Below are 133,729 nucleotides of genomic sequence, written 5' to 3' on the forward strand. Positions count from 1 at the left end.
CAGTAGTGCAAGCCTGTATGTTCACGGTCCTCAAAACAGAAAAGGACCCACCCTTCTCATGAATGTGAAAAGACACTGGAATGTTTTTACGGGAAAGCATGTTCAGGATAAGACGGTACTGATATAGTCACAGTGAATATCCATAATCTCCTATTTCAACCCTTTCCCACCAGAATGTGAAAAGTGAATAAAGACAGCAACATTTTTCAAAAAGTTAACTTATATTAAAAATATTTTATAAACAATTTTAATACTACAAAGTAGTATTGCCATACAAAGCAGTTCAAATATTAACTGTTCTTTAAACTGTTAAACTTTATTATAAATTAAAATTTCTTTACAAAAAAATTGCACATAATATTTGACCACTCTTAGGTTCTGATGCACTGGCATTTGCAATAGTTTCTTTAATCTTCAAGTTAAACAGTCTCGGCAAGGAGTCCAGAACGTAGAAAGGGCAATAAACAACCCTGTTAGAGCATTCAAGTGCAACTAGCAGACTTGTGGCCATGGCAGTTACACTTTCCTTAAGATGGACTGCTTAAGTTTTAAATCCTGAAATGAAGAATCTCAAAAGGTTTAAAGAGGAAAAACTAAAAGGGACTGCCGGCTTTTTACTGTAAACACAGCCCTGGAAATTAAATCCCAAACAAGAATCTCTCAGGCATCAGAGAGTGTCAAGTGAATCAGGAATAGCACAACATAAAGGAAGGGGGAAAAGTAAAAAATAAAAACAAAAACAAAGCAAAATGAAAATAAATGTCAGTCACTTTGAGGAACTATACTTACGTACATGATGTTATGAGAATCTGGCAGGGCCCAGAAGCAGGCCAAACAGGAAGTTCATTTATCCAACCGAAGAGGGTCATGTTCATTGCTTCCGGTTTTGAGGATAGGATATTGTAGGGGACTTGATATGATCAGTAATGCTTGTCTGCCTTACACAGACCTTAGCCAGGGATCAGCCTAATCTTGAAGGACCATTCAAATAATTTTGGCAATTATTATAAGGACTGAGAACTGACTGCACCCAGTGTTCAGTGATTCTTGCTTTCTGTTTTGTAACTGTTTAAATTTAAGAGCTCATTTAGGCTGACTCCAATCTCTTGGCACTTGGAAACTAGTTTTCTCAGGTTATCAGTTTTACCTCCTTCTGATGCTTCAAACAAGAGTTGCTGTAAAAGATAGGGAAGCATAGAAGTAAGACTTAGCTAGATTTTAAGCATTACCACATCAATGGATATGGCACATGCAGAAAATTTATAGGAAAACTTCAAGATGAAATAAAAGATAAAAAGCATTACATCTTTCCACAGTGATGCACAAAGAGGTAACTTCTGTAAGGCTCTCTGATATAAACGGTGGACCTATAAGATAGATATATATACAACTGCATCAGGAAGTGTGGTGAAAAGCCCCTTCATAATCCTAACCATCCGAATGGTAACTTCATAATATAATAACATTCAAGACAAAATGGTTATATTGGGTTTTGGAGTTTCCAAACATGTAGAGTTCTTAGGATGTTAACCTCTATATTTTAATCCTTTTAAATTGAGAAGTCAACAAAAAGGGTAGAATAACTACTTAAAAAAAAAAAAGAAACTCATCTGATAATCATGGCTTACCTCTCTTTGTCCCTTTAGAACAATCTCAGCAGCAATGGCTCTAAGAAAAAAAAAAGGAATATAGAAAAGGAAAAAAAAACATTTATATATCTTTGAACAAAATGAAATACTACCACTCGCAGAATACTGACTGTGGGAATCTGAGAACAAAACTTCCTGAAAGTAACAGGCTAAACTTCCAAGGAGGGTAACCTATAGTGAAAAGAAAAATTCAACAATTTTTATCAACTTTACAATAATAAAGCAGACCAGTGTTCTGAACATAAATTAAGGTTCATGAAAAATATTCATAATTGCTAATAAAAAAAAAATTAGCACTAACACCTACAAAAGAAAGAAGACATCCAATTGTAACAGGGGGAAAACCCTGCATTTCAAAAGAGACACTCTTAAAATGTGTATAACAGATCTGTTTGATAACAGTAGTGTTATCCACATGTTCTCCTTCAAGGAAAATTAATCTAAATTAGAGATCTCTCCGCGTGGAGAAATAGATATCATTTCAGATTTACCTGTCTGGAGCAAACCTTATAAATAAAAGCAATTGCTATAAGAACATGTACAAGATTGTTGCATTACATTTTCCAGGTGGCCAGGCATGTTGGGATATTATATGTAAACATCTTGGCTTGAAGTTTCAGAATCTGAACATTGCTTTCTTCCCATTCATGTTGAAGTAGCCTGTAAAGTACATTCAGGGAAATGAACAAAAGCATTGCAAGTATGAGGAACTCAAATGTGCTCTATGAGCAGAATGTTTGATTAGTTATAATTTTTGATCCATTAAATTCCATCAAGGCTATTCAGCAAGTATTTGTAGAAAGCCTCTTATTAAAATTACCCTGGGAAAGAAACATGCAAACTAGCAAAAGGTAGCAAAGCACCTCTCCAAATTAACACTCTACATGCCCCTCCTTTAAGCCCCAAGTCTTCTAAAATAATGAACTGATATATTAATATGATTTCTTAGTATTTTTCTTTCTTTACTAAACAGAGTATACTTAATTTCCTTAAGCTAAAATGTAATAAGTACATTGACTAATTATTAAGTTCTCTACTCTAAAAAAAATACGACAGGAATGACTGTAAGGAAATAAGAATGATCAAAAGTGGAGCTTTACCAACAAAACCAACAATTAAACTACCTATATTCCAAAATACCCACCATTACAGAAACTAGTCAAATACCACTACATTTTCTATTTCACATGTTTTACCAAAAGTGATGATTTATAATACAAATTTCTGTAATTAACTTCGGTAGATTAGCATGCTGACTGAGAATTTTTATTATAAAACACTGTAGTGCTACTTTGTTATTTTTGGCATAGTCTGAGGCTTTTGAGTTTTCAGTCTCTTACACCATTTCCCACATGCACACTAAGTGGAGTATAAACATAGAGGAATATTTGCCAACTACTTTAGGCACCTTGTGCAAGTGCGTGTTCAGTCGCTGAGTCGTGCCCGACTCTTTGTGACCCCATGGAATGCAGCCTGCCAGGCTCCTCTGTCCATGGGATTTTCCAGGCAAGAATACTGGAGTGAGTTGCCATTTCCTCCTCCAGGGGAACTTCCCAACCCAAGGATAGAACCCACTTCTCCTGTGTCTCCTGCATCAGCAGATGGATTCTTTACCACTGAGCCACCTGAGAAGTCCTTAGGCACCTTATAATCCGTAAAACAAGCTTAGAAGCATAAGACACAACTGATGCAGTGGAAATGATGGCACAAGTAGAAGCCAGAGCAGTAGTACACAGGGTACCTTTTTGAATCAAAAAGCACAATTCTTCACAGTTAAAATGGATTTTATTCTATCAGAGCAGAAAAACTACAAACAAATGCTCTAAAAAAAAAATCTAACTGAATGTATGAAATCACTGGATGAGTGTTTCTCCAACGTCATTAGACAGCTCTAACTCAGGAAACTGCATTTTAAATGAGTATCCCAGGAGATTCTGATAACATGCTAATATTTGAGAATGACTGACCTAAATGAAGTCATAGTAACTAAAATATACATGGATGGTTGCTTTTCTCTTTCACTCTTGTCCCCTTATAATTTGCAGTTTTCTGAAGTGACTAGATTTTTACAATCACTTTTACGTGAATAACTATTGCTAACAGCTCTGAAATTAAAGTGGAATGAGGAAATAGTGAAAGAACAGACTATTCTTAGTAAGTCTTCAAGAATCATTTTTTTTCAAGAGCCGATACAACTGAACTGAGAACTTTATTTTTCCTTACCTCAGTGCAAGTCCAGAATTAGTTGGCATAATTGAGCAAAACCGTTCCAAGGTTTTGGAATGCTGGGTCTTTGGAACACAGCTCAAATAAAAGAAAATAACCTGTAAAGGTTGAGGGGGGAAAGGAATGCGACAAAATGTGAAATCCAATTACCTATGTGTTCTAACGAGAAAACTAAAATAAAATGGTCTTTAAGACATGAATGTATAAATTATAATAATGTATGATGCTGTGAGTTATAGTTCCTATCATTAACTATATTAGTGACTTTCCAAGTATGAATTAGGAAATATGATCCAGTGATGACAGCCATGGACTGAGAACACTGACAAGAAGCCAGGAGTCTGGGTTTTTATCCCTGAGTCTACCTTTACTTGCTGTATAGCTGGGCAAGTCATAGGGCTAATAATACCTGCCACATCTTGCTCATGGAATGCCCGTGTATAAATGACTTAATGTCCATAAAGTGGTTTGAGATCCTGGGATAAAGAATGGCATAGAAGTACAAAGCATAGTAATTGGTTATCCTGATTAGCAACAAAACCAACCCACCAAAAAAATAAATAAAACACAGAGATGTTTTAGTCTACACTGAGCTTTAGGCAGGAGCTTTTAGCTTACACTGCACCGAATGATAGGGGTCTCTGAAAATAAAACAATTTTAAAAGAACACTTTGCTTCACTGCCTGTAAGATGATGACCTTATAAATATATCAATATTCAGATTCTATTTTAAAAATTCCAAACGTCATCTGATTTCAGTTTTCTTATGTCCCATGTATGCCTATATTTGCTTGACAAAATACTGATACAAAGGGCAGCTACAACATGTAAGGACATTACTATTCATTTTAAAGTTACAGAATTTTTCATTCAGTAAAATTTCCAATTACTCAAGAAAAATATTACTGATATTATTAGTTACTTCTTTTGATCTCTCTTTTTTAATATGTATTAAACCTTAATATTGCTTCACTTGTGCTTCAATGTTAAATTTGCTTAAGCAGAACATAATTAATATGCACATTTATCTTAACTGAACTTTAAAGGGCTCTGTTTTGAGACTTTGAAGAGATAAATAGAAAACAAGGTCAAGAATAATAGTAAATGCTAGCAAAGTGGTCCTAAGAAAAGCTCTTCTGATATTAAACAGGAGTTTTGCTATCATTTAAGTTCCCTTCTTTTGTACAAATATCTAAAGAAAAAAAGTTTTAAGCTCTTACCCTATTATGAAATTCATAGTTGGACCAGTAATCAGCACTGCTAAAAGGAATGGGGTATCGGGCAGGGACTGTAACCAAACATCTATTCACTAAATCAGTAAAAAATTTGAATTCTTGGACTTTGTTTCTGGATCCAGCGGCTCTATTATTGGCAAAGACAAGATAACTGCCAAAAGAAAAATATTATAATTTAGAATAATTAAGTCAGCAATTCTCTAAGAAGAAACCCAACCAATTTCCCTTATTTCAAATCCCATTCTTATTAAGAGGAACTAAACTTACTCCATCCAAATCTTCTGCACTATATCAGATCTCATGGCCACCCCTAATGCTGCCTCATATGCCTCCACTGTCTCTTTAATACTTGATTGAAGAGGATGACAAAGGCTGTTTAAAAAATGAAGGAAAACATTGTATGTCTACAGCTCAATTCAATTAGATAAAGGAATGACAAAGTATAAGCACTACAGATATTATTACAATGGAATCCTTCTTTTGATCTTCTTTAATAATGAATAAACCTTAGCATCCCTTCAATTCTGCTTCAGTGATTTTAACAACAGGTTAATTTTAATATAGTGTAATTCAGTAGTAAATAACAAGTGCAAGCCTCGTATGCAACATTTCTCTCCACAGTAGATGTCTCACCAGTATATCAGCCACAAATAAGGAACTTGGTGGTTAAACATTTCATCATCAAAATTTCCTTTACATAAACAGGCTGGAATGTCAAGTGGTCCTGGGATATTCAGGAGATATCTGAGGGGAAAAAATCATACTCTTTAAAATTATGCCTATGTATATATGGATTATTAATACTTTTTAAAAAGTCCTCAGTTTCAAGTAAAATTTCCTTGAAAAATTTTTATAAGGTAATGAGACTTTATTTTGGGGTGTATATCATATCATTTTGATCACATCTCTAGCATCATGTATTTATTATCTTCTACCTATTTAAATGGGATTCCCTTGTAGCTCAGTCGGTAAAGAATCTCCCTGCAATGCAGGAGACCCAAATTCAATTCCTGGGTCGGGAAGAACCTCTCTGGAGAAGAAAATGGCAACCCGGTCCAGTATTTTTGCCTGGGAAATCCCATGGACAGAGGAGTCTGGTGTGCTACAGTCCATGGGGTTAATAAGAGTTGAACATGACTCAGTGACTAAACCACCACCACCACCTACTTAATTAACTCTTCTAAAACAAATTTTTAAAAATCTTTAGCTCAAATTAAACAACCACCATAATCATCTAATGAAATCTAATTAAAAACAGAGAACAAATGAGACTACCCACAAAATCTATACATTCTTGTAAAGACAAAATTCGAGTTATAAAACTTGCTATCTGAAAACTGTTTCTCCCTCAAATAACATACATACAGACAAATACCACTATACTTAATTTTAGACATATCAAAGTGATTTCTGTAACATATTGGCCTATAAGGCACTTGTCAAAAAGAGGTCTATGATCTGCAGACTGCTGCTGCTGCTGCTGCTAAATCACTTCAGTTGTGTCCGACTCTGGGCGACCCCATAGACGGCAGCCCGCCAGGCTCTCCTGTCCCTGGGATTCTCCAGGCAAGAACACTGGAGTGGGTTGCCATTTCCTTCTCCAATGCAGGAAAGTGAAAAGTGAAAGTAAAGTCGCTCAGTCGTGTCCGACTCTTCTCGACCCCATGGACTGCAGCCTACCAGGCTCCTCTGTCCATGGGATTTTCCAGGCAAGAGTACTGGAGTGGGTTGCCATTGCCTTCTGCAAATAAGACTGAGAAATACTGAAAAATAAAGTCTGCTCTTAAAAAGCCACAATACTAAAGGATACTAAAAACTATCTTTTTGACTTTGCTAATTCAGATTTTCCCCAATATATTTGAATCTGTGTGTATAACACTACCAACATCTTCAGGAACAATGTTTTTAAAGGAAATACACTGATTTCAACAAGGACAACCAACTGGATTTAAAAAATTATTTCAAGGGGCTACGTTTTAATGTATTAGAGAGGCTGTATGGGGTCTGGGGTGGGGAAGATTGAGTAGGGAGCCATAAGACACGGAAGAAATGGTAAATCTAGAAGTTATCATCCCAGCTTGGCCATAACTACCTGTATCACCATGGGCTAATCACTTAACTTCTAAGGGTATCAGCTTTCATCAAAACTGAGGTAAGAGAAGATAACTTCAACTCTCATGTATGTAATATCATCCCTACTAACTTCAGTAAGGTGACTGAAACCCCCAGGTTAATTTTTATGGTTATCTACTAACCTTCAAAATGATTTGAAACACATGAAAATTACTCCTTCTAGCTCTGTTTTTATACTAAATTTGACACGCAACATTTTACAGCATAAAATTTATACCAAATGTTACACAGAGAAATGAGACTCCAATTCTAATATTACAGTTCTAAGTACTTTACAATTTCTACTCATGAAATAAAAATATTTTAAACCTATTAAGAGCACTGACAACTATTAATAAGCTTTGGCTCTTTTACAATAATTAAAAATATTTGTATCAGGGACTATCCTGGTGGTTCAGTGGTTAAGACTCTGAGCTTCCAATGCAGAGGGCATGCATGGGTTCAATCCCTGGTCCGGGGCTAAGTTCCCACATACCGAGTGGTGTGGTCAAAAAAACTTGTTTTATCAATACTAGTAAGTATGGCCGGAGAAGGCAATGGCACCCCACTCCAGTGTTCTTGCCTGGAGAATCCCAGGGATGGGGGAGCCTGCTGGGCTGCGGTCTATGGGGTCACACAGAGTCAGACATGACTGACCCGACTTAGCAGCAGCAGTAAATATGGCAATGCTGAACACTCTCTAACTTACTGCCATTCTCTTAATATTTGACTCAAAAAAGATTTCCTCAGTTAACGGAAATGCACTCTATAAAGAAGGACTCCAAATTGTCTACATAAACTAAGCACAGGATATTTTTTCCTCATAATTCTTGGTGAACTGTGAATTATGCCTTTACAGTAGCAAATTAATTAAGCAAAATGACTTAGTAAACAATGAGAAGATTATCTGGAGGTAGCCCACTTTCAAATTTTTATTGACCCAGAATAAATTTCTGCTTTATTAAGCTGACATCAAGAAGATATCAACATTTTTGACCATGGCACAAACTGGCAGCATTTTCTTCAAAACTAAAATAATTACCTTCATGCCAAAAGGAAAATCAGAATTGTCAAGTTTTAAAAAAGTCTTGTTCAGCCTTGAAGTTAACCTATTCTCTGAGATGTTAAAGCAATCTAACTCCAATAGGGAGAAAGTCAGCATGGGGAAGCCGAATAATCTCTAAATTTCTCATCTTTAATTTGCCTTTCAAATTATTCTTTTGTAATTAACTGTAAGATGTTAATCTAGGTATGCCGCTGCTACTGCTGCTAAGTCGCTTCAGTTGTGTCCGACTCTGTGTGACCCCATAGACGGCAGCCCGCCAGGCTCCCCGTCCCTGGGATTCTACAGGCAAGAACACTGGAGTGGGTTTCCATTGCCTTCTCCAATGCATGAAAGTGAAAAGTGAAAGGGAAGTCGCTCAGTCGTGTCCGACTCTTTTCGACCCCATGGACTGCAGCCCACCAGGTTCCTCTGTTCATGGGACTTTCCAGGCAAGAGTACTGGAGTGGGGTGCCATTGCAATCTAGGTATAGCAAAGCAGAAAGACCTTTAGGAAGAGTACTAAAATCATGATGTCAATAAACTGGCAACTCTCAGAGGACAGAAGAAAAGACTCAAGTCTGGTAAAGAATAGTGAACCCAAACTTTTTTTGTCAAATTTCAAAATCTACGGCAGATAAACCACTGACTTAACAAAATGTGGGTTATTTTTGAAAATATGTTTTCATATAACATTACGATACTGAGGGGTAGGATGCAGGGAAGGGGGTACCTAAGAAAAGAAAACTGCATGCAAGCATTAGACTTGCACATATAAATCCAAGACTTTACCTTTACTCAGTATTTTCTATAGGAATACTTTTTAGGAGATATTCAGCTTAGACCTTCCTTCTCTCAGCTCTTCCTAACGTAAAATAATAAAGTTGTATCATGATATTTTCCTTTCAATGCTATTTTACTTATGCTCAGCAAACTACATCCATTTTCATAAATAAACTTTTATTGGAACATAGCAATGCCCATTCATTTATATACTGTCGATGGCTGCTTTCCTGTTATAAAAGCAAGGCTGACTAGTAGTGACAGGCCATATGGCTTGCAAGTCTAAAATATTTAGTATCTGGCCCTTAAGGAAAAAAGTCTGCTGATCCTACTGAGAGATGAAGAGGAAGAATAAAAGAGAACTTTTTAAAAGCCTCCAAAAAACCCACCCCATATGATGTGCTGTGGCCTCTTATTGTTGTTAGAACAAGAATTCACAGGGAAGCAAATAAAGGCAGTAAATACAGAATTCTCGATAAGCTACTGAGAGAGTGATGGTTGAAAAGAAACTTCACTAAAGGCTCTAACTCAACAACCTTTCAGAAGTTGAAGTAGTCGTCTTCAGAATTTTTTTTCAAAAAGGCATATTATTTAGATTCACTTTAAGTCACCAATCCAATAATTTGAAATTTATTTTTCCATAAATCACTGAGATTATCTCAGGATAGTTTGTTGATATAGTATTAAGTGCTAAAGTTAACAATGACAATAATTAAAAGCAGAATGGATCACCATAGTGTTAATACAAAACTTCCTTTGTAAGTGTTCTTAATACAGAGAATAAAGCATTTTACATTTTGTGTCCACTTTTACTAAGTTTTATTGCTCTTGTAACAGATCTATAAGAGGGTATTCAAGTATCTTAAAAAAAAAATCTAATCTAAAATATAATCAATCCACCAAAAACTGGCAGTCTTTCCACTAAGCTACACCATTTCTCAGTCTTCTACAAACTTACCGAAACAGATCCAAGTTACTATACTTCTCAAACCCAGGTTTAAAGAAGGATGCAATAAACTTCCGCAAAAATGGAAGAAGATTATCTCCTCGATTCTATTTTTAAAAGAGGGAGGAGAGATATACATTAGGCTTACAATGTCTAATTAAAATTTTTCAAGGGAGAAAAAGCCCCACCATCAACATCACCCCCAAAATAATGAGTAGATTAAGTTTTTTGAGTAGGTGGAGGTAGAGATGACTTTTGTATTTTGATTTCCAAACTGAACTAACCAATAAACAGCTTAACATCCAATATACCACAAGCAAATTTCATTCACCAATTTCACCAATTAGCCACTAAGCTCTATTACATGTTTGGCTCTGTGCTAGGTGAGGAGTAGGGGAGCTCTTTCCCCTCTAGGAGTTCTTAGTATAGTATATAAAGTAGCCGTAAGCAAATTCACAATGTGATACAATGGCTGAACTATGGATGGAGTATACTGGAAGAAAGAGAAGGAATACCTAACACAGTTTGCAAAGAGCAGACAATCAGTAAAACATCCCGGAGAGCCTGATGCCTGAAACATCTTAAAGGACAAATGAATGTGAAACAAAAACATCATATTTAAGAATTATGAAAAACAAAGAATTTTTTCTTTTTTCTTTACCTGTAAGATGAAGAATTTGCATGTATGATAAAAAACCTCTGCATTCTGAGGACTTTTTTCAAATGCAGTAACCCACACTGCCCTGGCTTTGTCCTGCTGATTCATTTTCAAATATAAAGCAGCAAGGGATTCCAACAACTGGCAGTTCATGGGACATGATTCCAATAAACATTTACAAAGCTCCACTGCAGCCTCATACCTTCACAAGAAAAACACACATCTTAACACATGAAAAACTGATTTTTAATATGAGGTTAACTGCTTGTCAATTAAGTTTTACCTCTCAAGAAGCTGGTGCAGAACAATCATGTTAGTGTAAAGTGGGACACAGGTCTCTACTCTTTCCTCAACAGTAAGGCTCTCATCTGTGCAAGCTTTCACCGCATCTACCCAAAAACATCACAAAAACATGAATCAAATACAAAATCAATTTTTCTTCTTTTGTTTGACCATATCTTATTCACCTTTATTAAGCTCCTGGCTTTCACCTGAAGGAGATATTTCAGATTATCTCCAGACTCCTAAAACTGATCTCTTATCCTCACTTTCCTGTTAAGAATAAAACATCCACTGTTAGCTCTTGCATCTAAATATATATCTTTGCATTTATATTAGAGTCTCGAAAAACTATATCAAGAAAATTAAAGAATCAATTATCTTCTCATCTTTCTCTCACCTGCTTCAAGAGGCCTTGCTCTGATAATCTACAGTCATTTAAATATATCCCCCTAAACTTGATTTTTTCCCCCCAGTTTTCTATCATGGTTAACCCTTTCCTTATCTTTTTTTTAAGACCTGAAAAGCACTATGAACCAATTCAGCATAATTAAGATTTATACAATTCTTCTTTATTCTTTCAGAACACTTTTCCCTTTATAAAGAATCCTTTACTTGATCTGCTTCTTAGAGAATAGTCCTCCATTGTTTCACTGTGCACCACTGTCACCATTTCCTTCTTGCCCAATAGTGATATGACTTCTCAGATTTGCTAGGTTAAACTTAGCAGATTTGCTAAGCTAAACTACTCAGATTTGCTAACTGAAAGCCACTCTGAAATAGCACTTATGAAGTTAGCTTGTAAGTATCCTATCTAAACAAATCTATCTTTATATTAGTATATGATAATGTTCTTCTTCTTAATTTCTGCTTGCTTCTGCTTCTAAAAGATTGTATTTTCTCTTGGTCTCATTCAACTACTGAATAACTTACTGTGGGAGCACATTAAAAATTGCAAAATACTACATAATACAATAATTTCTATGTTGATAACTTTTAAATCCATTTCTCTCCATAACTGTCCATGTAAGGTATACTTCCTTGTCTCCTTCTAGCAACAAGACTTTCTACTTGGGTGACCAATTATCAGTGACACCGATTATCATTCACACTCTTACTAGCAGTCTTTCCAATTCACCGGTTTTCTATCAGCATACTTTCCTTTTCCTGGTCTCAAAACCCTGAAATCATCTTTGACTATTTTTTCTCTTCTTCCCTGATATTTAATCTGTCTCTTAGATATCTCCAATAAATACTCTTTTCCAGGTTACTTTCTTTTAACACCTCAGTTATGGAGATTGGCTTCTGGTTGGTTTTCCTACCTTTGGTATCATTTCTCTCCAGCACATTCTTTCTTTAAGATTCTCTATTGCCATCAAACCTACCACACAAAGTTCTTGAAAACCTAGTATCATTCCACTTATCTAGTTTAATTCCTACTATTCTTTATCACAAGTCTCCCTTTGATTGGAGAAGGAAATGGCAAGCCACTCCAGTGTTCTTGCCTGGGAAATACCATGGACAGAGGGACCCTGGCAGGCTGAAGTCCATGGGATTGCAAAAGAGTCAGACACGACTTAGCAATTAAACATCACAACTCATTTTGATAAGGACTCTTCCATCTTCTAATTTCTCTTTAAATACATTGCACCAATTCTTATCTACTTGTTGCTTTTTGTTTACTTACTTCCCCTAATAGGAATGTCCTTCTTTTACTTTTTTCTTCCCTGGTTTATTCAATGAACATTTACTAAGCACTCAATATGCTGCCAGACATTACAGGCCCTTGAGAAACAGAAATAAAACAGAATCCCAGCTTCGAGAATGAGGTTCATTATGTCAGTCACATCATAATCAAGCTCCAAAGTGCAGGTCCAAGTCCTAACTGTGCTATGAAGACATACTTGATCGTGCCAACCTGCAATAACCTCTTCCCTTTAGGTTTATGGCCTGTACCATGTAATTCTCTAAATCACAGATCTCAGCCTCTTTTCTAAGCACAGAATTTAGACTATATGCTGAGACTGTCATACTTCTCATATGTTGATTGATGTTATATGTATAGATTTTATCTTCTGACTAGGCTATATACTTCTTATTAGAAGGGAACAGACTTTGTATCTTATTATTTCAAAGCAGATACTTTGGTTAGTACAGAGAGGAATCAAACTCAACTGATTGAGGGAGAAAATACTAACTACTTGAAAAAATAAGGTATTATCTTTTAACTTTCACATTGATAGATTGCTTTACAAAATTTACCTGGTTCTGTGACTCAATCAACTCACTAAACCTATGTAAACATGCTGTATTATTTACATGCTTAGCTGAAACCCTTTGCCGTAATCAGAAAACCTATGTAATGTCGTACAGTTTCTGGTTTTCACACATGACCATGCTCACCTTATCTGATTTAATCTTTAAAGCATTTATATAATTAAACTACAGGGGCTTCGCTGGTGGTCCTGCAGTTAAGAATCTACCTGGCAATGCAAGGGACACCAGTTTGACCCCTGGTTCAGGAAGATGCCACATGCAGCAGGAGCAACTAAGCCCATGTGCCACAACTGCTGAAGGCCGCACACCTCAACCAAGAGTAGCCCCCACTCACTGCGACTAGAGAAAGCCTGCGTGCAGCAACAAAGACCTGCCACAGCCAAAAATAAAGTAAATATTTTAAAAAAAGAAATAAAACTACAATTTGCAATACATAAATTTGTTTCACTTTATTATGAAGAATCATAATAAGCAATAAGCTGATGTTCTAAATAATTTATAAACATTTATACTTACCTTCAAATACTGCAAACAACATGTCAGGATTAGTCTTTACATCTTGAACTGCTTGCCACGGCATTACAAATGGTTCTATGTTAACAATTCTTGAAGGATTGGCATTAGATGGATCGTAAAATTTTGAAGGAAGGATGTTGAATTCAATAAGATGTATGTAGGCCAGCCATGCCAAACATCGATCACTTGTTTTAAGGTATTCAGCTACTCTTCCATCAGTAGCCAATTTCAATGCATTCTAGGTAAAATGGAAAAATAATCTGAAGGTGTTTTTTAAAATATCCCTAATAAGATTCAACTGCAAAGGCAAAGAAGATTAGAAGTGTTTTATTTCTTTGGCATGATTCTTAAACAGCTAAGTCCAATTTTTGATAGTCACCAATTTTTTAAATGAAAAAACTCTTTAGAGAGATCAGTAACAGATTAACATAGGTTTCACTATACTAAGGTTTATGACATAATTAATGAAAAGGTTAAATTTATTTATATATTTAAAGTGTCTTAATATTCAAAATCTAGTAAGAATAAAAATGACAAACAAAAAAACCCCACCACACCCATATAGAAGATTTTCATTATGGACTAATCCCCTTAATGGTGTGAATCTCCAGAATATTGAAGTTTATTCTGGGGGGTACTCAACAATTATTATTTTCATTTAAACCTCATAAATATTCTAAAGACTGTTCTAAAGATTTTATCCCTACTAAATAAGCAAAGGAGGAAACAGTCACAAACTTGCCCAAATTCACACAACTTACTAAAAAGTGGCAAAGATTTAGAATGTCATTAAATGCTGTAATAAATGCTTACCTGTAAAATTGCAAGTGCACTTTGGCATCTTCCAGTAAATATGTGCAGCTGAACTCTAAACAAAAGAGCCTCTAAAAGTTGAAAGGACAGAGTATCTGATGCTTCCCTCTTGGCTGCTCCCATGAGAAACTCCACCATTCTCTCACATACGTAATCTTTTTCTTCAAAGGTGCTTTCCAGGTGCAGAAACTGTCCAAAGGGATTTCATATGATTAGTCCTGCTTCACAAGAATATCTAATACTACATATTTTTCACATTTCACTAAGAAATTGTCATATATTAAAAATTCAATTTCTGCAAAAAGGATAATTACAAATATGTATAAACCCATCTTCCAGTACTAAGTTGGATACTGGAATCGGATGAGAACTAAAACAACAGAGATATACTGTTAGAATTATCACTGAAGCCATTTCACCTTTGATTGAATCAATAAATAGATGGCAGCAAGACCACAGTGGATCTTCAAAAGCTCATGTGTTTATGACCACATACAATTTGCATTGCTCAGGTGTGTGACTGTATAAAAATTTCGAGAATAACATTCATATAAGAAATACGTGACAAAATAACTGCAAGAATTAAGAAGTCCTTTAAAGACCAAACAACTTCAGGAAAAACATTACACACTGTAACCTGAGTTGATCAACAGCATTAATTTTTATATAAAGCTTCAGGTTAAACTCAAGCATTTCTCACTGTCTGAATCCGTTCACTGAGTTGGGGGAATAAGAAAGTGGCATGTTCATTCACTAAGGGTGTCATGTCATCCAAGTCTGTCTGTTCTGAACTTCAGTTAGCAAGCAAATAACAGATCTGACAGCCATAGGCTTATATGAAGGCTTATCTGAGTCTAATAATTCCTGAGTTCAGCTAGTAAAACTTCACGTATCAATGAATATTTACAAGTGGATTAATTATGATTTTAAGCATAGGTAGGCAACATCCCATTTTCTCAGAGAATGAAAAACTTTGTCACCAAATCTTTTTAATTTGGCAAGGTTCGATATTAGTATGATTTACAGATTATTTTCATAAGTAATGAGAACATAATAAAAAGACCAAAATGTTTTCTGGCCTTCATGAAAATGTTACATAAGCATAAAAAGTTTTTTTTAATTATTTTCAGGTACTTAGCAAAAATTTACTTAATTTGTCCCAAATAAAATTGCTTATGAATAGGTAAGTGTGAAATGCTTTAAAATGTTTATCTTTTTTCATTACCAATAAAGTAAACAACAACAATAAAAAAACACCTCTTCACTAAATACTGACTTTTTTTAAGTTTAAATTAATCTGGACCCAGAGAAGTGGTTTTAAGGTTACTGGACAGTGAAAGTAAGCTTATTATTATATCTGTATGCTGACAAAACAAATAATCTATGAAGTTACACATCAATATTTAAGATGGCCTGAAGAATTATATGATAATGCACACACACACACAACTTTATTGTTTCTACTCACAGTCCAAAAACTTTGATAATCAGGAGCATATTCAACAGCTGTTTCACACATTTCCTGTACCTCCTCCTTGGTTCCTCTTTTTGAGAACAATCTGAGATAATGGCACCAAATTTCTGGATTGTCTTTGTTGTTTTCCAAAGCTCGAGCCAGAACATTTAAAGCAGAATCCAAGGACTCTGAACACAGCCTACATATTTGAAAGAAAAGGAGGAGCATCTTTTTTAATGCCTGAAAATACTTTTTAAATCAGTCTAGTCTAATAAGTCAACTTTTAAATTCCATTTTCTATTAGAACCTACCAAGAAGCTAGAATTACCTATGATAAAGAGAAGTAGATTAAAATTTTGTATCACATTTGTCCAAAAATGTCCTAATTTTCCCATAAAGCCAACAATTTCTTTTTAAGTGCATATTCAATGTGCATTTACCAGATAAAAATATGGTGGTGTAAAGCCATTAGATCATCAACTTCAAATGTGCTTTCTGTCCATATTTAGCAATATGTCATGATTTACAGTGGTCTGGGAATGGGAAAAGTTAAACAATTCTCAAGGCCAGCTACTACCAGCACAAAATAATCAAGGCTTTCAATATAATAGTTCTTTTCAACAGTCAAGGGCTTGCTGTCTCTTGGAGAAGAAAATTGTCTCTCATGATCCTATTCATAAAATAATGTACAGTTTTTGGACCTTCATTTAATAAATGAGTCAGAAAAGAAAACACTTTAACTTATACCATTAACATGAAAATGACACACAAAGCAAGTTAAAAAGCACCATATTCAGGTATGTGTGATATACTAGCATTTTGTACTGCTACCTTAAAAAAGTTTTTAGATAAAGCAGCCTTTAAAAAAAATACACCTATTTCAAAAGTATAGCAATAAATATTACTCCTGGTCATAAAAGATTATTTCTGCAATCCTATCAATAAGTAGGAGTCAGAAAACATAATTATGTAATAGGAGTTGTCATTTTTGAGATAAATTAATATTTATCTTATGTGAATATACATAATGTAACACTGACACAGAAAGTCAGTCCACCAGAATTTAGAGGTTCTTAGACAACCTTTAAATCTCTAAATGATAATTAACCTAAAATTTAACCTGTTACACTGTGACTTTACCAAAATTTTATTAAGAGACCACGACTACCTGACTTATTAAAATATGCAATGATTAATTCTTGGACTGCTCAGAATTTACTGTTTTAACTGATACTACTTTGAAGTAGCCTACTTAAGTTAAAGATTGTAGCTAAATTATTATCCATACACTGAGCCATGCACATAACTCAAGATGTAATCTTAAACTTTTTCTAACAGCTTTTAAACAATTAAGTACTTTACGCTTTGTCAAAAAACAAAGGCTCCACTGATACTAGGAGGGAAACCTGATTACCAGAGAGGAAATAAACCTCAAACATAAGAATATAAAAGTGCAACAGCTTACACAAAGATTAGAAGGAGACCTACCCCTCATTTTGGTTCAAGTACTTGTATGCAAGCTTGAGCCAAAGTTGTACATGAGAAGGATTTTCTAGCACACTTGCTTCTAAATTAGCAATGTCATCAGTCTCATTTGTAAAGTATCTGACATCATCCGGAGTGACAACTGTATCCAGAGCTGGAACATTTATTCGGTTCTCTGGCTGGAAGGCTATAAGGAAAAGTAAGTTAGCCTCACAATTTCTCTAATCCACAGATCTAAGGAGCACATCTTCTAATCTACAAATAGTACATAATTATGAAAATCTGAGGTTATAATGTAAGATGTGCTTGACAGTAAAGCACTCATTCATACATCACTTTGTTCACTCATTTAATTAATTCATTCTGTGAGCCTACTGTATGTCAGAAAACACAGACTCATCAAAGATTAAACAAAATAGGATGCCTGTTCTCAAGGACATAGGCCAGGCAGTAGTTCTCAAATGGGAGCAGTCTCCCCACTCAAGTAGGTTTAGCAATATTTAAAGCCTTCACATTTACCAAAGGGTGATCCTTGCATTTACTGAACATGGGTCATGGAACAACATTCCTGCAATATAAGGGGTAGTCTTGCATAAGGAAGAACTAATTGCCTTAAACACCAAGCAGCATCACTGCTTTTTAAAAATGAAAAAATTTTAAAGGCTAGTAGATTATACCAAGGGGCTTCCCAGGTGGAGCTAGTGGTAAAGAACCCGCCTGCCAATGCAGGAGATGCAGGAAACACAGGTTCGATCTCTGAGTCGGAAAGATCCCCTGGAAGAGGAAATGGCATCCCACTCCAGTATTCTTGCCTGGAGAATTCCATGGACAGAAAAGCCTGGCAGGGGCTCTGTCCATGGGGACCATGTCCATGGGGTCGCAAAGAGCGAGACACAACTGAACAACTGAGCATGCATTCACAGATTATATCAAAAGATTAGCAAAGTGTTAGACAAAGAAATGACACCACAATTTCATGATTCTGGATCTTACATTACTTCTTACCATACTTAATTGGTCCTGTAGACTGTTCCTCATCACTACTGAAATTGTTCTCTGAAATAGGTTTTCTCCAAAACTTTGGCTTCCACTTTCTTTTATCTTTGTAGGTTGTAAATGGAGGTGCTAAAGTAGATAGAAGACTGTTAACAGAACTAGTCTTTTATAGTTCTGAAAAATAACTAAACAGTGCTCAATAAGAGCTAAATTTATTCTATCATGTTACTCAGAAACGATAAATATATTTTTTATATAATGCCAAAAATTTGTTCTCATAAACTATAAGGTCCTTTTGTGTGAGACACAGATACATATACTTACTATGGCCTTTACTTTCATTGATATTGCTCACAAGGAGAACAGCCATCTGGTCCATTGACATTCGATCTTTGTTTACTCCAAAAAGTTTCTCAACATATTTTTCTGAAATTAGAACAATGTTATCTTCATAAAAAGTATAAAAAACACAGATTACGGAGATGAGGCTAATTAAAGAGTATGAACAAAAGAATAGTTTAAAAATTAAAGGTACTAGTCAAAAACATCTATGGCTTCTAAAGGGCAAGGCCTACATTATCTCAACTAATACAGCAAACCCTACCATATCATGCACCCCAATTTGGGTTGAAAAAAAAGTAAGCAACCTAAACAAGTGAAAATTAAGGTCATTAATTAGGAATGACTAAACAGATTGTTTTGTTACAATCACTAAGAATTGTGATTATACTGAATTTAACAAAGATCAATTTCCTTACTTCCAAAAGACTTATTTGGCACTAAATCTGGGGAAAAGCTTAACAATATTTACACACAATGTCTGGCAGTAATCTACGTTTTCTACAATGTCAAACTGTATAAACTTCTTTTTTACTTCATTGTAGAATTTGAACCTACAGTCATCTCAACTTCCAATCCCCTCTATTTCTAAAAGGAGTAAAAAGAGTCTATTTTTAAATCTCAGTAAAAGTTCTAACAACCATGTTAACATACTCTTTTTAAACTGAAATAGTTAGATGAGCTCTGTGAAGAATTTCCTACAATAATGGAAATGTGCCACATCTGCACTGTCTTACTGGTAAGCTACTGACCACGACTAAGCTCAAGAGTGGCTACTAAGCACTTGAAATGTGGTTAGAGTGACTGAGGAAGTGAATTTTTATTTTAGTGACTACTGTACTCGACAGAGCAGATCTAGATAAGGTGTCACAGATAACTGTACTGAATTTTTATAGCTATTTAAAGATATCAACAACTGAATATAAAACATTTAAATTGCCTAAATTCAATTTTCATTTGGGAAACAAGAGGTCTTTAAAACCTGCTGCAGCAGCAATTTCTTCATCAGTGCTTCCTTCTGAACAACCAATCAAAGACAGATTATATGAGAGAACATCCTGGAATAGCTGTTTTCGGCTAAGTGTATAGTCTTGTGTATGCTGCCTAAAATAAAATAACAACACAGAAAAGATAATCATGTATATATCAAAGCTAAATGACCAAGACTGGCTTTTAAACTATAAAATATTCACAAATAAAAACTACTCACCACTGACAATCATCATCATTACATGTTCCTGTTAAATCAAAACGGCAGAAACACTGATCCGGTTCGATCATATTACTGTATGATACTGAGCTTAGGGGAAGTTTTTCCTTGGTTCGATAGTATGGACTAAATCTAAGAAGAGAGGCACATTATGATGCTCCATAAACAGTCCTCAGCAAATTTTAAATTTTTTCATTTTTTTCTTTCTCAATTAAAGTGTCTATACTTTGAGTTTACTATTTAATTACTTAATACTAAAATTAACTCTAGAAAACAACCAGAATATCAAGTCATAAGGACAAACTACTTCTACACTCAGGACATAAAATATCTGAAATAGAAAACAAAAAACAAAAATATCCTAGTGTTTTTAAAGTAGTGTTTTCTTACCACATAATAAAATGCTATATAACATTGGTATTTCTTCTACATATTACCAGCCACCCAAAAAACCAAAGAAAAAGTCTATACTACCTGGTAGGTGCTTTGCAATTTTATGATTAAATCATACCAATTTAACAGTTTCACAGATTCTAATAAAATCATATCAATTTAACAGTTACACAGCTTCTAAAGAGTCTCAAAAAAAAAAAAAAAACACACACACACAACCTGGCAAAGTTAATCATCTGAAAATGTCTAATCAATTTTATGAAAGCTAGCTAATGTATTCCTTAAATAGTATAATTAAAAAGCAAAATTAAAAATTCACATAAGAATCTCTCTCAGTTACTTTTCTTAAAATCCTTAACAGATAGTAATTCAGAATTCTTCACAATTCCATCAGTAACCAGAAATTAGTATTTGATAAGAATTAATAAACCCAAGTGTGAGTTAACTCTTAGTTCCTGTTTGGTTCAAGTCCTACAACAAAGCACCTAAATTTTTTATCTCCTAAAATGACGAGCTTGTTTTTTGAGTGATTGTGATTCAATTTTTTTCACTGTCATCAAACATTAAAGATTAAGATATTATTAAGAACAAGGAGCAGTCCTGAAACTCAAGCTTACTGAATCTTTCTTCTATACCTGTAAGATTTAAAAACTAGAAGGGGACTGTGGTAGGGTCTGAATGGACATGGCTTCACTTCTGTTGTTTTACTCTGTGCTGTCACAAAATCCACATCCACAGAAATCTCCTGCAAAAGAAAACAGCAATTTCAAAAGGCAAATAGGGCTAGGCTGAATTCTAGATTTCATTAAGAATATGAAATGTTCAGTTACCTGACCATGCAAAACCTTGTCTGAAATGCCTGTGGTGGTTTTTAAAATCAGTTGTTTTAAGCTGTCAGCTTTTGAATATAATTTCTGCAATTCACCGATTTTTAACCCTAGAAAAAGTTCTGGTTTTTCTACTGTATTCTTAGTAGGTTTGTTTATACATTCTTTGTTAGGTGTATCAGTGTGCTTAAGGTTAGGTTTAGTAAAAGAATTGGATTCTAAGAAAGATCTTCTTCTTTCTCTGTTTGAACCAGACAGAATCTCATCATCAACATCATTTTCTTCAGTGTCCAGACTTAATTTATCTTGAGTCAGATCATGAAGTGAGGGTTGAGGTAAAGAAAATTCAGGTTCTTCTTCCACAAGTGGAGCAATATTTTGTTGTTCCTTTGCTTTTAGGGCCCTGGCTTCTTTTAGTTTCTGAATTTTCAGGGCATATTCATATTCTAGCTTTTGTAACCGTCTTTTTTCCATAGCAATTAGTTCTGCTGAATGCCTTCTTGGACTTGATATTGGAGAATTGTCCAGTCTCATCATTTTGTTTGGCTGGGGGGAAAATGATATCAATATTTTATATTGCTATGATTTTATAAACAATTTTTCTTAAGATAATTGTGCTATCCCAACAATGCCAACATTATAAAACTAAGTCAATAACAAGAATACAACAGTTTAACAAAAGCCTCCAACAGATTTGCTAGTTAATTTGTGGTGTATAAAAAACAAACAATAAAAATCAAAAAATAAGCTTCCAAAAGTGTGGCTGTCATTTAAAAACAAAGCTTTAATCTTATTCTCTTTGAATACGCAGGGAAAAACCTTGAATTTTTCATCCATCTTTTACCCCCAAAAGAATTATTAAAACCTTCTCCTTTTCAAACATAAAATATTTCTACCAACAACTTACTCCAAGGCGATCTTGTTCCAGTTTACGTTTTCCTATTTCTTTACTAGCCACTGCCTTTGCCCGAGCAAGTTCTTCTCCATACTTCAGAGTCAAAGCTTTCTTAATTGTAATGCGTTGTTGAACTCTGTGAATCTGAAATAAAGGGTAATTCTGAAAATGTAAATCTTAGGAGAGGCAATACCTTCTTAAACATAATAGCTTTAGGGTATTCAACTGAAAATTTAAAATGTGCTAACATTATGTCTCAATGAAGAACAATATATAGGTTATATATTTTGATGGCTTTATGGTTTTACTAAAAATTTGGCCCATAAAAATGTGTAGTAAACACGAGACTACAATATTTGAATTAAAAAAGAACACTACCTGTTCCTGAAGCTTCTTCAAAAACATTCTGTTGACACTGAGAATTTTCTCTGTTGCCTGAAGCTGCTCTGTAAGTTTTGTAATTTTTGTTTCAGCATTTCGAACAGATTCTTTCTTCTTAGCTTCTTGCTGTACTAGATTCTTTAAAACAGATTCATCTTTCATCAAGAGAATCCTAATTGGGAAATAACAAAATTATTAATGTTTTTCTAAACTAGTGGACTAACGTTAATCATCAGAATAAAAAATTTACAAAGTAACAGCTCATTTTTAAAATTATGTTCATGATACAGAGAGGTAAATATTTAAAAGGATAAATATTTTCATATTCATCAATCACAAAAGTATTCAGATACACACTGCTAAATTTTATGAAAGCAACTAAGGGTTAATCTTTTCCTGGCTCCACCATTTGGTTTATGGGATCTTAGTTCCACATCCACAGCAGGTATTGAACCTGGACCCTCAGGAATGAAAGCACAGAGTTCTAACCACTGGACGACCAGGGAATTTACAAGTCTGAGTAATGTGAATTATAGCTGAAAAGCTATCAACAGTAAATTTCAACATAGCCCTAAATAACTCCTGAAAAACCAGGACTTAAGACAGAAAATCCTTATGTTGGTTTCATTTATAATGTTCCTAATAAACACACAAATAAACATCTAATAAACATAAATAAGCACATTTAATTTTAACTTACAAGTGTGAACTTAAGCAGTATAAATCAGGACAGAAAGACAAATTTATGGATACAGATTTCCATCTTTTCAACTACTGAATATTATGCTAAAAAAAAAAAAAAAAAAGCATCTTTCCCAGAAAGATACCATATTTCAAATAGTCACAACAACTGACATCTAGAATGAATCATAAAGACAGAGGATATGTGATAAATATGTGATAAAGAGGATGGGGACTAGAAAGACAATTTTAAAAAATCTTTTCATTTATGAAAGTTATTAAAGAAACAGAATCTAAATGAATTTATTTTAATTTCCTTTAAAATATACATACCATACCATTTCCTTAAAGATTCATGGTCACCACAGTATTTCATCTATGAGTCTTAATACGTCTTAATGTTACTGCATATAACACTCTGGATACATCTTAAGGTTATTGCATATCATAGTCTTTATAATAACACAATATTTGACCATGTGTCTTACTGAACACATTAAGTAATGACTTATTCCAAACAATTAAGTCTACCTTTAACAACAAAAATATGCTTCCAATAAAGGTGTTTCTAAAAACATGCCAGAGGTTTTAAAGAAAATTACAAAACAAAGAGTTTCATTTTAGCAATGAATAGGCCATACATAAATCTAAAGAAGACTCTTTTGAAGTCTTGGTATTTTTTTTAAATATTAATCTATTACTTTATGTACTGTAAATGGACAATTCCACAAAATGATAGCCTCTCTAGGTCTACCAAGTATGAAAGGATTAGTAATCATACAGTGTACTTATTATTGACACACAGCACAAAAATACATCCTTCTGATATAGAACATATTGATACATGCAGTATAACCAGATAATGAGACTTACCTATGTTTTTTAAGCTTTGCTTCTGCATCTGTAACCTGCTTAGTAACCAATGCTATCCTGCCAATCCCATCAATTTCTACATCAGAGTTTGCTGGGGATGATGAGCTTGTCTTCAGTTGATCTGATTTAATTAAACGCTGTTTCTCACGACTAAAATAATAAAGGTTGATAAATTATTCCCTGAAGAACTGAAATTATTTTTTAAAGATGTATTCTTTTTCATAAAATAATGTAAAAATATTAAGTGACTAACACTGACTAATAACAATGATGACCAATATGCATGCAAAGCTAATGGTGTAGTTCTCCTTATAACAGCATTTATCTATTTCTAGGCTGTCTGTATCTCAGCACATTAGTGACTGCATTCAAGTTTATAGATGATCATCTGGCTCCACCTTCTGTGCAACTTATAAAAACATTAATTCTTCATCTTGGATAAAAGCATCATTTTCATTTCCCAATGCCAATAAACTCTATCCAGATTAAGTGTTGCAAACAGCACACACCTTTAAAGCAAACTACATAAAATGCTACTTACTTGGCAATCTCTTCCTTTAACAATCGATACTCAATCTTCTTTTCTTCAGGCAGAGCTTCAGGTGTTCGCATGGGATCATTCTCTTTTTCAGATTTTGGAGGTACTTTAGGTTTTGAAGCTTGCTAGAAAACGTTTGAAGTCAACCAGATCAAAAACTTTCATAACTCCAACTTAGATCTAAATTTTATATTATCCAGTATACATCTGTATATTTAGAAATAAATATCTTCATCATTATTTTCTATTACTTTAAAAAAAAAACAATGCTGGCCTTTAACCACCAATTAACTGTACAATCCACTAAGCAGTCAAGACCAATGGTTTAAAAATAACTGAACTATTTCATATCTAAACAAACACTGCAATTACAAATAGGGACAAAAGCTGTACTTAGATCACACACTTGAGTAAAACTATTTTCTGGTAATATAACACAATTGCAAACCAATAAATTTCCTTAGTACAGAGGACAATTATCCACACTATTTTACTATTTTGGAAGAAGGATTAGTCTGGAGACAAAGGGGGTTTTTAAATAGTTAAATCTATCTAAACTTACACACACTTCATTATATAAACTCAATCATATAAGTACAAAAAATATTTCCAAAAATTCAATATATTAAAAAATCTAAACCTCCAAAGTCTAGTTTTTAGGAAAAACAAGCAAATTTTAGTAATTGTCAATAAATCTTTCGATATTTCATTACTGCACTTAATTACCTCAGCAGTTCGTCTTGCTTCTTTAATCATAGACTCCAATCCACCAAAAACACTATTAGTTGACTTGGACGCCTCTCCATCAGATTCACTATCATCAGAATCATTTAGTGTTACGACCACTGATTTATGCTTTGGAAGCTGCAAAGCCAATATACTTGTTATTCTTGACAACAAATGTATCACTATCCTTTTCTTAGCTCTACCACACACAATTAGCTTCATGACAATGAACAAGTCACTTTATCTGTATGAATTTAAATTCATAAAAATAATAGGTTTCAAGTAGACAGTCTATGGTTCCTTCTGTTTATATTGCATTAATTGACCAACTTTGTCCCACTCCACAGATACACAAAAACATAAAAGATTCTATATTTTACCTGATACACCAAAAACTTAAAATATTCTATATACTAAAATGAAATATTCTAGATACTACTATCATCATCTTTTTCATTAAATTTTATTTTAACCAACTTTCTATAAAGAAACATAATGCAATCTAGACTAACCTTTTAAAGTCAGAGAAAATATAGTAATTCCACATTATTACTAATAAAACTTTATGGCTTTCATGTGTATATAGAGGATATACAGAGGATATGTTTACCTAACAGAGGCAAGATTTCAACTTGGCTTTGCTTCATTTATTTTACACATGCATGCATACTAAGTCGTTTCAGTCGTGTCTGACTCTGTGCGACCCCATGGACAGTAGCCCACCAGGCTCCTCTGTCCACGGGATTCTCTAGGCAAGACTACTGGAGTGGGTTGACATTTGCTTCTCCACATTTATTTCAAAGTAATTAGAAAACAAAGGAGAAAGAAACTGTCATTTCAATCTCCTTAACAAACAGTGAAAAAAGTCATAAATTCTTCCATTATAGTACAGTCATTAACTGAAAAAATATGAGCAAAGATAGAAAAAATTATATATATGTATATAATTTGCTAAAAGTGACTTTAGAATAGATGAAAAATCTAAAAGGACCAATTTATATAAGACAAAAGTTGAGGAAATGGCAGGGGAAAGAATACCCCTCAGATGAAAATAATGCTTCCCCAAAATATTATCATAAATTCCACCAGTTTACAAGAGAAAAAGCTGCTCCCATTTCACTATTAATAAATAAAAATAAGTGGACAGGGAGGCCTGGCGTGCTGCAATTCATGTGGTCGCAAAGAGTCGGACACAACTGAGCTACCGAACTGAACTGAACTGATGTTTGTATATAATAAACTAGAGGCAGGGAACAGGACAGCAAAACTGCATAAACTTTCTCACAAGATATTTAAGTAAGAGTAGGGACTAATTATTTTGTTTTTACCGAGATCACAGTTCGTGGAAGACGAGGTCCTCTGTGAAACTTTGGGTTTTGTATCCTAGGCTGAGACACTGTATTAATACTGACTATGGACAGATTGCTTCTTGGCATAGGCTGTGAATTGTTTAGAACTGGAGGTGAAGGTGGGTCACTATTACTGGATGTTTCCTAAAGAAGGAAGAGACAGATATGAAGCCATTTTAAATGAAATTCCTGTCATCTTTAAAGGTATTGAGCAAATTAGTTAACTGACTTATCACTACTTTACTGAAAAGCCCAATAAATCCCAAACTAGCAGAGTAGTCCTACCTAAAACTAAGCTCCACAGCACCACCTAGAGGTTCAGGTACCTAAATTACCTCTGGCTTGAAAGCTCTTTTATTCGCTAGAGATTTAAGTAGCTCTTCTCGAAGCAGCATTTCCTCCTCTTCTTCCTCATCTGCAAAAGGTGGTTTTGGAGGTTGTTCTGGATCTTCAGGTGGAAGAGGTGGTAAAGGTGGTAGAGGAGGTAGAGGTTCAAGAGAAACACACAAGCCTTCCACATAAGGCTGGCTCAAAGGTGGTACAGACTAGTTAATTTAAAAAAAGAAGAAATAATAATTACCATGCAAATTTTGCTCATTCCAAGCGTTTACTGCTACAGCAATATAAAATTAGAAAAAGGCAAATATCAGGTTATTACTTTACTGTAAGAATAAGTGAACTAAGTATACTGGAAATCTTAAAACTAACCCAAATTCAATATTCAGCCAATAAAAAGTATAATTTTTACAAAAAGTTAAAATCAACTGTAATTTAATTTATGAACTTCATGATAGAGAAATCAAATTTTACAGGATCTATCTCTCTAGGTGACTACCTGAAAACAGATATTTAAGTAAAAATTAAAAATTAGGAACCAAAGGGATTCTGGATGGGAACAGTCTAGAGTATAAGAATTAAATGTGAGAAATCACCACCACTACCCTCATAAAATCCTTGTGAAATGGCTTCTTAGAGAGCATCTGTAAAGATAGTTAATTTTACCCAAATCCCTGCATTTGCACACATTTTTGCTTCAAAGACCTTCCAATATTTCTCTTGGCACTTAAAATGATTCAAGGAAGAAAGAAAAAATGTTTCGCTCTCACTCTCTACTCCAATATTCCCCTCATCTTAAACTTCCCAGGAGGACACCAGGTGTCTGCCTAGCACCTGTGAAATAGCAAAGTTCCTACTAACCCATTAAGAGAGAACCAGTGTGAGCTCCAGGTTCTCTCAATCTAGAGAAAACTTACAAATCACTTAGTGATTCCCCCACTTCCTTTTTTATTTTTTTAACAGGGGACTGGCAGTTCTTTCAAAAGTAGGTTGAAAAGAAATGAACTTTTCTTTAACTAGTCAATGCTTTTCCTTTACTGAATTTTCAAATTAAAAACAACTATATAATCAAAAGACGAAAAAGGAAAAAGCTTCTAGAAGAAGCTTCAGTTCAGTTCAGTCGTTCAGTCGTGTCCGACTCTTTGCGACCCCATGAATTGCAGCACGCCAGGCCTCCCTGTCCATCACCAACTCCCAGAGTTCACTCAAACTCACACTTAAATCCCAATTACCCTCTAAAAAAATCCAAACAGATAATTCTTATTCTGCTTAAGAATATATTTTCTGAGGAGCAAAAATAAAGAAGGAAACATGCTAAATATTGAAAGAAAGTCCAACATGAGACTAAAAATTAGCTATGAAAAAATCTACCAGATCGATAGCCTGCCAGTAACTAATATAACATAGATTTCATAGCTATTAATTCTGGCAAGCAGACTTTATGCTCTCAAACCTAACTATTAACTACACGCCAGCTTTTCAAAACAAATTAGAAAAGACACAAGGCAACAAAACTTTCTTAGAAATCATACCAATCCTCACTTACAGAAACCTGAGGTGGTGGAGGCAAAGAAATAGATGGTGCTGGAGAAAAATACCCCAATGAACATTCAGAGAAGAATGGTGGTTGCACTGGTGAAGGAGCTGTTAAAAAAATTTTTATAGGAATTTAATAACATATATTCAACAGGAATAAATTAAATTTATAGTATTTTTGAAGACATACAACTAAATCTAAGTAAAGTACAAGTGAGATTGTATTAATCTCCAATAAAATACTTAACCTCCATGAGACTACCTCTGCCTATTTATAATTGCTCTTATATCACTATAAAGTTAGCCATCCACTTAAGCTGATATTTAGTCCCTCGAAAACTTTTCTACCTTGTTCTACTTTTCACCTACTTGTGGTAAAAGGGAATAAAGCAGGAAAGGCTTTTATTGCTTTTTGGAAAAAAACATACTTTTTAAGAAATAATAAAACAAAAAATTCCCCTGAATCTCTCAAAGTATCATAACCAAAGGAAAACAGTGATGTGGTGACTCCATTCCTCCCTTAATGTGAAGAAAAGTGAAGAAATGGACTATTTAAATTGAAGAGAAAGCAAAGAGGACTAGAATGAAAAGAATTACCTATTACATTTAATCATTAACGTATACATTTTTTTTCAAATTTAGTAATTCTGAAATAGTTACTGATTCATCTCAGTTAAATTGTTAGCATTTTTTCCTTGGTAGCAGATAAAAATAGCTGCTTATTTTACCTTCAGTGGTTTCTTTAGACTCACTGAAATCTGACAGACTTGAAGATTACTCTTGCTACCTCTAAACCATGTAACCTTTAGGGAAACTTAATATTTCTTCTTTGCCCCAGTTGTCTTTCAAGTCAATATGAGTATTAACCACATGACTTATATGGAGCTGATTTGTGACCCAAATGATGCCATTTGATTATATTTTTTATATTATTTTTTTTTACAAAATTCTTCTAAAGGGTAAATCATAAAATTATAGAGTAATAATAATGTCAATATTTGAGAACTACAAAGAATCATTTTCAAGAACTTAGAAATAATTAAAGGCTGAGCAAAGAGAATTATGACATGAAAATACAAGATTATTAAATATGAAGCTAAACATTATAACCTGAAAATGAGCTTTTGCTAAACATTACCAAATCATATAGATTCTGCCTTCTCTCTAGACACACTAAAGTGGAATTCTAGTTTCATTTGGTCTCACAATACAACCACTGGAAGAAAAACACTTATCATATGACCTTGCAAGTAAGTATTCTAGTTTCTAGAACGCTAACGGCATTTTGTTGTCTGCCCCATTCTTATGTGCTTCAATTAGCAAGAGGATAGGTCCCTCACAGTCCATTACTCCTGAAAATCAACTAAAGCAAGTCTCTAACTCTCAAGGATGGCCACATCCTAAACTGCACACTCTAACTGAGGTATAGCCATAACAGTTGTATCAGCTGATCCTAAGGCACCACTAGGATCACTTTCCATCTCCCTATTCCTACAAAGCATCATCAGAAGGAGAAAAGAAGCCTGAACAAAAGAAAGATTTCTTTTTTTGACTAAAATGAAGAATGCCTTAGACATAAAGATACTTAAAAATAAAGAAAGATTTATTTGTTCATTTGTTTTTTAAAGCAGTGTTCTCACCTTTCCCACAATATTCACTTCTTAGATCAAACAGTTAACAGCAGAATACTGCCTTTTTTATTAAAATACTATACAGGAAGAAATACTAGAAAATAAAGGTTAATACTACAGTCTGAGGTTTGCTTTTGAAGTATTTAACCACCAAATAATGTCTTTGGTTGTACAACCTACCAGCAAATTCATTCTACATTTCTTTCAATGTTTTGGGTAGCTTCTTGACCATTTTCTACTTAATAATTGTGAATGTACAAATGTTTTAAGTTTTAGCTCATACCTGGAGAATTGGTTTCACTATCTGTATCCATAGCAACTTCTTCATAGTTATCATATTGATAAATGCCTCCTCCACTATCAGTAGCTTGCTTATCTAAGGATCGTCTCAGGTCAGGATCTGAAGACTAATATACAAGATTTATTTTTAGTTTCACAACATTTTCTGTCTTAGTCTATTCTTAGGCTCGAAATTATAAAACAATTAATAGTTATCTTTTACATAGAATAGTATCAAAAATCATGATGATCCAGTTAGAACTATCACATCTGATTTGGGAAACTCAATATACATGATAGGTACATTGTGGCTGACATTTTATAACTGTCAGACAGAAAATGAAGCTAGAAAATACATGTACAGATGAAATCCCCCAGTGAGCTGAGCCACTAAATAATCAGCTATTCCTCTAGAAAGTAAGATGACACCAAGATCAGAAATACTAATGGCCCCTCTCTGCAAATTAAGAAATCAGATAAATGAATTCATGTTTTATGTAATCAAGCTTTATTTAGAATATTGCCCAAATAATCCATTAACATTTCAGTTATGAATAAATTAATGATAACTGAAAACTAGAAACTCTTGGTCATATGCTTGTATGTTGTTTTCTTTTTTTTTCACTTCTTACAATCTCCACTTGGAGACAGTTTATAAGAATTTAAAAATTAGCAAAACCTATCCAAATGGATACAAATAATGCACAATACTTTTCTATAAAGAGATTTCATCAAAGTACTTTTCGGAAGCTCAAAGTATGAATAGTTAATAAATTCCTTACTTAAACAAATCTAACCCTTGACTCCCTACAATTAAAGAGCTCTTACTCTTTAACATCCCTCTATTCTTTAATATCAATAATACACTTGTAAGTATAGTCTCAAAGCTCAGAATTCTGAAATTTGTCACTGCTAATAGCACCAGATCAATATTAAATCTCCAGTTTACTTCCTGACACCAGCCATAAAAGGCAATGACTCGTCCAGCCATTATCAATGACTTACATAATAAAGGTCACAAATGCTTGATAACTAAAGTAGCCACATGCACTAAGGCTAGTATGATATGATGATTTAACTTTCTTATAAATAGTCCATATCGACTAATTATGATACATTTCTAATTCTACATTACTAAACAATGGAAAATTAAAAGGGAATAGTAATTTTAAAAATAAGTTCTCACTGCAACTCAGGAATGCTTCTTTCTTCTAAATAGAAATGGACACAAAAGCCAAAGGGAGGCTTTTCTAATCATAATTTTAGTCTACTTCTTCTATTTCTAGCATCTATAACTATAAAAACAATTCATTCTCAATTATAACCTACCTTCCCTTCTTCCCAAAGGAATTTTTTATATATAATGAGCTCTATCAAACAAAAGAACTTAATACTGTTTCCTAGTTGACTGAATTTATCAGCTAATACAAGGATACTCAAATTTGAGTAATATTTTGATTTTGTATTTTTGAACTCCTTACTTTACTCCTTGATCTCCTCTTTCCACCAACCAATTTCATAAATCGATTGTACTGTTCTTCCTGATTTGAGAGATCTCGAATTTTTCTGATTTCTTCTTCTCTTTTCCTTCTCTCTTCTTCTTCAGCTTGCTTACGCTGATCCTCTTCTTTCTGTCTTTCCTGTTCTTTTTGCTGTTGTAGTTTCTTCCACGCCTTTGTCTGCTGCTTCCTCAATGCTTGTTTAGCTTTAAAAAATATAGAAACATCAGCATCTATTAGAGTTAGAATTTTCAAGAAGATAGAGAAAACAAAGCTTTAATAATTATTTTAATTATTAAGTTCTATTTATACAGGACTGTCCTTTATTCAGGGCCCTATATAATTCCCCAACTCAAAACTTTCTGAATTAAAATCTAGAAACTATATTGATATAGGAAATCAATTAAAAGAATTTAATAGAAATGATCACCTGTAGTGCTAACTTTTTTGGCCGAATGTGTTTTTGTACTGGTTTTAACTTTTTGCTGTACAGTTTTCGTCTTAGTCAACTTTTCTTTACTTTCTTTCATCACCTGCTGTTCTTTCTGTTGCCATTTTTTACTGGCTGACTGAAGAGCCAAAAGACGAAGTTGCAGTTCAGATAACTCCTCTTCATCTTCACCAAGCTTCTTTAACAAAAGAAACAGTTGCCATTTAAAAATTCTATTTGACTTTAGACATATTACCAAGTCAAAGCTGCTATAAGATCAGAATTTAAAGTTAATTTTAAGACAAATACTTAAATAGTAAATACAAATAAAATAAGGAAACTGAATAAGTTACCATAGCCCTATACTCTAATTCAGGCCCTATAATACAAACTGAAGATCAATCTGTAGAAGGTTTATGTACACATGAGAAGGGTTAGAGGGGGAGGGTACAACTGACGAAAAAAAAGTTTGAGACTGGCATTTAACTGCTTCCCAAACAAGAGAAAAAATCTGACGGCAGTGAATGCAAGAAGAAATCAACCCAGGGCGGGTAATGACCAAAGAACAAAGTGGTTCCTTAATCATGGGCGTTTACTAGCCTTACAAGTACTACACAGAACAGGTACAGTGAAATGTCAAGATTCAAATTCGCAAACTTTTAAAATATATTTTATAATTCTTCAAATCAGTTTTGAAGGAAAAAATACGTCAAGATTTGCTTATATTTGAGCATTCCATGTTCTAAAGGTAGATATTTATCTGATACGGACAATATTTTTAACACCCAAGACTTCTTCAGAGAAGCTAAAACAGGGAAACAGGTTAGGAATAAATGTTTGAGAACTTTTTTCCAATTGAAATAACCTTTACTTTTTCACTGTATTTTTTTTTAGGTTAATTTTAAAAATTATCTATTCTGTATATTTTAGCTAAAATGTAACAGAAAATGTCAGGCAACCTAAGCAAAAGTGTTAGACAGAAGTCCATGAGACTTTGGAGGGAGGGCAATAAGGGGGTCCTTTGGCATCCCCACTCCTTGAAGTTCAACACAAAGTTGTGCATGTTTGTCCTTTATGTGTATAAATAGAAAAGGAGAGGAAACTAAAAAGAGGCTAAGACTCAAAAAAGTGAAGGCTCACTTATTTAGTAAGTGAATTGTAATTATACTTTTAAAATCAAATTAAATTAATTCTTAAACATAGAGAAAACAGTAGAGTCTATCTAGTGGTTTAACCTTCTACAGACTATTACAAATCCCTAACTGAACTACCATCACATATTTCGGTAGTTCAGTTTACCCAAACCAGGATATAGTTACTCTTTGCTTTCTTGGTAAATATATGTAAAAAATGAGCTGAAAAATTATCATGAGTCTTTTTTACTCTAAGTCATTTAATCATTTAAACATCAAATTCTACTGCTTGGTACTGAAGATCTAGAGTCATGCTATCCAAAAAATGGAACCAGTAAGTCATGTGTGGCTATTTAACTAAAATTCAATGAAAACTTTAGTTTCACAGCCACAGTAGTCACATTCCAAATATTTAATAGGCACATGTGGTTAAAGCTACCATACTGGAGTGTAGATATAGAACAGTTCCATTATTATAGAAAATTCTATTGGGCAGTGCTGATCCAGAGTTTAACTAAAATAAAGCTATCATTACTGTTCCACAGAGACTTAAAAGTCTTTGACTATCTTTTGCTACTTGCCCTTGTGGAATGAAAGAGACCACTGATTCTGTCACTCAAAGCAGCTACTTGATCAGTAAGAGTACTGAAGCTCATTCAGACTCCGTGCTCTGATATCTAATTCTTATAAAACTTTAAGCAAGTCAGTTTATCTACACATGTGAACTTTAGTTCTTCTGTAAGAGATAATGTCAACCTACCTTATAGAGTTATTGTTAGGATATTCAAAACTATATATACATATATACATGCATGCCTGTGGGTATATCTGTTATTTTATCACCCTTAAATTCAAGACCATCTCTTTCCTAAAACTTCTAAGCTGTTTTCATTTCAATTTACTCATAGAAAGAAGAAACTGAAGATATTTCAGCTGTCTAATTCAGCAAACAAAGGCTTGGCCCAGTGAATACCTATTAAACGTCAAACACAGTGCTTGATGCTCTTGCACTTTACCCTGCTGAACCTCACAACAATCCAGAGAACAGATGACATTAAACTCATATTGTAGAAAAGAAAACAGAGGCAAGTAAAGCCTAAGCAGCTAACACAAGATCACCCAGCTATTAAGAGGAACTAGAAGTGGACACCAGGTCAAGGTGTAACTTCAAAGCTTCCTCACACAGCATAATCCTTCAAAATTAAGAAAAGAAAATGTCTGGAAGAAAATTAAAAGTTTCAAAAAACAAGCAGAAAGTTCATCTATCGATACATATAGCATTTCAATTACATATGTTAATTGAATCCAGTGGAGATATTGATATTCCAAGATCTCTCTCCAGATTTTATCTTTAAGGCTTATATCAAAATGGAGGTACAGCAATGAATAAAAAAAAAAAAAAGAAAGTAAAAAACAAGACAGAACTTTCCATTCAAGAGAACAGAGTAAAGCAAAACAAGAATCAGTCTTACAGACATATCCAATCCCACAAAGCATTATCTTACCTTTTCAGATAGAATATCTGAGGCACTAATTCTTCTGGTTAAATTTTGTTCCTTATCTTCTAATCCTTTAAAATAAAACAGCATACTTTGAATGCTTTAAAAGACTGCTACAATCAATTTAAAATAAAATGCTATGTGATATTTATACTAGTAATTATTTTTAAAGGTCTCAATAAAGGGTTTCATTTTCTCAATCTCTCAACCAAAAGGAAAGAATGTTGCCAGATGAAAATCTGAAAAAACTTTCCATATCAACTTCATTTCTGAAAGTCAGAAAGGCAAAAATAATTCAAAACATTAAAATACAAATTAAAACTGCACTATGATAAAAATGACTTCTGAATTAAAAACAATTATTTCAAATAAGAACAGAATTTAGAGTAGACAGGCAAAAAACAAAGCTTCCTTACTAAATAGATAACACATAAAAAAGAATATGTGATGATTAATTCAAACCTTTGAAGCTGAAATGAATTCAAACATTTAGAGATAGTATTGATTTATTAAAGAAATGTCCTCAGGACTTTCCTGCTGGCGAAAATGTACTTAAAAAAAAAAAGGGGAGAAGAAATGTTCTCTACTTATCCAGAAAAGTATTTGCAGAAGTAGATTAAATGACAACAAAATTAAGTCCATCCACACATTTTCCAGAATTCTAGCCTTGGACCCATATTTCTGATTAAGTTATTACAAAATCTTACCTAAATATTATCTAACCCAGGCTTCCCTGGTGGCTCAGTGGTAAAGAATCCACCTGCCAATGCAGGAGATGTGGGTTCAACTTCGCAGGGCTTGGGAAGATCCCCTGGAGAAGGAAATGGCAAACCACTCCACTATTCTTACTTGGGAAAACCCATAGAGAGAGGAGCCTGGGGGGCTACAGTCTGGGGTTGCAAAGAGTCAGACATGACTTAGCAACTAAATAACGATATCTCCTCTATGACAGCTCTACAAATCACACAATAAAGTTATAGTACCTACGCAACGGTTATGAGACTCTTTCATAACTAAAACAGATTATGTTAAAAACTAAAAATCTCTCTCAAGATGACACAACTGGATTCGCAAAGCTAGGATTCAAACTAAGTCTAAACGCCAAGCCTAGGTTTTTTTCCATAATACCACTGCCAGTATTCCAAATATCTTAACTTGATTGTTCAAGATCTACTGGTAAAAGAATAGGCAACTTATTCAATACACAGAATTAATCAACTACCCTAAAAACGTAAATGGAAGGCAACCACCAAACTTTGAGTTATGTCAGTTCTGCCACATTGCTTGTTTTGGAAATACGAATTTGTTGCAACATGACTGCCATATTAGAAAATAATTTGAGGACAATACAAATTTCCCATTTGCTTACGTACAATTTGCGTCCAAGAAACACTACAAGAATGCAGAAAGCCACACCCAGCTGATCCTAGTAGGAGCCATGTAGGAACATACAAACCCCACAGACTCTGAGCCATCTACCAGCTCTTCAGTTCACTGTACACCCATCCCCATCTGGTGTTACAATTTACTCTCCAGTTTCAAATAACCTCCCTTGCTCTACTCACAGTAACTCGTAAGTGGAGCTGCTTCCACTTGTAACTTGTAGGCTGCTTCCACAAGCACATTTTAGGTCTTTTTCAAGGTAAAGTGACATTATAGTATTTCAGGCATTTTTACCCATTTAATGTGTAAACTTGAACCACCATTTTTATTAGACTCCAATCTTTTTTTTTATGTACCACTGACAAGGTTTTTGAGTGTTTTTTCCCCTAACATGATCTGCCCATAAACCCTATGGTTTTTATTGTGTAATTCCACAGTGTAGTGATTTTCAGGAATGCATGTCACCTTAGAGCAAAACCGACTGTACTTTAAAGAATACCAGAAGAGTAATAACTATTACATAAAAATTAACAAGGAAAATTAAAAAAAAAAAAAAGACAGAGTTTCCATAATAAATGTAAAAAGAACTGAACTTTCCTCATACATGAGAGGAAATCATTAAGTTAGGCGAAGTCTATTAGTTGATGAGGCTCTCTATAAAAAGCTGGCAGCACCTCCCTGTCAGGGAAGTAAAAGCAACCATCTACGAAGCTGGCGGATACCTAATGAGCACGTCACCTGAAAAACAAGCACAGACCATAAACTTCAGACCATAAACCCAGCTTCACACAGAGAATAATAAAAGCAGGGTACGGTGTAACTGACCAAATACGTGGTTGGCCCTTTTGTTCTACCACTGTCATCGGTCTTTACAACATCATTATATCAATTCTTACTCAAAACTTCCAAAATGAAAATGGGTCTTGTGCAGCCATGTAGAATTTTTAAAATTATTACCTGAAATTTTAAACTGAGCAAGAGATAATCAGGATTTGGGGGTAGCTGAAACCATAATAACTGGACTTTCCTGGTGGTTCAGTGGTTACAAACCCACCCGCCAATGCAGAGGACACGAGTTTGATCCCTGGTCCCAGAAGATTCCTCATGCAAGGGAGCAACTAAACCCATGCGTCACAACTACTGAGCTGAGCTCTAGAGTCTGTGAGCCACAACTGCTGAAGCCCGCATGCCCTACAGCACGCGACAAGAGAAGCCACCACAATGAGAAGCCCACACGCCAACTGGAAACTTAGCCCCTGCTCGCCACAACTAGAGAAAGCCTGCACAGCCAAAAATGAATAAATAAAAAAAAACTGTAACAACTGAGAACCACCACGGAGAATAGAACACCAAAGATATCAACAGATAAGGAGTTACAAAGGAAAAGTATTATAAAAAAACAAACAGGAAAATCAGAAGGAAGTTGTAAGAAATTACTGATGTGTATGGTATCATTGAAACACTGAAATTTCAAGATTAATGAGAAAAGTATCATTGAATGTAACAGATGTATCTACTCCCTATAGAATACTCTCAAAATTGCAGCCAGGGTGAGCCTTAGAGAATACAAAACAAATTATGCCAATCTTTTGCTCAAAATCCTGTTTCACTCAGAATAAAAACTAACGTTCTTGTAAGATACTGCATGATCTGTCCCACCCTTTATCTCTGACCTCTTCTCTCCCACTATTCATCCCCCTCACTCCCTCTTCTTTAGTGGCACTGGCTTCCCTGTTATTCCTCAAATGTGCCAGTACCCCTCTGCCTAAGGGTCATTACTCTATTCATTGAGTCTCAAAGTTTAGCAGGTATCAGAATCAACAGGAGGGTTTGTTAAATACAGACTGCTGGGCCCCATTTGCAGAGTTTCCTCTTTAGTAGATCTAGGGTTGCTGTTGTTCAGTCACTCAGTTGTGTCCAACTCTTTGCGACACCATGGACTGCAGTGTATCAGGCTTCTCTGTCCTTCACTATCTCCCAGAGTTTGTTCAAACTCATGCCCATTGAGTCAATAATGCCATCCAGCCACCTCATCCTTTGTCATCCCCTTCTCCTCCTGCCTTCAGTCTTTCCCAGCAGGGTCTTTTCCAATGCGATCTGGCGGAGGGCCTGAGAATTTGCATTTCTATTAAGTTTCCAAGTAAAGAAGGTCTAAGAACCACAGTTAAAAAAACCAATACTCTAAGCTATCTATTCTCTTTGCTTGGAAACCTCTTTCCCACAGGTATACATTTGGCTATTCCCCCACCATCTTCAAAGCCTTTGTTTAAATCTCACCTTCAAATTCAGGCCTCTCCTGATCACTCATTAATACTGCAGCCCATACCCACTGCCTCCATTCTAACTTACTTACTGCTATGCTTTTCCTCTCTCTACAACTGTTATTTAGTCATCATAATTATTGTTTCCTCTTCTTAAAATGCAAGCCCATGAAGGAATAAATGAGTGTCTATTTTGTTCATTGATGTACTCCCAAGAACCTGGAACAAAGCTCAACTAACTTTTGAATAAATGGAATAAAAATGAAATAAATGAAATAAAAAATGAAAGAAAATGGACAGTAAAATCTGCAACTAGGTTAAAGTAATCTTGCCCTGAGTAGTTTCAGTACTCTGGTAGGGGCAGAAAAGCAAACCGCACTGAGGTAACAAGGAATGAGAGGTAAAGTGAAGAGAGTCAGCGCAGGGCCTTTCTGGAAGTCTGGGTGAAAAGACAGAAGTTAAGGAACAAGGCAGAAGGGGCAGGGGGGATTGTTCAGATCTGGGGATGGAAAACACCAGTGTGTTTATAGTAAGTACTCTTTAAGAGAGAAAAGTGGTTAAAGAGGAAACAGAATAAAAAACCTTTGGAGTAAGATCCCAGAGAAAGTGGGAGAAATCAGAGCCAGGAATCAGGTTAAAACAAAATGGTTATAAACAAAAAGAGGGTCACCACTTTCTCAGAGTAGAGAACTGAAATGAAAATTGATATACATATAAACTTACAATTAGGAAGTGAAAAGTTAGAAGTTGAGTGAGATCACCTGAAATAGGAGGCAAGCTCACAGGCTGACAATAGGGATAAAGGTTGAGAAAATGGCCTGAAAAAAAGAGAAATGGGGGTGGGGGGGAGGAAGCTGACCCATAGCAGTCAAAAGGTTTAACGGCAGAGCACCGAGTTTTGCTGAAGACTTGAGAAGGGGTACATGTGTTTTAACACTAATCAATAGAATTTCTTGATTCAGATAAATTTTAGCTTTTTTGGTTTTCTTCCAATCCCTCTTTTTACACTGCTGCCTGTTACTTTTCTAAAGCAGACATCTGATCACGTCATTTTTCTGTTTAAACATATTTGATGGCTTACCTGAGATTTAAAGAAAATCTAAATCCCTTAAGCAAGATATTCAGTGCCCTTTGCATTCTAATCTCAACCTGTACTTTTAAAAATTTATATCCAACCACTCAACAAACATACATATATTTCACATTGCACCTGTATTAGATCAATCTCAATATCCTTTAAAAGTTCTTTATGCTTTCAACTGTTCATTTGGTTCCTTCTGATGGGAATTCCCAAGTGGAAAAGATACATTCTCCAAGACATTGCCATCACACATTACCATCACAATGAAAACTTTCTAAATCCAAATGAAGGTATTTGATCCTTCCTTTGCATTACTGGACTTCCCTGGTGGCTCAGACGGTAAAGCATCTGCCTGCAATGCGGGAGACCCTGGTTCGAATCTTGGGTTGGGAAGATCCCCTGGAGAAGGAAATGGCAATCCACTCCAGCACTCTTGCCTGGAAAATCCCATGGACGGAGGAGCCTGGTAGGCTGCAGTCCATAGGGTCACAAAGAGTCCGACACAACTGAGCAACTTCACTTTCACTTTGCATTACTGCAGGCTTTCATACATAACTCATTATATTCCATATTTATCTATGTGTCTTCTCTATCCCACTGGGGTATATATAATCTTTGAAACTGCCTGTCTGGAATCATGGTGCTAAACTGAGGAGGAAAAAACATGTCCCTAAAAACGCATAACCAGAATCAGTCACCATTCAGGTTTGCAATCAAATGTACATCACATGAGTTGCCTGAAGACGTCAAATATAACATAGCCCAAATCAAAAGTCTACTTAGCTCCTTGGCAGCAGCAAAAGCAAATCCTCTCTAGGAAATTCACCTTTGTACAGGCCACCAAAACTCCCCACCAAAATAATTCAGAGGAAAATGAACACCTTACTTAAAAAAAAAAAAAAAAATTAAACATGCAAGAAAAGAAGGTACCAAAAAATGAGAACCAGCAGGGATAGTAAAAATTAGAAATTAGACTCAGATATCAGAAACTAGCAGGCAAAGAGGAAAATCAAAACAAGCTCATAATTAAAATGTTTAAAGACATAAAGATAAATTTGAAAAACAGAAGAAAAAATTTAAAAAATGACCAAAGAACAAAATAAAAATGAAACACTAAAACAAAAACTGTAACTGAAATTTAAAATTCAATAAGTGGGCTTAAGGCCAATCAGACAAGAGATAAAGAATTTGAGAACTAGGTGGACTGAAAGATACATCAGAGGAAATTTTCCAGAATGTATCACACAGTTACAGATGGAAATTTAAGAGAAATGAAAAGTAAAGTGAGATGATTTAATAAAACATACTGATACAATATAGAGTTCAAAACAAGAGAATGGGACAATATAAGAGATAATGACAAGTTTCAGAATCAATGAAAACTAGGAGCAAAACAGGTCCCAAGCTGGATAAAAATAAAAAATACAATTATCACAGTTAAACTGTAGAGTTTTAAGACAAAAACAGGGTCTTTAAAGCAACTAGAGAAAAATGATAGATTACCTTCAAATGACAAACTGTTAAGATGGACAAAACTGTTAAGATGACTTTTCAAAGTTAACAGTGGAAGCCAGAAAATATCTTCAGCATATTGATACTTAATTAACTAATCTAGAATTCTAAACCTGGGAAAACTGTCTTTGAAGGGGGATAAACAGAGATAACTTTTTCATATGGTAGACACTAACTACTACATGGAGATTCTTAAAAACGTATTTTAAGCATAAGTGATTCTAGACACAGAAGAGTAAGTCAAGAAAGAGTTAAATACACGGCCAAAGGTAGGAAAAAACTGTCCTTGTGTATCAGGGAGAGGGTAAATAACTTGATTAGCTTTAAACATTGGTAAGAATTCATGTTACAGTTCTTAAAGGAATCAAAATGAGACTCAAAACTTAATATCTAACTTTCAAACCAGTAAAAGAAAAAAAAATTTTTTAAACAAACAAAAAAAAAAACGAAAGAGGCAAGAAAGAAAAAAAGGAAATACAAAGATCAATAATCATGAAAAAGTGTGAACAAATTACATGTTCTTGTTAAAAGACAAAGATTATCAGGTTAAATTACAAATGAAATAGGCTCCATACAACGTGCAAATAACCTTTGGAACAAGAAGATACAGAAAGACTAAAAGGATAGGCTGCTGCTGCTAAGCTGCTAAGTCACTTCAGTCGTGTCCGACTCTGTGTGACCCCATAGACGACAGCCCACCAGGCTCCCGCATCCCTGGGATTCTCCAGGCAAGAACACTGGAGTGGGTTGTCATTTCCTTCTCCAATGCATGAAAGTGAAAAGTGAAAGTGAAGTCGCTCAGTCTGCAGCCTACCAGGCTCCCCCGTCCATGGGACTTTCCAGGCAGGAGTACTGGAGTGGGGTGCCACTGCCCTCTCCGAAAAGGATAGGTACTGACATACAAAAAACATACACTTCTATGAAGAGAAAGATGGTGTGGCTGGCTATTTAATATGAGACAAAATAATCTTTTAGGCAAAATTACTACTAGACATAGAGGTCACCACATAATAATAAGAATAATAATTCCCTAGCCTCAATGTATTTAAAGTAAAAACTGAAAACCAGAAATCCACCACCATACTGGCAGATTTTAGCAAGCGTCTCACTAACTGATAGATCAAGCAGGTCAAAAAACTGTTTACATCTTCCTTCTAAGATGTGAACATAAAAGCCTGATCTAACAACCCAAACACTCCTTTCAAAAACACAAGTTACAAAAATTGATCACATGCTAGACAATAATGTAAGTGTCTAGAAATATTTCACAGGATTGGTACCACATAGGTCTCTGATAATGTGACTGCCTTACAAGTGGATAACAGAAAAACAGCTAAAAAAACCTACATGCTTGGAAGTTAAGAAATAGTTCCAAATAGCCTACAGGCCAAAGAACAACAAAAATTAGAAAATACTTAGAACTGAATGAAAAGAATTTACATATCATAAGCTGAGATGCAACTAAAATAGAAATTTTATAGCCCAAGTGAAAGTTGCTCAGTCGTGTCTGATTCTTTGCAACCCCATGGACTGTACAATCCATGGAATTCTCCAGGCCAGAATACTGGAGTGGGTAGCCATTCCCTTCTCCAGGGGATCTTCCCAAACAGGAATGGAAGTGGGGTCTCCTGCATTGCAGGTGGATTCTTTACCAACTGAGCTATCAGGGAAGCAAAATTTATAGCCCAAAATAAGGTTAATAGAATTTTATATCACAAAATGATGTCAATAGTAGAGAGGCTAAGAATTAATGAGTTAACAAGCAGGGAACTTATTTCTGAGGAAATTTTAAAAGGTATGGGGAGATAAAATTTATAAATGCCACAGTTAATAAAAAGGTAAGACATTTAAGAATAACTTAGTATAAACTGTTCAACTTAAGGGAAATTAACACATTACTAGAAAAATAGTTTCCCTAAACTGCTTTACCCAGAAATAGAAAACATGAACAGTCAGTAGTTTAAAACCTCCCCAGGAAAACTCCATCCTGCCCCAGATAATTTTACCTGCAAGATCTACCAAATATCCCAGGAATGAGTACAACCTTAAACCTATTCGAAAGAGCAAAAACCACTCCTTAACTCATTATGAGCATAATTTTATACTAGGCTCCCCTCCCCCCACCCAGTAGAGAATCAGCCTGCAATGCAGGAAATAAAGGAGGGGCAGGTTCAATCCCTGCATTGCAAAGATTCCTGGGAGGAAAAAATGGCAACCCACTCCAGTATTGTTGCCTGAAAAATCCCATAGACAGAGGAGCATGGCGGGCTACAATTCATAGAGTCACAAAGAGTTGGACACACTACTAACCTTATACTAAAACTTGTAAGGAAAAACAAGGAACAAAGCTACAGGCTATGAACATAGATGAAAATTTCTAAACAAATATTAGCAAACCTTTATTTATGAAGGTTTTATAACTGCCCAAAACTGAAAGAACCAAATGTCCCTCAAGTGGGAAATGAATAAAAAAACTGCAGCAAAGCCATATAATGGGACATTCAGCAGTAAAACAGAATGAACTACTGATACATGTAACCACATAGATCAATTTCAAACACACTAATCAAAGAAGCTAGGATTAAAAAACAATGTTCTACATGACTCTATTTATATGACATTCTGGAAATGGCAAAAGTATAGGGTCAGAAAAACAGACCAGTGGTTACCAAGTAGGGTTGGTGGCATGAGGGAACTGGCAGGAGTTAATGGAACTGTTCTATATCTGAATAGTGATGGCTGGCAATGATTACCAACTCCTTCCATCTGTCAAAACTCAAAGAACTACACAGTTAAATGGATAAATTTTTACTGTATCTAAATATACACTCACATAAAAGAAAAAGAAAAATTAACAAACTGAATCCATGATGTATAAAAATAATGTATCATAACTAGCTGGGTTTATCCCAATCATACAAGAGTGGTTTAACTCTAAAAAAAATCAGTTAATATAATCCATTACATTAATAAACAAGAAAAATTAGATGCTCTTCTCCACAATGAAGAAAAAATATCTGATAAACTTCAACATCCATTCATGCTGAAAATTTCAAACAAGGAATGGTGGTGAGGTCTGAACTCCTACAATAAACTTAACCAACACTATGTTTAAAAGTAAACGGCAAAGAAGGGATATATGTGTATGTGTGGCGGACTCACTCAGCTGTACAGCAGAAACGCAACACTGTAAAGCAACTAAACTCCAATTAAAAAAAAAAGTAAATGGCAAAAGTATCCCCTGTAAGTTAGGGAACAAAAGTGCCCATTACCACTTACGTTAAAATTGTATTATTAGCCCTGATCAACACTTAAAGCCAAAATGAAACAGAATTTGTCATTATCCAACAACATGACTGTCTACGTAGACAGTGCAAAAAGAATTCAGACAAAATATCAGAATGATTTCAATGAAGTACACTACCAAAATAACCAGTTACCCCTTCAAAGGAAATCTCATCACTAACTGAAATGTGAAATTCCATTACCTGGACTAGATTCAGTAGCGTCAGATTTCAGGGAAAGCTGTTTTGTTCCATCTTTAACTTTTTTCAATCGGTTCTTATCTCCTGGTAAAGTCAATTTTTGCCTGAGTGGTTTTAACTCAAATGCCTGAAAAGTTTTGACCTGTGTTTTCTCCTCAGGAGCTACTTCTTTACTTGAGTCTTTTATAATACTGACATTATCAGTGCTCGTTTGGTCCTCAAAGTTCAACGTTTTAGGATCTTCTTGCACATTCTCCTCTTTGCTACTCAAAGCCAGTTTTTCATCCTTATTGATACACTCTAGTTCCAACTGTATTTGCTTATACTTCAAAAGTAAATCTTCAAAAGTTTCTTCCCCACAGTTTTCACTTTTTGATGAATAATTCTGTTTTCTTGATGGAGATCTTCCAAAACTTTTGGCTGAACAGCATATTAAGGAAACCAGTTGCCAAAAATTTTCCAGTTAATTTAACAAAAACACATTAAGTTATAGATGAATTGTCACCCTTTTTTGTGTTTTTCAAAGATGAATTGATATTTTAAAATTACTAAATTCCATTTAATACATGTGCTGTTATGTGTTAAGCACTTTCATTATGTACCCGTATTTCAAATTTAACAAGTATTAATATAAACAGTCTACTTACAAGATCACCAATGTCACTTATTACCACAGTATCCACAGATACAGCACCTGGTTAGTTTACAGCATGTTTCTGCAGGTATCAGGAAAGCCCATAAGCTGGTTGTTAAAGATTTGTTTCTGAAGGAAGAGGGGAGAAACTGAATGGTTTGTCACAGATGTTGATAATTTATACTTCAAATAATAAGATGTTCCTTCTTTTTAATTAGTTTCTTCTTGTGTCTCAAATTTTTAAAAAGAGATAAAAAAATGAACACTGATAATTAATATTTAAGGCTAAGTTATGAATAAGAAACACTGTATTGAAAACCTAACATAGCAATCTTAGAACTCATCAAGTATACTAACATCCAAAATAGGTACAACTAAGACAATGAAACCAGTTTAAAAAAAAACAAAAACCTTAAGTTGTATTCTAATTTTTCCTTGAAGATAAGGATATCAAAACCTGTTATTTTTGGTCTTTTTCTTTAACATAGTACTACATAAAACAACTTCATGGTTGAAAGTGGCTACAAAGTTCCAAACTAAAATTTTTATTCAAAATAATTCACACATGTAAAAACCGTTCCACCTCACTTCTCCAGTCTAGAAATTAATAAAAGACAAGTATTTTATTTGGTTTTAACACAATAAGGCATTAATAGATCATTAAATTGGCTAGTATATAACATTACATTTCCCTATATATAGTTTCTTCTGTGTAACAACTTGCTAGACAATCTGCAAAGATTTTTAAACTTCTCTAATGACCAATTTAAGAATGGGAATTACCACCAAGTATTTTAGAAACTAAATAATCACTACAACTGAAAATCTTTAAAAGTTCTGCAGCAAAACTGTTCTAGCAAGTCTTTGGTTTTCTGATCTCCTTTTACAGCTGGGTTTCTTGAAATAATACTAGTTTCTCATTACCTGTGTTTCTCAACCAAATGGAATCTGGCTTCTGCTGGCTGAGTTTATCCATCATGTTTTCAAACCTTATTCTATCTGATTTCTCTGCAGCATTCCGTAACTCCACTCTTCGTTTGTTTCTCTAGGTTTTGGGGTTTGGTTTTTTTTTTGGTCTTTAATGACACCTCTGTCTCCCAACTGCTGCAACAATAGCGCTCTCCAGTGAGTCCTACTTAGTCTCTCTCCTCATTTTGAGCATTCTAATGCACTCCCATAGCTCTGCCTGGTGATATTTGGGGTTCTATCTCCCACAAGCCATCTTCCATCCTATTGTTAATCTTTCTAGAACACAAATCAGATCTTATCCCTTGTTTTAATCTCACTAAGAATAGAGTCCAAAATCCTTACAATGGCATATAATGCTTTCATGATTCCCTTCCAATCTCATCTCATCCAGGTTTATCACAATTTATGCATAGCTTTGTCTCTAGGTTTTTCTGGTCTTCAAATTTACCCCAATTCAAAGGCCCCCTCGCTATACGAAGCTAGATAATTACTTGCTCCCCGACCCCACCATTACATACTCTTTGTACATAAACTTGGGTAATTATCTACATTTAAATCTCACTTTTTCAGAGGAGTCACAACAACTAAAAAAATAAGACTAGAGTCCTTGGATATATTCAGAAAGAGAAAAGATTCAATACACTAACAAAAAATAAAATAACTAAAGGACAGAAAAAAAGGAAAATCAATTGAACTATGACTAATTAATCTCCTTCAAGGCTAAATGAAGTGTCCTACTTCTACCTACACAGAACAGTTAGAATGAAACCAACACTTAAATGATTTAATATAAAATTGGTCAACATGGAGTTTCTAACTGAAACCTGGTTTATGTTAGCTATGACCAGATGTGAAAGTTTAAGCAGCAGCCATCCAAAGGAGACATATGCTAAGACTGACTGACAAAGTGCCTATCAATACGGAAAATTAAAAATGAACAAGAATGAAAATAACTACCTCCAACAGAATCTGGTTTATTCTATTTCTTTAAAGCTGCATCTAGCATATTTTAATTATTACTGAAAAAGTTTTAAAAAATACCTACCTGTACTCATGCTACTTCACTTCTACATTATGGAAATAAGTCACAGAATAACTCTTACTCTTTCTTAATGCAATTCTTGTAACATAAAAATGTTACAATCACACAGTGGAAATAAAAATTAAACTTAGTATAATCATGGTATTAAAGGAATTTAAAGTAACAAAATCTTTTATTACAATTCTTTTTTTATTACAAAATTTATTTGCTCACGTTACATAAAAGTGGCTGGGAACTATGTTTCTCTTCATAAATTCTTATAAAGAATTCCACCTCTAGGATGGATTACTGATACACCTCAAAGAAAACAATGAGCAGAGAATCAAAACAATCATCCTTGTGCAGGATGTGTGAAAAGAAAAACAGCAAGACAGCTCATTTCTGATAAGTTACTACAGAAATCAGACTGGATACTTTCCATACTTGTTTCACAACACCATATGCCTGTTCATTAATAAAAACATCTAAGGTTAACAATAAAGGTATATGCTGCTGCTAAGTCACTTCAGTCGTGTCCGACTCTGTGTGACCCCATAGACGGCAGCCCACCAGGCTCCCCCATCCCTGGGATTCTCCAGGCAAGAACACTGGAGTGGGTTGCCATTTCCTTCTCCAGTGCATGAAAGTGAAAAGTGAAAGTGAAATCGCTCAGTCATGTCCGACTCCCAGCGACCCCATGGACTGCAGCCTACTAGGCTCCAAAGGTATATATACGGTAGAAGCCAAATTGATATCGAATGCATGGACACAAAGAAGGCAAAAGCAGGAAGTAGGCAAGTCCATGGCATCACCTCCTTTCTAACATAAAATAAACTTAAGAAAAAACTTTAAGCTCCCATAGTACTTTTTACATACCTCAATTTGAACTTTTTACACTGAATATAATTAACATTTGTCTCTTCAACACACAAGTTTCATTCATGTTTGTATTCCTTTTTTATGTTTTAAAATTTTTTATTGAAGGATAATTGTTTTACAGAATTTCGTTGTTTTCTGTCAAACCTCATTTTTGTATTCTTAAATAATTTACATGTCTGTAATTAAACAGCCCTTCTGTTCTTAGGCTCAGAACTGACAACTAATAAATCCTTGGTTAAAAAAAATATCTTGGGCTAAGGTTTTCTATCTTTATTCAAAGAACATTTTCTTTTTAAAAGTTAAACACCTAAGTGATATTTTTTCTGAAACAGTCCTGCGTGCTCCTGACCCAACTTGTGGTTGCATAATTTTTTTCAGAGCACTAGCATCAGAAGCTCCTCCTCCTTATCTAAACTACATTTCTGGTCCTCTTTCTATCCTGATATCTGGCAAAGACCATTTGGTCTTAAGTATTCTGTGAAAATAACGTTGAGTGTCTCCCCAACAAATGTCATTACATGTAGGTTTCATATATAATGAATATATTAAAAACTCATCACAGCATGGAAATTACAATCAGCAATAAATATTCTCAATAAACTATTTTTAGGCAGTTATCATGGAGTATGTCAAGACATAGTTCTACAAATAATCTGCAAGAGAATATTAATATAATTACTATAATATATACATCTGCATCACTTTGCTGTATCTTGAAACACATATGTATAACTTAAAAAAAAATTTTTTAAAGGATAGTTCTATAAACACATCTTAAAATAGCAAATTCTCAGATGAATAAACTCAGGAATGTTTAAGATAACTAAGAATAAGATTAGAGGGGACAAGAATCAGACATTTGCTATTTTCCTCCTTAACCTCTCCATTAGCTCCACCTCCCCATAAACCCATGGTTTCCAATGAATTAAAATTCTGCTAAGTTTCATTCTCTCTCGAGTCCACAACTGTCAGCACCAAGAGTTATAAAATGCCCAAAATATGAACATAAGAAATAGAGAAGTTAAGGAGGAGGTAAAGCTTCTGCCAAAGATACATGAATTTCAAACCTCCGAATTAATAGTTGGTGACACCAGGATTTTTCCCCCCCAACTTTAAAACGCAGCAATGTATAAGAATAAATCAAGAAAGGTTAAAAAAAAAAAAAAAAACAGAATCACAAATAAAAACAGTAGGATTCGGCGTAACGAAACTTCATAATCTTCAATGTGACAGTGCAATACGATATAAGCAACAGTATTCCTCAGACTTTTTATGGCTAATACTTTTTTCTTCCTCTAACAATCTAAGGCAACTTCACATAACAAAGTTTACTAACAACAACAAAGGCTAATGAAACCTGGGCTTGTGATGTAGTATTTCAGATCTGATTTTACACTTAGATTCCACTAGTTTGGCCCCCGTCCAAAACAAGTTACTATTAAAAAAGCAATAGACCCAGTCAAGCAATTTTAAGAAACAACGCGACAGTTTGACACACGAGGTTTACCAACGAACCACCTACGTTAAGCATTCTGACACAATGACAAATAAGCGGTTCTGACGGTTCAGAAAAGTCACTCATCTCATACCTAGTAATGACGCTAAAGGGAACTTTAGTGACACACCCAGGGCAGACCGCCACGTTAAGGATACAACTCTTCCGAGGTGGAGAGGGCTCTCGCCAGCTCTGACTGCTGCCGAATCCGGATCCCGCTCCTCCTCCCAGAGGTCTGCCCCCCGGCTTGCCTCCTCGATCACCCCCTCCTCGTCCCCGACTCCAGCGACTCCCACCCCGGTAAGGCCTGCCTCGAAAACGGAAACGGTCCAAGGCGATGTGGCTCCGTTCCCAAAACGACGGCCGGGGGCTGCTTTCGGACAGTGAGCTGGAAGGCATCCTCACAGAGGGCGGGTGAGACCGGAACGGCTCTTTGGGTCGGTAGCTGCTGTGTCCCCTGAGGTGGCCCCGCTCTGACGCGTGCCGCGAGCGTGAGAAATTCCTCAGCTGCAGCTGAGAAGAGGACGACGACGAGGAGGAGCCACCGCCTCCGCCGGATCCACCGCCCCGGGCCGGGTGAAGAGGCCTTCGCCGCGGGTACGGTAACAGCCCGCCGCCACTGCTGCTGCTGCTGCTCCGGCTCCGTATCTGACTGTTATTGTCGTCGTCGCTGATTTCCCCATCTTCAAGCTCCCCTTCTTCCTTAGGCGAGAGGCCACTGGAAGCCAGGGCCGGAGTATCTGCGGTCGCCATCCCGGGAGCAGCGCTTTCCACACAACCTTAGCCCTCTATCCGGGGATCCGCCCGACTACTGCCTTCCTCTTCGGTTTCCTTCTTCCCTAACGGACCCGGTCGGTGCGGCCTTATCCTGTGTGGAGACCTAGCGGGCTCTGCTCCCCAACTTCCCCGCACCCCAGCTCTTTCTCGCCGGACCGTCGCAACCCACTTCCCTACCCTAGCGCCCCCTTGCTCCTCCGCGATGGGGGCTCTTCCGCCTCGCGAGAAAGTGGCTCTGGGCTGCTCGGCCGTCACTTCCTGCCGCACGCCGGAAACAAGACTCCCAGTCCACGCGATAATAATTAGGACAGCGCGATGCTCCCTGGGAGTTGTAGTCTTTCTTTTTATTGCCGCTCGCTTTGAGGTTATCCTTCCAGTCTGAGGCTCGTACCTATTATTGACTGGCCTTTGGGGGTTTAGGGTGCGTGGCGGGGTAGGCGGGCCTGTTTTTAATCTTGGCCTCGAGAGAGTTTCATAGTGATAGGGGGGCACACCTCGTCTAATTGCTCGGTGGCCTGCAGCTAAACAGACGCTATATAGTCCCACTCCCTTTCGGGAGCCGGGGAGAGGGCGGGTTGCGTCCGCCATGTTGGTGAAGGCAAACGGGAGCGACTGGAGCTCCAGGACCGTCGGCTTTGCCGGCTCAAGTCCGCCATATTAATAAAGAGAAAGGGCAGGTTGACCCCTCCCGCTCCCCACCAGCTACACACACACACGCACACGCATACACACACATACCCCTTCTTCCCAGCCATCTCTGGCAACTCAGCTCGGTGGGCCCTTCCCCAGCTTCTTTTGCCTAGGGTCCGCCCGAAGGAAGCGTAGCATCCCGTGCCTCAAATCAGGCTTAAGACAGCGCCGAATGAGGTGTAAAGGGAAATGCCGACCAATTGCGCCGCGGCGGGCTGTGCTACTACCTACAACAAGCACATTAACATCAGCTTCCACAGGTAACCTGGGCAGGGAGTGGGGCTGACGGAAACGGGAGTTCCTACACTGGGTATCACTTGTGTGAGAAGAACAAGAGGATTCTACTAGTTCTAACTTAGCTATTAAGTAGCAGGGACGCATCATTTTTGGCTTTTGTGTTTCTCAAATCTGTCCAGTTTTTCTCTCCCTTCGGGGAAGGTTTACTCAAGTTCTGTACAGTGATTAGTCCTTCTCTAGAAAGCGACAGGAGGATATCTTAATTTTCTGCTTTTTTATTTCTTATGTATTCGACCACGTCTTGATGTTAATGACGCCATAAGAGGAAGCGAGATCTTCCTTTTCAAGTCAGCAATCACCTAAAAAGCGGACTACGTTCCCGTTATAACTAGTCAGTTCTCACTAGCTATATTGACATGGGAAGCGTTTAAGATTTCTGATAGTCACATACGGTAACTGCGGAGAAATTGTCATTAATAGCAGTAGAATTAAGCTATGTGAATGAAAATGGAAAAGATAAGATTTCTATTCTTACTAGAACAGAGTAGTATACAAAGAACCCAGGTTACGTTCTTCGTTCGTTTGCTGAAAAGCAGTCAAAATTCTTTAATTCTGTCAAATCAGAACACTGGAAAGCACGTTGAATACTACATGAAATAATGACTCGGTGAACATTTGCCTTCTCTGCAAGTGCGTGCCATATGCTTGAAGAAAAGAAGCATTCAAAAAGTTAAGTACAAAGAGTTCTGCATTTATATACTTTGCAACTTAATAAGATCTTAGAATTCAGAAAATGATATCCTTGACCTTTCTTCCCACCTCATTATGACTAAATGTACCCCCTATTAAAAGTTACCACTTAAAAAACAAAATCCTTGTGGTGTTTATGTTTTTCATGTATGTCATGAAAATGTAGTGCTTTATTCATTGATGTATCTAATGTATTAAAAAGCAAAGATATTACTTTGCCAACGAAAGTCCCTGTAGTCAAAGCTATGGTTTTTTCAGTAGTCATGTATGGATGTGAGAGTGGGACTATAAAGAAAACTGAGCACTGAAGAATTGATGCTTTTGAACTGTTGGAGCATCAGTGCGTTGGAGAAGACTTGAGAGTTCCTTGGACTGCAAGATCAAACCAATCAATTCTAAAGGAAATCAGTTCTGAATATTCATTGGAAGGACTAACCCTGAAGATGAAGCTCCAATACTTTGGTCACCTGATGCGAAGCACCCTGATGCTGGGAAAGACTGAAGGCAGGAGAAGAAGGGGAGGACAGAGAATGAGATGGTTGGATGGCGTTACCAACTCATGGATATGAGTTTGAGCAAGCTTGGGGAGTTGGTCATGCACAGGGAAGCCCAGCATGCTGCAGTCCATGGTGGCATCATGGGGCTGCGAAGAGTCGGACACAACTAAGTGACTGAACTGAACTGAATATGTGCCAAGCTCTTAGCACCTGACACGGTGCTAAGGATCCAGAAAATTCTTAACCTTCCTGGACTTGGAATAAGAAAGACAGACATAAATAATTATGGTTAAATGCCACAGAAGAGACTTTCAGGGAGTCCTAATTTAGCTTTGGAAAGTCAAATAACACTTCTCAAAGGATGTGAAATTTCAAATGAGAGCAAAAGATGACATATATCTGGTCCTGTACAATACTTTTAAGGATTTTCTGTTTTATCCAGTGAGTTCTTGAGTAGCTATGGAAGGCTTACAAAGAATGGAGTGATTAGATTTCCATATTAAAAAGCCCTCAGGCTGCAGTGTAGCAAATTACAGTGCTACCTAAAGTGCTGGTTCAGCATCATCATGAGATGAATTTGACGAGAAAGGAGCTTATTACAGAATGTTAGCATACCTACTATTTCACAGGGAAATCCTGATGCAGCTCAGTGGAACTAAACAATGTACTTCTGATGCTGACACAATCAGCCCTAGATTGATAGAGAAAAAAGTTAGGACCCTGTAATAAAATAAGGGAGACTCAGTGGCCTAGACTAGAGTAGTACTGAGAGTAGGGATGGGAAGAAGTGGACAGATTTGAGAAATGTTTGAGGAGAAATTATTGTATATGGTAATTTGATTTGGAAAATGAGGAAGAGGGTGGAGTCACGGCACCAGCAAGGAATGTTTAGGAGATGTGTCATGGTACACTAACACACCTCCTTTCCACGTTTGACCATTTGCTTGCTATGAAATTAACATATTCATGTGTCACCTCAGAAGTTTAGGCCTTAAAATAGCATTATTCATAATGAAATTAATTCCTATTTCATAATTAACATTTAATTCACTCCTTTCCTAGGCCATTGGTAGACTCTATCCCCCTATACAACTTACATTGCCTAAACTTATTGTCCCCATTTTTCTTCTCTCTTCCTCAGCCCATTCCAGACTGAGTCTCCCCAGTAATCTTTGGAAACTGTTCTTGCTAACATGAATTGTCACTCCTACATCTTTTTTCATGGCATGTGATCATTTCCTCCCTGAAATACTCTCTACTTTGAATTATTTGACACTAATTTTGTGATTTTCATCTTACTTCCTTGGCCTAACTTCAGTCTCCTCTACCACTCTATCGCCTAGCCCATTCTCATCAAAAGGATTGCAGCTGTTCCTATGGTCTTGGTTAATATTTACTTGTTGATGCCTCCTAAATGCCTCCTAAATTTGTACTTCCAGTCCAAATCTCCAATGGGTTTTAGACCTTTAGATGAAGTGTCTCAATTATTTCCCCCATCTCTTCAGTTCCTCACATTCAGCACACTAAAACTGTACTCTTGAACTTGTCCTTCCCCAAAAACTACATTTCCCATATTCCCTTTCTCATAAAAGGAAACACCAGCCACCCAGAAGCTGAGAGGTTATCCTCCCTTGACTTCTTACCATTCCCTCTCAATTGAGTATTAAAACAACTTCTTAAGTGGTTCACTGCTTCCATTCATGTCCTTCTAACTGCTCTTTTATAGTAAATGGTGTGTTGCTAAATGTTTAACAACAGGATCTCCGGGGAAGGGCAAAAGCCCTGATTTGTAGTGTTTGTCCAATTTGCAGGATATAAATACTCCCAACCATAACTGGTTTTAAGCTACCAACATGACATCACTGATAGTGGAGTTGGGAAGAAATGTACAATATTACCCTATTCTGTATCATTTATTTCATACAGGTTTCATACATATAAGTAACCTAAGAGTGTAGATAATAGTAAAATAACTAGGTGCTGGGTTTTTAATATGTATTACCTTTGTTTTTAATCTATTTAAATGCAGACTTACATAATTTTTAATCATGGCTGTGTTTAACAACCAGTTAAAACATTTTCTGTTAACAGTCACCTCTAAATTAGGTTCTTGATGACTTACCAATACCATTTTGGATAAAATTCAAAATCACTCTTTATCTTAGCAGGCCCTCCATCATCATTTCATGTCATAACACTTCCCTGTAGCCAAGATACTCTTTTCTTCACTACTACCATTTCCCTAGCTAATTCCCATACTCTCTTAAGGCTTCTTGATGAAATTAGCTCTTCCTATTATGGTTCCATGCAATCCTGTACTTACCCTTTTCTAAGTTCATATAATTACGCTTGTAATTACATTTGTAATATTGGGTTGGCCAAAAAGTTCATTCAGGTTTTTCCATAAGACGCTATGGAAAAGCCCAAATGAACTTTTTGGGCCAACCCAATAATAAAAACTATTTATTTAATATTTACCATGTACTATACACTGGGCTGGGCTTCTCTGGTGGCCCAGATGGTAAAGAGACTGCCCGCAGTGCAAGAAGCTTGGGTTCGATCCCTTGGTTAGGAAGATTCCCTGGAGAAGGGAATGGCAACCCACTCCCGTATTCTTGCCTGGAGAATCCCATGGACAGAGGAGCCTGGAAAGCTGTAGTCCATGAGGTCACAGAGTCGGGTAGGACTGAGCAACTAACACACACACACGCACTGAGCTAAGCATTTACTCACATTGTCTCATTTAATTCCTAGAACCCCACTAGGTTCATTATTACTCAACTTTATGGGTGATAAAACTGAGGCCTAAAAAGGTTAAACAACATCCTTAAAGTCACCCAGCTATTATATGAAGGATCCAGGATTGATACCTGGTTTGATTCCAGAGAAACTGTTCTTGGCCACTCTTTTCTGCTACCTCAAGCTGTTTGATTCTGTACCTTCCTCATTACAGTATACCCTCAAAAAAGGGGGATATCATAAAGGTAGGTCAGTTTTATTTAGCACCATGTCTTCAGTGCCTAGGACAGTGCTTGGAATGTTAGAGACATTCAGTTATTTATTAAAGACCCTAGCAAAGTAGCACTGTTTAAAATACTGAGTGATTTTCCAAAACATCTAATGCTTCTGAAAGCCTGCTTCTATTTTTGTGTAGAAAAGAATATATCCATCTATTAACACTACTTCACTTATTTAAAACTAATATTTACAGGATTTATTATTACTTAAACTCAGCTTACAGGCTGTTTCACTCACCCTTTGGGTTTGCTGGGAAAAAATCCAAACAACATGTGAAAAACATAATTCGGGTTAATCTTTATAAAACATTATCCAAACTAAAATATAAAATTGTTGATTATTCTTATTTTATTTCAACACAGATAATCTGAAGATTATTTAGTAATGCCAAACTAACTCCACTAGCTTGTGTATTCATTGATTCACTCAGAAAAGTTTATTGAATGCTTACTTAACAGGATAAAGTAGTGAAATAAACAGCTTCTAACCAGGAGAAACCTGTGATCTAGTGGTGGAGATAGTAAACAATTGGAATTCAGTTATATTTGTACTATATGATACAGGAACATCTAACCAAGTCTTCTGATCATGAAAACTTGTTAGGAAAATGAGTATTATTTAATACTATTATGTAAGTACTATTATTTAATAGTACTCAGTACTATTAAACTGAGTATTAAACGAAGTAGAATTTGATGAAGTTAAGGTCCAGTTGGAGGCATTGATTTCATTATTTAAAAAAGAGCTAAAGGTGGGTATGAAAAATAATATCTGACAGTCTTCATATATCTGAAGAGTCTTATACAAATACTAATACAATAGTACTAGAGGGAGGAGGGTTCAGGATGGGGAACACATGAGAAATAAAGGAATAAAAAAAAAAAAGAATGAAGATGTAAAGTATTTAATATTACTGGTGATAAAAAAGTGACAGTAAACACCCTTACTATAAAAAAAAAAAAAAAATAGTACTGATGCTGCTGCTAAGTCGCTTTAGTCATGTCCGACTCTGTGCGACCCCACAGACGGCAGCCCACCAGGCTCCCCCATCCCTGGGATTCTCCAGGCAAGAACACTGGAGTGGGTTGCCATTTCCTTCTCCGATGCATGAAAGTGAAAAGTCAAAGTGAAGTCGCTCAGTTGTGTCTGACTCCTAGCGACCCCATGGACTGCAGCCTACCAGGCTCCTCCGTCCACGGGATTTTCCAGGCAAGAGTACTGGAGTGGGGTGCCATTGCCTTCTCCGATAGTACTGATAGTACTTTTTTATTCTGAGCCTTTATTGAGGTCCCAGCAAGAAGTGTGCTAATGAATTAATAGCTTAATTTTTAGCTCAGTCCTCAGGAGGATTTTCAAATCATTAAATATTGGAACAGAGCTTTGAAGTGAGAATACATTATTGTTAAGAAGTGAGAGCTAACAGAGTAGATTACTTCTCCATCAGAAGTGTCTAATGAAATAGAATAAAAGTACCTTACGACAATACAGGAACTGTAGAGTGACATACAAATGCTGCCTTCAGATCAGGGTGTATTTGAGGTTGTGGGGAATGGGGACATGAGATGGCAGGGTGTATAGGTAAACCTGGGCTTTCATCACTGTGCCCCTCCCTGCTGGTAATTTGAGCAACCCTAGTATATCTAATATAGCCAAAGCTGTTCTAGTGAATCTTCAGCTGGGGGCTTTGGAGCCACAGGATCTTCTAACATAAATTTAATGGTTCTTTTTAGGCACTAGTGAGTTCATAATTAATACTTAAAGGATAAGGTAGTCAAACTAAAGAGTTCAGTTCAAACTTATTGCGTGTGAATGTTGATTCTTCTATTTCCAAGTCCGTCAACACAGGGGCTTCCCTGATAGCTCAGCTGGTAAGGAATCTGCTGCTATGCAGGAGACCCTGGTTCAATTCCTGGATTGGGAAGATGTGTTGGAGAAGGGATAGGCCACCCACGCCAGTATTTTTGGGCTTCCCTGGTGGCTCAGCTGGTAAAGAATCCACCTGCAGTGCAGGAGACCTGGGTTCAGAACCCCTGGGTTGGGAAGATCCACTGGAGAAGGGAACAGCTACCCACTCCAGTATTCTGGCCTGGAGAATTCCGTGGACTCTGTAGTCGATGGGGTCACAAAGAGTGGGACACAACCAAGCAACGTTCACTTCACAGCACAGCTGCCTTCAGAATTTTTAGAAGTCCCTTATATTTTTCTCTTCCTTAACAGCTGTACACTGGGTGATATCACTGTATTTTATGTTTGAAATAAATAGGAAAAACATTCCAACTGGCTTGTCATTAGTGTTTTACTTCTTGTAGTAATTGTGCTTTCAACTGTACTACATAGCTTAAGAGTTCATTTTTCAAAAATATATGCAGTTTAACTTCATGAAAGTAGTATAGTATAGTATTAATTTATATATTCTATATTTATAGTAACTAAGCACATTTTTGTTGAGTCCCAACTATTTGCAAGGCAATACCTAAGTGGTAAAGATAGATAAAAAGATATAATGATCCGTGTCCTCAAGAAACTGATCATCTTTCATTTCACTGGAAATTTTTTAAAATGAAAAATTACAAAGCATGTGGTAAGTATCATAATGAACACAGAGGGAGGAATACCAGAATCTGTCTTGATAAAATTTAATCTGTGGATTATCTGAGTTGTCTTGACCATGTATATCAACAGCAGATCAAATCATTGTGAAATGATTCCTGCTTACAATGGTTTCACATAAATTTGAATTGTTTTACTTATTTTTTCTCCCTTGTTAAGGACTAGTTTGGGAAAAAATGTCTCTTTTTAAGACCTTGAAAAACTGATCTACTTAAGTTAGTTTTTTATTAAGTTTTAAGAACTTATAAAAATGAACATGAATTGGTTTCTGTTCCAGTGTTTGAATATTAGAAATTTTTAATTTGTTATATAAATGGAAGACATTTTAAATTGTCATTTTTCAAAATTTCTTTTGACTATTTAGTGCAACCAGAAGTGTGTGATAGTTGGAATTTGAGTTGCCCTTTTTTTCTTTTTTTTTTTTTTTTAAGGTTTCCTTTGGATCCTAAAAGAAGAAAAGAATGGGTCCGCCTGGTTAGGCGCAAAAATTTTGTGCCAGGAAAACATACTTTTCTTTGTTCAAAGCACTTTGAAGCTTCCTGTTTTGACCTAACAGGACAAACTAGACGACTTAAAATGGATGCTGTTCCAACCATTTTTGATTTTTGTACCCATATAAAGTCCATGGTAGGTAATGCTGCTTTTCTTTAACTCCATTTTTAGAATCCATCCTTTTTTGTTTGTAAAATGGAATGATTCAGAATATATTGAAATTCAAATATAATACTGTAGCTCAAGGAAGTTGGAAAATTGCAGTAAAGATGCAGGCTAGAATTAGTGCTCAGATCTCCTGATTCTATTATTCTTTCCCCAATCCAAACTGTTTTATCATATCGGAATTCTACATTATTGTTAATTCTTATCAATAACTGACCCATTAGTTAAACTGAAAAATCTTAATGAAACCTCTAGCATCATTCTGCCCTGGTTTTAGGATGACATACAAATAATGTGTGATAAGTGCTTTCATGGCAGCACACCCAAAGAATACCAGAGTCAGACCAAAGAATATAAGGTCAGAGGGAGGCGTAACAGAAAACTTTGTAGAACTCCAGCATTTAGATTGGGTTTGAGCTTGGAGTTTGGAACTTAGGAGAGAGTTCTTGACCTTGCACAGGGCAGCTGCAGTAGTACAAACAGAATAAAAACTAATGAGTTGAGGGATGAGTGGAAAATAAGTATGAGCAAGTGATACTTATTTGTATCTTATTTGAAGGAGAAATTTATTTGAAGGAGAAATTTAAGGTATAGTATGAATGGATTAAAACAATGTTTTATCTACTCAAGGAAGATCTGATCAGAAAAGAGAAAAGCTAGCTGCGAAAGACAGGGTCACTGAAATGTTAAGGGGTAGAATGAACAAAAAAAATGTAAAAAATTTAGCTTTGAAAAAAAGGACAGATATCTTTTCCTCTGAAAGAGGAAAAAAAAAACTGCTTTTCTTGAGTTATTTTTGATGGGTAAATTTGTAAATCTACATGGTTAATATCTGAATGGGAGAGAAGAGAGAGGAGATTGTGGTAAACTAATTATTAATGTTAACATCACAGATATTAGAAAAGCTCCAGGATGGCAAGCATTTCACTTCTGAATCCTCAACCTCAAATAGTGCCTGGTACATAGTACACACTCAGATGTTTGTTGAATTTGAAGTATACCTTGGTTTTGACACTTTGATCATTTATTCTTTCAACAGATATTTACTAAGCTTTACATATGTCGAAATCCAAGTTAGATGCTGGGAATATAAAGATGAAAATGGAGCTCCTGCCAGTTGTTTTAGGCAGAAAGAATGCCAGTTTTTAGGTTTCATGAGGACAGGAACCATATTTATCTTACTTGTTCACTGTTGTGTTGTTTCAATAAATGTTTGTTGAATGAATGAAAGACACAAAGTTATGAAATTGATGACATAATGTGGGAACTAAAAGTGTTTTAATATTTTTGGAATAAAAATTAGGATGGTGAATGGCAGAATGGGGTGAGATCCTAAATGGTATAGTATGCCATGTAAAGATTTTTTTGTTCTTTAGAAAATAGGCAAAGAAGAATGTAGCCAGTATTAAAACATCAAATCTGTTACAAAATTATGCTAGTGGCAGAAAATAGATTCAGTTCAGTTTAGTCGTGTCCGACACTTTGTGACCCCATGAACCGTAGCACACCAGGCCTCCCTGTCCATCACCAACTCCCAGAGTTCACTCAAACTCATGTCCATCGAGTCGGTGATGCCATCCAGCCATCTCATCCTCTGTCGTCCCCTTCTCTTCCTGCCCCCAATCTTTCCCAGCATCAGGGTCTTTTCAATGAGTCAGCTCTTCTCATGAGGTGGCCAAAGTACTGGAGTTTCAGCTTCAACCTCAGTCCTTCCAATGAACACGCAGAACTGATATCCCTTATGATGGACTGGTTGGATCTCCTTGCAGTCCAAGGGACTCTCAAGAGTCTTCTCCAACACCACAGTTCAAAAGCATCAATTCTTCTACGCTCAGCATTCTTTATAGTCCAACTCTCACATCCATATATGACTACTGGAAAAACCATAGCCTTGCCTAGACGGACCTTTGTTGACAAAGTAACGTTTTTACTTTTTAATATGCTGTCTAGGTTGGTCATAACGTTCCTTCCAAGGAGTAAGCGTCTTTTAATTTCATGGCTGCAGTCACCATCTGCAGTGCTTTTGGAGCCCCCAAAAATAAAGTCACCCACTGTTTGCACGGTTTCCCCATCTATTTCCCATGAAGTGATGGGACTGGATGCCGTGATCTTAGTTTTCTGAATATTGAGCTTTAAGTCAAGTTTTTCATTCTCCTCTTTCACTTTCATTAAGAGGCTCTTTAGTTCCTCTTTACTTTGTGCCATAAGGGTGATGTCATCTGCGTACCTGAGGTTATTAATATTTCTCCTGGTAATCTTGATTCCAACTTGTGCTTCTTCCAGCCCAGGCCTTTTCATGATGTACTCTGCATATAAGTTAAATGTGCAGGGTGACAATATACAGCCTTGACGAACTCCTTTTCCTATTTGGAACCTGTCTGTTGTTCCATGTCCAGTTCTAACTGTTGCTTCCTGACCTGCATACAGGTTTCTCAAGAGGCAGGTCAGGTGGTCTGGTATTCTCATCTCTTGAAGAATTTTCCACAGTTTGTTGTGATCCACACAGTCAAAGGCTTTGGCGTAGTCAATAAAGCAGAAATAGATGTTTTTCTGGAACTCTCTTGCTTTTTCAATGATCCAGCAGATGTTGGCAATTTGATTTCTGGTTCCTCTAACTTTTCTAAAACCAGCTTAAACATCTAGAAGTTCACGGATCACGTATTGCTGAAGCCTGGCTTGGAGAATTTTGAGCATTACTTTACTAGCGTGTGACATGAATGCAATTGTGTGGTAGTTTGAGCATTCTTTGGCATTGCCTTTCTTTGGGATTGGAATGAAAACTGACCTTTTCCAGTCCTGTGGCCACTGCTGAGTTTTCCAAATTTGCTGACATACTGAGTGCAGCACTTTCACAGCATCATCTTTTAGGATTTGAAATAGCTCAACTGGAATTCCATCACCTCCACTAGCTTTGTTTGTAATGATGCTTCCTAAAGCCCACTTGACTTCACATTCCAGGATGCCTGGCTCTAGGTGAGTGATCACACCATATTCCTGATTATCTTGGTTGTGAAGCTCTTTTTTGTACAGTTCTTCTGTGTATTCTTGCCACCTCTTCTTAATATCTTCTGCTTCTGTTAGGTCCATACCATTTCTGTCCTTTATCAAGCCCATCTTTGCACGAAATGTTCCCTTGGTATCTCTCATTTTCTTGAGAGCTCTCTCGTCTTTCCCGTTCTACTGTTTCCCTCTATTTCTTTGCATTGATTGCTGAGGAAGGCTTTCTTATCTCTCCTTGCTATTCTTTGGAACTCTTCATTCAAATGGGTATAGCTTTCCTTTTCTCCTTAGCTCTTCGCTTCTCTTCTTTTCACAGCTATTTGTAAGGCCTCCTCAGACAGCCATTTTGCTTTTTGCATTTCTTGGGGATGGTCTTGATCCCTGCCTCCTGCACAATGTCACGAACCTCCATCCATAGTTCATCAGGCACTCTGTCTATGAGATTTAGTCCCTTAAATCTATTTCTCACTTTCACTGTATAATCATAAGGGATTTGATTTAGGTCATAACCTGAATGGTCTAGTGGTTTTCCGTACTTTCGTCACTTTAAGTCTGAATTTGGCAATAAGGAGTTCATGATCTGAGCCACAGTCAGCTCCTGGTCTTGTTTTTGCTGACTGTATAGAGCTTCACCATCTTTGGCTGCAAAGAATATAATAGATCTGATGTCGGTGTTGACCATCTGGTGATGTCCATGTGTAGAGTCTTCTCTTGTGTTGTTGGAAGAGGGTGTTTGCTATGACCAGTGTGTTCTCTTGGCAAAACTATTAGCCTTTGCACTGCTTCATTCTGTACTCCAAGGCCAAATTTGCCTGTTACTCTAGGTGTTTCTTTACTTCCTACTTTTGCATTGCAGCCCCCTATAATGAAAAGGACATCTTTTTGCAGTGTTAGTTCTAAAAGGTCTTGTAGGTCTTCATAGAACCGTTCAACTTCAGCTCTTCAGCATTACTGGTCAGGGAAATAGATTAGTGAGGATTAAAATGAGCCCAGAGATCAATAAAGTTTTTAATATATTCAAGCTAGACATGAATGATATGGGCCTGATGTGGGTAGTAGCATTAAGAATGATGGGAAGATTCTAAACATCCTGATGAGATATTTAGGTAGAATTAATAGGAAGGACTTGATGACTACCTGAATGAAAGAAATTAAAGGGAAAAAAGGGTCCTCGGGTTTCTTATCTGGACAGAAGTTTTCTAGCCAGATCTTAAATCCTTGATAGTATGATATAACTGTGCATAATTAATAAGTAAACCTATTCAGGAGCTTGATTCTTAGGTATGTCTTTATTAAGTAGGATCACAGGTCTGAAATATTAATCAAATTGAGAGAATAGTATTTAAAAAGAGATCAAATCAGTATCACAAATGTCTAAATGCATTCTATATTGGTCTTGGTGAGAATATTGCAAATAAAAATTTTAAATCTATAGAATCATATTCAGTTATTTGAAAGAAACCTGGGAAGGGCATTGTCTGGTTCCAAAAAGAGCAGTTTAAGTACTGTTATCCAAAATTGGACAGAATTTGCTTTTTTGTGATATTCCATAATTTATATTCAACCCTCTGATTTTATTTGGCTCAGAAACTCAAGTCAAGGAATCTTTTGAAGAAAAACAACAGTTGTACACCAACCGGACCATCTAATTTAAAATCAAGCATTAGTAGTCAGCAAGTACTACTTGAACACAGTTATGCCTTCAGGAATCCTATGGAAGCAAAAAAAAGGATAATTAAACTGGAAAAGGAGATAGCAAGCTTAAGAAGGAAAATGAAAACTTGCCTACAGAAAGAACGCAGAGCAACTCGAAGATGGATTAAAGCCGCGTGCTTGGTGAAGAATCTGGAAACAAATAATGTATTACGTAAGGGCACATCAGAATACATTTTACCAGCAGCCTTAAACAGTCTTGCTTTGGAAGATTTCAAGATTCTTGAACAAGATCAACAGGGTAAAACATTATCATAGTTCTCTAAATCTGAAACAGACCAAGAGTACGTTCATTTAGGATTTGTTACTTAAACTCCATTCTATTCACAAGTAAAGACAATTAAAGAAATTATTCCAAAATTGAGTAGTTAATAAAGTTTTACTTGAAGTAACAACATTACTGTATAATTTATGAAGACTTGATTACAAAAAAATGGAGAACTTTCTATGAAACATTTAAATGAGAATAGAAGTGCCTTATTGTGAGAATTACATACTTAAAACTTTTGCTAGAAAACTTAATATTTGTAGAATGTTTTGTGTTTTTGTTTTTTTAACCTCTTTAAAGAACAGTCTATTACAAGTAATGTTTTTAATTTATATTATAAAAAAATTTTTTCCTGTACCAAAGTTGGGATATTACATTCTAAGTAATTTGCCTAGTAGGGATTAACTGACATATAACTGTAAAATTGTTCAGTTTTTTATTAATTGAATTATTGTTATTGGCACTGTGATTGGGAAAAATTATAGGGAAAAACCCCCTGAAATACAGGGCAAATTATTTTATTTAAACTTTCTATATCTTCTTATCTGTAAAATAAGCTAATCATGGCCTCCATCATAACAAAATTAGCTTTTGCAATATCTGGTAAAATATTTTGAAAATAATATTTTCAAATGTAAAGTACCTTTGAGTTATCCAAGTACCTCAGGCTTCTAAAAACTGGTAGCTGGTTATAGTCACCTTCTGAGAAAATATGCTATGAAATAACACAGAGATTGAGATCTAGCTTTTTACTTTAACTGAACACAAAGATAAATATACCACATTTTTCTCATAAATAAAAATACATTTTCAGTTTCAAAGTTGATGCATTAATAGGCAAACATGCTATAAAGTTTCATGTTAGAAATACTCCCTCTATCACCACGTGTATTGATACCAAAATTCTTAAGCTTTCTTTTTTTTCTATAAACCCATAATAGAATCGAATTATGGAAAAGTACTTACCAGATTGTATCTCCACAGCTTATAACCTAAAATGGAATTAATTTATCTTACATATCAGTTTGCTTTTTATCTCTTTTAGTAAGTAGAGTAACCATACTGCATAAGGGAAATGAAGTGTAGATCTCTATAAAAATTCTTGTGTCTCTGATAAAGCTATACAGGTGCTAATTATTTTACAACAGAATTATTTTATCAGAACTCTTCTTATAGTTTCCACTTGAACAATTAAAGGGTTTGCCTTATTTTGCCAGATAAATGTTTAGTAAGAGCCCTTCAAACAGCTTTGGTCAAATCATATAAAAATTTATTAATGAACAATCAGGTTAACCAGGCCTAACTTGAGTTTCTGACAACAACATATGAAAGTACCATATATATAATCACATATTACTGTAAATCTTTCCCATAAGGTCATGGCTCCTTGATAAAAAAGTTTTTATAACATTTGCTTAAATCCTAGCAACAGTCTTTTTAGATTATTTACACCCTTTAACTCTACTAGAGGCACTCCTACTAGAGTGTTAGGAGTGCCTACTAGAGTTAACAAAAGCAGTGGTAGGAAAGATCTCTTTTAGTTTACATCAGGCACTTAAAGTAAATATTTAAGAAAATCCTTTTGTGTATAGTGTAAACCTTGTTAGTCATGTTATCTTTAATACTGGATTTCACTTCTTGGAATTGTCCTTTCATGTTTTCAACTGTCTTTATGTGGTTTCAAACATAATCATCAATACTTACCATTTCTGTACTTCAAAATAAGTTGGGTACATAATCATTTAAACATAAACTATGTTTTCCAAACATAAACTCTCATGTGGTTCACCACCCCTCCCCAATACAAAACAAAACACCAATGCAGGCTGATTCCCATGTACAGTAGTACCTTAATATCTTAATATAACATTTTTTAAATCACAAAAATGAACCATTATAAAATACAACAAACTTTTGGCACATTAACTTGACTTCATTATTATTTGAGAGCACTGAATAAACTACCACTCAGTACATTTTTTGCTGTTTTTTCCCCATGGCATTTTCATGTCACTGTTCTGATAACATGCTACAAACTCTGTCTGCATCAAGTTATGTTAACATGTATCTGTCTGCCTTAAAACTACTTTCATTCATAGAGAAAATCAAAGGAGTTTAGTTTTACTTTAAAAATTAAAGGAATCTTTTAAAATCCTGTTTTCAGTTTGTTGATAAACTTATCACTTAGCCCGTATATCATGAAACTCATCAAAATTATAGTAGCTCTTTGTCCTCTGCTGTACACATATATCCTGTTTTATGTCCATCATTCATGCTGTGTCTGGTAGGCACTAACCTTTACAGAGAACCAGCCAAAGGCTAGGAATTTGATATAAAGATGAATATGACATGATTTTTCTGCCCTTAAGTTGCTCAAAGTCTTTTGAGAGAAACAAATATTATTTATAATACAATATGATAAATGCTATGAAAGAGGTGTGTGTGAAGTGCTTTGGTAAATGCCATTAAATTGGAATTTAATGAGAACATGTAAACTTTAGACCTTTTTATAATAGTTTTCTTTTGAAATAAATGGATTTCTTCTTATAATGACTTACCAAAGGAGATTTTGTAGAACATGGGTGTTAAGGTGAATTACATAGTGTTTATTTAATGAATTGTAAAACTTTCCTCCCATTAAAATGAACACTGAACAAATTTGTTGTTCATGATATCTTGTTAAAAGGCAAACATAACTAAGTGAAATATTATATCAAAGACAAGATTGGAGTTTGATATTTGATATTTTTACTAAACAACAAGCCCTACTATCACAAATTAAAAAAAAAAAAAAGTTTTAAATCAGAGTCTTCAAGTTAACAATGCACTATGGCAACAATTAGTTCTCTTGTTCTTTACAAATATTCTGTGTGGTAGGCGGTGTTATCTCTAATTTATAGATGAAGAAATCTTTGTTAATGTAATTATTCAGACATTTATAATGTATCTGGCACAAAGGGAAGAAATGCAGTGATCAAGAAAGTTCTAGGTTGAACACTGGTCTTCAGCCTCCAAATCCTATTCTCTGACCTCTACATTATAACCCTCTGTTAACTACATCATTAAAATAGGGCAGGTCATGTGTTTCAAAAAACTAAAAAAATATTGTGTGTATAAATATATATAGATACATAGATATACAGTAAAGACAGTCTGATCATTGTTGATCTCTTCTAGGTAGACTTTATAATGCTGGGGTTTTTTTTAATCTCACTTCTCAATCTTAGAATACGGGTAAATTGTAATTTTGGTATAATATAGAAAATGGTTCCTCTTTATGTCAGATTATGGGATTCTTTTGGCATTTAGACGTTGAAAACTATAAAATTAAGGAATTTATAATATATTAAACAGCTGCGTATTGTTTTCACACACAAAAAAATGTATTCTGAGTATGTTGATTCTAAAACTTTTCTAAGGAAATTACTGTCATGCCTATTATTTCTAAAATATGTACATAAACATTTCCGTGGAAATCCTTCCCTTAAATTGAACCCCTGAAATACTTTAATAGAAGTCCCTCTCCTTAAATTGAAGCAAACTGTAAGCAAAATAAAGATATGTAAAGCCTAGAAGAGGAATTATCATTTCATTTTATGGCTCAAATTATATCTAAACATACATTATAGTTTATTTTCACTGTTTTAAATACTGGTTATACAATCTACACCAGAAATATGAAGGGCTATAAAAATTTATGTCTCTCCTCACAATAATTTGAGGCTCACACACTCAAGATTGTAGATACACTTGAGGTGAAAATCGCTCAGTCGTGTCCGACTCTTTGCGACCCCATGGACTGGAGCCTGCCAGGCTCCTCTGTCCGTGGAATTCTCCAGGCAAGAATACTGGAGTGGGTAGCCATTCCCTTCTCCAGGGTATCTTCACAACCCAGGGATTGAACCTAAGCCTCCTGCATTGCAGGCAGATTCTTTACCGTCAGAGCAACCAGGGAAGACCATAGATATCCTTCAGGTCAGTTCAGTCACTCTGTCGTGACCGACTCTTTGTGACCCCATGAATTGCAGAACACCAGGCCTCCCTCTCCATCACCAGCTCCCGGAGTTCACTCAAACTCATGTCCATCGAGTCAGTGATGCCATCCAGCCATCTCATCCTCTGCCGTCCCCTTCTACTCCTCCCCCCAATCCCTCCCAGCATCAGAGTCTTTTCCAATGAGTCAACGATTTGCAGGAGGTGGCCAAAGTACTGGAGTTTCAGCTTTAGCATCAGTCCTTCCAAAGAACACCCAGGGGTGCTCTCCTTTAGAATGGACTGGTTGGATCTCCTTGCAGTCCAAGGGACTCTCAAGAGTCCTTCAACACCACAGTTCAAAAGCATCAATTCTTCGGTACTTAGCTTTCTTCACAGTCCAACTCTCACATCCATACATGACCACTGGAAAAACCATAGCCTTGAGTAGATGGACCTTTGTTGGCAAAGTAATGCCTCTGCTTTTGAATATGTTAATCTAGGTTGGTCATACCTTTCCTTCCAAGGAGTAAGCGTCTTTTCATGGCTGCAGTCACCATCTGCAGTGATTCTGGAGCCCAGAAAAATAAAATCACCCATTGTTTCCACTGTTTCCCCATTTATTTCCCATGAAGTGATGGGACCAGATGCCATGATCTCAGTTTTTTTAATGTTGAGCTTTAAGCCAACTTTTTCACTCTCCTCTTTCACTTTCATCAAGAGGCTTTTTAGTTCCTCTTCACTTTCTGCCGTAAGGGTGGTGTCATCTGCATATCTGAGGTTATTGATATTTCTCCCAGCAATCTTGATTCCAGCTTGTGCTTCTTCCAGCCCAGGGTTTCTCATGATGTACTCTGAATATAAGTTAAATAAGCAGGGTGACAATATGCAGCCTTGATGTATTCCTTTTCCTATTTGGAACCAGTCTGTTGTTCCATGTCCAGTTCTAACTGTTGCTTCCTGACCTGCATACAGGTTCCTCAAGAGGCAGGTCAGGTGGTCTGGTATTCCCATCTCTTTCAGAATTTTCCACAGAAGCACGCTGGCTATGACGGACCACGCAGAAGCATGGCTGAGAGGAGCTACCCCTCACCCAAGGTCAGGGGCAGCGGCCAGGAGGAGCTACCCCACGTCCAAGGAGCGGTGGCTGCAACTGTGCAGGAGGGCGCAGGAGGGCCAAGAGGAGCTACTCCACGTTCAAGGTCAGGAGGGGCAGCCGTGAGGAGAGATAACCCCTCGTCCAAGGTAAGGAGCAGCGGCTGCCCTTTGCTGGAGCAGCCGTGAAGAGATACCCCACGTCCAAGGTAAGAGAAACCCAAGTAAGACAGTAGGTGTTGCGAGAGGGCATCAGAGGGCAGACACACTGAAACCATAATCACAGAAAACTAGTTAGTCTAATCACACGGACCACAGCCTTGTCTAACTCAATGAAACTAAGCCATACCGTGTGGGGCCACCCAAAATGGGCGGGTCACAATGGAGAGGTCTGACAGAATGTGGTCCACTGGAGAAGGGAATGGCAAACCACTTCAGTGTTCTTGCCTTGAGAACCCCATGAACGGTATGAAAAGGCAAAATGATAGGATACTGAAAGAGGAACTCCCCAGGTCGGTAGGTGCCCAATATGCTACTGGAAATCAGTGAAGAAATAACTCCAGAAAGAATGAAGGGATGGAGCCAAAGCAAAAATACCCAGTTGTGGATGTGACTGGTGATAGAAGCAAGGTCTGATGCTGTAAAGAGCAATATTGCATTGGAACCTGGAATGTTAGGTCCATGATTCAAGGCAAGTTGGAAGTGGTCAAACAGGAGATGGCAAGAGTGAATGTTGACATTCTAGGAATCGGCAAACTAAAATGGACTGGAATGGGTGAATTTAACTCAGATGACCATTATATCTACTACTGTGGGCAGGAATCCCTTCGAAGAAATGGAGTAGCCATCGTGGTCAACAAGAGTCTGAAATGCAGTACTTGGATGCAATCTCAAAAACGACAGAATGATCTCTATTTGTTTCCAAGGCAAACCATTCAATATCACGGTAATCCAAGCCTGTGCCCCAACCAGTAATGCTGAAGAAGCTGAAGTTGAACGGTTCTATGAAGACCTACAAGACCTTTTAGAACTAACGCCCAAAAAAGATGTCCTTCTCATTATAGGGGACTTCAATGCAAAAATAGGAAGTCAAGAAACACCTGGGATAACAGGCAAATTTGGCCTTGGAATACAGAATGAAGCAGGGCAGAGGCTAATAGTTTTTCCAAGAGAACGCACTGGTCATAGCAAACACCCTCTTCCAACAACACAAGACTCTACACATGGACATCACCAGATGGTCAACACCAAAATCAGACCGATTATATTCTTTGCAGCCAAAGATGGTGAAGCTCTATACAGTCAACAAAAACAAGACTGGGAGCTGACTGTGGCTCAGATCATGAACTCCTTATTGCCAAATTCATACTTAAAGTGAAAAAAGTAGGGAAAACCATTAAACCATTCAGGTATGACCTAAATCAAATCCCTTATGATTATACAGTGGAAGTGAGAAATAGATTTAAGGGACTAGATCTCATGGATAGAGTTGATGAACTATGGACAGAGGTTCATGACATTGTACAGGAGACAGGAATCAAGACCATCCCCATGGAAAAAAAATGCAAAAAAGCAAAATGGCTGTCTGGGGAGGCCTTACAAATAGCTGTGAAAAGAAGAGAAGAGAAAAGCAAAGGAGAAAAGGAAAGATAAAAGCATCTGAATGCAGAGTTCCAGAGAATAGCAAGGAGAGATAAGAAAGCGTTCCTCAGCGATCAATGCAAAGAAATAGAGGAAAACAACAGAATGGGAGAGACTAGAGATCTCTTTAAGAAAATTAGAGATACCAAGGGAACATTTCACGCAAAGATGGGCTCGATAAAGGACAGAAATGGTATGGACCTAACAGAAGCAGAAGATATTAAGAAGAGGTGGCAAGAATACACAGAAGAACTGTACAAAAAAGTCTTCATGACCAAGAGAATCACGATGGTGTGATCACTGACCTAGAGCCAGACATCCTGGAAAGTGAAGTCAAGTGGGCCTTGGAAAGCATCACTACGAACAAAACTAGTGGAGGTGATGGAATTCCAGTTGAGCTATTTCAAATCCTGAAAGATGATGCTGTGAAAGTGCTGCACTCAATATGCCAGCAAATTTGGAAAACTCAGCAGTGGCCACAGGACTGGAAAAGGTCAGTTTTCATCCCAATCCCAAAGAAAGGCAATGCCAAAGAATGCTCAAACCGCACAATTGCACTCATTTCACACACTAATAAAGTAATGCTCAAAATTCTCCAAGCCAGGCTTCAGCAATACATGAACTTCCAGATGTTCAAGCTCATTTTAGAAAAGGCAGAGGAACCAGAGATCAAATTGCCAACATCCGCTGGATCATGCAAAAAGGAAGAGAGTTCCAGAAAAACATCTATTTGCTTTATTGACAGTGCCAAAGCCTTTGACTGTGTGGATCACAATTGATATGCTTACTACAGCATTATTTGAATAACAAGGAAATAAGATTATTTTATTAATTTTCTGATTATTAAATATTATTTATACTTTAATTTTAAAAACACTATCTTAAACATTCACTAAAAGATATTAAGCAAACGATAATGAACATGATTCCTGTCCTCAAGTCTGTAGGGAAAAGAATATTCCATTTTTTTATTTCTCCCCTACCATCTCCCTATTGTCCTTTTACAATAAGTTGAATCTAAAACAACATATCAGTCTTAGCTGCCTAGGCTTTTAAAATTTGTGCTCCAAAAGTTAAAAAAAAATAAAAAAACAACTTTGGGTTCAACTTCAAGAAAGCAGATAGGTGCCTGTCTTTTTCTGTTTATTTAAGTAGTTCAGTTCAGTCGCTCAGTTGTGTCCTACTCTTTGCATCCTCATAGACTGCAGCACACCAGGCCTCCCTGTCCATCACCAACTCCTGGCGTTTACTCAGCCTCATATCCATTGAGTCGGTGATTCTATCCAACTACCTCATCCTCTGTTGTCCCCTTCTCCTCCCACTTTCAATCATTCCCAGCATCAGGGTCTTTTCAAATGAGTCAGCTCTTCGCATCGGGTGGTCAAAGTATTGGACTTTCAGCATCAGTCTTTCCAATGAATATTCAGGACAGATTTCCCTTAGGATGGACTGGTTGGATCCTCTTGCAGTCCAAGGGACTCAAGAGTCTCTCCAACACCACAGTTCAAAAGCACCAATTCTTTGGTGCTCAGCTTTCTTTATAGTCTAGCTCTCATATCCATAGATGACTACTGGAAAAACCATAGCTTTGACTAGAAAGACCTTTGTTGGCAAAGTAATGTCTCTGCTTTTTAATATGCTGTCTCAGTTGGTCATAACTTTTGTTCCAAGGAGTAAGCGTCTTTTAATTTCATGGCTGCAGTCACCATCTGCAGTGATTCTGGAGCCCCCAAAAATAAAGTCTGTCACTGTTTCTGCTGTTTCCCCATCTATTTGCCATGAAGTGATGGGACCAGATGCCATGATCTTAGTTTTTTGAATGTTGAGCTTTAAGCCAAATTTTTCACTCTCCTCTTTCACTTTCATCAAGAGGCTCTTTAGTTATTTCAGACCTTGTGTTCTCAAAATCCTCCATTCTCATGAATGTTTATTTTCATGCTCTTAACCACCAAATCTTTATATATTGCCTGTACTTTAGCTTTGTCATATTAGCAAACTCGCTATGTTTTTAAGTATTAGCTCTGATGCTCCCACTCTGATACTTTCCTATAACATATCAAAGTGACATAAGCACTTCTCTCCTTAAGTCCTGTTTTATGCATAACTTGGATAAAGTCATCATCTCATTATTATTGTCTACACATCTATTTTCATTTTCTGTGTTTCTTCAAGGCTCTGTGTGTGTTTTGTTTAGGCTTCAGGGTCTGACATGTATATGTGAAAGTGAAAGTGTTAGTTGCGCCGTCCTGGCCAACTCTTTGCGACCTCATGGACTATGTCGCCAGGCTCCTCTGTCTGTGGGATTGTCCAGGCAAGAATAATGGAGTGGGTAGCCATTCCCTCCACCAGAGGATCTTCTAGACCCAGGGATTGAACCCAGGTCTCCTGCACTGCAGTCAAATGTGTATGTGTGTGATGGTTTAGGCCTGACATGTATATTTTAGCCATTAGCACATTTAGATTTCACAAAATCTAAAACACTCCTTTGGCTTAGATTCAAAGTGATTGTACACAGAACACACTGATATTTTCCTAGCATCAGTTGAGTGGTTTTTGCCAGCAGGATGATTTTTACAATTGGTGGTGGCTGTTTAGTTGCTAAGTCCATGGGATTTCCCAGGCAAGAATACTAGAGTACTATGTATCAAATGTTTACCCCAGAAAATGTTTATGTCAAAAACCACATAAGTAGGTATTTACATTGTGAAATTTAAAGATTATTAGTCCAACAATCAACTTTCAGGCTGTTGCTCTGATTATTATAACAATTATCAAACTGTGAGGGTTTATGAGGGAAGGAAATCTGTGGTAAAACAACTCTGTTGGAAACATTTAAACAAAAGTGTTCAGTTTCTTAACTTCTCAGAGCCTTTACTGCACTCTCCCAGTCCTTTGAGGAAACAAACCTCATATCTGAACCTTAAATTTTATCGGAGGTATTTTGGAGGACTTCCCTCCTGGCTCAGACAGTAAACAATCTGCCTGCAATGCAGGAGACCAGTCGATCCCTGGGTCGAGAAGATTCCTTCAGAGAAGGGAAAGACTACCCACTCCAGTATTCTTCCCTGGAGAATTCCATGGACAGAGAAGCCTGGCAGGCTACAGTCCATGGGGTCCCACAAAGAGTCAGACACAACTGAGCAACTAATACTAAGAATATTTTGGAGGGAAGGTGGGGGGGTCGCGTATGTAATAATATCTTGAGCATAATTTAGAAAATGCTTACCCAGAAATTCTGCTAGAGATGGCTTTTAAAGCAAATAGAAAAAGACTTTGTTGAAATATTTTCAGATTATCAAAGTCTATAAACATTATCAGATTGTAAAATGATGTTTCTTTTTAAAGAATATTTTAATTATGTCAATTCCCCCAAATTGTTTCAGCTTTAAGAGAGAATAACTTATTTTATGAAGAACAACAGCAATAATTGGACTTCCGGAATAAATGGAAGAGCACTATTCATTTGAAGAGTCAATCACAGATACTGTTATTTAATCTGCAAATTTAGCTAACATATTCATGAGAGAGAAAATCATCCCTGACAGTCAGGAACTAGCCTGACACAGCTGGACTCAGTGTTGTCTAAAGATGGTCAGACACAGGTTTCCTACTGCACATAAAAATCTCATAGAACAGGATCGGGCAAGAAGACCCTGCAACCATACTGATGTGAAGGGGATAAATAAGCAATACCAGTTCATAACTTTGTCTAAGCAAAGACAAAAACAAGGTCACTTATTAATAATAACTACCAGGTAGTCTAGTATCACTATGATTGGCCAATATCCTTTCTGAAGTAATCCAATTGTTTACCTGTGCTGAACAGACCCAGACTAAAGTGGGAACATCATCTCTGCATAAAGACTATATATGCATGTAGTGAAAGAAGTCCATTACTATTTAGTCCTACTTCACAAATGTGGTTCTCAGGTAATTAATCAAATGCTTCCCTGGTGGCTCAGCTGGCAAATAATCCGCCTACAATTCAGGAGACTGCTTGGATTCCTGGGTCAGGAACATCCACTGGAGAAGGGATAGGCTACCCACTCCAATACTCTTGGGCTTCCCTGATGGCTCAGCTGGTAAAGAATCCTCCTGCAATGCGGGAGACCTGGGTCCGGAAGATCCCCTGGAGAAGGGAAGGGTTACCCACTCCAGTATTCTGACCTGGAGAATTCCATGGACTCTGTAGTCCATGGGGTCGCAAGAGTAGGAGAGGACTGAGCGACTTTCACTTACTTTCCAAAGGAAAGCGTTTTAAATAGTCTTTGCATATAACACTGTTTTCAAAAAGTAATTACTCTTAACAGGTTAAAACACATTTGGGTACTACGTCTGAAAATGAGTTGCTGCTGCTGCTTACACTGTCAGCAATTAGCGGGAAAACTTCAGAATATAATGTAATTATCAATTACTGATAACTCAGCAAACAAAAATTAATTTGAAATAAAATGTGAAGTCACAAGATTCAGATTTTTAATGATGACAAGCTGTTCTGCTTTCTAAGTGAACTGACTGAATTCAGACCTCAAATTGGAGAGGTGTGGGAACAGATTTCCCACAGTTCCAGACAGTAACTGTTTGAGAGTTCAATAACATGAGCTATGTGGAGCTATCTGTATATCTCCAGTGGCCAACAGTGTCCAGCACCTTACAGAACTACATTGTTTTTAAACGACGTTCTCAGTCAAAATTCCCTTTCTACAGCCCAATATGTCCCCTTCCCTTAAAAAGCCCGTTAATACTGTATGGCATGAACAATTCATCCGAATTTGATGCTTGACATAGACTTAACTGGATCTCAATCCACTTGCTTTCATTTCTCTTACTCTCATGGTGGCAGTTTCACTTTTCCGCGCTTGGGGATGACCTCAAACGCAAGACCTTTATATGGTGTTCCAACTGCCTAGATTCTAAGAAGCACTACAAACGCACAGGAAAGAAACGTCGGCACTCGCTTGCGGGATTCTCCAGGCCTACCTGCCCTTGGAGCCGCCCTTTAAACGCTCTGGTGAGCGAAGCCACGCCCGCGGTGGCCACGGAGCATGCGCGCAGGAGGCACGTCTCGGGCGCAGAAGAGAGGGCAGGCGCGGGCCGAGATCCGGGGGCCTTGCGCCCGGCCGGCTGGACCAGGCTTCTAGAGCCGCGCGGGCGGCCGTGCGGAGCGACCACGCGCGGTTTGGCGGGACTCGCCGCCGGGACACCCCGCATCCTAGTCCTGCGTCCCGCCCCTTCGCGCCGCGGGCGCCCGGCCTCCCTCTCACGGGTGGGCGGGGAAGGCGGAGCTCGCCGCCCCAGGCCTCTGCTTGGCTGCCCCCGCTTCCCTTTCCCGTTCGCGGCGGTGAAGTTCAGGTGTGAAGTATCCGAGCTCTGCGAGCAGGCGCCCATCACGGTTGCGGCTTGATTTCCTCGCCTAAGCTTCCGCGGCAGTGCTCAGCCCAGTATCTAGAAACAGTGTCGGTTTATACTGTTTTCTCGACTGGTGACAAATGTTAGCATTTATGTTCGCCTCTATACGAATATTTTGCTGGCCACTTAACTAACTTTATTTTTCTCCGAAACGCGAGATAGTTTCTTCCCCAGGTGTTTATATCCTTATTTTCCATGCGAGATCTTGACGACAGTACGTACAGAAAATACATAAAGATGATAACTAATATAGTTATATTGAGCCTGATCATTTGCATTTCTTCAGCTTTCTGGATTATGTCTATGACTGCAAGCACCTATTATGGTGAGTATGAATGTTCTAATTTGTCTTTAATTGGTGAAAGTTAGAATGTCCCATTTTGAAGGTCAAAACTCGTGTCTTATGAAGGGTTATAAACTGTTGTGTTTATTTAACTTCTGTGGCCTGACTTGGATTTAACTAACATGGAAATATACAGTGCCTTGAACGTTTTAAAGCTTTAATATTGCTTGTCATACTAGTTATACCTGTTCCAAAATATGTTTTATATTTTATGTAATTGTTACATCTATCTTGATGAAAAGCAAGTGAAGTGAAACATAATTTTGCAAAGCAATTGCAGTGATACTTTTAAAAAGAATATGCATAAAGTTCATCAGTTTCATGTGTCCTGTTTAAAAAAAAAAATGAAAATAAACGACACAGTGTTCACATTTGGAGATTTGGAAGATTTGCCTGCTGTTTGCTCACTGCCGAAGGGCAAAATTGTTTTAAAGCCTGAAGCCAATTTGCATAAATATGAGGTACTCTGAACTCAGAACTTGAAGGTTTTTGAAGCTGCTGTAGAGCACAAGTATGCTTTTGTACAGATTCCTTGATACCCCTTTATAAAAACAGAATACTGTTCAGTTGAAAGGAAAAGTGAAAAATAGAGAAAGTAAACTTATAAATGCTTATGCTGCTAAGTCTGCTGCTGTTAAGTCGCTTCAGTCGTGTCCGACTCTGTGCGACCCCATAGACGGCAGCCCATCAGGCTCCCCTGTCCTGGGATTCTCCAGGCAAGAACACTGGAGTGGGTTGCCATTTCCTTCTCCAATGCATAAAAGTGAAAAGTGAAAGTGAAGTCGCTTGGTCCTGCCCGACTCTTAGCGACCCCATGGACTGCGGCCCACCAGGGTCCTCTGTCCATGGGATTTTCCAGGCAAGAGTACTGGAGTGGGGTGCCATTGCCCTCTCCAATAAATGGTTATAAGTGATTGCCATTTTAGACCTTAGTCGTTTTGCAAAGAAATGTGTGAATAATCTAGTGAATGTTTTCCAAGATACAGATTTCTGGCTGTTCATTCATGGTTCCCAGTAGGGAATGAGGGCTTGGGGAGGGAGGTAAATAAGTAACACTGCCCTTTCTTGGGGCAGTGTTAACTATGACTTGAACGAAATAGAATAAGCCAGGATTTGTAAATGTAAGTGACCCCTTGGGACCAGGCACCTAATGCAGGTAAGTGAAGCTGTCCAAGGCTTTTCTTTGCATGTTAAGCACATGAGAACAGTTTGCACTTCTAGAAATAGGATTTTCCCAGCTTTTTTTTTTAATGTTTCACCCTCTTTGTCTTCCATTTTCCTTTTTTTTTTTTCATTTTTTAAAATTTTTATTGTTTTAGTTGATGTACGATATTATGTTACAGGTGTGCGATAAAGTGAGTCATAATTTTTAAAAGTTATGCTCCATTTATAGTTACTATAACATTTTCCAATTTTTGGTAGAAATGTGGGCACAAGCAATAGTTCACATTTATAATCACTTTATATTAAAGGGGGGACTTTAAATGGTAACGCCATGAATGGTCTAAAGGAGGTGGTTTCTCTTCCCCTGTAGTCAGTTCTGCCATGTGAGCCTGAACATCCAGGTTTTAAAACAGGAAACAAGAGTCTGGATTTTTTATACTAAATTTCCTAATCTTTATTGACTCAATTATCTGAAAAGAAATTATGCTAGCCGAAACAAAACAAAGGATGCCACCTTTGGAAAAATCAGTTGCTAACCTTTGAATCCTGAGGTGTGTATGTAACCTGTGGGAATGTTACCTTTTTAAGAAATCTCTGTGAAAGGCAGAGAGAGGAATAATTGGATCGTGTTAAAAAAAATTGGATCCTGTTTGTTCTGTGCAGTTCTTGAGGTTGAATACGTGCCTGATTTCCAAAGAAAGAACCAGAAATGCATTTCACATCTTCAAATATGTATTAAATACCCATTATTATAAATAGTTGTAAATGGTTCTTAAAACTTAGGACTTATTTTGTCACTCACCAGTAGGATTGTCTCTCTTAAACAAGTTTCAACGTAAATATTTTACTTTGGTGGCTTCATCTCAGTTTCTCTGCTTACAACAGTATTTTAATCCAGAATACAGTTATCAAAGCTTGCACCCAAGACTAACCTGTGTAGGCCTGACACAATTTATGCTCTACTTTTATAATTTTCCAGGTAACTTTCAGCCTGTTTCTCCCTGGCGTTGGCTGTTTTCTGTTGTTGTTCCTGTTTTGATCGTCTCTAATGGCTTTAAGAAGAAAAGTCTAGATCACAGTGGGGCGTTAGGAGGTATGTTTTTCTTTTGAACGTTTGGCGTATAATAATTGCTTGCTTATGTAATTTAAACATGTGGTTTCTAAATTCTGAACATATGAAACTATAAATCACAACATTACTTAGTGTGATTACTTAGACAATGATAAAGTTATGCATTGTTTGCCATTCCTATTCTGCCAGAATTTCGGATACTAACATATCCTTCCTAACAAATTGAACTTTGTAGTTGATAACAAGTAAATTAGTGGGATAGACTTTTCAGTACCTTGATTACTCAGCTCCTGAGTTGGATTAAATTTTCTGCAGGCAGACACATTGGAGCATTTTACCTCAAGGTAAAATGGAAGAGCCATTGGGAAGAATGTGCTCAGTCATGTCCAGCTCTTTGGGACCCCAGGGACTGTAGCCTGCCAGGCTCCTCTGTCCATGGGATTATCTAGCCAAGCGTACTAGAGCCGGTTGCCATTTCCTGCTCCAGGAGATCTTCCCTATCCAGGGACTGAACCCACGTCTCTTGCATCTCCTGCACTGCAGGCAGATTATTTTCCACTGAGCCACCTGGGAAGCCCATTTTGGGAAGAATAGCACTTGGAAATTACTGTTAGCAGCCTCAAGCAGAGTAGTCCCAGCTGAGTATTCTCAAGTCTTCAGAATTGCGATGAGGACAGGCCATTGATTTATTCTTCTGGCAGATACTTATTAAGCATTTACTGTGTGCCACTCTGCTAGAAACTGGGGGAATAGCTGTGAACAAGGGCAGGTTTCAGATTATATGGAACTTCTATTCTTTAGTACAGATAGATAATAAAATACATAAACCTTTACATATAATGATAAAGTTTATGAGAAAAAGATAATAAAGTGTGAATATTGGGGAATGTGGGACATTTTTCTGTGAATAGGCTCAGGATTAACTTTTGTGTTAAAGAGATAGTTTTGAACTGGGACCTAAAAAAGTCAGATATGAGAAGAACTGCAAGAAGCATGTTCCAGGCTTGACAAAACAAGCAGAAAGGCCCTGACATGTTCAAGCCTGATTTTATTTGGGAGTGAGAATAAGACTCATTCGACTGGAAAAGTCATGAGAGATAAACATTAAAGAAAGATGCAATGGCCAGATAATACAGGGCTGTGGGGCACAAAAAAGATTTTATCCCAAGCTAGAATCCCCCTGTCTCAAACCAGAGGAGTGATGGGATCTGATATGACTTTGGGATTTTCATATTCTGCCAATGGTATAAGCCCCAAGACATGAGGATTCCCCTCAAATACGTCCTATAGGCTGAGATCACTACACGATGCTGATATTTACAACTGGCAGGTCTCAAAGCCGCCTACCCAGCCTTCAAGTGGCTGCTCATCATTAGCCCTAATGTACTGTAAATGTGCTCTCCTCTGTGTTCACATACAGCAGAGATTTTATAAACTTTTATGAATTAGAGTGGGCCTTCACGGAGGCGAGATAGTCTGATAGGTAAAAGAACAAGCAGTAGAATCAGGCAAGATGGGTCTGAATAATGGCTAGGAAAGTCGTGGGACTTCGAGAAAGTCACTTAACCTCCCTGTACCTCAGTTTTCTCTTCAGAGAAGAGGGTTTTTAACATCTAACCTAGAAATTAACATGCCTTTGTAAATCAACTATACTTCAACTTTTTTTTTTTATTCAATTTTAATTAAAAAAAAAAATTATACATGTGTTCCCCATCCTGAACCCTCCTCCCTCCTCCCTCCCCATACCATCCCTCTGTGTCGTCCCAGTGCACCAGCCCCAAGCATCCAGCATCGTGCATTGAACCTGGACTGGCATCTCATTTCATACATGACATTTCACATGTTTCAATGCCATTCTCCCAAATCTTCCCACCCTCTCCCTCTCCCACAGAGTCCATAAGCCTGTTCTATACATCAGTGTCTCTTTTGCTGTCTCGTATACAGGGTTATCGTTACCATCTTTCTAAATTCCATATATATGCGTTAGTATACCGTATTGGTGTTTGTCCTTCTGGCTTACTTCACTCTGTATAATAGGCTCCAGTTTCATCCACCTCATTAGAACTGATTCAAATGTATTCTTTTTAATGGCTGAGTAATACTCCATTGTGTATATGTACCACAGCTTTCTTATCCATTCATCTGCTGATGGACATCTAGGTTGTTTCCATGTCCTGGCTATTATAAACAGTGCTGCGATGAACATTGGGGTACACGTGTCTCTTCCCTTCTGGTTTGCTCAGTGTGTATGCCCAGCAGTGGGATTGCTGGATCATAAGGCAGTTCTATTTCCAGTTTTTTAAGGAATCTCCACACTGTTCTCCATAGTGGCTGTACTAGTTTGCATTCCCACCAACAGTGTAAGAGGGTTCCCTTTTCTCCACACCCTCTCCAGCATTTATTATTTGTAGACTTTTGGATCGCAGCCATTCTGACTGGTATATACTTCAACTTTTTAAGGACTCAGAAGATGAATAAGTGCTTCCTGTGAATTACAAATATCCAATCTAGAGAAGAACAACACCATGAAAGTAACAGCTTAAACTCCATGGCACCTCATTTCCAGTAGTACCTTTCAAAGTCCTAGGAAGGGCCCTAGCAATGTGCTCTCATGGTCCTCTTGTTTTGTAAATTTTTCAGAGGTAAAAGATTTTTTTTTAAAAAAAAAAAGCAGGCTCCCGATTTGTAAGCTTCAAGACCCACAAAATTCTGATCTACCCCTCATTTCATTCTTAGAGTTGCAGCGGGAATGAAATAACTTCTGTGAAGTTTTTGGCTCAGTGCCTAGACACATAGCCGGCATGTATAGGGTGATTACCATTATTAGGCACAGGTCCTCGGGGAATCATGCTCATTCTCGTTCTTCAAAACTGAGATACACTATTCAAGTTCTGTTGAGAAATTGAGAAATTTATTGTTAGCACTTTGACAGTACTAACTCATCTATACCAAACAATTTGAACAATTTCTGATTAAATATAATAATATAGAGTTAGGCTTTGCTAAAAATGTTTTTTCTTGGGCAGCCTTGCCTTGGGTTTTATCGTTCTTGACCTGTGGGAAGAAACATCAAGTTCTTGAAGTGCTGTCTTCCTTTGACTTCCATGCTGTTTATTATCCTGTTTTCTCCTCTTACTTTTCTGATCTCCACTTTCTTTTCTTTCCTGCTACCATTTCCTTTTCTGCCTTCTAGCCCTTTGGCCTCTATTCCTCTCCTACTTGGCTTGATTTAGAATTAGAAGATAAACATTTGAATCCTGGCATTGCCACCTCTCTCTCTGTGAACTTGACCACGGCACCTATTTCCTCCGAGCCTCACTTTCTTCATGAAATAGGTCCTTATGGGCTTCTTGGTGAGGCTCAAACAACAAAATGTGTGGGACACCATATCTGTTTAGTCTGTGAAGTCTTACACGGTAAACTCCCCCCAGACAGACCACACCATACGCTTCTGTGCCCCGTGCTGTTTGAATGGTGCTGGGCACTGTTGTAGCAGTGCTTAGGAAATACGTGTGGATGGATTTTAAAACCTCCACTCTCTACCTAATCACTCATTCTATAGAAAGTTGGTATCTTTTTTATTTGGAGCTTCTTTTCCCTTTAAGGATAAAAAAACTGTACTGTTGATTCAAAGTATATCATCGTACTTGGGAAATCTGTCCTAACGTGTGACTGCAAGTCACTTAAACTTCGTCTTAATGACTACCCACCTGTAAAATGAGAAGGAATAATAATGTCTATAGCACTGACTCATCGTGAGGAGTCATACATATAAGATGATTAGCATAGAACCTGGCACTTAAAATATGTATCTATAAATGTTAGTATTGTTTTCCTTCCACAATTACTATTATAGTCATAGGGATTTTACTCAGTTTTGCCATAGCATGTCTTTAATGTGCTTTGAACTGAGAAGGGTTTCAGAACATCCTCAGGATCTGGGTATTTGGAGTGCTCTTGTCCCCTCAAGAGAAAGAATACTTCTAGAATAAGGAGAGGATCACATAGGGCTTATAAAGCACTGTGCCAGTGATCTGCTCCAGTCTAGTTATTCAGTGTGTTCCTTTGAACATGTCTGTGTAAATAATTTGTCATCAATCTGTTGACAAGTTTAAATTTAATCTCACTTGTCAAGACTCTCGGGTTTAGTGATTTTTGCTTTTTTTAATTCATTCCTGCAATAAATATTTAGCTTTCCAGACACTGTTTTTGGCACTGAAGACTAAGAAGTGAAGAAAATAGGTAAAAATTCCATTGTCAAAGAGCTTGCATTTCTAGTCAGGGGAAGCAGATGAGAAGCAGGAGGTGTTTGAGGCATTTAAGCCCAGGAAGAAGATGCTGTAAGGGCGATGGGAGTGCAGAGCCAGTGGGGTGTTGTCAGAAAAGGCCAGTGGTTGTGCTTCATGTGGTCTCACAAAAGTGGCCTTACCTCTTTGGTTATCATAGTTCAGGTACGGTTTTCAGTCTTTTCAAATAGAAATCTCATTCAGTCAGGTACCCAGAATTGATCAGAGCCAAGGAAAACTGGTTTATGTTGCCTACTGCCACAAAGGACTAATCAGTGAGCCAGAGTGATACTTTATTAATCTGATTAAATATAGAACTCCTGGGCCAACTGGGTGCAAACATCACTATTCAGGTCAGGCCAGTTGAGAAGTCAGCTTGTATTTAGAAGGTTGCTTTTCAGGGGGCTCAGTGGTATAAGAATCTGCCCGCCAGTGCAGGAAAATTGGGAGACATGGGTTCAATCCCTGGATGAGGAAGATCCCCTGGAGGAGGAAATGGCGACCCACTCCAGTATTCTTGTCAGGAAAAATCCCACCGACAGAGGAGCCTGGCAGGCTGTGGTCCGTGGGTCGGAAAGAGTCGGACACAACGGCATAGACACACCTTCCTGAGAAACAGTCAGTGATGCGAATGCATAGTTCAGAGAGTCCTGGCCTTGGTATAGCATTCAAGTCTGCCAACCTCTGGTTCTCTTGGCCTTCATATGCTATATTTTGGGCTAACCAGCCTTCTTTTGATTCTCACAGTGTTTCTCTAGGCAATAGTATATATGATATAATTGATTAAAGTTTATTAGATTAAAAAATTACAATCATACCTTTCCCTTTTCTGCCTCCCCGAGATTATTCCCAGGCCCCTTTGGTTGCAATTCTAGGTAACTTTCAGCCTAGAGATCTCTTCAAGAAAATTGGAGATACCAAGGTAACTTTTCATGCAAAGATGGGCACAGTGAAGGACAGAAATGGCATGGACCTAACAGAAGCAGAAGATACTAAGAAGAGGTGGCAAGAATACACAGAAGAACTGTACAAAAAAGATCTTCACGACCCAGATAATCACGATGGTGTGATCACTCACCTAGAGCCAGACATCCTGGAATGTCAAGTGGGCCTTCGGAAGCATCATTATGAACAAATGGAGAGGACGCTAGTGGAGAGGATGACATTCCAGTTGAGCTATTTCAAATCCTAAAAGGTGATGCTGTGGAAGTGCTGCACTCAATATGCCAGCAAATTTGGAAAATTCAGCAGTGGCCACAGGACTGGAAAAGGTCAGTTTTCATTCCAATCCCAAAGAAAGGCAATGCCAAAGAATGCTCAAACAACCACACAGTTGCATTCATCTCACACGCTAGCAAAGTAATGCTCAAAATTCTCCAAGCCAGGCTTCAGCAGTTTGTGAACCGAAAACTTCCAGATGTTCAAGCTGGATTTAGATCTCAGAGGAACCAGAGATCAAATTGCCAACATCCGTTGGATCATCAAAAAGCAAGAGAGTTCCAGAAAAACATCTATTTTTGCTTTATTAAAGACTATGCCAAAGCCTTTGACTGTGTGCATCACAACAAACTGTGGAAAATTCTTCAAGAGATGGGAATACCAGACCACCTGACCTGCCTTCTGAGAAATCTGTATGCAGGTCAAGAAGCATCAGTTAGAACTGGACATGGACTAGCAGACTGGTTCCAAATTAGGAAAGGAGTACATCAAGGCTGTATATTGTCAGCCTGTTTATTTAACTTATATGCAGAGTACATCATTCGAAATGCCGGGCTGGATGAAACACAAGCTAGGATCAAGATTGCCGGGAGAAATATCAATAACCTCAGATATGCAGATGACACTACGCCTATGGCAGAAAGCGAAGAAGAGCTAAAGAGTCTCTTGATGAAAGTGAAAGTGGAGAGTGAAAAAGTTGGCTTAAAGCTCAACATTCAGAAAACGAAGATCATGGCATCTGGTCCCATCAGTTCATGGCAAATAGATAGGGAAACAAACAGTGGAAACAGTGACAGACTTTATTTACTTGGGCTCCAAAATCACTGCAGATGGTGACTGCAGCCATGAAATTAAAAGATGCTTGCTCCTTGGAAGAAAAGTTATGCCCAACTGAGACAGCTTATTAAAAAGCAGAGACATTACTTTGACAACAAAGATTCATCTAGTCAAAGGTATGGTTTTTCCAGTAGTCATGTATGGATGTGAGAGTTGGACTATAAAGAAAGCTGAGCACCAAAGAATTGATGCTTTTGAACTGTGGTGTTGGAGAAGACTCTTGAGAGTCCCTTGGACTGCAAGGAGATCCAACCAGCCCATACTAAAAGAAATCAGTCCTGAATATTCATTGGCAGGACTGATGCTGAAGCTGAAACTCCAATACTTTGGCCACTTGATGTGAAGAGCTGACTCATTTGAAAAGACCCTGATGCTGGGAAAGATTCAAGGCGGGAGGAGAAGGGACAACAGAGGATGAGATGGCTGGATGGCATCACAGACTCAATGGACATGGGTTTGAGTAAACTCTGGGAGTTGGTGATGGACAAGGAGGCCTGGCGTGCTGCAGTCCATGGGGTGGCAAAGAGTTGGACACAACTGAGCGACTGAACTGACTGATTCCCTCTATCAGAGCTATTTATAGACAGCGTTGTTTCACTTCCCCAGATCTCATCCACCAGTTACAGAATTAACATGTTTTAAACTCAGAAGATAGCTGTAATTCTTAGAGTCTTCACATTCTTTGAAAGCCTCCCACTGTTACACATATTAAGTCCTTAGCACTGAGGAACCATTAGAGTTGTTAGAGGTGGGTTGAGGAGGTGGAATAGACATGCGCTGGAGACAGCAGTTACTAATCTAAAAGTTCAGACATAACTGGGAGATACAAAAAATTCTAAGATTTTTAGACTACATCAAAGAAATCATTCCTTTGAAGCACGTTGCCTTCAATTTATTCCTCATTCTGAACCTTTCCTCAACTCAAACACTGATTGCTTCACATGGTATTTTGAGGTGGCTGAAGTAAAGGGCAGCCTCCTGGAGAAGGGTGGGGCATGGTGGTGGTGAGGGAGAAAGACACTGACTGTTGCTTCATATACCTCCATATGTTTTGGCTTTCCTCTCCAGTGCTTGTGTACTGTGAGCATGTGTGCACATTTGCTCAGCTGTGCCCAACTCTTTGCGACCCCATGGACTATAGCCCGCCAGGCTTCTCTGTCAGTGGGATTTTCCAGGCAAGAATACTGGAGTGGGTTATCATTTCCTTCTGCGGGGTGGGCAGGCCTTCCTTGATAGCTCAATTGGTAAAGAATCCACTTGCAATGCAGGATACCTGGGTTCGATCCCTGGGTTGGGGAGATCCCCTGGAGAAGGGAAACACTACCCACTCCAGTATTGTAGCCTGGAGAATGCCATGGAGTGGGTAGCCTGGGTTGGACATGACTGAGCAACTTTCTCTTTTCTCCAGGGGATCTTCCTGACTCAGGAATCAAAGCCATGTTACCTACATTGGCAGGTGGATTCTTAATCACTGAGCCACCAGGGAGGCCCACATGTGTACTACTTGTGTAATATATTATAAAAACAATTGAAAAGACTTAAAGGTTGGATAACATAATAACATCATTATTATTATTATTACAATAATAATCATAATTGCAACAATAATGTGATTGTTGAGGTTTTGCCACTGTAACTGCTATTTAATGTTATTGCCAATGATCCTCGTTAACATTTATTAAGGACCTCCTATGTGCTGACTTATATAGTAAGCATATTATTAAAATTATCTCATTTAACTTTCCACAGTAAGCCAGTGAGGTAGGAATTATTATTATTATTAATACACTAATGAGAAACTGAAGCTTAAAGTTAGGTAACATCTAGTTATTCAATAGTAAGTGCAGCAGTTGAGGTTTTAACTTCAGAATGTTCAACTCCAGAGGTACAGCACTTTATTACTTTATTAGTACTTTATACAGCATTATCCTGTTTCTTGCACTCTCAATTAAAATGTACTGAACTTAAGTAAAATGCCAATAATCAAGTAATTCAGTGACTGATGAATCAGTCTAGCTTGAGCTAACCAATGGAAGGAATTACTTCAGAAATAGGAATCTGGGCCCTTGTTCTGTTCCTTAATACTTAAATTATGAAATGCATGGTAGCATACTTAATTGTTTAATATCTATTCTGTTACTTAGTAGTGTTTTGTTGTTGTGTTATTTAATAAAAATCTTCATATAGCAAAACTGAATATATTTATCTTAAGAGTTACAGAGAGCAGAGATTGTCCACCATGCAGTTAGGGGTGGAAGAGGTTGTAGTTAGCAATATTATACTAGCAGGTAGCCTGGATAGGGCCATAGAAGATAGCTGTGCCTGGATGTGCTTGTCACATTCTTGGAAAATGCCAGGCTGGAAGTACTCATGTATGTGCGTGAGTATATATGCATGAGTGTATATTTCTATGTGTGTATTCACTTGCTTTGTCCACAAAAAGCAAATATATCTCAGTAGACATGGACAGACCATGAGCCTAGATTTTGACCTCTAATATCCATTCCCCACTGGAATGAACCAGAGCTCCTCAGAGAAATGGCTGCTTTCAGGGCTGGGGCAAAGTAGGTTTAAGATGAGCCTCAAGTATTCTGTTATGCCAGAAAGAAAAGAAATGCTTAAAAATATATATATAGAAAGAGATGATCATGTCATATGAATACAGTTTTGAGCTTGTCTATTTTGTGTGTTTTGTCTGATATTGGTATACCCACCCCTGCTCTCTTTTGGTCACTTATTTGCATGGATTATCTTTTTCAGTTCTTTCAACCCATTGTGTTTTTAGATTTAAAGCAAGTCTCTTGTAGTCAGCATATAGTTGGACCAGTATTTTTATCCATTTTGCCATCTCTGTTTTTTTGAGTGGATCACTTAACGCATTTACATTTAAAATAATTATTAATAAGTAGAGACTTCTGTCATGTTGGAATTTGTTTTCTATGTGCCTCTTTCTCCCAGATTCACTCTTGGATGGTCTATTTACTGAATTTTTTGTAAAGTGGAAAAAAAAATCCCAGGTATGGAGGGGAAATGTAAAAAATAGAAACTTGAAAGACTGTGCTGCTGCTAAGTTGCTTCAGTCGGGTCCGACTCTGGGCGACCACGTAGATGGCAGCCCACCAGGCTCCCCCGTCCCTGGGATTCTCCAGGCAAGAACACTGGAGTGGGTTGCCATTTCCTTCTCCAGTGCATGAGAGTGAAAAGTGAAAGTGAAGTCAGTCGTGTCCGACTCTTAACTACCCCATGGACTGCAGCATACCAGCCTCCTCCGTCCATGGGATTTTCCAGGCAAGAGCACTGGAGTGGGTTCCCATTGCATACTGTTTGGTAATGTCTTAGTTGGTAAAAATGTCAATATATTAGAAATGAACATTTCCGGTTTTAATATGAAAATAACTGAAAAAATTCATTCTTTTTTTTTCACAGTATTAGTGTATGGACTAAGTGTAATTTTGTATATATGTGTTTCTTTCAGGGCTCGTGGTTGGATTTATCCTAACCATTGCAAATTTCAGCTTTTTCACCTCTTTGGTGACGTTTTTTCTTTCTTCCTCAAAACTTACTAAATGGAGAGGAGAAACAAAGAAGCATCTAGATTCAGAATACAAGGAAGGTAAAATGAATTATATTTAATGTCACTTAAATTAGTAACTTTTATTTCATCTTAACATAAGCTTTTAATCAGAACCTGTTTAGACTCATGAAACATAAATTTTATATGAGAATTACTTAAAGTAGTGGCCTGATATAGTTTATTATTACTTTACCATGATAGCAAGAACAGCAGAATTTTAGAAGTACTGAAGTCTATCATTAATTATTCTGAAACAATATAGAATGTGGGCAGCGTTATCATCCCACTTGTAGTCATTTTAAAAATTATAGTCATTTTTCTTTTCTTAAACTCTACAATGTAAATAAGGAGCAGTTACAGGTACCTGCATGATTTTCCTCCTGAGGAGGAAACACCCTTGTGCTCTTCATTTTCTTGTTGGATCCTAGGTGGGCAGAGAAACTGGATTCAGGTGTTCTGTAATGGCGCGGTGCCCACGGAGCTGGCCCTGCTGTACATGATAGAAAGTGGCCCTGGGGAAATCCCAATAGATTTTTCCAGACAGCACACTGCTTCCTGGATGTGTTTGTCTCTCTTGGCTGCACTGGCCTCCTCTGCTGGAGACACATGGGCTTCAGAAGTTGGCCCTGTTCTGAGTAAAAGCACGCCAAGGCTAATAACAACCTGGGAGAAAGTTCCAGTTGGTGAGTCTTTATTTAAGTTTCTTTTTTTAAAAAAAAAAGTGAACAGGGACTTCCCTGGCAATCCAGTAGTTAAGACTCTGAGGTTCCACTGCAGGGGATCCGGGTTTCATCCGTGATCAGGATGTAAGATCCCTCATGACACACAGTGTGGCCAAAAAAAAAAGCCTCTTGATTTATTGTATTTCTTACTTAAAAGCCTCTTAAGAATTTCAGTTTGGGGTCTCCCCTAGTGGTCCAGTGGCTAAAGCTCCGTGCTCCCAGTGCAGGAGGTCTGAGTTCCATTTCTGGTCAGGGAATTAGATCCTGCATGCCACAAGGAAGAGTGAGGACCCCACATGCCAAAACTGAAACCCAGCGCAGCCAAATAAATAATTTTTTTAAAAAAAGAGAATTTCAATTTTCCCCCTTAATTGGAAAATGACTATAGGCTATTAAACTGGTGATAATAAGTAATATTTGAGGAATGTTAGTAACTCCTAGATTGGAGAAGGAAATGGCAACCCACTCCTGTGTTCTTGCCTGGAGAATCCCAGGGATGGGGGAGCCTGGTTGCTGCCGTCTATGGGGTCACACAGAGTCGGACACGACTGAAGTGACTTAGCAGCAGCAGCAATAACTCCTAGATAAATTGTATGCAAACATAGAGATTGACCTGCAGGCTTATCAGTAGGAAGGGAAAAGGAAAGAAATGGTAAAGTTATCTCTTGGGAGCCTGTTACGTGGTTAGTGCTTCGATGTGTATCTCATTTCCCCATTATTGTTATCAACTATTGCTACTGCTGTTAATAGTACTACTACTACTACTGCTTTATCACCATCTCCTCCTCTCTTTCTTCTCCTTTTTCCTTCCTTTTGTCCCCTTCATTATCAGCAGCAGCTGCAACATAACAATTAATATATTTGAGTACCTGCTATGTGCAAAGCAGTGTTCTGACTGCTCTCCATTATTACTGTTTAGTCTTAATAATCTGAGAAGGCAATGGCGACCCACTCCAGTACTCTTGCCTGGAAAATCCCATGGACGGAGGAGCCTGGTGGGCTGCAGTCCATGGGGTTGCTGAGTCGGACAGCACTGAGCAACTTCACTTTCACTTTTCACTTTCATGCATTGGAGAAGGAAATGGCAACCCACTCCAGTGTTCTTGCCTGGAGAATCCCAGGGACGGGGGAGCCTGGCGGGCTGCCGTCTATGGGGTCGCACAGAGTCAGACACAACTGAAGCAACTCAGCAGCAGCAGCAGCAGTCTTAATAATCATGTGAATTGGTCCTTTTATTGTTTATATCTCACAAACAAGTAAACTAAGGCATAGAGAAGTTCCATAACTTCATCACAGTCACCAAGCTTGGAAATGACAGAACTGAAAGTGAAACCAAGCAGCCTGGCTCTCCTAAACTCACTGCTGAAAATGTCAGGAATTATTGAGGAGAAAAGCCTCCTTTCTAAGTAGGAGGGTCTTTGGATTGCATCAGAGTGAACCCTTTCTTTGAGTTGGTTTTGATTAGACAGGTACCAGATGTTTTGCTTCTTTTGACTTCATATGTTGGCTGATTGTTCACCAGCTGATTTGTTATGTTCTTCTTTAGGGACCAATGGTGGAGTGACGGTGGTGGGCCTGGCCTCCAGTCTTCTTGGTGGAACCTTTGTGGGCATCACTTACTTCCTCACACAGTTGGTTTTTGTTAACGATTTAGACATTTCTGCTCCCCAGTGGCCAATTATTGCATTTGGGGGTCTGGCTGGATTACTAGGATCAATTGTGGATTCATATTTAGGAGCTACCATGCAATTTAGTGGTAAGAACATAACCTTATTATTGCAACTTATTGGTGTATTAAAGAAATGAGGACTCAGCCACAGACAGTGGTAGCAGTGCCTAGCCACTTCAGAGAAGATATGTTTTAGACATATCTTAGATATGTCATGTTTATGGACAAAAAATTCTAGGACTGTATTTTTGACTAATTGTAAACAAGTTATTTTAGTTTCTTTTCTGTGGAAAGTGGAAAGCATAACAACAGAGATATTTAATGTAAGGGTTTTTTTTCACCTGTGCTGCTGGTTGATTGCTAAAGGTAGTAGTCTGATCATGACACTGAATAAATGTGTCCTTAAAACCAAAAGAAAAGAGACAGGGGCTTCCTTGGTGGTGCAGTGGATAGGAGTCTGAAGATTCCACATGCCATGGAGCAGCTGGGCCTGTGTGCCAGCACATGAAACCCGCTGAGCTAGAGCCCAAGCTCTGCAACAGGAGCCGGCACGATGAGAAGCCCGCACGCTGAAACGAAGAGATGCTCCCACTCTCCACAGCTAGAGAGAGCCCATGCGAAACAGTGAGACCCAGTGCAGCCAAAAACAAAATAAATATGTTAAAAAAAAAGAAAGAAATGGGGAAGAAATACGGAAAAGAAAAAAAGAGAGATAAGATAATAAAAACAATCCCAAAGACACAGGTTGTTCAGGGAGCCAGAATAATAGGGCAAAGTCTGTAATACGGTTTTGAATTTCTTATTCTTTTGTGATAAACTGACTGACAGAGAATTATTCCTGCAGAGCAATGAGTAGAAGCTATACAGGGAATGACCATGCAGGCGACAGATGCATTTGCTTATGGGATTTTAATCCCAGGGAAGCAGAATTTGGGAGTCAGACCAGTCTTATGCCCCTCTTTCCATTTGTTTTCCAAATCCATTTGAGAAATAATTCTTCTGCTAACCTGACGCCACACGGATGATGTACTTTTCTACTGTGACGTCATGTCTGCTAGTCCTGCATCAAGATACATAAGCGTTTCTCCAACATTTTCTGTGCTTTGCACCTAAGGCTCTCCTGTCATGTCAGTGTACCGATTTGTTCTCTTTGGTGTGTCTTTGCTCCAGCCTCTGACCAACCACGTCTTCTCCTTTGATTCATACAGTGAAGAGGCTGGAAGTCTCCAGACAGTTCCCCAAACACAGTGCTCCCAGTCTGTCTTCACACCCCCGTATAATCTGGTTCCACCAACAAAACATCTGCTCTCTCAGCTTCATTAGTCTTATCTAGATGCTGGGAGGAAGCAGTTGGATTTTAATTTATACTAAAGGGTCAGTAACCATACACACAACGCATTACACTTTTTATTTTAAAGCGCCTAGGTTTTATTCTAAACTGAGTTCTTACTCGGAGATTTCTGATCATATTGAGTGGGTTGGGAAAAAAATGTGGGCTGGGGGGCAAATTGGATTCATCTCTGTGTGCCTCCTTTGTGTGAGCACCTTGCTGGGCCTTAGTGTCTATCGTAGAGGTTGCAAAGGTGACCCCTGCTTTCAGGAGCCTTCCTGCCACCTCTGCTGTTCAAGGCCTCCCTTCTCCTTCTGAAAGAACTCCAGCATTGCTGAGAGACCAGTATTGAGGCATACTGAGACCCACTTCTTCAAGGAGGCCTTTTGTAACCGTGGGTTCCGTGTCGCTCACCATGTAGGTATCCACTAAAGTCATTCTTTGAATGGCCAAGAATCTTCGCAAGGGTAGCTTCTTTAGAGCAGAAAGCTAATTTGGTTTTTGCTGTTGTTTTTTTTTAAATCAAGTCATTTGGATTTTCCACTTCATTCGCTTCTTTTTCATTCCAGGTTTGGATGAAAGCACTGGCATGGTGGTCAACAGCCCAGGGAAGGAGGTGAAGTACATAGCCGGGAAACCCATCCTCGACAACAATGCCGTGAATCTGTTTACTTCTGTCCTCGTAGCCCTCTTGCTCCCAACAGCTGCTTGGGGTTTTTGGCCTAGACAGTGAACTTTATTTCATTTACCAAAGTTAAAATTATGATGAATTTAGCTAAACTTGCAATTCCAAGTTTTATCCCAAGAAGAATAACTGTAATGACAAAGCAGAAGTGCCAGTTCCTCCTCTAGTCCATTATGATGGCATGCCAGTTTTCCTCTCTGTGATGCATTTCTGATAGCTAATATCTTCCCAGTGAAAGACAAGACTCAATTTAGCTATTTTTCTTCTGCTGAATAGAACTTGAACAGTGAAGTTATAGTGTCCCAATATATTGAACTGAAAGTTCCTGCATGGTAGATATAAATTGTTTTGTTTATTTAAATCAGCAAAGGGACTAAAAGTGATAACATTTTTAAATGGTTGAGTTGTGATGGAGAAATGCCTCCCTGCCAGTTACCCTGATGTTGTATTTAAACGAATGTGTGCGGAAGCCTGCGTAAGTGTAGTATCCTGGACTTCTCCCGTTACCTGCCACTTAGTACTGCAAGAAGTGTGGAGCTTGGTTCCTGGTGAGCTGCAAGGTCTTCTCCACATTTGTTCTTCCTTCCTCAGAGTTAGTGATGGAAAAAAAAAGTTAATGTCTTTTTCATGTGACCATTAGAAGGCACACAAAAAAGATTATTTTTAAGTAAAAGCAAAAGAGATACCTGAGATCTAAAAAATGTGCACCTTTCTATATATTTCAGTTGGTCTCTGAGCAGAAGTTATCTTAAATTTAATACCTTTAACGTACTTTGTAGCTTTCTTTGAAATTTGTCTATGAATGTGGTTTACATTAGCATCTTGACCAGTGAGAGTCACTGGAAAATTAGTGCAATTATTGTTTCATTCGCTGTCCTAGAATTCACTGGAAGATGCTGTGACTTCCTGTTAAGGTACGCTCTCCTCTACTATAGCTTCAACCAAAGTGAATGCCACTTTCAGTTACGTTCTTCAGTTTGATGGAAGTGCTAAAGGAGTTTAATATAGTATGGATTGTTGTGCTAAAAGTATTTTGAAATATCTCATGTGATTTCAATATTTTTCTTCCCCTGCCGCTTGCGCATTCATAGAAAAATTGAGGAGAGATTCATGAATAAGCCACTATCAGAGTAGAGAAAGCTTAGAATTCTTTATTGGTGACTGCTTCAGTAATTATCTAGAAATGACTTGGTTCAGGAAGAATTTTTTAAAAAACAGTTGACACACTTAAGCCTTAAGCCAAGCAACTCAGTGGGTCTCAACCTATCTGCTTTGTGTATACATTGACATCACCTGAACATCTTTTTAAAGAAATACTTACGTCTGCGCTTCTCCCCAAAATTCTGATTTATGTGGTCTGGGACACAGACTGAGTATTGGGACTTTTAAAAGCTCTGGCCGCACCTTAGAATTGTTTTTAAACACAATTTTAATAGGGAGTTTTTAAAAACACTGTTGTTAAGGCCGCTCTTTAGACCAAGTAAATCAGAATGTCTGAAAGTGAGATCCATGCATGGGTTATTTTTAGCAAACTCCCTAGGAGAGTCCAATGTTTAAACAGTTTGAGAACTATGAAATAAGAATATGCTGTCCTCAGTCACTCAGTGGTGCTTGACTCTTTACAGCCCTGTGGATGGACTGTAGCCTGCCAGCCTCCTCTGTCCATGGGATTTTTCCAGGCAAGAATACTGGAGTGGGTTGCCATTTCCTGCTCCAGAGGATCTTCCCAACACAGGGATCGAACCCACTTCTCCTGTGTCTCCTGCATTGGCAGGCTGATTCTTTACCACTGAGCCACTAGGGAAGCCCCGAATTAAGAATATCTTTATACAAATGTCAAATCATTATGTTGTATCCCTGAAATTAATGTTGTATATCAATTATAGTTCAATAAAAATAAATTAAAAAAAATACCCCATACCTAAAAGTCTCAAAAGAATGGGGCTTTTCATTTTTATGCAGACAGCTATTAGCAATAGTACTGGGTACTGTCTTTATGGATGGATAGCTTCTGGTAATACGGAGTCTTACATGACTTCCCAGATCATTTCTCTGTCGTTTTTTCATATGCAGCTTGTGTTTTTCCTACAGCTGTTCTAACATTCCTCTTCTCTCTTCTCCTGGAGATTTAACTTCATGACATTCTTTGGGGCAGACATGCTCATTGGAACCATTTTGTGGTTTGGAGGAATCACCACATTGGTAACAGTTTGGGGACATATGCTTTACAGTCCTTTATTTGAAAACCAAGGGCTAGTTGTGTTTTGGAATCAAAATTTTTCAGATTTTAGACAAGTGATAGGGTAAATATAAAATATTTTACTTAAAACTGTGCAAAGAGTCTAGAAGAGCACCCATTACCAAATACATTGATACTTCTGTGGTGGATATATGAATACCACTAATAAATGTGATAACTAAAGACGCCGAGAGCCTCAGATCAGGTCAGATCAGTTTTTGTCACAGAATTTAGGAAGAAACTCTCTGTTTGCAGAGCATATTTGGATATGATAATTGTAGACTTTTAAAAAATGTGCTTTTTTAAAAAAAATTTTCCGTGTATTAGATATTTTACTGTAACAATAAATAGTTTATGTAAAAAATGCTTTTCATGGGAAGAGCTCCATGGAGGCATTTACTAAAGTAATACGTGTACTGCTGCCTACCTGGGCAGCCTAAAGGCATACATTCTATTTCTTGCCATACTCTCATACAGTAGAAAAGAGCAAGGTATATGTGGCTCAGGGCAGCTCCAAAAGGAGATCTGAAGACTTCAAGGAGGAGTATTTGAAGACTGATCAAAGGGAACCATCAAGAGAACAGTGAACTGATAAGACAAGGCATTCCATCCGTAGCTTTTCTCATCACTAACTTATCTATGCCTCGGCCCAGGTGCGGATGGTGCTGGTTTAGTCACTAAGTCATGTCCAGCTCTCGTGACCCCATGGACTGTAACCTGCCAGGCTCCTCTGTCCATGGGATTCTCCAGGCAAGAATACTGGAGCGGGTTGCCATTTCCTTCTCCAGGGGATCTTCCTGACCCAGGAATCAGTATCTCTTTCTTTTTTCTAGCTGCTTTACCTGTAGGATGCTGAGTCCAGAAATGCCAACTTCATCCCAATTAGGCATAGACTTAGTATAAAGAAAAATCATGTGAGGTGACATGTTGTAAACGTTGCCACGTGCCTGCAGCGCAGACAGCTGCTGCCTGTCTGCACCTGGGCGTCCTGGAGCCCCACCCTCTGGTGTTCCTGATGCCACCACAGTGAGAGAGACTGCTTGGCCAGCAGATCCCAGGGGACTTGCAAGAGCTTTCAGCATGAATGCACAAATGTGCAGCTGCACCATGGAGCATTATTGCTATAACTTCAAATGGTTCTGAACATATAAAAAATAAGTGTTCAGTATATGTTAGTTAAGTTGTTTGAGCCTAATCAGCTTTCCCATTTAAGGCAGGAAAAAAAAAGTTGATGATCAGGAACATATTTCTGGAAGAAAATTAAAATACCAGTTTGGTTACCTGAACTTTACAGGACTGCCGTGATGCCAGTGTTTCTCAATCGTGTGACACAGTTCTAATGGCTTTGGAACTGATGAATCAGGAAGTGATTGTAGAAAGGGTGGGGTTGAGGTGAGTTAAAAGGGCAAAGCTCCTGAATTTATTTTTTCTGAGAATACATGTTAATTCCCGTTCATTTATCATAACCACATCCTTCAAAACTTATTTTACACATGTGGCAACTCTTTTTTTAATGTTTCAATTTTTTTAATGCGTAATTGATACTCTGAATCTATCCTTCTTTTTAAAAAATTGTAACACTAGAGGCAAACTAAAACATCCTTGCCTGTACTATGGCCTCAACAAATCTAGCTTTCTCCCACCTTCCTCAAGATAACAACTGCTAGAAATTTGAGATATTTTCTAGATATTACTTGTTTTGGATGTGTTTTAATATATATAAATCAGTCAGATTTTCTTATAATTTGCACTGTCATTTTGCTGCTTCAAGTCAGGTACTTAAACCCAAGAAAAAACTATTTAGGAAAAATGATTAGAAGGATATATACCAAAATACTAATGTGTTATCTGTTATAGATTATGTTTATTTTTGAGATAATTTTTAAGTTTGTGATCTATAGATTATTTACCAATAAAGCTACTGTTAAAATACTTATACAAAAATAATTTTCAATACGTCTTTATGAGGTTTTTGTTTTTGGCTGTGCCGTGCTTCTTGTGGGATTTCAGTTCCCTGGCCAGGGATTGAACCTGGGCCTCAGCAGTGAAAGCACCAAATTCTAATCACTGGACCCCCAGGGAATTCCCTAAATACTTTTCTAAAAGTCTGCAATCAAATAAGTTTCTTCTGCAAATGAAAAAATGCTCAGAGTAACCAAAATAATCTCTGGGAATAACGCCTCTTCCCTACCACCCTTCCCCATTGTTATTTTAAATAGTATTCCCTCTTTTTATCAACAGCCTTATTAGCAATGAATTTGAAAAGTAAAATGGGGTTTCAAGCAACATAAATCCAGTCGCCCAATGTTCACCTGATGTCTTTATGCTTCAGGCACTGTGTTCCGGATCCAGTGAATCAGAGATGACTGGGATAAGGACGGTGCCCTCCGGGTCTGATAAGAGTGGGGAAGACAGACGTGTAACTAGCATGTTGGATAAATGGGACACGTGGACTGTGTTAATCACAGTCCACTTTTTGTCTTCTATTGGCCCTTCAAACTTCCCATAACCATATATAGAAACGTGGACATTTGCCATATGAATAGCAAGCTGTGACCACTCCTTATTGTTCCTAGAAACAGGTGGGAGAATGGGTGAACTCTAAGAGAGCAGAAAAACACATTCCCCTTCCCCACTGCAGGCTTCCAGCTGAAGCAGGTTCGAGCTGAGAGTGGGCATTTGGTGGGGGAAGATTTGTTTGTATGTTTGGCTTTTATTTTTTAACCCAGGTGTGTCTATTCTAAATCCTGAATTGAGACTGCTGATGAACTCAAGTTTGCTGAATCTGGTTGACTGAATGTTTGTATGGCCCCACATGTTGAAATCGTAACCTCCAGTGTGATGGTGGTAGGAGGTGGGGCTTTGGGAGTTGATTGGATCATTGATCCTCCTGAATGGGATCAGTGCCTTATAAAACAGACGCCAGAGAGCTCTCTTGTCCTCTCCACCACATGAGAACACTTGAGAAAATGGCCATCTGCAACCCAGAAGGGGGCCCTCACAGAATCCGACCTTGCTGCCACCCTGACCTTGGACTTCTAGCCTCTAGAACTGTGAAAAGTAAATTTCTGTTCCTTGTAGGTCACCCAGTCTCTGGTACTTTTGTTACAGCCATTGGAACAGACTGAGACACTGGTGTAGAAGCGGGAAGGGAGATAAGAGGCAGGAAGAAATAAGTCTGCAATGACAGTTTTGGTTGTCTAGGCATGGCAGATGATGACTGCAGCCATGAAATTAAAAGACGCTTACTCCTTGCGAGAAAAGTTAGACCAACCTTGACAGCATATTAAAAAGTAGAGACGTTACTTTGCCAACAAAGGTCCATCTAGTCAAGGCTATGGTTTTTCCAGTGGTCATGTATGGATGTGAGAGTTGGACTATAAAGAAAGCTGAGCACCAAAAAATTGATGCTTTTGAACTGTGGTGTTGGAGAAGACTCTTGAGAGTCCCTTGGACTGCAAGGAGATCCAACCAGTCCATCCTAAAAGAAATCAGTCCTGAATATTCATTGGAAGGACTGATGCTGAAGCTGAAACTCCAATACTTTGGCCACCTGATGTAAAGAACAGACTCATTTGAAAAGACCCTGATGCTGGGAAAGATTGAAGGCGGGAGGAGAAGGGGACCACAGAGGATGAGATGGTTGGATGGCATCACTGACTCAATGGACATGAGTCTGAGTAAACTCCGGGAGTTGGTGATGGACAGGGAGGCCTGGCGTGCTGCAGTCCATGGGGTCGCAAAAAGTTGGACAGGACTGAGCAACTGAACTGAGGCATGGCTGATGGCAAAAGCTGGTGTTACTGGATGAGTCTCATATAGGAGGTTAGACTTGGTATTACCTTTCGGGGTACTTTTGTGGGCTATTTGGAGGTTTCCTGGAAGCACTTCCTCTGGAAGTGGTACCCAGTCTCAGTGCAATCTCTGGCTTCAATGTCAAACAGGAAAAGGAGTATGTCAAGGCTGTATATTGTCACTCTGCTAATTTAAGTTATATGCAGAGTACATCATGAGAAACGCTGGGCTGGAAGAAGCACAAGCTGGAATCAAGATTGCCGGGAGAAATATCAATAACCTCAGATATGAAGATGACACCACCCTTATGGCAGAAAGTGAAGAGGAACTAAAAAGCCTCTTGATGAAAGAAAAGAGGAGAGTGAAAAAGTCCCATCACTTTATGGGAAATAGATAGGAAACAATGGAAACAGTATCACACTTTATTTTTGGGGGCTCCAAAATCACTGCAGATAGTGACTGCAGCCATGAAATTAAAAGATGCTTACTCCTTGGAAGGAAAGTTATGACCAACCTAGATAGCATATTGAAAAGCAGAGAGATTACTTTGCCAACAAAAGTCCATCTAGTCAAGGCTATGGTTTTTCCAGTGGTCATGTATGGATGTGAGAGCTGGACTGTGAATAAACCTCAGCGCCAAAGAATTGATGCTTTTGACCTGTGGTGTTGGAGAAGACTCTTGAGAGTCCCTTGGACTGCAAGGAGATCCAACCAGTCCATTCTAAAGGAGATCAGTCCTGGGTGTTCTTTGGAAGGAATGATGCTGAAGCTGAAACTCCAATACTTTGGCCACCTCATGCAAAGAGTTGACTCATTGGAAAAGACTCTGATGCTGGGAGGGATTGGGGGCATGAGAAGAAGGGGACGACAGAGGATGAGATGGCTGAATGGCATCACTGATTTGATAGACATGAATTTGAGTGAACTCTAGGAGTTGGTTATGGACAGGGAGGCCTGGCGTGCTGCAATTCATGGGATCACAGAGAGTCGGACACGACTGAGCGACTGAACTGAGCTGAACTGAACCGAAAGACTGAAAGTGAAAGCATTAGTCATTCAGTCATGTCCAACTCTTTGTGACCCCATGGAGTGTAGCCTATCATGTTCCTCTGTCCCTGGGATTCTCCAGACAAGAATACTGGAGTGTGTAGCCATTCTCTTCTCCAGGGTGTCTTTCTGACCCAGGGATGGAACCCAGGTCTCTTGCATTGACAGATTTCTTTACCATCTCAGCCAGGGATGGAACCCAGGTCTCTTACATTGACAGATTCTTTACCATCTCAGCCATCAGGGAAGCCCTGGTAGTTTGGAATCTGTAAAGGACCCCAATACTAACCCTGTGACCTTGGGGCAAAACGTAGTCTTTCTATGAGGAAAATGGTGTTAATACGCGTAGTTTAACATATCGTTGGTATCAAATCAGTCAATATAAGTAAAATGCCTCTCGGAAAACCATGTGCTCTAGGCAGAATAATGGTCCCCGGAAGCTGTCCATGTCCCAGTCTTTGGAGTCCATGACAACCAGACCTGGGAAAGGAGACTTAAAGATTAAGGTTAAGAACTTTGAGGTGGGGAGATTAGCCTGGATTACCCAGGTGAATTCAACTTCCTCACAGGCATCCCTTAAAATGGAAAACTTTTCCAGGCTGTGATCAAAGAAAGAGATGTGACAACAGAAGAAGAGTCAGAGAGATGCTGGTTTTGCAGATGGTTGAAGGGGGCCATGAGCCAAGGAATGTGGGCAGCTTCTAGAAGCTGGTGAAGTGAGGAAATGCATTCTTCCCTGTGGTCTGCAGAAGAATGCAGCCCTACCGATGCCTTGACTTCAAGACTTCTGACCTGCAGAACTGTAAGGCTATTGCAGTGATTTTGGAGTCCAAGAAAATAAAGTCTGTCACTGCTTCCACTGTTTCCCCATCTATTTGCCATGAAGTGATGGGACTGGCTGCCATGATCTCAGTTTTCTGAATGTTGAGTTTTAAGTCAACTTTTTCACTCTCCTCTTTCACTTTCATCAAGAGGCTCTTTAGTTCCTCTTTGCTTTCCTCCATAAGGGTGGTGTCATCTGCATATCTGAGGTTATTGATGTTTCTCCTGGCAGTCTTGATTCCAGCTTGTGCTTCATCCAGCCCAGCACTTCTCATGATGTACTCTGCATATAAGTTAAATAAGCAGGGTGAAAATATACAGCCTTGACGTACTCCTTTTCCTATTTGGAACCAGTTTGTTGTTCCATGTCCAGTTCTAACTGTTGCTTCTTGATCTGCATACAGATTTCTCAGAAGGCAGGTCAGGTGGTCTGGTATTCCCATCTCTTTCAGAATTTTCCACACACAAAAAAGAATTTTCCACAGTTTGTTGTTATCCACACAGTCAAAGGCCTTTGGCATAGTCAATAAAGCAAAAATAGATGTTTTTCTGGAATTCTCTTGCTTTTTTGATGATCTAACGGATGTTTGCAATTTGATCTCTGGTTCCTCTGCCATTTCTAAATCCAGCTTGAACATCTGGAAGTTCTCGGTTCATGTACTGTTGAAGCCTGGCTTAGAGAATTTTGAGCGTTACTTTGCTAGTGTGTGAGATGAGTGCAATTGTATGGTAGTTTGAACATTCTTCAGCAGTGCCTTTCTTTGTGATTGGGATGAAAATTAACCTTTTCCAGTCCTGTGACCACTGCTGTATTACCTGGGAAGGCCTTAGTTAATATAGTTTGATATAAAAAATATATATTTTTCTTCCCTCTGGAAAAATAAATTACATGAACCTAATTAATTCATGTAACATTGGAGGTTATCTTTTTCACAAAATAATACCAATAATGTCAAATATAACAGTGACTTCCCTGAGGTCCCATCTCAGGTCCATGAAGATTCCACATGATGCGGGGCAGCTAAGCCTGGGTGCCACAGCCACTGAAGCCTGCGCACCTAGAGCCCGTGCCTGCAACGGGAAGCCACCGCCGTCAGAGCCTGCACTAGCAGTAGCCCTGCTTGCGGAAACTAGAGAAAGCCTGAGAGCAGCACCGGAGACCTTGCGCTGCTGAAAATCAATAAAAATTCAGAAAAAGTAGAGATAACTTGCTTTTGCATGGCACTTTGGATGTGTCAAATAGCAATGATAACATGTGTATGTGTGCATGCTCATTTGCTCAGTTGTGTCTGACTCTTTGTGACCACATGGATTGTAGCCCTCCAGACGCCTCTCTCCATGGGATTCTCCAGGCAAGAATACTGGAGTGGGTTGCCATTTCCTCCTCCAGGGCATCTTCCCAACCCAAATTGAATCTGAGTCTCCTGTGTCTCCCACACTGGCAGGCAGATTCTTTACCACTGAGCCACCTGGGAAGTCCAACGATAACATTAACTATCTGCATGTTATAATACTAGAGACTGTGCTAGGTAGGTTAGAAGGGTGAACTCACGTGATGCTCACAGGAACATCATGAGCTAGGTGCTATTAATAGCCCGATTTTACAGATGAAGAACCTGAGGCCAGAGAGGCTAAGTAAACAGGGTCATGCAGCTCATGAGTGGCAGAGCTAGGCTTGGAACCCAGGCAGTCTAGCTCTAGGACTTGTGCTGTATCCGGCTGCCTTTCAAAGCCCACATGGTCTATTAGTTTTCTGTGGCTGCTGAAAAAGGAAAAAATGATCACAAACTTAGTGGCTTAAAACAACACTGATTTGAAGGGGACAGCAGAGGATGAGATGGTTGGATGGCATCACCAACTCAATGGACATGAGTTTGAGCAAGCTCCGGGAGTTGGTGATGGACAGGGAAGCCTGGCGTGCTGCAGTCCATGTGGTCACAAACAGACACAACTGACCAACTGAACTGAATAGTAATCACAGGGCTCCCTATGCTCTTTAAACTCATCAACAGTTATTTCCTTACTCGTGCTGCACATATCCAGGCCATCTGGACAATTAATACTCTCAGGGTATCTCCTATGCTTTCAGATATCTCCATGTTATTCCACACATTCTTACTAGAAGGCTTTTGCTTCTATTCTGGCAAGAAGTTGACTGGCATCTGTGAGAACACGTATGTACTTGCGCACAATAGATTAGATCCTAGAGTGGTAGGAATATAGTAAAATAATTTCTGTGTCCACTTTCCAAATTCCTTTACTCTTTTACTTAATTTCCACCCCATATTCCTACCGCAGAAGCCTCTATCTTTAGAGCCTTTGAGGGAAGAAACAAGAGACATTACAAAAAGTAGGAAGCACTATCTAAATATCCCGATCACCGTGGTCCCTACTGGATTTCTGCCTGGTGGAAGAAGAGAAAAATCATCTGGCTTGAGAGGACATGTCTTTGAGGCATCTCTGTGTCACGCTCACTGTCCCACTGTCCCTAGGAGCTGAATGAGTCTCACCCATTTTTACATAGTGACAGGTTAGTGGGTGCTCCTGGAAGATTTCCTCACCTCCCACCACCAGATTTTTGTTTCCCCACTTATGATCAGGGTTGCTAAGATGACCTCTCCTTGAGTGCATGCGTGCGTGCATGCTTAGTCATGTCTGACTTTTGCAACCCACGGACTCTGTTCATGTAATTTTCCATGCAAGAATACTAGATTGGGTTGCCGTTTTCTGCATGATCCAAGGATTGAGCCCGAGTTTCCTGTGTCTCCTGCATTAGCAGGTTGATCCTTTACCACTGAGCCGAGGGAACCCACAGGGAAGCCCTCTGGGCACATTTTAAATGATTATTTTTGTTCTTCTCATGGAGGGAGACTTCTCTGTGGTATGACTCTTGGAGGTAAAATTCAGGAAATTGTGGAACCTCTCTAATCTGGGGTCCTGTAGTGGTTTTTAACTCTCAAGAAGTTCTATACTGAGCTTCCAGCAATTCCTCAATTATAGTTTAAAGTCTCTCTACTGATACTGGCTCCATACTGGTTCCAGCTGCTGGATTTTGCTGCTGGGCTTCTGCTTCCTGTTACAATAGCTGTGATTCTCTGTATCCATCTGTCTCTCTCCAGTCTGGGGGGAAGCAGTTTGCTCTGTGACCTCAGTTCTCTGGGAAAGCAGAGTCGTTGACTTTGTGTGTTCAGCTTTTGCCTTGTTGTCAGGTGAGAAACTTGAATTCACCAATGTGATTTTAATCCTTATGTTAACTGGTTACAAACTGTGCAATAATAAGCCTATTTTTCTTATCAGTGAATAGTCATATATACTTTGTGAAGTTGCACAGAGATTTGGAGTTCATGTATGCAAATCACTTGTCAGTTCACTTCAGTTCAGTCGCTCAGTCGTGTCCAACTCTTTGCGACCCCATGAATCACAGCACGCCAGGCCTCCCTGTCCATCACCAACTCCCGGAGTTCACTCAAACTCATGTCCCTCGAGTCAGTGATGCCATCCAGCCATCTCATTCTCTGTCATCCCCTTCTCCTCCTGCCCCCAATCCCTCCCAGCATCAAAGTCTTTTCCAATGAGTCAACTCTTCGCATGAGGTGGCCAAAGTACTGGAGTTTCAGCTTTAGCATCATTCCTTCCAAAGAACACCCAAGGCTGATCTCCTTTAGAATGGACTGGTTGGATCTCCTTGCAGTCCAAGGGACTCTCAAGAGTCTTCTCCAACACCACAGTTCAAAAGCATCAATTCTTTGGTGCTCAGCTTTCTTCACAGTCCAACTCTCACATCCATACATGACCTCTGGAAAAACCATAGCCTTGACTAGACAAACCTTTGTTGGCAAAGTAATGTCTCTGCTTTTGAATATGCTATCTAGGTTGGTCATAACTTTCCTTCCAAGGAGTAAGTGTCTTTTAATTTCATGGCTGCAGTCACCATCTGCAGTGATTTTGGAGCCCAAAATAATCACTTGTAGGGGAACTTAATGACGGGTAGGTTTATTATTGATTGATGGCACACTTTCTAAGGAACTGGATATGTTCCAAATAGTAATGCAATCTGAACTAAACATTAACTTTCAAAAAAGTTAAACTAAGCCTTCATTCACTTCTGCTTTCACTTGGAAACTGAAGCTCAGTTCAGTTTCCTTTGTTTCTAGTACTCACTTTACATTATTGTATAGTAAAAATTGTTTTTGTGTGTAATGACTGTGATAAACTTTCATTCATTCCATACATCTAAATTACTTTCTTGATCCTCTTGTTTTATATCAGTACAGCAAATCATTTATAGTAGAAAGTTCACTGGACTGAGAGATGGGAAAAATGAGACTGAGTCCTAATTCTAGCACTAATTAGCTGAATGATTTTGGGCAAATCACAGTAATACTTGAGTATCAGTTTCTTCATCCAAACCACAACCTATTTGAAATAGACAATCAAAAGCCCCTTTCAGGGCTAAATTTCATTTATTCATTTCTTCAATATTTATTCATGATCTATTGGATATACAGATCTTCTTTGACTTATGATGGTGTTCATCCTGATAAACCCATTGAAAACTGAAAATATCCTAAGTTAAAATGCATTTAATACACCTACTGAATATCATAGCTTAGCCTAGCCTAGCTTAAAAGGTCTCAGAAGACTAACATTGCCTATAGTTGGGTGAAATCATATAACACAAAGCCTATATTATAATAAAATGTTGAATAGCTCATGTAGTTTATTGAATACTATACTGAAAGTGAAAGCAGAATGGTTATCTGCGTGCAGGATGTGTATCAGTTATTTACACTCACAGTCACGTAGCTCCCTGGGAAATCCAGCTCCCTGCTACTGCCTGGCGACATGAAAGAGCATCCCAGTAAATATCACTAGGCTGGGAAAGGATCAAAACTCAAAATCTGAAGTATGATTTCTACTGAATGCATTTCACTTTCACACCATTGTAAAGTCAAAAAATCATAAGGCAAACCACTATAAGTAGGGAGTATCTGTAGTATACACTATTAGGCATGAAACACTGGGAGTCAGACAAAATAAACATAAATCTTATACTCTAGCCAAGAGTTAGGCATTAAGCCAATGATCCCATGACTAAACACATAATAACACATTGTGAAGGACATGATAGGACTTGTGAAGGCAAATATAATGTTGGTGGATGATTACAATAGTGGGACCTGGAAGGGCTAATTGTGTTGGAAAGTCAAGAAATATTTTTTTTCTGAGGAAACAATAGTAGGCAATGGCCAGGTTTTGTTTGTTTGTTTTTAAAAAGGGGGGTGGGTGGGTAGGGAGTAGAGAGCATTCCTGGAATAAGAAACAGTCAGCAGAAAAACCTTGAAGCAGAAAAGAGCTTGGCCTGTTAAAGGAAGGCAAAGGTGGCTGTCAGGCTGGAGCATAGTGAACAAGGGGGAGAGTCATTCAAAGAGTGTGGACGGAGCCCCTGACAGAGCTTTGCCTTCTCAGACTCCGGGTTCTATCTCAGTGCCACAGAGAACAACTGCCAAGTTTTTCCAAATTTCCTTGAATCTGAGATTTAGCCTCACTCTATTCCTGTCTGTAAGATCTGCATTCTACAAATCAAAAGAATAATAGAAAAGAAACTCAATCTACAAACGCTCAATTTTCTTTGGTGTATGAAGGAGTTAAGGCAATGTTTTCAGTGTTGGCTGCAGAATGAAATCACCTGGGAAGTTTTGATAATTTCCATTGCTTTGTTTCTCCTTTGGGGAAATTTGATCTAACTAGCCATGGGGTTGCTAAGAGTCCGACAGGACTGAGCAACTTCACTTTCACTTTTCACTTTCATGCATTGGAGAAGGAAATGGCAACCCACTCCAGTGTTCCTGCCTGGAGAATCCCAGGGACTGCGGAGCCTGGTTGGCTGCCGTCTATGGGGTCACACAGAGTCAGACACAACTGAAGCGACTTAGCAGCAGCAGCAGCAGTCATGGGGTCGCTGAGAGTCGGACATGACTGAGCAGATTCACTTTCACTTTTCACTTTCATGCATTGGAGAAGGAAATGGCTACCCACTTCAGTGTTCTTGCCTGGAGAATCCCAGGGATAGGGGAGCCTGGTGGGCTGCCGTCTATGGGATCACACACAGTCAAACATGACTGAAGTGACTTAGCAGCAGCAGCAGCAGCAGCCTGAAGTACATAGCAAGAGAGTTTCTAAAAGATTCTCTGTGATTCTAATGTGCAGCCAAAATTAAGAACAATTTGGAGGGAAAGCTAGAAAGCTCAGTTTTAGCAATTTGTGTTCACCACATATGCATCTAATTTCAGCACGAGTTTTTTATTTTTTCTTTTAAACAGCCCATATGTTTGCCAGGCACCGTTCTCACAAACGTAGACTTTGAAAAAGTAGTACTCCACAAAAGTAGACTCATAACTCTCACAATCAACCCATAATAATACTCACCATTTCCCCATTGGCTAAATAAGGAAATTGAAGCATAGAGTGTGAATGATTTGCCCAAGGCCACATCACTGGTAAATGCAGAGCTAGTATTTGAACTGAGGCATCTGGCTCCAAAATACATATTGTTATCTGCTTTGTTGTAAGACCTCTGTGGATTCAGAAGAGAGGAGACAGCTTGCATGCTTTCTACACTGCCAATGTCAACTGAAAGAAAAACACGCAACGTAAAAGTAGTGGGTTAAGTTTTATTCAACATCATACTGAGGACTATAACCCAGGAAACATTCTCTCAGTGCTGTGCTAAGTCACTTCAGTCGTGTCTGACTCTGTGCAACATTATACACTGTAGCCCACCAGGCTCCTCTGTTCATGGGATTCCCCAGGCAAGAATACTGGAGTGGATTGCCATTCCCTTCTCCAGGGGATCTCCTGGACCCAGGGATCGACCCTTACATCTACCCTGCACTGGCGGGCAGTTTCTTTACCACTAGCGGCACCTGGGAAGCCCGTTCTCTCAGTAGCTCTAGGAAATTGCTCCAAAGAAGTAGGGGAAGACACAGTATACATGGGAGTTTTTTGGCTAGTTACACGTGGTTATACATTAAAAGATTACTGACGCGCACAACCTGGTAAAATTCTTGAATTCTAAAGAAATATTATTAATGCTACCATTTAGAAAGAATAAGCTGCTGGAAAAAAAAAAAAGATGCACCTTTGCATTACCTCTGTAACACTAGTAGCTTGAGAGAAAGCAAGTTAGCTATGATGTAATTAATCTGAGAATGTGCAATAATTCAGAGATAAGATCATTCCCATGCCTTGACTAGAAAAATATTAAAGAAAAGACAACAAATTAATATGCACAAATACTTCAAAGCAGAAGCGGAAGAAACAGAATGAGCAATACACGTTGCTAGGCAAATGCACAGTTCCATATAAATAGCTGAGGATAGACTGGGCATGTGGAGAATACGTGTATAATATAAATAGGAAAACTTGAAACGAAAATCTAAGTGTCTAGAAGTGAAAGTATGAAACTCAGAGGGACAGTATAAGAAGAGAGGAATTAAAAGTTTCTAAGACCTCATGGATAGAGGGAAGAAGGAGGCAAGCAAAATTATTCTAAAGATCTTAACATATTGGTAACGAGAAGTGGAGGAGAAATACAGTTCCTCAGTGGAGGAAATTGTGTGTCTAGATAGGGCAATCTTTTGTGTTTTGTTTTCAAATAATAGTAGAAAAATGTGTGTCTGATTAAGAAATGTAATGGAAGGTTTTAATAGAACTGTTGAAGAGAGGGGAGAGTGAAATATTAACATGATTGAAACAGCTGAAATATGGAAAAGTATATGTAGAAAAGTAAGACATAAGTGTTACATATAAAGTATGAGGGAAGGAATAAAATAAAGAGATCATTATCCAAGGTGCCAACTCAATCATGTCCAACTCTCTGCAACCCCGTGGGCCATAGCCCGCCAGGCTCCTCTGATTTCCCAGGCAAGAAAACTGGAGTGGATTGCCATGGCCTTCTCCAGGGTGACCACCCTGGTGGCTCAGATGGTAAAGCGTCTGCCTACAATGTGGGAGACCTGGGTTCGATCCCTGGGTTGGGAAGATCCTCTGGAGAAGGAAATGGGAGTGCACTCTAGTATTCTTACCTGGAAAATTCCATGGACGGAGGAACGTGATAGGTTATAGTCCATGGGGTCTCGAAGAGTTGGACACGATTGAGAGATTTCACTTTCTTTCTCCAGGGTATCTTCCCAACTCAGGGGTCAAATCCAAGTCTCTTCTCTTAAGCCTACCACATTGGCAGGTGGGTTCTTCACTACTAGCACCACCCGGGAAGCCCAATCATTACACTAACTTTAAAAAGACAATACCCAGGGACTTCCCTGGTGGTTCAGCGGCTAAGGCCGAACACTCCCACTGCAGGTAACCTTGATCCCTGGTCAGGGAACTAGATCCACCTAAAAATCCTGAGTGGCGGAACTAAGATTGGTGCAGCCAAATAAAAATAAATAAAAAGACAACATTCACATTAAAAGATAAAAAACTGTTTAAAAGAAGCATAATCAAACGATAGAACTGACAATTAAGGGAATAGGCAAAAGATATCAAGAAAATTCAAACAAAAAGAAAGCAGAGGAGACTTCTTCAGTGTTCCAGTGGTTAACAGCACTTCCACTCCAAGGAAGTGGATCCCCGGGTGGGGAATTAAGATCCCACATGTGGCAAGGCCAAAAAAAAAAAGCAGACTGGAATTTCTTTTTTTTTTTTTTTTTTGGCTACGTGGCATATGGTGTCTTAGTTCCTAGATCAGAGATCAAACCTGCAGCCCCCTGGTTGAAAGTGTAGTCTTAACCACTGGAACACGGGGGAAGACTCAAGACTAAATGGAATTTGAAGTTAAAAGTATTGACGTTATGTAATTTTTAAAGACACAGTTTGTGAAAAAGATATAATTAAAAATGGTTATGCACCTAGCATCAGAGCGATCAGATATGTTAATCAAAACTATTAGAAATGCATGATAAAAAATGTGATATTTAGTTAAAGACTTAACTATATCCCTCTTAGAAATCAATTCTAGGAAAGCTAAATAAATCAATTAACTTAATTAAATAGCTATATATAGGATCTTCATGCTTAAGTGCTCAGTGTCTAACTCTTTTTGACCCCTTGGATTGTAGCACGCCTCCTCTGTCCACACAGGATTTTTCAGGCAAGAATACTGGAGGAGGTTGCCATTTCCTCCTCCAGAGGATCTGCCTGAGCCCGGGATCAAAACTGCATCTCCTGTGTCTCCTGCATTGCAGGCAGATTCTTTACCACTGAGCCACTGGAGAGCCCATATAAAGGATCTTAGGTTCCTCTAATACACAATATTCATTTTGTTTCCTTGGAAATTTTACATTTATCACATACTTGTCCACATAGAAAAGTTTAACAAATTAAAAAAACAAATAGAGATATCACTGCCTACTTTTTTTCTAATCATAACCCGATAAAAATTAGAGGAAAATATATAGAAATGACAGAAAATGTAACTTCACTGAAATTAAGAAATACACTAATTTCTGTACCTTTGGATCAAAGAGTAAATCAAAGATAATTTATAAACTATGAAGCAATGAAAAGGAGAAGACTTCACACCAAAATGTAGGGAACATTCAAAAGCTGAACGTAGAAAGAAATCATTCTCTCTAAATAAATTTATTACTAGATAAGAAACAAAAATAAAGGAACGAAGTCTTTATCTTAAGAAATTAGAAAATTAACAAAGTGTACTATAACATTAAAATTTTTTTTAAAAATGCTGAAATTGAGGAAACAGGAAACAAAAATAATAGAAGAAACAAATAAGCTGGCTCTTTGAAAATAAACTAGATAAAGTTATAGGTCTACTTAAGTGAGAGAGAGCAACAGTTAGGTATGAGAAAAAAGGCATACAACGTATGCAGCAGAGACTAAAACCATTATGAGAATACTACTAGCAATTCTATGACAAGATACGTGCATATGTACGGCTGAGTCCCTTCACTGTTCACACTATCACGACACCGTTAATTAGACCAGGGAACTAGATCCCACATGCCGCAACTGAGACCTTGTGCAGCCACATAAGTAAATTAAATAAATCTGAAAATAAACATTTGAAAGCCTTGAATGAAACGGATAATTTCCTAGCAAAATATAAATTACCAAATATGTGTATTTTATATAAAATTACAGTCTTTACAAAAGAGATATTAAAGATGATTTTTTTAAAAAATTTGCCACTTAAAAAAGACTCCAGTACAAGATAGATTCACAACTTTTAAGAACAGATAATTCTGTTCCATTTTTTAAAGTTATTGTTTATATAAGAAAGTTTTCCAATGTATTTTAGGACATGAGAATAAATTTTAAATATATTATTTTATGGAGGCAAAAACTATAGTCCTATCTCACAACTACAAATGTATAATTCTCTTCCAAAATTTAGTAAATAGAATCCATATATATATATATATAAATAAAAATTAGGTTCAAACAAGATTTGTTTCAGGAATGCAATGTGTCTGAACATCAGGAAATGTAGCAATGTAATTCATTACTATGACAATTAAGGAGTGCCTAGAACAATTAAAGAGTGCTGAAGAGATCCAGTGAAATAATTATTAACTTAAGTAACAAATTATTTTATTTTATTCAAAAATAATAATAATAAAATTGAGTAATAATTTATTTAAGTAATAAAACAATACTTATTTTGTTAACCAATAAAATACTAATCAATTATACTATTAGTAAGAGAAATTAGTAAGGTGGCTACATATCAAGACAATATATTAAATTAATTAGGTTTTTAATTTCTGGTAACAAGCATGTAGGAATGAAGAATGAGAAAAATATTCCACATTTTATTCATAATAGTTGAAAAACTATAGAATTCTTAGAAATAAGTTGGTCAAAAATATGAAAAGAAATTTATAAAATAATATAAAAACATTAGACCTAAAGAACTGGAAAATATACTATATTTGTAGATGGCAAAAGTTAGCATAAAAATAGTATTTCTACCCAAATTAATATATTATTATCATTCCAACCATGTTTATTATATAACTGGATAAAATGCTCCTAACGTTTATATGAAAGAGTAAATGCTATAGGGGAGCCAAGAAAATTGTAAGAAATAAGAACAATAAAGTCATTACATTTTGAATATTTAATATAAATATGCTGTCAAACCAATGTGATGCAATAGGAAAAGACAAAAAGTTTGATGAACTAAAATAAAGAAAATACTTTATATACATTGAATTTAAGAATCACAAAGACGATAGATTACCTGGAGTGAGGATAGATTTTGCACCGTTTTACATTCCCACCAAAAGTGCACAAGAGTTATCCTTTTAGAGTACTGATTTTGTTCAATCTACTTGAGGATCAACTTGATCCTTGTGAGGCTTATTATTAAGCTTTGCTACAGGGGATTCAGAGAAGACTTTACTCTGGGCTTTTTATTCTTACTCCTAAGGCCTGACTCTCTTGAAGGCTATACCTAATGCCCTGTATATGACAAGGTCTGTGACCGGTGTGAACACAAACTATTCTCTGCCCTGTGTGAACTCCAGGAATTGTTTTGCTTACTCCTTTTCCGTGGCAGTTTCTAAGATTCCTCTCACTCGTGTGCATATCAGTACTCAGATACTTGAGGAGAACCCTCTACAGTTCTCCAGACATCTGTCTTTGTGCCATGCCCTTCTCTCAAATTCTGTCTCAGAAATTCTAGCAGCTTCCACCTCCCTGAACTCCCATATCTGCCTCCCCAACTTTTAAAATTATATTCCTTTGAAATTTTTACAGCATTTCTTGATGAGTATTAGATTTTGTTCTGGCAGAAAGTTAAGTTACTTTGAGGTCAACTTCATCTTTTTTTAAAAAAAATATTTATTTATTTATTTGGCTGCACCATGTCTTATTTGCCGTACACAAGATCTGCAGTCTTTGTTACCGTATGGAGGATCTAGTTTTCTGACCAGGGATCGAACCCTGGCCCCCTGCATTGGGAGCATGGACTCTTAGCCACTGGAGCACCAGGGAAGTCCCCAACCTCATCTTTTTGAGGTTTGAATTTAAGTGTGTTTTAGGTATGTGTATGTGTATCCTCTCCAATACTTTGGCCACCTGATGCAAACAGCTGACTCATTAGAAAAGACCCTGATGCTGGGAAAGATTGAGGGCAGGAGGAGGAGTGACAGAGGATGAGACGGTTGGATGGCATCACCAACTCAATGGACATGAGTTTGGGTGAACTCCAGGACTTGGCGATGGACAGGGAGGCCTGGTGTGCTGCGGTTCATGGGGTCGCAGAGTCGGACACGACTGGGCGACTGAACTGAACTGAAGCCTTTATTTAGAACCAGTTTTGCTCCACTGCTAAGACGGAACCTCTGAGATCTCTACTTAACGACCCATTTATTCAATGAGGTCTCTTCATTCTGTCTGATGGGCACTAAAATCATCTCAAGGCTTGGGCGAGCTCTAGGAATTTTCTTGCATTAGATCCTCTGTAAACATTCTCTCCTCAGCAGTGTTTTGCCCAATCTCATGGAGTTTTCCTTTTCACACAACAAGACTAGAATTTAGTCTAAAAGAATCAAGGGAGGGACATCTGTGAACATTTCTGGGGTTCTCTTTCTAGTTCCTTCCTCTCTGAGTCACCGACCCACATATTTTAGCTGTCTTGACCTCCCTGAACTTTAATCTGTGTCTTCTCATCTTAATGAGGCTTTCTGGCACTGTGACGAAAATCGTCCTTAGGGAGAAAGTCAGGGCCTTCCTCGTGCTCACTTAGTTTGTTTCCCTTTGCTGAAGGATCACAGTCCTGCGCTGACTGTTGTCTAGTTGTTTCGTATTTCCCCTACTTCCCCCGCTACTTTTTCTAGTTGTTTCAGTTAGGGGAAGGGGAGTCCCAGAACAGCAGAAAGACAGCCTTGACTTAGTAACCAGATTCTTTGTAACAGTCCCTGATGTTCTTAAAACTTAACATTATTTTAAGGTCAGATGTTTAGCAACCTTAGTTCCATCTGCAACTTTAATTCCCCTTTGTCATGTAACCTAACATATTCACAGTATCCAGAATTAGGATATAGACATCTTGGAGGTTGGGGACAGAGAGAGGTGGGACATTATTCTGCCTTCCACAATAGCCTATGAGTCAAAGAGGAAATCTCACAAGGAAAAAAAAAAAAAACTTATATATATATATATATATATACATATATATTTTTTTAAATGTGGCTTCCCTGGTAGTTCAGCTGGTAAAGAATCTGCCTGCAATTTGGGAGACCTGGGTTCAATCCCTGAGTTGGGAAGATCCCCTGGAGGAGGGCATGGCAACCCACTCCAGTATTCTTGCCTGGAGAACGCCCGTGGACAGAGGAGCCTGGCGTGCTACAGGGCATGAGGTCACAAAAGAGACAGACACACCTGAGCGACTAAGCACAGCACAGCATGTATTTTAACAGAGTGAAAGTGAAAATATATGGTGTTAAAATTTGTGAATGTGGCTATAACAAATACTTAGAAAACAATAAAGAGATTTTTTTCTGGTGGTCCAGTGGTTAAGAATCCACCTTGCAGTGCAGGGGATGTGAGTTCAATCCCTGGTCAGGGAGCTAGTAAGTTCCCACATGCTTTGGGACAAGTAAACACGAGCTCCTGAACTAGAGAAGTCCGTATACCACAAAGAAGACCTAGCACAACCAAAATTCTAAAAAAGAAAGAAAGAAAAAAATGAAGATCTTAAATCAGTAATCTAAGCTTCTACCTTGAGAACCTAGAGGAAAAAGAGCAAATTAAGCAGAAGGCAGGAAATAACAAAGATTAGAATTCAGTAAAATTAAGAACTGAAAAATAACTGAGAAAATCAATGAAATCAAAACTGATTCTTAGAAAGATAAATAATTAATACATTTCTTGCCAGACTGACCAAGAAAAAAAAAACAGAATATACAATAACCAGTATCAGGAATAAAAGAAGAGGGATCACTATGTATCCATTAATACTAAAAAAGATATGAAGGAGATACCATGGACAATTTAAATTAAAGCCAGAGGTAGCCTGAGGAGAGTCTGCAACAGTAGTAAAAGGATGGGAAGAAGCTGAAGCCAGAAAAGTAAAGGAACTGACAGGTAGCCCAAGATGAACTTGATGACTATGATTTTGTATTGATGCACAAAGTCTAGGTGGCTCAGAAAATTTTTCCAGAAGTTAACTTGAAGGTTGGTGTTCTGTGATGATGCAGTGGAAATATTGGGTTGGCCAAAAAGTTCTTTCATGTTTTTCTTAAGATGTTATGGAAGACTCGAACGAATTTCTTTGCCAACCCAAAATAAGGATATAATAGAACCAAGAATGCTGGTCAGAGAGAATCTAGATGCTCAAAGAGAAGTCCAAATGTATTGGAGGAGTCTGGGGATATGAGGGAGCTAGAAGTAGGGGGATGAAGAGGCCAAGAGCAGGCTGACAGAGAGATGGACTAGGGGATGAGGGTGAGTTTTCTACAGTACAGCTTCTCTGGAAATGTTCCCTCCTCAGCAGCTGTTCTTTGCACTCTCTCATGGAATTCCACCCTTCACCCACACGATTGGAATTTAATCTAAAAGATTTAAGTGAGAGACCTCTATGCAAATGGAGGTTGGGGGTTGGCAGCAGACGGAGGTTCAAGGAGTTAGAGGTTTGTGCAAATGCAGAAAATATATATATTGAAAAGGAAGGCCTGAGAGAGTTGGTATTTGGGAGATTTGGTCAGGTTTTCTTTGTATCTCTCATGTTCCAGACATTAATGGTCACAGAAGATAATGGAGAGCAAGGCAGACAGGTAGAGATATTTACTACCATAGAGCTTACAGCTTAAGTACTGATAGGTAAATGGGCAATTGTGATATTCAATGATACACACTAGGAAGCATCTAGAAATGGTATGGAGGAATGATAAAATTTTAAATGAGACCATACAAGGCAGAAATGAATGGCCAAGAGGAGAAAACACTCAAGCACATAGTACTGAGTGCTATAATCCTCAGCATACATCTGTACTACTTACAAACTTTCTATTAGACAGTCCACAGCTATCAAAAAGCTCTCCAAACTCAACATCACAAATCTCCTGTAAGAACTCTCAGCCAAATTATTTCACCAGGACAAAACAATTTTTCTAAGAAGCTTTTCTATCTCTACACTGATTTATTTCTCAAGATAGAATAGTCATTCAGGCCTAGTTCAAATGGACAAATCTCTAGAATTTCCAGTTCCATTTAACTACTGATATTTAGTTTTAAAAAGTGAGACTGACTCAAACTGCAACCATTCTAACTGAACCTTTTCAGTTAGATACCTTCCTACGCATTGCTAGAACACAGTTCTATTGCCAAGTATGTTGAACATGCATTTCCATTTGATACAACCTCATGCTCTGTTTGGAGACGGCAATGGCACCCCACTCCAGTACTCTTGCCTGGAAAATCCCATGGATGGAGGAGCCTGGTGGCTGCAGTCCGTGGGGTGGCTAAGAGTCGGACACAACTGAGCGACTTCACTTTCACTTTTCACTTTCATGCATTGGAGGAGGAAATGGCAACCCACTCCAGTGTTCTTGCCTGGAGAATCCCAGGGATGGGGGATCTGGTGGGCTGGTGTCTATGGGGTTGCACAGAGTTGGACACGACTGAAGTGACTTAGCAGCAGCATGCTCTGTTTATTTCAAAATACATGTAGAATTTATAAATGGAAAAACAAAAAGCACATTACTTTTAAATTGTTTGGCTTCTTTGTTTGCCCTCCCTTTTTCACTTTTGAGATTATATATTTTTACTATAAATTGATAAGTTCTGAGAATCTGCAAGTTTTGGTTTAAATTCCTTCTTTGACAGGAATATGTAAAATTTCTTGACACTTTTACTCACCATTGGCATCTGAGGGATAAATGGCTTGGAAACTGTTTCTTCTCCCTCCTCTAGCCCGTATGTCCCTTGGAATTTTCTTGTTTTCTACAACTCAGGAGAAAATTGACTTCAAAATCAGTCTTGACCGTACTCAGCCAACCTGGTAAACCTCACTGAGCTGCTAGTGCCCCCTGGTGCCCAGTGCTTACAATTTCAGCTCAGTTTCTGTTTGCTAGAAAGAGATATGTGAACTGCTGCTTCACATGCATGAACTATGGCCTCTAAAAGCTAGAAAGAACCGTAGAGAAATGAGATGAGGACCAACTGGAAGCTAGAGGCACATGGGCTGCACAGGAGAGAGTGGATACAAGAGCAAGGAACAGACTCTCATGAAAAGGAGAAGGAAGTGTGAATGCCGAGTTGGCCGCTACCCCTTACTTTATGGTAGTTGTTTTCTGTGTTGCCTGCCACACATATAAGCGCTACAAAGGCAAAAATACTTGCCTGGCATTCAACGAAGGCTGTTTAATGACTGAGCAAGGAGAGAAACAAAAGGGTTTAATTCACAGAAAGTTCGCAGTAGATGATAGCTATTTTTCTTTGTATGATTATTCTTTGTTGTTTTCATTTAGTCGCTAAGTCCTGTCCGACTCTTTGTGACCTCATGGACTGCAGCCCGCCAGGCTCCTCTGTCCATGGGATTTCCCAGCCAAGAATACTAGAGTGATTTGCCATTTTCTTCTCCAGAGGATCTTCCTGACCCAGGCATTGAACTGGTATCTCCTGCATGGAAGGTAGATTCTTTAATTGCTGAGCCATCAGGTAAGCCCTGATTATTCTTAACAGATTCTTAAAATGAAAAAAATTTTGACAGTTTTATTTAACAAATCTCCATATGTCCAAGAGCATTTCCCAACCTCAGTATTTTATAGGCTTAGCTTTTTTTATTCACTTGTTTTAATTAACAAATATGAATTGAGCACTACATTCCAGGATCTGGAGATAAAAAATATGACAAACACAATTCTAGCCCCTAGAGGACAGCACATCAGATGGTTATATTGAAAATCCCTATCTTGCTGCCACACTCCAAATTTCACCTCCCTCAGCTCTGGCAGCTGCAGGAATAATATCTCTACTTTGTTTCCTCCATTTCCTTTATTTTCTAATTGTATTCCTGTTTTGTCTCCACTTTATCTCCTCATACTGGACTTATTCTTTGTCAAATGATTGCACAATAAACTCAGATTTTTTGCACTTGTAGAAATTCAGCTATACAGAAACATGCATCTATACCAGAATCAAAGGTGTGTTTGAATTCCCTTTTTGTCCCTAAGGAGAAACCTCATTAGAATAAGAATGTACTCCCTGTAACACTTGCTTAAAGGAAAATATGTTCATGGAGGATTATAAATACCTTGGGAATACAAGATGATTCTACATGAAGAAATGGAGCTGAGAAAACACTTAAATGACAATTTAAAAGACATACATAGATAATAGTGGCAACATTGGAAAGAGTTTTCTGAACTCTTGAGTTTCTCTCTCTCTCTTCTTTTTTTTTTCGGCCACAAGGCATTTGGGAACTCAGTTTGCTGACCAGGGATTGAACCCTTGCCCCCTGCACTGGAAGCACAGTCTTAACCACTGGATCACTAGGGACGTCCCCAGTTTCTCATGCTTTTACTGCTTGTTCAGGAATACTGTGTTTGCCTCAATAATATTAATACACCCAGCGTTCGTGGATGTGTGTGTGCTCAGTTGCGTCCGACTGTTTGTGACCCCAAGCACTGTAGCCCACCAGGCTCCTCTGTCCGTGGTATTTTCTGGGCAAGGATACTGGAGCGGGTTGCCATTTCCTACTCCAGAGGACCTTCCAGACCCAGGGAATAAACCTGCATCTCCTACATTGGCAGGTGGATTCTTTATGACTAGCGCCACCTAGGAAGTCCCTGATACACCCAGGAGATTTCTGATTATGATAGGCCCCAAAAGTGTACAGACTTTATTAGGCTAAAGCAGGGTTTTTCGACCTTTGGCATTATTTTAATTATCTTGCCAATTAACCTTGGCAGGATAATTCTTCACTGGGGCAGGGGAGGGGAGTTGTGCTGTGCATTGTAGAAGGTTTAGTCTCATTTTCAGCCTCTTCTCACTAAATGCCAGTAGCGAAAATGTCACCAGATGTTGCCAATGTCCCCTGGAGAGCGTAATTACCTCTGGTTGAGAACTGCTGATCTACGTCCACCATTTTTAGTTCGTTCCTGAGCATTACAAGTTTAATGCAACCCCTACCATTCTACTGAAACTATTAAACCAAGATCTCTAATTGCTACCTTGGAGCTAGTGACTGAGAGAGCACACACACACACACGCATGCACACACACAGAAACCAGTAGACATTCGCAGGTCCTTATTTAACTTGAATTCTCCAAAGCATTTCAAGATTCTTTCTTTCTTAAGACATTCTCTTCTCCTTCACGTTGACTCCTAGTTTGCCTTTTACTCCTGTGGTCCCTCGAAGCTCCTATTTGTTGTTGTTTAGTTGCTCAGTCGTGTCCAACTCTTTGCGACCCCCTGGTCTGTAGCCCGTCACGCTCCTCTGTCCATGGGATTCTCCAGGCAAGAATACTGCAGTGGGTAGCCATTTCTTTCTCCAGGAGATCTTCCCAACCCAGGGATCAAACCTGTGTCTCCTGAACTGCAGGCTGATTCATTACCACTAAGCCACCTGGGAAGCCCTTCGCCCACCCCTTAAAAGTCAATACTTTCAGGACTTTCCCAGTGGTCCAGTGGTTCAGAATCTTCCTGCCAGTGCAGGGGACATGGGTTCAACCCCCGGTCCAGGAAGATTCCACATGCAGCTAAGCCCTATGCGCCATACCTGCTGAAGTCTGTGTGCCCTAAAGCTCATGCTCTGTACCATGAGAAGCCACTGCAGTGAGAGGCCTGAGCACTGCAACTAGAGAGTAACCTCCATTTGTTGTAACTAGAGACAGCGTGTGCGCAGCAATGAAGAGCCAGTACAGCCAAAAAAAAAAAAAAAGTCTGTGATTTCAGGATTTGGTCCTAGGCCCTGGGGCTGCTGATTTTCACACACTCCCCCTGCAGGATCTCATTCACTTCCACGGTCAATTTCTCTGTTTGTATTGATGACTCTCTCATCCTTGCCTCAGGCCCAGATCTCTCTCCTATACTAGCAGGTAGGGGTATTTCTATTTGGGAACTTCTCAAGCCTTCAAAACAAAAATGCCCCAAACCAAAAGAATATGACATTTTTTCCTTCTAGTATGTTCCTTATTTCAGTGAAAGGCATCACCATTTTCCAATTGCCTAAGCCAGAAATACAAGACTTCAATCCCTTCTTATCTCTCTCACTTTGCTTAACCCTGTCTCCTAAAATCAGTGCTGTATAAACTTTAGTATGAATAAGAATCACAAGGAGAATTTGTTAAAACTCAGATTCCCCCAGAAATTCTGATTTAATGGGGATTTGGGGTGGGAGAGAGCAATGGTTTAGCATGCTATGGGCTTCCCTGATAGCTCAGTTGGTAAAGAATCCGCCTGCAAAGCAGGAGACCCTGGTTCAATTCCTGGGTCGGGAAGATCCCTTGGAGAAGGGATAGGCTACCCACTCCAGTATTCTTGGACTTCCCTTGTGGCTTAGTTGATAAAGAATTCGCCTGCAATGCAGAAGAGCTGGATTTGATCCTTGGGTTGGGAAGATTCCCTGGAGAAGGGAAAGGCTACCCACTCCAGTATTCTGGCCTGGAGGATTCCATGGACTGTACAGTCCATGGGGTCACAAAAGTGGGGACTGAAAATCTGAGAATCTGCATTTCTAACAGGCTTCCAGATGACCCTGATGGTCTGCAGACTACATTTTGTGTCACATCGTCCTAAAGGACTTCTCACTGTTTTTTATGATAAAGCCCCAAATTTTTAGCATGACGTTCCAGGTTCCATATGATTTTATTTAGTTCTTTACATTCATTTCTTACCATGCTCATCTGATTCCTGGTGCTTGTTTAATGGCATGCTGTGTCTTGAAATCTGAATATTTATCTCATTCTTTGGCTGATTCTTACTCCTCTCTCAGTATTCATATTACTCATTTATTCTACAGAGGGTACAAAGTTTTTGCCCACAAACAAGAAATTTTATTTTTCTAAAATTGAACTTACTTGTTTGACTTCTAGATAATAGAAATGGAATATCAGTGTTAGTAATCTTAGTCAGTTCAGAATGTCCTTCACATTCTGTCTGGGTTGCCTGGGTTGCCTGGATTGTATCAGTATTTGAGGGGACCTATTTTTACCAAATTCATTGATTGGACCAACACTGGGGCCCTAGCCCAGGTTGAGACCCATTGTCTCAGCTTCTTTTTCCACTCAGATTTGTAGTCAGATTTGACTGTGGCTCAGGTCATGAACTCATTATTGCCAAATTCAGACTTAAATTGAAGAAAGTAGGGAAAATCACTAGGCTATTAAGGTATGGCCTAAATCAAATCCCTTACAATTATACAGGGATTGACAAATAGATTCAAGTGACAAATACATTCAAAGAACTAGATTTGATAGAGTGCCTGAAGAACTATGGATGGAAATTCATAACACTGTATAGGAGGTGGATCAAAACCATCCCCAAGAAAAAGAAATGCAAAAAGATAAAATGGTTGTCTGAGAAGGCCTTACAAATACCTGAGAAGAGAAGCTAAAGGCAAAGAAGAAAAGGAAAGATGTACCCATCTGAATGCAGAGTTCCAAAGAATAGAAAGGAGAGATAAGAAAGCCTTCCTAAGTGATCAGTTCAAAGAAATAGAGGAAAATAATAGGATGGGAAAGATTAGAGATGTCTTCAAGAAAATTAGAGATACCAAAGGAACATTTCATGCAAAGATGGGCACAATAAAGGACTGAAACGGTGTGGACCTAACAGAAGAAGAAGATATTAAGAAGAGGTGGCAAGAACACACAGAAGAACTGTACAAAAAGATCTGAATAAACCAGATAACCACAATGGTGTGATCACTCACCTAGAGCCAGACATCCTGGAGTGAGAAGTCAAGGGGCCTTACGAAGCATCATTACGAACAAAGCTAGTGGAGGTAATGGAATTCCAGCTGAGTTATTTCAAATCCTAAAAGATGATGCTGTGAAAGTGCTGCACTCAATATGCCAGCAAATTTGGAAAACTCAGCAGTGGCCACAGGACTGGAAAAGGTTAGTTTTCTTTCCAATCCCAAAGAAAGGCAATGCCAAAGAATGCTCAAACTACCACATGGCTGCACTCATCTCACACGCTAGTAAAGTAATGCTCAAAATTCTCCAAGCCAGACTTCAACAGTATGTGAACTGTGAACTTCCAGATGTTCAAGCTGGTTTTAGAAAAGGCAGAGGAACCAGAGCTCAAATTGCCAGCATCTGTTGGATCATAGAAAAAGCAAGAGAATTCCGGAAAAACATCTACTTCTGCTTCACTGACTACACTAAAGGCTTTGGCCATGTAGATCACAGCAAACTGTGAAAAATTCTTAGAGATGGGAATACCAGACCACTCGACCTGCCTCCTGTGAAACTTTTATTCACGTCAAGAAGCAGCAGTTAGAATTGGACATGAAGCAAAAGATGGTTCCAAATAGGGAAAGGAGTGTGTCAAGGCTGTATATTGTCACCCTGTTTATTTAACTTATTTGCAGAGTACATCATGTGAAGTTCTAGGCTGAATGAAATACAAGCTGTAATCAAGATTGCAGGGAGATATATATCAATAACCTAAGATATACAGATTACACCACCCTCATGGCAGAAAGCAAAGAGGAACTGAAGGGCCTCTTGATGAAAGTGAAAGAGTAGAATGAAAAGACTGGCTTAAAACTCAACATTAAGAAAACGAAGATCATGACACTGATCACTTCATTGCAAATAGTTGGGAAAACAATGGAAACAGTGACAGACTTTATTTTCTTGGGCTTCAAAATCAAATCAGATAGTGACTGCAGCCATGAAATTAAAAGGCACTTGCTCCTTGGAAGAAAATCTTTGACAAACCTGGACAGCATGTTAAAAAGCAGAAACAAACAAACCAAAAAAAAAAGCAGAAACATTACTTTGCCAACAAAGGTCCATATAGTCAAAGCTATGGTTTTTCCAGTAGTCATGTATGGATGTGAGAGTTGGACCATAAAGAAGGCTGAATGCCAAAGAATTGATGCTTTTGAACTGAGGTGTTGGAGAAGACTCTTGAGAGTCCCTTGTACTGCAAAGAGATCCAACCAGTCCATCCTAAAAGAAATCAGTCCTGAATATTCATTGGCAGGACTAATGCTGAAGCTGAAACTCCAATACTTTGGCTACCTTATGCAAAGAACAGACTCATTTGAAAAGACCCTGATGCTGGGAAAGATTGAAGGTGGGAGAAGGGGACAACAGAGGATGAGATGGTTGGATGGCATCACTGACTCAATGGACATGAGTTTGAGCAAGTTCCGGGAGTTGGTGCTGGACGAGGAGGCCTGGCATGCTGTAGTCCATGGGGTCGCAAAGAGTTGGACTCGACTGAGTGACTGAACAACAACAAGCCCAAGCTGAGAGCCACTGTCGGCTTCTTTTTCTGCTCAGGTTTGCATAGCCAAGAAAGAAACTGATGCTGAAATACAGAAAGCCTGTGCATAGCAATAAAGACCCAGTCCAGCCAAAAAAGAAGAAAAACTGATGCTGAGACTGGAGCAGCAGAAGCTTTATGCAATAGCCAAAGAATGGAGAAGCAGGAACTTAGTTTGCAAATCAACTTCTCAACCCAATGTGGGTGGAGGCACCATCTGTACAGGAGAGTTGAGGTAAAAGGGAGTGTATTGGAAAGAGAGGGAGGAATATTCATGACTTATCCGAGAACACAGGTGTGGTTTGAATCTGGAACTGGTGCAACACTCCTTTTCAGTCTTTGTTTGGACTTTTCTGGTTATTGTTATGACAATTGTCAACTGTCATGGTGCTGGTGGGTGTGTCATTTAGCATGCTATTACAGTGAGTGTATAATGAAGATCAAGGCCTACCGGAAGTCAAATCTTCTGTCATTGGTTGTAACCAATCCTTGTTTTTCTTTTTGTAGGCTCCTCCTGAAATTTAGGTAAGAGTAAATTGGTTTCCACTCAAGGGAGGGGCAGGGTATGGTTCTGGGGCAACAGCTTCGGTAACACTATGAACTCTGGAGATGCTGGGCATCAGGGTCTCAGTTATCATCAGCCAGACATGCAGCCATTTGTCATCCATCCGCATTCTCATAGCCACTTGGCCCTCAAGTGCTGCTGTGCCCTCCTTGTCTTAGCCACAGGGTCTTTTCTAGTAGGGTGACCAACCATTCCAGTTGGTCCAGGAATGAGGGGTTTCCCAGGATGTGGGACTCTCGGTGCTCAAATCAGGAGAATCTGGGGCAAACTGGGATGACCAATCGCCCTGTCTCCAAGTCCAGTTCTTTGTCAATTTTTCTCTGTAGCTCATAGAAACATTTGAAGACTCTCTTAACACTGGCATTAAGGAAACTGTAAGCCTATTTCAGGCTTTCTGTCTAGACACTGGATGCAGCCACCTCTACTCTACAGCTCCTGGTCCATCCTAGACACAGGTGAACTTTAAAAAGCTTGTTACCTTCTTGGCTTTTTTTTTAGGAAGGGAGAAATTTGTTTTCCTTGCTCTTGGATTTCCCAAAACTCTTTGGGATGCTATCCTTATGAATATATTGAGCCACAAACAATAATCATACTACAGTGGATTATATAAATTAGGTATTTGTCTTCTTCAAGAAGAAGTCCAGAGATAGGAAATTCAGGATCAGAATGCTTATTCAAGACTCTTTCTAACTTGCTGCTGCTGCTGCTGCTAAGTCGCTTCAGTCATGTCCAACTCTGTGCGACCCCATAGACAGCAGCCTGACTCTGTGTGACCCCATAGACAGCAGCCCACCAGGCTCCCCCGTCCCTGGGATTCTCCAGGCAAGAACACTGGAGTGGAGTGCCATTTCCTTCTCCAGTGCATGAAAGTGAAAAGTGAAAATTTTAGTATATGATTTTGAGTCTCATAAGTGTAGTATAACTATTATAACTCAAAGACTATTCATTCAAGTGTTTCTCTTTTTATATCTATAGTAGAGGAAGGCAAGACAAAAGGGGTTGGGATATTTGAGAAACATAGGAATCTGTCACAGGAATACTTACCAATGTCTAACTCCCTTGCTTTTCCTGATTCTCCTTGACTAATAATTACTAATCAAGCTGTTACTCTGTGCCGGGGTCCAGCCCCAGTTGATTCAGGGAAATTCGAAGGAGAGATGGCGTCGGCAAATACACTGGCTTTAATTAGATATTAATTAGAGATATAAAGAGTAATAGAATGAGGATAGCTCAGCAGGAAAATTCAGTGGAGAAAAGAGGCTGAGTAGCTTGGTTTACGTGGGAAACCAATAAAACTTCAAGACAAGAAGCTTGCGCCACTTACGTAGGCTGCAGGCGTCCTTCCATTCTCCCAAAGGAGAGGAGACACTGAGGCCGCCCCAGTCGGATCTTAGAAGCCCAGGCAAAATTAGAAAGCTTGGCGGGCTCCGCGCTCCAGATGGAAACTCAGCCAGAGTTTGAGAGAGAGAACGACATGGGGAGACCAGTATTTCGAGGAACTGATCCCATTTTTTATTTTTCCAGGGTCTGTTTTTATACACTGAGATGTTATACAAAAGTCACGCGGGGTCAGCAGTCCTGACTTTTATTAAAGTCACGTGCTTCATACAGATGTATACAGAGGTCTTAGGGGTGTTACATCATCTTTCTGGCCAGGGGGCCTGCTGACAATTTATGACCCTCTTCTTGTGACAGTGGTCAGTCAACCAGAACACTTATTTCTCCAGGGGTGACTATTCTTAAAACAGACGCCACCTTCCGAAGGTACCAGATAAAGTTACATTCCTATAGGGTGAGGGTGTAGTGGGTTTTAATTAAGGAAAGAATTTGCTTAGCCTAAGGTCTAACATGATTAATATCAAAGGTTAATACTTATTTCTTCTATATATTCATTAATGTGTATAAGGGCAGGGGATGTGGAGACTTAGCAGCAAACATTGGCTCAACACATGAGAAATCCTTCACCAATACAATTTCTAATCAGCCCACTATACTTATACTAGTAGTTTTCTAACTTCTCTAAGGAACCTGTTTTTAGAAGGTTTAAAGCATCTCGTGCCTCTCACGGTTGGGAGGCTGTGAGCAATCACATGTGGCCAGACAAGCCTGTCAGGCAGGCTAAAGAACCTTCAGAGGAGTTTGTAGGTTAAAATACTCCTGTCACGCCCAGGAATTATTATTAACTGGAGCTCTAAGTTAACTCCTTCTCCGAAAGAGGTGGTGGGGGACAGCCCCCTGTAAAGTCAGAGGTGTAGGTGAGAGCACAAAGTAGTAAAGTAGGCAGGCTCTGGTTATGGGGGTAGATGCTCGAGAATTTCCAGGGGGACTCCTGAGGCTCGATCCCACCTTTGCGTATGTCGAGCCTCCTTCCTCATGACCTTTGCCACAGGTGGAGTGCCTCACACTGGCCCCCAACATCTCCCCCTTTTTTATTTCTTAAAACAGCCAGATGCAGCTCAGTCGCGAGCTTCTGAATGCTCTGCCGAAGAATCCTGACAATACAAGGGAGAATGATTATGAGATGTAGGATTAGAGCACCAATGGCAGCATAACTAAGGATATTAGACAGAATATTTTTTCCAGAAATAAAGTTACAGAAGGTGTGAAAAAAAGTCATTAGCTGCTCCAGTGGCAGTAAAATCCAGTCAAGAGTGTTCCAAGGTCTGTATTTGATTATGAAGTTTCCCTAAGTCCAGGCCAATATCAGAACTATTCCAAACACCTGAGACATGATTTTTAATCTTTTCCCATTCATAATCTGTCTCATTTACCTTCAAAGATGTCATGCATATCCACCTGTAATCAGCGTGGCATGTCAAAGCCATCTTCACCTTTAAAGCCTGTAACTCAGTTCCAATATGCATAATTGCCTCTTCCAAGGTGTCAGTCCTCATCTCCAACTTTCTGTCTATAGCTTCCTGTGTTGCTAGAGTTAAAGAAACATATTTAGACATGGCATCAACATATTGGGCAGTATGCACCTGTTGCCTCAATGATAATGCTGCCATAGTAACAGAAGTAATTGCTGCTATTAAAGCTGATATTCCCAAAATAAGTAGACCCACAAACTGCCGTTGTCTCATTAAATCTTGCAGTTGTTGTAACACGGTGAGACCGTAATTGTCATACCAGTGGGAGGTCACGGTCACGGGTATCATGAGATAGGGTGGGCATTGTAACACCACAAAAGAGCAAACATTATATTGAGGGGTCAAACAGGATGAAAGCATACATTGTTCACAAGTTACCACGTTAGGTCCACCTGAATAATTCATGCATACATTAAGTTTGTTGGAGTCATTAGTAAAAAGGAAAACATAAGGCGAGGGTAAACAAGCTAAAACAGAATAAGTGGAATCGTTATCTGGGCGAGATAAAGAAACAGGGGCAGTAGCAGCAAGGGCTCTCCAAATCTCAGGTTGCCAATAGGTTTTGCTTTCAGCTGTATAAGACAGCACAGGAGGAACAAATTGGTTAGTATGCCATCTAGTGGCTTATGTAGTCCAAGGAAGAGGGATCCTATTCCAATTCTCAAATCTGCCTTCAAATGTTTTCTTGATCAATGGATCCTCACCCGGATTCAGGTTGCTCCAGTCCTGAATAGTATAATTCCCACCGCCTGGTATCCTATAATCAATCCTTGAACTATAAGTACAAGTTGTCCAAGTCGGATACCCAGTATGACCATCTATGGTCTTCCACACTTCATCTGAAGGAGCAACATTATAGCACTTTGAATAACCAGGAGGGGGTGTAAAACGCAGGGTAACATAAGGGTCAAGGATCCCGGGCAAGCGGGCCACTAATACCCAAACTACCCGATGATGTAAAGACTGGGAATCTATTTTTGAGGAATCTATTATATTTATTTTTGTAGAGGCCCCAATACACCCTTCTTTAGTGGGTGTAATAAAACTCTTTGGATTACTGGGGAAGTTAAAGCAAACAGGAAGATCGTCTATTAATCCCCTGAAGGTATAATTAAAATTAATAGGATATTTATCTTTAGTGTAAGAAGTATAGAATCCTCCCAAAAGCTGAGGTTGGTCTGTGTTGACCCATATAGGCTCATTATTCCAGGAAACAACCTGGAAAGTTGGAGGGTCTGGGAGATATGCCCAATATTTAGCTGGAGTAGGGGAGGCGCTTACCTGGCAGAAAAGCAAAGCAAGCATGGCAATAAACATTTTCTCAGGAGAAGCTGGAGATCCCTGCAAGGAAGTCATTTCCCGTGCCTGGTGGCAGAGTGTTTTTATTTGTCCCCAAGTGGGTATGGGGGCATTCCAGGTCGCCTGAGTTAGGCTGCCTGGGATGTTTCTGCGGCGCAGGGAATCAGGGGGAGTAGTGTCCCGTATGTGAAGCTGAGACACCTGTTTGGTGGGCAGATCCGTTCCTTGCTCATCCGAGGTCTCTGAAGTCAGTTGTCTTGATGTCGGTGGCATCTCCCGTGCTGGTGGGGGAAGCGGAGGTAGAGAAGGCCCCTTCCTCTTTCGGGGTCGCGGCAGCCGTGGAATCCGGTATCGGAGGGGCTGAGACATGACGAATCAATCTGTCCGGAACCCAAATTGGAGAATCTGCGTCCTGTGGAAAAACACAAGCATATCCTAGACCGCTGGTTAACAACGGGTTGGGACCTTTCCATTGTTCGGAGAGGAGGTCCTTCCATTTGACTAATGGCTTTGCATTCAATTGCTCCGGGTACCGATGGCGAAGCATTGCAGTAGTTCCGGCGGAATCGGCATTTAAAATACTTATTACAAAAAGAGCATGTTGCAAGAGTGATGGGGAGAGCTATACTTAAACTCCCCTTCTTTTAATTTTTGAATTTGAAGCTTTAATGTTTGATGTGCTCTTTCCACAATGGCTTGTCCCTGGGGATTATAACAACTCTGGGCTTCCCTGGTGGCTCAGCTAGTAAAGAATCCACCTGCAATGCAGGAGACTCCGGTTTGATTCCTGGGTTGATCTCCTGGAGAAGGGATAGGCTATCCTCTCCAATATTCCTGGCTTTCCCTGGTGGCTTGGATAGTAAAGAATCTGCCTGCAGTGTGGGAGACTGGGGTTCAGTCCCTGGGTTGGGAAGATCCCCTGGAGGAAGACATGGTGACCCATTCTAGTATTCTTTTTTTTCCCCATTCCAGTATTCTTGCCTGGACAATCCCCATGGACAGAGGAGCTGGTGGGCTGGAATCCGTGGGGTTACAAATAGTTGGACACAACTGAGCAACAAACGCAAGCAGTTACTCTAGTTGCTTATATATTCTACTAAAAAAAACCTCTTTACATAACAGTGGCTTAGTCTTCTGAAAACCAAAATCTAAAAATGAAAATCAGTCTTCCCTGATTATATGGTAGATAAGAATCCACCCGTAATGCAGGGCACACATGCCTATGCTTTACAGCAAGAGAGGCCACTACAATGAGAAGCCCTCACACACAAAGAAGAGTAGCCCCCACCCACCGCAACTAGAGAAAGCCTGCATGCAGCAATGAAGACTCAACACAGCCAAAAATAATCAAATAAATAAATGATTTTTAAAATTAAAATCTTTGTTGTACTATGTTCTGCTGTCCCTATCTTTCCTTGGTACATAGGATGCCTCATGGCTCATGGAAATACTAGGGGGAAATACCCACAAAGTATCACAACTTTATCCTACCTCAATTCATGCAGCGAATGTTTATTGAGTGACCGTTATGTCCTGGGCACAGTGCTAGGCCCTAGAGACTCAGTGGTGTGCCAATCATCAAGGTATCTGTTCTCATGGAGCTTATACACATGGACACAAATAAATGTTAGGAGTGTGACAAAAGTACTGAAGCTGAGCAGTGTGGTCCTCTTGGGTACAAATCCTTTCTGTGTCCCCTGTTTCTTGTTTGCAGGAAAAAAGGCTTCAGCCTCCTAGAACTTCCTTGAGTTCCAAAGCAGATTCAAACAGTTACTGATCAGAGGAGTGTGGGAACGCAGAAGCAAAAAAGAAGCAGTCAACCAAAAAAAAAAAAAATGCAGGATGATCAGGGTCCTGGTTCCTCATCAAGGTATACACACACACACACACACACACACACACACACACACACACATATACTGCTAAGTCACTTCAGTTGTGTCTGACTCTGTGCGAACCCCATAGACGGCAGGCCACCAGGCTCCCCCGTCCCTGGGATTCTCCAGGCACGAACACTGGAGTGGGTTGCCATTTCCTTTTCCAATGCATGAAAGTGAAAAGGGAAAGTGAAGTCACTCAGTCGTGTCCGACTCTTAGCGACCCCATGGACTGCAGCCTACCAGGCTCCTCCATCCATGGGATTTTCCAGGCAAGAGTAATGGAGTGGGGTGCCATGCATGTATATAATATCTCTGAGTTCTTCTGCCAGAACTAAGTGCCTCCCAGGTGGCGCTACTGGTAAAGAACCAGGAACTAAGGCTCCCACCCAGGTGGAGGATGGCAACTTTCAGCTTAGGACAAGATTCCTAGAGTAGTGCCCTGTTACCTCATCAACCAATCAGAAGAAAGTCACACATCCTGCAGCTCTTACCCCAAATTTGCCTATAAACACTTCCCTGAAAACCAGTGGGGAGTTTGGGGGGTTTTGAGCATGAGCCAACCATTCTCCTTGCTCAGCCCTGCAATAAATCTTTCTCTGCTCCAAACAAGAACATGGAGGCAGATGAGGACTAGGCCTGTAAGAAGATCAGAATGGAAGCACATGAGACCCTCCTACCATAATGATAGGAAGAGAAGATGGTATGAGATGAGGGTGGAAAGTCAGGCAACATCCTGATCACGTGAGGACTTTATAGGTCATGGTAAAGAATTTGAGTCTGTTTATTTTTAAGTTTTGTAAGTTTTATTTTTTGGTTAAGGGCAGTTTTTATTTTTGTGTACGTATTTTTGCTGCACCGGGTCTCTATTGCTGCACGCAGGCTCTCTCCAGTTGTGGCGAGTGGGGCTACACGCTAGTTGCAGTATGAGGACTTCTCATCGCAGTGGCTTCTCTTGTGGAGCACGGGCTCTAAGGGCACGGGGTTTAGTAGTTGCAACACGTGGGCTCTAGAGCACAGACTCTGTAGTGTGGCACACAGGCTTAGTTGCACAGGGCTATGGAGTCTTCCCAGACCAGGCACTGAACCCTTGTCCCCTGAATTGTCAGGCGGACTCTTATCCACTGTGCCACTAGGGAAGTCTGAGTTTATTTTTTAGATTACTCTGGCAGCTGTTTGAAGAATATATTGCAGTGGGTAACAGGGCAAAAAGCAGAGGCAGGGAGGGGCTTCCTTGGTGGCTCAGTGGTAAAGAAACCACCTGCCAACGCAGGAGCTGAGGGTTCGATCCCTATGGTGGGAAGATCCCCTGGAGAAGGAAATGTCAACCCGCTCCAGTATTCCTGCTTGGGAAATCTCATGGACAGAGGAGGCTGGTGTGCTATAGTCCATGAGGTCGAACACACTAAACAACAACAAGAAGCAGGGAGACATGTTAGAGGGCTATTGTAGTAGTCACACACACACACACAAAGTTGATTGTTGGTTTCACTAGGGTGGTAGAGATGGAGAACTGATGAATACAAGATCTGTTTCATACAGGGAGCCAAGCCAGATGCTCTGTGATGACCTAGAGGGGTGGGATGGGGAGGGAGGCTCTAGAGGAAGCCTATATACATATAGGCTGATTCATGTTGTTGTATGGCAGAAACCAATACAACATTATAAAGAAATTATCCTCCAATTAAAAAAAAAGAAGCAAAAAATCTGTTTTTTGAGCTATAGTGGATGGATGTGAAGATTAAGAGAAAACAGAAAGATATTAGCTAGCTTTTAGCTGTAGTAAATAGACGCATAATAAAATTATTTACCAAGACAGGAAAAACCAGGGAAGAAACAACTTTTGGAGAGAAATTAAGGGATCTCTTTTAAACATATGGTGTTTGATATGTCTATTTGACATTTGAGTGATGATGTTAAATGGGAGTTGCCTATATACATGTCAAGCGCACAAGGGAGTGATCAGGCGTGATAGATGTACATGGAAGAGTAATGAATATGTAGTAGGTATTTCAAGCCAAAGGACTGGGTGAGGTCACTAGAGAGAGGGTTTTATTGGAGAGAACTGAGTCTGCAAGCCCACTAACATTTAGAGACTGGCACAGAGAGTCAGCCACACTGAAGTGACAGAGCATGCCTTCATGCATAGGTGGAGAAGCAAGCAAAAGGATAGAAAAGATGTGGCTAATAAAGTAGGGGGAGACTGGAAGACTGTGATAGCCTGGAAGACACAGGGGGCACAAATGCCACAAAAAAGAGAGTGGCCAGCTGAGTCAAACCTACCAAAATATTGATAAAATTGAGGATAAAGGATGTGCCCATTTGATCTGACTTATCTTGTGGAACAGCTGGGTTAGTTGATGTTCCTATGGTTCCATAGCTCCATGTACATGTCCTATAGAGCACTTACCAAAGTTTACTGTAACTGTTTCAGTTATTTGTGGTTCCATTAGACTGTAAACTTGATGAGGATTACATGTAAACATGTAATCCATGTCTTACTGGATTACATTTGCAGCACAATATCTGTTGTCCAAACAAGGTAACATTTTCAGGCACAAGGTATTCAAACCTGGTATCTTTGAAGGGCCATGACCAACCTGCCACAATTTACATCTATATTTCCCTACTCTGTGCTCAAAATTGTGCCAAACTGACTTATTGAAATCTGTGAACATTCCTTAAACCCCACTGTAAGCTAAAACTGGAAAATTATTTTAATTTTAGACAAATTATTTCACAATAAAGTTTTCATTGTTTTTCAGTGATGAATACTACTGTGTTTAGATTCCAAGATGGTTAAGCTATTAAATGATCTGGGATCCATATTATTTGAACAGTGGTTGAAATGATTGGCTATACTGAAAAGAGAAGGCTTAAAGGAAGATCATACAGCTTTCTTCACATGTATTAATATAAAGATGTTTCACAGAGAATAGAGATTAGATACATGTTGTGTTGGTTGAATGAGGGACAATTTATTGTAGGCAGTGAGAGCTAAATTTCCATTCAATATTAAAAATTCAGAATGGACAATGGAATGGGTCCCTTCAAAATGAAGTCTCTTCCAAATTCTGGAACAACTCATGAATATCCAAAGACTCTGAGAGCAGGAATGTGGAGAGAAGTAGAGAATACATCCTTAGAGGCAAGGATGAGGATATTTTATAAAAACATAAGGTTTCTTTAATGGCTGATTCTAAATAGAAGCAGTATTATCTTTCTCCAACCCAATTTTCAAATTATAGCCAGAGAGATCCTTTAAATGTCAAATCTGATTATATCAGCCTCTTTAATTAAAACCCTTCATTTGCTGAAAGGTCCTTTCAGTATTGATTCCTGGCTTCCATGCTAGTCTCATCTGAAGTTCTCTGCATTCTTATCTTACTTGTTTTTCATTTCTACCTCAAGGCTGTAGGTCATGCTATTCTCTCTGCTTGCAGAGCTCTCCTCCCTTCTTAACCCAGATTACACCTTTCCAATGGCAGCAGCTTTCCCTAGTAGGCTAAACCAGATGGGTTCCCATCATTCGTGCTGTGCTCAGTCGTGTCCAACTCTTTGCAACCCGCCAGGCTCCTCTGCCCATGTAATTTTCCAGGCAAGAATACTGGAGTGGGGTGCCAGTTCCTACTCCAGGGATCTTCCCCACCCAGGGATCGAACCGGCATCTCTAGCCTCTCCCACATTGGCAGGCAGTTTCTTTACCACTAGCGCCACCTGGAAAGCCCCTGGGTCCCCATATACATTTGCAAATACTCA

General features: G+C 38.5%; 4 protein-coding genes across 10 annotated transcripts; 2 read left to right on the forward strand and 2 right to left on the reverse strand.

Annotated features, from left to right (window-relative positions):
• Positions 1-295: 295 nt before the first annotated feature.
• On the reverse strand, positions 296-50,501 carry ZFC3H1 (zinc finger C3H1-type containing). Of its 7 annotated transcripts, none has more exons than XM_061415514.1 (35): positions 49,907-50,501; positions 44,754-45,170; positions 35,035-35,099; positions 32,397-32,592; positions 31,949-32,172; positions 30,472-30,595; positions 28,568-28,665; positions 27,021-27,230; positions 26,665-26,829; positions 25,337-25,474; positions 24,614-24,735; positions 24,073-24,222; positions 22,516-22,690; positions 22,150-22,281; positions 21,246-21,788; positions 21,051-21,160; positions 20,023-20,154; positions 19,795-19,916; positions 18,798-18,899; positions 18,483-18,602; positions 17,481-17,664; positions 16,005-16,191; positions 14,537-14,725; positions 13,724-13,961; positions 10,935-11,040; positions 10,655-10,853; positions 10,006-10,100; positions 5,744-5,854; positions 5,378-5,482; positions 5,096-5,261; positions 3,873-3,973; positions 2,208-2,309; positions 1,629-1,668; positions 1,305-1,367; positions 296-1,175 (listed from the first exon to the last, which is right to left on the reverse strand). In XM_061415514.1, exons 1-35 carry the CDS (start codon positions 50,499-50,501, stop codon positions 1,038-1,040), a joined length of 5,964 nt encoding a protein of 1,987 aa, XP_061271498.1. In that variant the 3' UTR covers positions 296-1,037. The 7 variants fall into 7 exon arrangements, with proteins under 7 accessions (XP_061271498.1, XP_061271496.1, XP_061271497.1 ...); XM_061415512.1 differs by having other exon boundaries at positions 21,033-21,160; XM_061415513.1 differs by having other exon boundaries at positions 32,397-32,595.
• An 887-nt stretch (positions 50,502-51,388) lies between these two features.
• On the forward strand, positions 51,389-67,550 carry THAP2 (THAP domain containing 2). Its single transcript, XM_061415519.1, has 3 exons — positions 51,389-51,475; positions 58,759-58,954; positions 63,572-67,550. Exons 1-3 carry the CDS (start codon positions 51,405-51,407, stop codon positions 63,953-63,955), a joined length of 651 nt encoding a protein of 216 aa, XP_061271503.1. The 5' UTR covers positions 51,389-51,404; the 3' UTR covers positions 63,956-67,550.
• Positions 67,551-75,809: 8,259 nt separating this feature from the next.
• Positions 75,810-97,175, forward strand: TMEM19 (transmembrane protein 19). The gene is made up of 6 exons (XM_061415518.1): positions 75,810-76,407; positions 78,569-78,682; positions 88,478-88,615; positions 89,005-89,259; positions 90,845-91,054; positions 92,867-97,175. Exons 1-6 carry the CDS (start codon positions 76,278-76,280, stop codon positions 93,028-93,030), a joined length of 1,011 nt encoding a protein of 336 aa, XP_061271502.1. The 5' UTR covers positions 75,810-76,277; the 3' UTR covers positions 93,031-97,175.
• A 28,909-nt stretch (positions 97,176-126,084) lies between these two features.
• LOC133247121 (uncharacterized) lies at positions 126,085-128,636 on the reverse strand. The gene is given in 1 exon segment (XM_061415520.1): positions 126,085-128,636. A coding segment is annotated over 1 exon segment (1,893 nt). The 5' UTR covers positions 128,463-128,636; the 3' UTR covers positions 126,085-126,569.
• Between the last annotated feature and the right edge of the window lie 5,093 nt (positions 128,637-133,729).

Source organism: Bos javanicus, chromosome 5 (genome assembly GCF_032452875.1).
Source record: "Bos javanicus breed banteng chromosome 5, ARS-OSU_banteng_1.0, whole genome shotgun sequence".
NCBI lineage: Eukaryota > Metazoa > Chordata > Mammalia > Artiodactyla > Bovidae > Bos > Bos javanicus.

Coding starts and splice junctions, on each gene's coding strand:
- ZFC3H1 (XM_061415511.1), bottom strand. CDS start 50,501: ATGGCGACCGCAGATACTCCGGCCCTGGCTTCCAGTGGCCTCTCGCCT. Junction 45,171..49,906: donor CTCTCCACCTCGGAAGAGTT/GTATCCTTAACG, acceptor TATGCTGTTCAG/CCAAAAGTTTTGGAAGATCT. Junction 21,161..21,245: donor ACAAGGTTTTGCATGGTCAG/GTAACTGAACAT, acceptor TTTCTTTTGCAG/GAGATTTCTGTGGATGTGGA.
- TMEM19 (XM_061415518.1), top strand. CDS start 76,278: ATGCGAGATCTTGACGACAGTACGTACAGAAAATACATAAAGATGATA. Junction 76,408..78,568: donor GACTGCAAGCACCTATTATG/GTGAGTATGAAT, acceptor ATAATTTTCCAG/GTAACTTTCAGCCTGTTTCT. Junction 89,260..90,844: donor CTGGGAGAAAGTTCCAGTTG/GTGAGTCTTTAT, acceptor GTTCTTCTTTAG/GGACCAATGGTGGAGTGACG.
- THAP2 (XM_061415519.1), top strand. CDS start 51,405: ATGCCGACCAATTGCGCCGCGGCGGGCTGTGCTACTACCTACAACAAG. Junction 51,476..58,758: donor ATTAACATCAGCTTCCACAG/GTAACCTGGGCA, acceptor TTTTTTTTTAAG/GTTTCCTTTGGATCCTAAAA. Junction 58,955..63,571: donor GTACCCATATAAAGTCCATG/GTAGGTAATGCT, acceptor TATTTGGCTCAG/AAACTCAAGTCAAGGAATCT.